This window comes from Athene noctua, chromosome 2, assembly GCF_965140245.1.
Source record: "Athene noctua chromosome 2, bAthNoc1.hap1.1, whole genome shotgun sequence".
In the NCBI taxonomy this organism is placed as follows: Eukaryota; Metazoa; Chordata; class Aves; order Strigiformes; family Strigidae; genus Athene; species Athene noctua.
This window is the reverse complement of record NC_134038.1, coordinates 114,687,534-114,809,051: the sequence shown is the minus strand read 5'-3', so window position 1 is coordinate 114,809,051 and position 121,518 is coordinate 114,687,534. Positions and strand designations below refer to the sequence as shown.

General features: G+C 40.5%; 1 protein-coding gene across 1 annotated transcript; it reads left to right on the top strand.

Annotated features, from left to right (window-relative positions):
• Positions 1-56,422: 56,422 nt before the first annotated feature.
• On the top strand, positions 56,423-116,080 carry LARP4B (La ribonucleoprotein 4B). Its single transcript, XM_074897492.1, has 18 exons — positions 56,423-56,765; positions 75,030-75,255; positions 83,267-86,688; positions 88,574-88,721; positions 88,914-89,066; positions 91,288-91,369; positions 92,275-92,411; positions 95,475-95,578; positions 97,368-97,478; positions 97,973-98,026; positions 98,378-98,587; positions 101,662-101,768; positions 102,289-102,543; positions 103,976-104,025; positions 107,117-107,277; positions 110,789-110,913; positions 111,571-111,682; positions 112,227-116,080. The coding sequence occupies exons 2-18, from the start codon at positions 75,084-75,086 to the stop codon at positions 112,506-112,508; spliced, it is 5,685 nt and encodes a 1,894-aa protein (XP_074753593.1). The 5' UTR covers positions 56,423-56,765; positions 75,030-75,083; the 3' UTR covers positions 112,509-116,080.
• Positions 116,081-121,518: the final 5,438 nt, after the last annotated feature.

Below are 121,518 nucleotides of genomic sequence, written 5' to 3'. Positions count from 1 at the left end.
CACATATCTGGGGTGCCAGGAGCTGGAGGGACTGCGGTGCATGCATGCTGTATGTCAGTGTATGTATATGTGCATACATCGTGTGTGTGTGTGTGTGCAACAGGGAGAGCAGGGGCTCATGGGGCCAGCTACTGGCTACTCTGCATGTCGAGGGTCTGCTTGGCTGGCCGTATGCACAAGCAGATCTGTACTGTGCAGGCATGCTCCCGCTGTGGGTATGTGCTTGGCCTCCCTCCCAGCTGGGCCTGGGACTGCAGAGCTGCAGCAGCCTTGCCTCTGTCAGGCTACTGGATTCCTAACCCCAAACACACACACTCTTACTTCCTTTTTTCTTCCGGCCCCCCCCCCCCCCCCCTTTTTTTTTAGGAGCAGTTTTCAGTGACTTGTCTCATACCAAATTGTAAATCTTTTCAGATAAAGGCAAAGCCTGAGTGAATTCTGGAGCAGTTTATGATCTTGACTATACCCTGTGCTTTGTTCTTTTTTGTGTATCTCCAGCAAAGATGAGATCCAGAGACCTCAGACATAAACTTGAAAGATACCTGAATGCAGGTATATACTGCTGTCTGCATGTCTATCCCCGTTTTCTACTTGACACTAATAGTGAGTGGGCATGCACTGATATACAACAGTTTTTAAAAAATTACAAATTACATGATACACTTTGGAAGGCAAGTTAGATGAAAAATTAAGAATTCCTTTGGCTTCCACACTTCTTTTTTCTCTCTCCACACAAAGCATGACATTTTCCACTTGAGAGCATTTAGTCATGTATTACTCTGTTGTTGCACATTTTTCTACAGTACTAGAAATTTAAATGCTTAACCCCTTTCACGTTTCCTTTATTTCACTGCGCTCCCAATTTTGCTGAAATGCTCTAAACAGCTGTCCAATGCACTGGAAATTTGTAAGGTATTTGAAAAGTAAGAACTCGTCTAACCAGCAAGCTAGTAGCTAATCCTTTCCAGACACTGATTTCAGTCATGACTATATGAGCACTATTCACTCATAAACATGCTGTTAGTGCCACCTCTGTTTCTGTAGTCTCTGGAGGGTGCTGCAGCTGCCCTGTTACGAAGGGGTGTGCTGCTTCATAAGTGTTTTTATAAGACCACTTCAATCTGCTGCCTTGTTCTTTGACTTCGCACTTTATTTATATTGTATTTCACCTACAAGAGCTCTTCTCTAAAAGTATCCCCACGCCTCCACAGTTTCTGAAAGGATCCCTTCAATAGCCAGTCCGGGACGCTCAGGCTGCCTAGCAGCTGGAACCAGCACCCCCAGCCCCGTGGTAGGAACCTCTGAGGCCCAAAGCCCCATGGCTGTTGTTGGTACTCCAAACTCTCCCACAGGCAGACATGCCCTGCACACCCCTCCAGGTCACTGACCCTCGACACTCAGGTTGTCCAGTAGCTGGCCCCTGGGGCCTCTGGTCCCACACTGCAGGTACATTACTACTTTCATGAGCAGTTTTCAAGAGAACTAGTTCCTTCTGAGACAAAATTTGTGTTCTGTTCTGGATATTGTGTCCTCTGGACACTTACTCCAGGAGCCAGGAGAAGTAAAACCATGTCAAGTTATGTTTCTTTTGGTCCACACAGTTCCTTATCCCAGGTGGCTTTCTGCACTCAGACACCCTCATTCATATTTATGACAGACCCCAGACCCCATTTTGTGTTTTAAAAACACCACTCCAGTAGACTATGGCTCATATCACTTTGAAACTAAAAACAGCACAAAATTTTTCTTGTGCTTTGTACAATCAATGGCTCCCAGCGAGACTCAGACCTGTGCTGTGCTGATTTTCCAGAGGGGTACTCCAAAAAAAGGGTGCAAGGATGGACATGGCCCAGGGAGCCACCCAGGAGCTACCTCTGTAACAAATGCTTCTGCAGGGTGCCTGTGGCATTTGTATTATGCCTGGATATGGCAGTGGCTTAACAGCCAGTTTCTCTAAAGCATTAGCTGAAAATTTCCCAGCTAGCCTCAGATTAGGGGTATTCAGTCTGAATCTGGTTTGTGCAAGTGTTGATGGAGTTGGACATACCTAGCAAATTGATGTATTTCAATTAGATAGACAAAATCATTGCCGCCTAGTCCCACCAAATTAAAAGACTTGTTGATGTAGGATTTGTACATCTGTGAGTTAATTCATTCTGTAGAACCTCATCCAAATTCAGCTAAAGTCTAAATCAAGATGGTCTGCCATTTTGACAATCTGCTATTGTAAAGATGGTTTATCAGTCCTTATGTATATATGTGCTAAAGTTTTAAGGCTAATTTGTCAAGTAAACATTGCTGTTGTGGTTTAAGCGCAGAGGGCAACTGAGCACCACACAGCTGCTCACTCCTCCCCCAGTGAGATAGGGAGGAGAAAAGAAAAAACTCCAGCATTGAGACAAGGACAGGGAAGGATGTCTCACCAGTTATGGTCACGGGCAAAATACAGACTTGGTTTGGGAAGAAAGAACATCAATTTCGTTTGAACACCACCACCACTAATGTACCAATCAAAACAGAGTAGGACACATCTTCCCAGGCTCCACTTTGCTCACAGTTTCTCTCCCTCCTCCCTGCCCGCAGCACAGGGGGCAGGGGATGGGGGTTGTGATCAAGTCATCACCTGTTGTCTCTGCTGCTCCTTCCTCCTAAGAGGAAGGACTCCTCACACTCTTCCCCTGCTCCAGTGTGAGGTCCCTCTCACAGGAGACAGTCCTCCATGAACTTCCTCCGATGTAAGTCCTTCCCACAGGCTGCAGCTCTTCCTGAGCTGCTCCAGTGTGGGTCCCTGCCATGGGCTGCAGTCCTCTCAGCAATGAGCTGCTCCAGCAGGGGCTTCCCTCAGAGTCTTGTCCTTTTTCACACACAGCCACCTGCTCCTGCATGGGGTCCTCCACAGGCTCCAGGTGGGCATCGGCTCCACCAGTGACTTCTGTGGGCGCAGGGGCACAGCCTGCCCTCTCACCATCGGCTGCAGGGGAGACTCTACTCTGGCACACCTCCCTCCCCACCTCCCTCTTCCTCCTTTCTTCCACTAACCTCAGTGTTTTTAGAAGTGTCTCCCTCACAATGCTTCCTCCTCCTCAGGTTCCCCTTCTTAAATACATTATCACGGAGGCGCAGCCACAATCGCTAATTGGCTCAGCCTGGTGCAAAGGTGGGTCTGACTTGGAGCCAGGTGAGCTTTGAGAAGTTTCTTACAGGGGCCACTGCTGCAGCCCCCTCCCCCACTATCAAACCCCCCCACCCCAAACCCAACACAACTGCACACAGTGTACCTTGCCTAAGTAGAAAGCTCAGCCTCCTGTTTCCTTAACAGACAATGCTTTTGAGGGGGGTTTATTTGGTAACCTGTTGATTTGGCAGCAGGATACAGTCCCTCTCAGCTTTTGATTTCAGCAACTTCAGTCCAGCAGGCTCATCAGGAAAGCTGCTCCATGTCAGTAGCCAAGTTGCAGAAAAACAGTCCCATTCTGGTCATCACAATGAAGAGACATGGACCTGAACAGACCTGGCATCTTCTCTAACCTTACTCTATAGGCTGGATACAAAAGGTCAGGCCCAAGGGACACTGATAGATGGCAGTTATGGAAACTACTGCTTCTTCTCCAGCAACTCCTCTGGACTTCATCAGAGAATATCAATCTCCAAAGTGCCAACCCAGTAGTGTCACATTAATTAAATACAGAAAATAAAGCTATGAACAGACAATAATGCTTACACGTGTCTGCAGTATCTGAAATATCGAGAGCATGATTTTATTTTGAAACTCTGCCATTTCATATCAGCACACAAAAGGCTGATAAGGGGAAGTTCCAAAATTGAATTATTAAGTATCAGACTCTCTTACTAAATTATCATTACAAAGGGCATGCACAGTGATGGATCAAAGAGCTTTGGAGAGCAACAATACTGCTACAGATGAGTAATGCCTTCTAATCTGTCTTGGTAACGTGGCTCTCAATAACACTCTCAGAAATGGAATACATACATGTCAATAGTTGTAGTTACCGTGTAATCCTGAGAAAACTTTCAAGTTGTTAAAGGAAGTGCAACAGGGACATACTGTGTTATGTCTTTCCCAGCTGCTCCTCTTTATGGTGGTTTGAGGAAGGAGACAGCTTTACCAAAATGGAGATGGGGGCATACGTCTTTTTGTTACATAATTTGCCATTGTAACATTACCGAGAACAGCACTGGCAAGTGAAGGATTTTCTCTGTGTCTGGCAGCTTCCCCAGCTGACGGAATCTAGGGAGGGTGACCTTATGGAAGTAGCCCCTCACCCTCAGCAGAAGGATAAGAAGGGGCTCAGGTCAGAGTCACACAGACAGGGAAGCACTTACGAAGAGCTGCCTCCTCCTGTGTCCCATCCTCTGCAGGCATTCAACCAAGAATACAGACTGGAGAGTTCTCTAAAAGCCTTAGAGTCCCAAATGGAGCTTCTGAAACTTCTTGTTTCACCCACCTTCCCCAAGGAGTCAACAGCCAAAGTGAAAGAGCAGAGAGCCTCAGCAGATCATTACTGACACCTACTACACCATACATTCCTGATATTAAAAAAAAATCCTCAGGAACCATCTGAAGTCTGGTGATTATTATGGTCAGGAAAGAGTTGCTTTGATAATCTTTCTGAATATGGACGCTCAGTCTTAGGGCTGCAGAGTTTTGTCATGTTGATGATGAATAGGTACCGAATAGGTAATTCCTCTGCAAACATAGTGCCTCATGTCAGCCCCATCAACGCTGGCTCCTGCAGAATGGCATCTGTTTTCAAAAGGAGCTGCATCCAGCCTTCCTTTCCTGGAAGAAGGTACTCACCATGTGCAGTGCAACACAGTGTGCCCCGGGCAGCTCTCCAACACACCTGAAGGGCATGGTAGGCTATTGCCCATCTCTTGGGTCCAAAAGATATTTTTTTATGCTCCAATAGCTCACTTTCTAATATTGAATTATCATCCTAATTTTAAATTACTTTGCACCCTATGCTGACCTATCCATGACTCACTGTAGCTCCATGTGAAATGGAATTGTTGGCAGAGACCTCACTGAGACGGCTTGTGATCAGAGACCCTCTTGACAGAGAGGCCCAAGGTGTGGAATTCATTGGCACTAATGATTAAACTGCACTCACAAACTCACAAAAAGCTAATCACTTCTGCAAGCCTTCCCTTAATAGTGACAGGAGGAATCAGCCCAGGAAAATTTTCCATGTGAAAGAGAGAGGAAAAGAAGATAAAAGGAAAGGGAATACAAGAGAATAAACATTAACAGCAGTGTTGGGAAGTAACACAGAGGAGGGCCATATTAATATTTTATTTAATTATGATTTTATTTATCATCATAGAATCACAGAATGGTTTGGGTTGGAAGGACCTTAAAGACCATCTAGTCCCACCCCCCCTGCCATGGGCAGGGACACCTTCCACTAGCTCAGGTTACTCAAAGCCCCGTCCAACCTGGCCTTGAACACTGCCAGGGAGGGGGCAGCCACAGCCTCTCTGGGCAACCTGTGCCAGTGTCTCACCACCCTCACAGTAAATACTTTCTTCCTTATATCTAATCTAAATCTACCCTCTTTCAGCTTAAAGCCAATACCCCTTGTCCTATCACTACACGCCCTTGTAAAACATCCCTCCCCATCTTTGCTATAGGCCCCCTTTAAGTACTGGAAGGCTGCTACAAGGTCTCCCTGGAGCCTTCTCTTCTCCAGGCTGAACAACTCCAACTCTCTCAGACTGTCTTCATAGAAGAGGAGCTCCAGCCCTCTGCTCATCTTCATGGCCTTCTCTGGACCCACTCGAACAGGTCTATGTCCTTCTTATGTCCATGTTTAAAACTTAAAAGCCTTTTTAGATCCAGGAGTGTAAATATCAGAAGGATCTGAGATTACGGAGTGGATATACCTTAAAGTGCAAATGCAGGATGTGCTTTGTACTTGTAATAGTTATTCATGTTCTACTTTTTTCAGACTTCACGTTTGGAAATTATTTCAAGTGTTCTTAGATTTTTGCACTTGACAACATCTGCAGGTGTAATTTTTGCTGGCACATGTAATTGCAGGCACATTTTATTTTACTTAGATTCCTATTTTGTTTTGTCTGGCAAGTGAGCAACTTGAAATCTAAATAATCCTGCAATCAGCTATGACATAAACTCTATCCACAGATGCATTTTTGACATAAAATTGGAAAGGAAGTTGATGTCCTTTCTGAAAGTAATGCTTTCATCCTCACATCGCTAGACTGAAGATAGTAGGTTTCAGGTTTTATAATAATACTAAATCTTTGTCATCATATAGTTAAAAGGTATTAGCTATGACATTTTAAAAATATAGCCCTGATATTGCTGAACCCGTTGAAACAGCCAAGTAATTGCAAGTAGATAAAACAGTATTTGATGAAGATGGCAGCTGGGAAAGCTCTGCTACTGTGCGGAGTCAGCAGGTGGTGCTTTTGAGTCACAGCATGGTCACACTGACAAAAGCAACACCACGCAATTCTCCTTCTAGTTTCAAAGATTTATGTCATTCTGCATTGGTCTAAGGCACAGTAGTAATATTTTTGCCAAGTACTGTGTTTTGAGCTATTGATACTGTTACAGTTCACCGTAACCACTCTCTCTGCATGCACCTGACTTCTGTAGGTGGCCCCAGGATCTCATGTGCTTGTAACCTCTGTGTGTCTGGGGAGTAATTTCTGGTTATCCAAGTACTGAACAAGTTGCATTCCCTGGTGTAGATCCCACCAAAGGATTATCACAGTGTCTGCCAGCACCACTGTTTTTTGGCTCTGCAAGTCACTCTACCATGTCAGGCTATCAGTGGTCTGAAGACCAAGCTTATCTGCTGTAATCAAGAACATGAAAAGATTGGTTGCACCTGTTTTTTATCTAGCCAACAATATTTCTGCAGTTCCCTATTCTTGCAGCCACAGAGGTAAAAGAAAAGACAGAACATTTCTCCTTAGATGAAACAGAGACTTCCTTGGATGACAGGAGCTTTCCCTCCTCTGAACACAGGCCACCAAAGGAGTCCTTGTTCTACAGTATGAATTTTGTATTTTCTTTACTTTCTGCTCGCTGACCTTCCTCTCCCACAGCCCTTCAGCTGCCAGTCTCTCCACCCATCACAAACCCTTTCTTTCCACATCTTTCATTCCTGGCTATACAGATCCATATATCATTCACACCAACATTGTCCTTGTCAATCACATGAATGCTGACTGGCATTCTTTTTGAGGAAAAACTAAATATACCTGCTAATTATGTGGCTGTAGAATCACTCCTTGCTTTGTGAATTAGTTTATTTTTCAATGTTTTTTAACCTTTCATTGATTCTTGCTCAATGAGAATGTCCTTGACGTATTTTTCCTTAGCCATTAAATCAACAAAACTCCGAGACATAAATGTGAATTTGTACTGAGCATTTTGGGTTTCCCTTTGCTGTTGCTTTTCCTGTATTTGCATATGACACACAAACACACTGCACTGTGAAAAGATGGCATTTGTATCACAGTGGGATGGAGGAAAGAAAAAATCCAGTTTCTGTCTGGATTTTTACAAGGTCACCTTGCCACTGTGCTGTTAGAGAGCCTTTCGAAAGTACCTGAATGTCCTCACAGTTTCTTTAAATAATAGTGGGCTAAATCCAGGAGGGTCCTTGGTAGCAAACTATGGTGGTGACTGATTTAATGTGTATAATTTACTATATAATCTCATATTTGCTATGAATCATTGCTGCTAAGGTACTGTCAAAAACACAGGAGCTGTGGACCTAAAGGGACCTGCATATTATTCCTGGGGGAATGTATTACCACAGCACCATTTGTGAAGAATTACTGAAACTTTCCTTTATCATATTCTTCCTATACATACATACATACATACATATCTGTTTGTCATACATACATATGTGAGTGTATATATATGTATACACTCTCATAAATATATATTTTTATATGTTATATAATGTATAATATATATTTATACAATGACAAAACAGTCCTTGTCTTTAGAATTTACTTCACACATTTTTTGGGAACTATCATTTGGCACATGGTATACTGGACTGCTACTGGTAATTGAAATCTGTGTGGCACAAGACACGAAGTTAAAGCTGCAAAGAAATATCAGAAAAAAACTGAGGTTATGAACCATTGCTCTATAATACTTGATAATACTTAGGAACACTTATATAGCACTTTTCATTTTCCCAACTTTAAAAAACCCTGATTAATTAATCTTTGCAACATTCCTGCATAGTAAGTGCTATTCTCAAATAATAACACGTACCCAAACAGCCCAAAATTAGATGCAACAGAGGGCTCCCGAGAAGTGGTCATTTTAGATGTAGCTGTAGGAGTTGCACAGCAATGCTGCTGTTTGCCTGTGATCTGACACACAGCATGTGCTCTCCTAAACTACAAAGTGCAAACAGAAAGGTAATTAGTGTTCAATTACTTCTATTCCCATGTATTAAACTAATGACTGTGAAGGATCCCATGCCTGTGACACAGAGAAATGATCCTGAAACATTTGGTCACTGGCATTTTGTTGGAAATGAGACAACTGATGTGCACAGAGGAACTCTTCTCCTTAGTCTGCAGGTGAGTGCTGTGCCACTGATCACAGACCTACTGTTCTGTGAGCAAAGTTACAAAGCCTGGGTTGCCATCTGCTCCGACTTAATTTCCTATGACCTCTCACTCCCCACACCATTTCCAGTCATTTTCCATGTGCCTTGTCCTCCACACTCCAGGCACAAGGTCCTTCTCTGTGTAAGAGGCAGAAGGTGCTGTGGCTCCTTCTGAGCATCATGGGACATTGGTGGTGGGGAGCCAGCCGGCAGGCCAAGCTCAACAGGTAGGTGTTGGAACTCACGCTGTGTTAGCAGAGCCTTGCTCCTCCTTTCACCCCCTGCTTTTTTTTGCTTGTAGAAAATTAGCTTTCTGTAGGAGCAGAGCCCTCTGGCAAATTCACTTCAAGTCCGCCAAGAGAACTCATTCATTGGAGGGTCTGGAAGGGACAGATAGGCAGCAGTATGGTTGCAAAGACCTGCTATCTTTGTGAAAAGGGGCTAAAAAGTGGTTTTTAGGGATTCAGTTCACTGCCTCTCTCTGCCTCAGTGTCCACTTTGTTCTCAGCAGAAAAAGGACAATCCTACTAGCTGCTAACATTGCATGCTCAAGCCAGACACCAGCCACCACACCAGGGAAGGTGCAGTAGATACACAATATCACAGTCAGAGTAACAGCATCTTCAAACACTCAAGGTGACAAGAAGGATTTTGGGGCCTCATCTACACTGTACTTTGAGAGCAGTCTACCGCCCTCATGTGAAGCCCTTGTTCTCTGAGCCATTCCATGTACCTTCAGGAACTGGTGCTACAATTAGGGCAAAACCAGACAGGATACACAAAAGGCAAATGGTGTGCTTTAGGGTGTGTGCATAGCCACATTACCTGCATATGCTCAGGCTCTGGAGCACTATGTTGGGTCCATCTGCTTTCTGGGCAAACTGAAAGGCCTGCAGTCACTTCCAGAAGGGCTCTGACAGCACGTGCAAGCACAGCCTTATGGTGATTCAGGCTACCTCTGAGTCCTTCTGTCAGTCTCAGGGTGAGCTCTGGTACCTCAAAGACGGCTTCTGATGCCGCAAACAGAAAGCCACAACCTCAAAGGGAAGCACACGAAGCAGGGTTCAGCAGCTTCCTCCCCCAAAAAAACAGGTGTGGGATGGTCCTCCAAAGTTCAGTGGTTTTTCAGAGCTCCCAAAGAGTCAGCCAGGGTGTAACAATGTAATTTAACCTCTAGTGTGAGCAACAAGATGTGCCAGACAACTAAAAGTCAGTTGACATCTCCATTAACCATAACAGTTTGCAGGTGACACAAAAGCTAGTGGGATCATAATTAATAAGGTCAGCTCCCTTGAGTGATGTGGTGATGATGGAAACTAAGGCTCACCTGAATAGGCGCTGTAAAAAAGTTAGAGGCAAGGTCATATACGTATGAAACAAAAATGTAGGTCATAGTTACAGATTGGTACTTTCGAAAGAATGATTTAGAAAATGATTGTGAAGGCCCGATGAGTCACTAAGAGCACATGAGCTCCCAGTGTGTTGCTGCAGCCAAAAAGCAAAATGTGAGGTATAAACAATCTCATTTCCACTGAAAGCAACAGTACTGATTGGACTATTGGCTCCTCACTTCTCATTTCCATTCCTTAAAAGAATGTTGGCAAGTGTAAAAGGGCTCAGAAAAAGTCTTTAATAATTATTTGAGATCCGGATAATTTCTTCCAATGATAAATCAAAGGAACCCAATCTCAACAAAGAAAACATCCTATAAATACCTGTACAATGAGACACCTGGCAGTAGAAAACTAAGCTAATAGGGAAAAGGCTAGAAGCTGAAAGTGTCAAATCCAGACTAAAAGTAGAGCTTATTGAGGATATGTAATTACAGATTTCCAGTTAGGGAATTCTCTCCAAATGTAATGAGTAATGAGCAACTTTTCATGAGATACAGTTTTCTCTGGAAGAAGCTGCAAACCTGAGGAAGCACATACTTGATGAAATGGTATGGTCCATGCTATGCAGGACATCAGAGAAAATCATTTCAATGTCTTGTTGGGGCATTTCCCTCTCATGTGGAGTGTCAGCTTGCCAGATTGTCTAAACTGCACACATACTAGTTCACATCCAGTCTTTCTCTGAAGAGAAATAAGTTGTCTCCTGGCCAGGGAAACTCGGGTATAGACCAGAGAGCACAAAAATCCCATCCCTGGAGTATATGTCCAGCTCAAAATAGTTCCCATTGACCTTTCCTACCTACTATATGCCATCTAAAGCAAGCCTCCCATGTCTCTCCCTAATCTCATATACACAATGCCATTACCTACATGCTTCACATTCAGAGTTACACTGCACAAAGCCACATCTGGCTGGCTGGGAAGCAGCTGTGCCTACAGTCAACATCTGCAAGGATCATGCTTGCACCCACAGCTTCTTTGGCAAGAAGATTTACCAGCAGCAATATGAAGAAATAGCAGACATGTGAAGTACAGACAGCTTTTTCCAACTGAGTGGTTCTGGTTTGCATTAAAGATGTTTGAAGCGGTATTCGGGCATAGAAAGGTCAGAAACCAGTCCCTAACTGCAGCCAAGAATGGCCACCTTTTGCACCAAACTGCATGTGGTACTTGGGAGACTGTGTTGGTATCTCACATGATCAGCAACCTTTCGCAATTAGAGGTGTGTGCCAGAGCTTGACAAATGACAGACATCTTCCATTTCAGACTCTTCACTCACTATAGCAGCTGAAGAGAGAAAGACAGTGAGAGAGAGGGAAAGGAAGAGAGAGCAACAGGCAGGCCCTATCTCCCTCCTCCCCACTATCCTTGGAAGCAGACTTGGAGAGATCAGCAAAGAGAACATGTCCAGATCATGGGGCAGAAACCTAGCTTCAGCACACTCTTGATGAAGATATCCATTACTGTAGGATAAAGAGGGATTGAGCTGTGCTTAATGAGACTATCCTGATGGGTAGTCTGCAGCTCCTGGCAGCCAGAGAATGAGAAGTGGCTGCATCTGGTGCCCCAAGTGTACCTTCCAAAAGTACTTCACCTTCTCCTGAACTTGCCATCACACACAGAAGGGGAACTGCTGTCTGTTCACAGGGGTGGTCTCCAGCCTTGTTTTCTTGAAAAGCAGTGGTAAGGATTTAATGGCCTGCTCTTTGTTAGTCTTGCTCATTTTTAACAACTTTTCTTCACAGTAAACTGAATTGAATGGTTGTATCCTCCACCCTGGTCTTGCATCTCACGGCTACCATCAAATGGGAATAGACATGCCATAATCTATAGGATGACTTCTACTCTCTGGGATATAGGACATGAGGTCCTCTATAGGAATTGTTAACCTTCCAGGAAGATGGTTGTTGGAAGTGGGTACTTCTTGCTCCAGCCACAGACTTGACAGATATTTGGCAACATCCTCGAAGGAACAGACCTTAGTTTCCTTAATGTTCAGGATGAAAGAGTGGTTTGTTATCCAAATCAGCTCCTCACCCACCACAGATCACTGTGTGCCACCTTGTATTACAGGATCACGCTAACTAAGCTGACCTTCACCACAGTGATCAGCAGCACTAAGAGCTGGTATGATGTGCAGCAGGTGCAGAGGAGAGGCTGAAGAGTTCCCTCAAGTCTTGATTTTATGTTGATCATGTTGGCCATGATCATGATCATGACAAGGTGGATGTCAAGGGCACATGGCAAACATCCTTGTGTTTTCAAAGCGCAATGTGCATAGACAGCTTTTTCGACACAGAATACTTCTGCCACAGAGACTATAGCTGTACTATTAAACTGAACATTCCCATCACCCTTCTGAGGCATGGCCTGGCCCATATCCTTGTGATTAAAAGCTCCTTAATCCCCAGAACATGGGCAGTCACATGCAGGTCACCTCTTTGTCTTGTCCATTACTTGCTTCTGAACTACACCTGGGAATTGGTTGGGAGAGGACTGCTTTGTGCCCGTTCTTTAGGCCATCCACCATAAGCAATGTAGGTACAGTCCCTGGGTATGTTCTCTGGCACTGTTCAGTGTACAGATGTACCCAACACGTGTCACCAGCAGGCCTCGGAAGCTCAACGCTACAACTACAGCCAGGTCCACACGTGGTCCAACACATGGCCTTGGCACTGCAGGATGCAAGTCAGGAGCCCTCTAACAATATGGGCACAGCCAAGGAATTCCTCCTGTTGGCCCAGGCTCTCTGTAAGTGCACAGGTGGGAATCAGAACACTGGTCTGAGACCCCAAAACCCTAATGACTTTGGGTTTGGTTACCCAGGAAATGTCCTTCTATGTATGAGCAGGAGTACTGTGCAAGGAAGGCACTGCTGATGGGCTGTGCTGTCCATGTGGCTTGGACATGAGGTCCTTTATCACCTCCTGTGTTGGTTTAGGCCCTGCTAGGACCAGAGACCACATTGTTGTTGTCCCTCCCCCACTCTCGGACACAAGTAGGGCACAAACCCCAGGTTAAAATAAGAAGAAATTTAATACAACAGTGTAATAAACAATCTGAACACCAACGGTAGCAATGATAACAACAATAAACAGTAATAACAGTAAACAAGACAAAAGATATACAGAGAAATACTGCAATGCATACAGACAGCCCGCCGTGTGCTCCCCACGACAAAAGCCACAAAGAAAAGCTTCCTGTGTTGCCGTGTCAGCATGGTATGAATAACCCGGCTGGAGATCCCTTCCTCCTCTCTGCTGGGGAAATATAACCCTATCCTAGCTGAACCAGGACACCTCCACAGTGTTTCCAGAGCCCAGACATGTAATTCTGACTGCTTCAGCATTTCCTTTTCCCACCCAGGCTGGGGAGTGGGCAGGACAGAGGCTCATCTTTGTGAGATCCAGCACAGAAAATGCAGTCAGGAAACCAGGCTCTCTCGTTAACCCTGGACAAGTCCATTTATGTGTCTGCACTCTACCCTACACTGCAGTAAAGCTACTGTGCAAGAGGTGTTTCCATGTCTGCTAGTACAGAGCTCAGCTTGGCTGGGCCCTCAGTGTTGCATGGTGCAAGTAATCATAGCTTAGAAATGAGCTACCCAGTGCTAGTGGCCGTATCAAGGGTTAGATGCCTACTGGTGGTCTTTGTATGTCTAGAGACATAAATAAAATAAAGTTACCTAAGGATAAAATTGCAGGGCATAAAATCTCCTTGAGTTTGTGATGGATCAGACTGTGTTCCCAAGGTCTGAAGGGGTCCAATATGTCACATCGGCAGCAGCAGTCCCCAAGGCAGACGGTTGCACGGTCCTGTCTATGAGGGATGATGGAGTCTATTGTATAACAATGCCATGTAAGACTGGCTTTAAAGAGCTTCTCTAGCAAACTGTATGCAATTTTATTTTCTTTTAAATAAAGGCACTTTAGAATTGCACAAGTGCAGAGGAAACATCTGATGTTAATTGTTTCTTTGTATCATCAACATTGAAAAAAGAAATTAAACTTCACTAGCAAATAACTGAAATACAGCAAAGATTATTGTATGTCAAAATACAATTTGCAGTAATCCTTCATCTCCACATTATGAATTCATAAAAGCAATTGCAGCATGTTTTTAAATATTAACTACCCCATAATGGCGTAGGCTATACAATATACTAGAGTTTTTCTTCTTTTCCATATAGAAGATCTGAATTTAAATTTTGCATATGGCTACAAGTTAAAGCAAATTCTCAAATTTTCATCTCACCTTTCCCTATCTACACAATAAAAGCCTAATTAAAAGGAATTCCTCTGGGAACGATTACAGCAATGCTGATGCTATACATTTTCAAATGCAGATCAACAGATCCATGTGAAGGGATCTTTCACAATGCTTGCATATTAATGTCAGCAACAACGCATCGCTCATCCAGAAAAAAATATAATCTGATGACATCATTCATCTTCCCTGTCAAGTGACCCACAATGCCTAAATAAATGGATATTTCATAACATATATTTGTAACTAGCAATCAGAAACAGCTGGAGTGACGAGTATTGTATTATCCAGTCAACAACACTGGAGTCTAGTGGCTTTTAATTTTAAATTCTGTGCAGGTTGAATATATCCCCTGCTCAATTACCTCTAAGTGAGATGGACATTGGATGGGTATGACTATCAGTTAAGCTAAGGTGCTTTTTTATGACACTTGATTAATCTAAAGCAATCTGGGAGGAATGGAAATGGAAATGGAGATGATGCTCCCGTGATGCTCTCTGCTCCAAGGACATCCTGCAGTGCAGCGAGGACCTACACCATCTATGCCAGCTTGTCCAGCAGAGCTTGGGTGTGGTTCAGGTGTGTGGTGCAACTGTGCAAGTGCACACCATGAACAAGGCACAGTCCTCCACCCCTTAAAACCAGCCCTTTGCTCCACGCAGTGAAATGCTGGGTTAACCGTGCATCAGATGACAGTGGTGTATCTGGTAATTTCTGTATTGGAAAAGAAAGAAATACTTATTTTCCCACTGTTTGTTTCTAGGTAAAATCCAGTTTAAGTGTTTTAAATCGGTGGTGCTCAGTGTCTTTTGACATGTTACAACAGCAGAAAGGTGGAGATTGTCTCTACTGAGAAACAGAGAATGGTTCAAGAGTAACCTAGCCTGCCCTCACCCCCCTGACCTTCAACCACTGTGATCTACCATCTGTAGGTGGACTAATATCTAACGATTACATCTGCTTTAAACAAAGAGCTGTATTCAGTCCATATCTTTTTTGTGAGCCCAGGTTTAGTAAGATGGGCTGGGCACTTCAGCCCCAGCGCTAAAAACCAGCAACATACAGGACTGCCTCTGGACCAAATATGAGCCTGGTTCTTCTGTCAGGAACCCACAGAGTGAAAACACAACTCAATGCAAGAATGGAGAAAGAAATACAGCCAAAGTGCCATGAGTAAAAATTGTTACTTAACACTTTAGGTCTTATGATGTATTTACTACCTTTTACACAGAAAGACAAGTTTCTGGGTTACAGGTGTATGCCGATAGGATGAGATCAGCTGTATGGACCATGAGAACTTGAGTGGAGTTCCCTGTGAATGTACAACCCGTGTCAGAAAATTATCTTCAACAGAAACAAAATAAATGACAAAACAACCCATGAATCTTCAGATACCATACTAGTGTCCTCACAGCAGTCTCACAAATCCTACAGGTCAACCATCACCCTTCACTTTGATTTCTGCACACTGATTTTAGGAGGATATTTCCTTGAGCTACCCTACCCCTTGGCCCTGACAAAACCAGCATGGTTAAAAAGCTGTATTCTCAAGATTTAGGTAAAACATAAACCAAGAGAAACTCATAGAGCACTACAAGTTAAGTTGAAATCCTGGTTCTACTGAATTTAAGGGCTAGGTCCTCTGTATATGCACATAAATGATTAGGAACTCTATATATCCACATATGTGATTAGGGACTCCTGAGCACTCTGGTAATAATAAATAAACATATTTACTGTGTTTTCAGCTGTTTTCAGCAGAGAAAGGATTTTACCTGACCTTCTATATGCATTCATACACTCATGAATATATCAACATATATTGTATAGTGGCACTGAGACATCAATACAATTTTTCTAGCAGTCTCCCTGAACAAAAAAAATTTTCAGTAACAGAGCTAGTCCCTATCTGTAGACCCCACTTCTGTGGTAAAAAAGGAATCAAAGATCTATTTTAAAGTCTGACATTAGAAATGGAAGAGGTATATGCCCTCGGGCACACAAGGGAAAGTCTCATTGCAGGTGTATTAGAACTTTGTCATGTGCAGCTGTAAGTGGTGCATTGAAAAGGTCTCCCATGCATGCCCAATGTTCCTCCACAGTCCTACTGATCTCAGTGTAAGAAAACCTTCCTGGATATCCCTCTGTTACTCTCCTCTGCTTTGTCCTACCTCCTACATACCTTATTTTTGCCAATACAGTGCTGTGAATACCAGCCAAGGGGCTAATAGACAGGGGGTCTCTCACAGTCTCTGGCTATGGGTCTGTCCCTTTCAGAGAACAGATGCCCAGTGAGCTCCAGGTGCTCCCCTTTTCTTCACTTTTTGGAGACCAGGATTTGATTTAGGAAAGAAATGGAGTTTGCTGGCTGGGCTTAGCATAGCTGTGATTTATCTCTGCTGTTTCTGAGGAAGGTGTCTGAGAACACTAAATTCTGTATTAAATTTCCAGAGAACTGACACATCTCAAGGGCACAAGTGTGAATCCCTCCAGTCATTTTCACTGTAGTTTATCAAGAAAGAGTTTTCCTTAATGAATTTTTGCTTGTGAACTTGTTATGCTCTGATATAGCTAGTGAATTATTACCCCTCTTAATGGTAATTCTTGAGGGCTAAATGTTGAGATATTAGAGATTATGCCCAGGATCAATTTTTTTAAAAGGTGCTATGGTATTACAGTGTACTACCATTTCTTTACTCCAATTTTCTTGTTCATACTGTATTTTATATGCTTCCTGAACCATTAAGATGTGTTGTACAGTTTTAAACCTGCTTAAAGATACAATCTAGTGCATAGTCAAGCCATTGGGTTTTTTTATACAGGACATGTAATTGTTACCTAAACAGCTGATATTTTACCCCATGCTTTAGAAGTTAGCTCCATGGGAAAGAGAAGCTCCCCTATACTCAGGCTGAGCTCCTCCTCAGACCTTCTTCAATATGGTATTAGCATGCTGCGAAGACCATCATGGTAGGACCTAAGCACACGTACGATTTAAGACCTGGGGGTATGGACTTCTATCCCCTCTGTGCATGCTGAAATCCATCCAGCACATTTTTGGTTCAAACCAGAAACATGTGCTAATCCTTTGACTAGGAGGAAAGTCTTTAGTATCCCCCTGACCACACTTCCTTGCACGCTCAGAGACCAAGTGCAGAGACTGATACTGTCAGGTATGAAGGGCTCAGAGAACAGAGGGCAGGACTGGGCTGTAACACATACAGGACCTCCACGTACAGTGTTAAACTTAGTAAAAGCAGCACATCTAGAGTGGGTCCTTATAGTTATTTTTCTTTTTTTTTTTTAAAAAAAAAAGAAAGAAAGAAAACTGCCAGGCAAAGCAATAAAGAATGTTTCCTGTCTTTACAAATTAATGTGATGGCAGTGGCTCAGCTGTGCTGACGTTCAGCTGGTGGTACAACAGGCTGGCTAGAATTCACCTCTCCAGGGTAGGAAGGTACCGGTGCTCCCCTGCTTCATCCAGCCTTCCTCGTCAGAGGGACTGCTAGGTTCTGCAGCTCCCACTGGCAGGGCAGAGGTTAATGGAGGAATTTACTTCCTTTAAAATAGAGTGCTGCCAAAATTCAAAATTTAGGAGAACCTAATGCTAGGAGAAGAGGAAAAGTGTCATAGTATCACTTGTTCTTGGAAGAACCATCTTTTGGGGAGGGCAAAGGGAAAGGGAGGCAAGGCTGGACAGGTAGCCTCCCAGGTCTAATTTTGCACAAATAGTCAGGAGTTCCAGGAGCAGACTGGACACACATGGTGGTTTAGGCCCTGCTGGGACCAGAGACCACGTTGCCGTTGTCCCTCCCCCACCCTCAGCCGGTCAGGGTTGGAAGTGAGGCACAAACCCCAGAGTTGAAATAAGGAAATATTTAATACAACAGTGTAATAAACAATCTGAACAACAACAATAGCAATAATAACAACAATAAACAGCAATAACAGTAAACAAGACAAAAGATATACAGAGAAATACCGCAATGGATACAGACAGACCGCCATGTGCTTCCCGGACAAAAGCCACAAAGCAAACCTTCCCGTTGCCAAGCCGGACCTGAGGACCTGACATCAGCATGGTGTGAATAACCCAGCTGGAGATCCCTTCCCCCTGCTGGAGAAACTTAACCCTATCTTAGCTGAACCAGGACAACACACTAGCCCAAGATGGGCAGAAATGTTTAATTCAGTTTTGTTCCTTTTGAATTTTCTGAAGCTGAGAAGCCCTGAGTCTTGCTCCTATAAATGTGATACTCAGACACAGTGTTGCAAGGGATGGATGGTATTTATTTGGGATTTCCAGGGCTTGAAGGCTTCTGTGGAAGTGCAGCTGAAGAGTTGGAATATGGACAATCCAACTTTGTACAATCTGTGATGCTAAACCTACATGAGGTGGGTTGCTGGTCTCCCAGGGACCAGTATTTGCACTAATGTTCCAGCATCACCACACCGCTGGCCTGCCAATTGGTGTAAAAAAAAATTGGTGTAAAATCTGTGCACCGATATCCCAGACCTGAGCTGTGCATGAAACCAGAGGAGTGCAAATTAACCAACAATAATTTGCTCAGTCAGAAATAATTACCTTTCATTGCACTGTTGCTTGGAAGGAGGGCAGGAGCCAGAGGTGGTGGGGGCAAGGCGGGCACACACAGAGGGGCTCTGTCGCAGGTGGGCTGCTGCTAGCTCGGCACAAGGTGGCCACTGCAGCCTGCATCACTGCCCCACCAGATCCCAGGGACAGGCAGGGTAGCCCGTGCCTTAAAATGGCACTGGTAGCAAACTGCCTCCCACACACCCCTTTTTTCTACATTACTTGCTGCTTCATTCGATGATGTGATTAGTAGAAATACTACACTACAGTGTCGCTGCTATCAATGAAAAGCCCATCCATCCTAGCAGCCAGAAGCAATTTTTGTAGGAAATAGAGATTGGTCACTCTCCTGATAGAAAATATTCAAAGAAAGGAAGATAGGCAGGGTGCAGGACTTATCATCACAGGCTGCTACGCTTCACAGCACCAGCCAGTACTGCCAAGCTAAGAGAAGAGCAGAATATAAGGAAGTCTTCAGAAAGGTGAGATCCTTGGTAAAAGGAGAGTTTCTTCTCATCAACCCAGAATGAATCAGCTGGGAGGGGCTTCTCACCAAGGGAAGAGACAACCAGGTTCTCTTGCCAGCACTAAGGTCTCTTCTGTTTCTCAGAGGAAACTGGGTTCACCAGAATGAGAGCTCACTATGAAAGGAAAGTACTTCCCTAGGGAAGAGCTTGGATTGTGGGCTTTCACCTTCCCACCTGGGAAGTGAGAAGGGCACTCCGTGTTTCCCTGGGGTGGTGGAAACTAGAAATTAGCACAATCAGAGGTCCTTTTCTTTTAAGTTAAAGACTGTCAGTGTTAGAGTGAGTGAGAGACTTGGCCTGCATTGCTGCAAGGAGGGTAAGACCTCTGCACAGACTGAGTAGTGGAGGTTGGTCTGATCTTGCCAGGTACCCAGACTTTTTGTTAACTGCCTTGTTGATCTTTTTTCAATGAAAGAGGGCGTTTCCCCTGACACTGCTCTGCAACCTCTCCTCTCTGTTTCTGTTTGCTCCACATCCTCCCACTGTGACCCCTGTATGAAGGATGCACTGAGAACTTGCCCAGCCAGATCAAAATAATAAGGAGTAGCTGTTACTGTTTTACTCAGATGCCATGCTAACTTCACAGGCTAAATGGTGCAATGTGTGCTTACGAGTATTGCTGTTGGCAGCCTGCTCCTCACCCACTGTGTGCAACCTGAGTTTTACACCATGGATCCTGGCACTATGCCTAAAATTCTTCACTCTTAAATCCAGTCTAATTAAGTCAATAGAGCAATGTTTCCAGTTTAGTACAAAATTCATCTTAGCTCCTAATTTGTCTTGTGGGATGATACTAAGAGTAGATACTAAAGCTATACTTTACTGAACGAGCGCCATGGCTAAGCTCAGCTGCAGTGCAAGTGTGTACAGCTCCAGTGACTCATGCTGATAATTACGGTGCATCAGCAACTGCATCTCTGTGTGCCTCCGAGGAATGTCACCTTGCATGTGCCTCAGTAGTGGGCTTCACCCTGCTCCTCTGCAGAAATGATGATAAGGAGGGAGCTATTAAAGCTCATTAGGTTGGTCAGCAGAGAAGATTGAGAAAGCAAGACCATGAGCTTTCCTCTGCCAGGTAACATGAAGTAAGGCTTCTGCCCATCAGCCTTTTGAGCAGCTGGATTCCCACAGTGGCTCTGAGTGTTGGAGCCTGCAAAATATTGCAGATGGGCAAGTCTGTCTTAGTTTACACTCTCATTTTTTTGCACTCACTGCCTAGACACAACTGTGATAGAGAAGGAAATGATCTTCAGCATGAACCAAAAGTTAGGAGTGAGGAGTAATTACCACTTGGCTGGCAGGGACACCCCTCTCTAAAGCTGATCTCCCTCCATTGACGCTGTTAATTCACTGCCTCGATTCCTCTCAGCTGTCCTTACTCTGTGGCACTCAGGGTTATGGCTGGAACTTCATCATATTGAAATGTCCTCACAGTTTGAGGAGTTTTATATTTAAAACTTGTTCCTTCTGTCTCAGTTTGGCACACGGCAATGATAAATTCAGAGATGTTTCTGGGAAGGCAGCCAGTGCTGTCGAAGCCCAAGAGAAATCAATCTTCAATGAAGAAATAAATTATATTCTGTCACTACCTATCAATATTTGTCTCTGACACCACATAACAATTATATGAAAATGACCATTTGCTTTAAATATGGAGAAGAAGAGAACTACACACAGATATGTTTTGGGGAAAAAAGAGATCTTTGCAACACAGAGCTATTCCCAACATACCGTATGATCTCCTCGTAATGGGCACTGCAGGAATAAACACAAAGTCAGTACTAAAGAAATATAGTACTGTCACCTTCAAAGTCTTCCCACCTACAGAAATAATCCTCTCAATTTTTCAGTGCTGCATTTTATAAAAATTTCATATTGACTTTATAGCCCAGATAAAGTGAAAATACATCATATGCCACTTAACCAGGACAGCAACACCAGCAGGGCATCTCTTAGTGAGTTGGCACAGCTGCACATTAGTGAATAGCGTGGATTCATGCTTCATGAGAACAGACTCAGCCGGGTGCTAAATGTAAAGATACTACCTCTGGCTCAGAAAGTCCCTGAGCCACAGATTGCTGGAGGCTTGGACACAGTATATTCGATTCAGGGAGGTAAAACTACACATTGCCTTGTTCTCACAAGCTTTTCTGAAGACCTGCTGTAAGAGTAAAAGAGGCAGAGTACAAGGCTAGACAGAGCTTCAGTGTGACCCAGGTCCCCACGCCTGTGTCCTCACAGAGATGCTGCACCTGAAGTCATGTTCACTGCTGTAGCAGCCCAGCCAGGCGGAAGCTATGTTTTACAAATGCACTCAACTTCTGAGGGTTTCCCACTGCCTATACATGTATTACTTCTACTACTGTTCATATTTGCATGTTTAAATTATATTTCCTCCAATAAAATGTGTATCTAAATTATTTCAAACCTTCTTCCTTTTTAAGCATTTTGGGGTATATGTTTCATCACTCATCTGATCTCCAAACTGAGAAAAATACGTAGTTCCTCAGGAGAAGATTAGCATTCTCTGCTTTTCTTGGGACTTTGTCATTCTTGATGGAAAAGGGGAGGGTCTTGTCTTTTTTTTTTTTTTTTGGGGGGGGGGGGCTGTTCTTGTTGAAAATTCTGGTGTCCTCTTGCTTCCTACTTCTCTTGCTTCTGATGACACTGTGCTCCTCAGCCCTGTCTGTCCATAGAGATGACATAGTGCTGGGGTCAAGGGTGCTTATGTATGGATGCTTATTGAGGCTTAACAGAAGAGCATTGGGTCTGAAGCACAAATGTTCTGCGTGGGCTGCATAAGGTCTGCTTCCACAGCACCTATGTTGGAGTTACAACAGAACATGCAGATGTAATGAGAGGACAGATACATTTGTTTGACCATAACCCCAGTAATTTATCCTGCTCCTGGAACAAATACAAATGCTCTCCTGAGCTGTTATATGATTTCACCATAACAACTAGATATACCTTTGATACAGTTCAATTACTAAACACTTCAGCTGTTGGGAGAGAGAGAGGGAACTGGTAGAGGTCTTATATCTCGCACCTGTAACAGGTTCTGGCTTGTGTGAATTTCTTCTTCACAGGACATCTGACAAAACACAGCCTAAGGTAATCCTCATCCCTTTTCCATATTTTGTAGCACCAGTCGGCATTTTCAATAAGATGGCTTTCCGTAACACCAGACAACATTACATCCAAGGCTTCTCTCTGTTGTGTTATATAGTCTGGGCAAGAGTGCAGAGCCAGATATGTCTCTCCTGTTCCTCCCAGTTCCCTGTTTACTGTATTATAATGGTTAATTGGGAAGTCTAGATATAAAAATAAATAATTTCTCACTGTCCAAAAATAGGTCAGGAAAACCACTGGGTGTGCATAAGAGAGACAGCTTTAAAGCACTGTCTAAAATGATGAGGCTCCAAATTCATGTGGTTGTAATTCTTGATGCAAGCAATGGTGACAGTAATTATAACCACAGTCCTTCAAATGCAGTCACGTCTCCGGGCTAGCCTGCCAGCATGCCCAGTCACTGAGTCTGCTTTTGTGCAGAATATTTATTCAAATTTTACTATGAAAATTCACAGTGTCCTCCAACATGCCCGCACTCCTCCTCCTGAGGTTAGCCTCCCTAGATGGGGGTACGCTGGCTTCTCTGTACCACAGAGGGGAGTTGTGCCCTTAAAAAAAAATGAATCCTAGGTGGGCTTGCTTAAGGAACATGAACTGGCTCAAATCATAATTCAGCTGCTTTCCTTTATTATTTGACTGTATGTGTTACCCCCTTCATCAGTAAGCTTTTCAGCTGTGTTATTCCAGTTTTCCTTCTGGAGCTGAATGTGTACATCTGAATTGCAGCAGCACACACCAAGTGTAGCCCCTTAGTAAGCTGTCCCACTGCAGCCCCCCAGCCCCGTGTGGTGCTGAAGGCTGCTGTTATAGACAGCCAACGATTAGCAAAACATTAATGATGCAACAGTCAAATGTGGTGGCCATTAGTATTTGTGACAGATACAACAGGAGGCTGGGTGGTTTTGGTTGAAGGTTCCATTGCTGTACACATAAAAAGCATGGCTACTCATCCAAATGAAGATGAGTGCTAATCGCCAATAACCACATCCGTGTGTATTGAGCTTGATGTGAGCAGCCACCAGGAGGAGCCAGTGTAATTTATTTCCAGGCTAATTAAGGCAGGAGCTTTCAGGTCACATAATTAGTTTGAAGAGGGTGGAGCAGGGGGAGATGCTGTCTGGCTTCTACCTCCTTTTCCCTTGGAGTACCTCGCAGACTGGTTTTCTTTTAAGCACTGGCTGAGGGTTTCATGTTAGAGACCTGCCATTCTCTGAGGGCAATGCTTCCCAGCTTCCTAAACAAAGGTGCATCAGTTCTTGGGTACCATCTGTGGTCTGGACATTCAGAAGTATTCGTCACACACAGTGATGATGGTGCATAGCAAGTTCAGGAGCTAGCACTGGATGATGAATCAAGGCCACCTAAATGAAGGTGTCTCAACCTTTTCTTTTTTGTACTCAGAAAAATGCATGCCTAAATCCAGGTCTTGGCTTAATCTCATTACCTTCATACACTCCCAAAGAAAATTAATATAAAATTCTTGTGTATGAGAACAGGATACTCTTATTTTAAATAATTTAAACATTCTAGAGATGGTTCTTGTCATTTGGAGGGCTACAGAAACCAGCCGAGCAGGAGAATGTGAACAGCAGGTTTTATGTATTTGCAGATTCAGTTAACACAGTATTTGAGGTCCAGCCATGCCTGTGAGCTTCCTTTAAACTTTTGGTTGAAGAGGGAAAAATATGTAATACTAATTAAGACAATTTCCCCACTTCATGTTACTCGTTGCCAGCTACAGAGCAAGTTCTCTTGGCTGCAGGCACAGTGTTACAGCAGGGATGGCTCCGGTCCCCCAGGAGTGCTTCTGGCGTTTGCTCTGAGCCCTGCACTGATGCACTGCTCCTCTGCTGGCACACATGGGACTTCCACCAAGGATCTCATTTTTGGAAAGAATCAGATTTTTACCAGTTTAGTTGTTTTCAAGTTTTGAGTTTGTGAGGGAAAACAGCCACGAGTGAGAGCTGGGCACAGGTTGAATTGTACACAGGCTGGTGGGGTGCCCACGGCTCTGGCCACACATGACCACTGAGCACCGAGGAGTGCCCAGAACTTCCCCATCCTCATCCAGAGCCTTCAGCACTTTCTGAAACAACATGATTTAAGTACGTGCTTTAAGGAGTGAGAGGTTGTGTTTATTATTAAATATTTTGCTCTAGGGAAATTTTTGGATGTTTTTCTTTCTTAAGACATGTTTTATGACACTGTGGAGTAGCTGGAATGATTGAAATGCTGAAGAACAAGAGAACCTATGAGTCCATGGGATTATTTTTAGATGCTGAGTTACATTAATTGTTTTAAAGACAAAGATGCCACTTGTGGTTTAAGGATACCTAAACTTCAGACAGCTTAAGGCTGGGATATTGTATGGGAATGCTGCTGTTGGGAAGCTCTTCCATATATCTGCTATTGGCCACTGTCAGGAAGGATACAAAAAAAGCCACTGATGTGTATTTGAACACCTTTGTGTGTCAGGAATACCATCCTATAAGGACCTTCCTTTTCCCTGTGCTGTTGGATTGCCCTCTTGACACACTAGACAGGCTGGTCCTCCAAAACCTATTTTTATTGTGTTCCAATTCTCTTTAATGAGAGTTATTTGGAAATCACATAGCACCTAAATTCAAGTGACCAGCCACAGATCTCAACTGAGACAGCTCCTGAGAAGGTCGCCAAGAAGGAAGTGGAAATTATGCCTGGAGTGGTCCTGGCCTGGCTCACCATGGATGGTGGAGGAGTTGCAGAGCAGAGCAGTTTCTGGCCACAAATCTGCCTAAATCCATCATTGACTGTTAACTGTTGTCCCGGGTCTTGATTTGGGGGGAGGTGGAAAAAGAAGTTTTGTGATTAAATGCAAACAGAAGACAGATTTTGCAGAAATTGCACATTTATATCCTTGGCCATGAAAAGCTGGTGTGGTGCCTCAGCTCCCTGCATGGAAGTAGGGCCGGGGGGGGCAGCGGGGGCAGCCCCAGCCCTGGGCATCAGGAACCTCCCTGGGGATGGGGCCAGGCTGAGGCCCAGCCAGGACATCATCCCTAACACCTGCAGGACCTTGTTGTTGCTGTGGCAGAGACACCACAACAGACTCAGCTGGCATCCCCAATCTCTTCATAACTGCCAGGATTTTATTAATTTAGTTGCTGTGTCTCTTTCATTTCATAGTGGCGACTAATACGTGTCTATATATGTTTATTTGTGTAAATACAATAAGATGCACTGTGAATCACATTAGAGAAGAGCTGAGGAGTTATCAGTATTGTACCCCAAGAAATACTGCTCTGGGGATATGTAGATAAATGGCTGGGTCATTCTGCACAGTGCAGGGTTTCTCCCTGAAGCATCACCTTGCAGAGTACCTGAGAGGCAGAGAAACGTGGTGCCTGGAGCTTGCCTCCCTCCTAGCCTGCCTCAGGGTGGGACCAGTGCTGGCTGCTGCATCTCTTTAAAGGAAAAAACAGGATTTCCTCAACTCTCAGCTGAGAGAAACCCCATCTGCCCTGTCCTAATCATGTTGTCTTAATCACATTGCCCTCTTTGCCTTCTCCAATGCAGCAGAGGTTTTAATAAGCTAAAGTGGAGTTAAGTGAATACTAAATGAAATGTTTAGCTTGCTCAGGTTTAAAATAGCATAGTGCTTATTATTTGAAAGCTTTGTGGAAGAGCGGTCATTAAATGAAACAGAGTGGTTTTGGTCTGTTACACTGAGTTGAAAAAGTAGGTCTGCCCCTCTGGAAACAGTAAATCACAGGGTCACTTCCCAATATTAAAGACACCTGTATGGTGCATCCAAGAGTGTAAGAGAGAAATCATCCTGGTTTTACAGTGAGGCAGAAAAAAAGTTTATTACACTGTGTCATCTTTACAAGCACTGCGTACAGCCCTGGTAGGAGTCTCCCCAGAGGAGCCGGAGGATGTAGTCTGAGGTATAAAGTGACGCTGTTTGCTCCAATGCCACGAATACTCCAGTATGAGTGTGGCTGCAATGCACGTACTCACAATTTAGGAAGTGCCTGTTGCAGGCCAGTTCTGACACATATTCCTTTGGGAATGCGGAGTCCTCCAGCACAGCTGGCAGCTCGATGCCAGTTCTGGACCCTCCTTGCAAACCATCTGGGCATGGTGGTGGCCCTTGGCCCTAAGCAGCCTACTGTGTGCAGCTCTTGGGGACTCAGTAGCTGGGGTTCACATGCTGTTCCAGCAGATGTTTCCATAAACTGCTTCCTCTATGTGAATGTATTGATGTCTAAGTCCTTGGCTGGGCTTGGCAGTGCAAAGGCTCAGCAGGTTTCAGTAGCTAAGACTACTGCCCTAGTTGTGCTTTAATAAGAGTCACTCTCTGTCTCCTCATAGATCACAACATAAAAAGAAATGGGTTCTTATTTGGATAATATTTTAGTCATGATCCAACAGGGTTTGGTGATGGACTATGACAGAGAGGTTTGCCTGGAGCAGGGTCTTCCTGCTGCCCGCACAGAGTGAGAACATTCTCCATGTTGAAGGGGACACAGTGCAGGACCACCATGTCTTTGCACAAGACACCTTGTATGCTGGTCCATCACTCCATCTCCCCTAGACTTCTCATATTTATGGTTTATCTAGGTTTGCAGACGTTAACTGTCAAATATTGGAGGTGACAAAAGAGATGGAAAAGAGTGGAACAAATCAAAGGTTTATAGGAGCTAGTACAGAAGCCTGGTCTGCTTGGTCTCAGTATCCACTGTCTTTGAAGAAGTGATACACAGCTTTGAGACCTGTGCTGCAAAAGTTCTGACATTCTTAAAAATAGAATAAAGATGATACAGTAATTAAAATACAATCATTTTAAATTGTCCTCCTCAACAAATTAACATTCTTTTATGGCTGGAAGATAGTTATCTTAAGTAATTACCCTGTTATCCTAGTGACAGACTGATGGTGACCTTTATACTGCAAGTGAAATATGCAAATTGGTATTTTCATTAAACATTAAATAACTCCCTTGGGAGGAAAAAATGTTACTTACTGTTCATTGGCTATTAAAGTCTAACAATATGATTTACCACAACTTTGTTTTCCACCTCCAAGGGCCCTGCAGGAGAAGGGATTAAAGCTTGGTTTGGAATTTGAGGCTTAGACATGTGTAGACAGGTCAAATGTAGTATAAAAAAAGTCCCAAACTAAACCAAATCCCCGTTACTTCATCCCTTGTTCAAAGTGTTCATTCTATCTGACAGAACATTGGTATGCCAGTAAAATGCCTCCAATCCCACACATTCTAGTCCTCTGAGCACCTCCAAGCCAAGAGGTAACCTTCCCATTAACTTAGCCTAGTTCTCACCACTGACCCTCACTTCACACCAATTTACCAGCAAGCCCCAAACTTTAAACCATGGCTGGTTCTTTTGCTTTCAGCAGTTCACGTGGACCATGCATGCTCTCAAAACCAGCCTTGTGCCACTCAGGCTGAATCAGGCTCAGAGGCAACAAAATGCTGATAAGTGAAGCCTACAGGAAAATTAAATTCACCTGATGGGCAGATGCAATGTGAACACTGGAGAGCATGCTTCCAGCACAGTGGGAGTGATGAAAGTTTACGGAGTTATGTCAAAAGTCATTAGGAATAAGGCCAATAATACAGGCTTTAGGAATAAGAATTACTCTGTTTATTTTTAATAACTGCTGTTGTACAAAATGACCCTCGGTAACAGCACAAGCTATATAGACAGTAGACAACCTTGGTCCTTAAGTGTTGCCACTCCTACAGATTTCTACAGTTTAAACGTCTCTTTCGAAACTTCTGCCATTGCATCAAAAGGCATCTCAGTAGGAATGCACTTATTAAAGATATCCTGACATCTGTACTGAGAAAAGCAAGAATATGCAGGCTTCCAGGAAGCACCATGAACTACACACAATGAGGAATGCAATTGCAATTGCATCCCAAAAGAGCTAACTTGCTCCTCCCAGCACCAGTCTTGGGATGTGTGGGGCCATATTGCAGTGCTTCACATGAAGAAACAAAATGCTGCCTCCATATTATTTGGTGGTTTGTGCTGAAGATAAATCACTAAATAGATTTCTCTGAAATCTTTCTATTAACACATTAATGGTGTCATCCAAAATAAGAGAGTCTGGGTGCCGGTGCATATGTGCAATGTATATTAACAGTTGAAAGTTAATTTAATTTGCTTTTCAAAATATTAAAATATAAGATCAACAATCTGAACAGTGGATGTTGATGCAACAGCTTTAGAAAGCATAGCCAACCGTTAATCACTTTTTATTTTGAAACAGCAGTTTCCTGGCCTGTTAAACTATAGTTAATATGTTCTTTAAATAAATAGTTACACACACATTATTTTAATTGCTCAATACCTATCTAGGGGCTGTGGGAAAATTTCACTTTTAAAAAATTTGTGACAGTTACTACAACCCACCATTAAAAAAGTTTATTTTAAATGTGTCAGGCTGTTAGTACAGCGTTACCGTTGTGTGCAGCCCCTTTAGAAGGCTGCAGTAAGCATAGGGGACCTGCACCTTCATCCATTGAATTGAAGGGAGAAATACTGACGCCTTGGTCACCAAAAGTGTATTTATATTACAGTGGGATCCAGTCTGCTTAATTTAGGGAAGTTCTTGTGGACACGACATCTCTGAAAAACTGTTAGCCATCTAAGTTAATTTAAATTATTACTTGTTTTCCTTTTAGAGCCAATGGAGAGAGATAATTGCCTGATGGTGTTATAAGAAGAGGAAAATTTGGTGTCCTGTTCTTTGGCCCAGGGCAGGTGCCCCCCAGATCTCCCTCAGCCTGACAGAGTGATCCAGATACAAGACTATTACAGAAAAAGTCACCATCACCTTGACATTCAAGTGCCTGTTTTGAAGACAAAGAGTAATGGAGAAGGCACCATTTTCATTGGGTAATCTGTTCTAATCTTATTTACACATGTTGTTCAGGTAGTATTCATTGCTAATACAGCTTCAACTCTTAGCTTTTCTTCCATGTTATTCTTGTCTCTGCTAGATTAAACAGCTCTTAGTTTCCAGTGTTTTGTTCCTATGATAATACTTATATACTGTAATCAAGTCATCTCTCAGGGATGACTTGGGATAAACTAAACAGATTCCTGTAAATCTCAGGACACTGAAATATCTTGTAAGGCAGGAACAAATGATGCACCAGAAACTCATATTTGTCTTACAAAGAAAAAAGAGTAAAACTGAGCTTTTCCCACTTTTTCAGGTTTATTCAGAATTAAGAAAAGTTGTTTATTATTATTGTTATGACGACTACTACTACTATTATTATATTTGTTGTTGTTAAGCATATAGACTGGTAGTTTCTTCATTCATCCTATCACCCAGAACTGTAATAGCTCATTGAAGAATAAACATATTCTAAAAAATATTATTCAGTCTGGAAAAGCTAAAAAGTAGTCTTGAAATACAAATATGCATTTTCCAAATAAATGTTAGTTCATGGTGTATTCATGTAATGAAGCTGTACTTTAAAGAAATAAGATTGATTTTTCCTAAATAACCTCATTTAACTTCTTCTTTCAAGAAAAGCTATATTAATCCTTTGTTGTTATCATGTGTCCAAAATTCTTAATAGAGATGGAAGATTTCCATCACTGCTTGGCACTTTGTCATAATACAGAGTCAGTGTAAACTTCAAACACCAGAAAATTAAAGGAGAATATTCCTCCCAGGGGTACCATTGTTTCCACCAGACAGGTAGTATCCCCTTGCCCAGACAGGTGGCACAAAATGAGCAGAGGGGACCTGCAGAGTGGCCACTGGGTTCTGTGAACAGCAGCCAAGTTTCAGGTGGTTCATTAGCAGGGAAAAAGGGCCAGCCCATAAAACTGGCCACTGTACCTACAACACTCCATTTCCTGTATGGTGCACATCTCTAGCCTTCTATTTCATGTTGCAGGAGGCTCCCTTTGCTCCAAGATCCAGGCCATTTATTGTTCAGATACAAGAGAGAGAATTAATTTTAAATTTAAGTAATTTTGACTTAAATTTCTATAGTTTAAATGTCTTTCTGGAAACTTCTGACATTGCATTTAAAGAAATATCAGTAGGAATAGATTTTGTTAAAGATATCCCAACATCTGTACTGAAAATAGCAAGTGTACTCAGGCTTCTGGGAAGCACCATGAACTACACACAACAGGGAAGCTACAGCAATTGCACTTGAGTAACAACTGATTTAAGTAATTTTTAACTTAAATCTACAGGTGGGACATGCTTTTAACTGGAAGTAATGTAAAGGACTAGTTAGGCAGAGGTAAGGTAAAAGCATTTGCCTTGTGTGGTAGCATACCTCATGTATGACCCATGGGCTTCATCCACTTCATGAACGGAGGCACTTCAGGTGGACAAAGGGACGGAGCATCATGTCAGGAGGTTCACGGTGGGCTCATGGTCAGATCTTCACTGCTGCCAGTCTAACGCTGCCTTCCCATTCCTGTTTTCCACTCAGTGCTGCCCCCACCTCATGCTCCCCTTAAGCATGCCAATTCAGCTGACATGGCTGCGTTTCCAAATACCACTGTTTTGTGAACCCCTTTCCATTTTTTAAAGGATAGCATTTCACAGGATGTTACACCCAACAAAGCCAGCAAGGTGGAGCAGGCCTGGAAGCAGGGTCTTTGGCTGCAGCTGGTGGTATTGTATGAGTGGCTGTACTAATATAACCTGGTAATAAAGTGCCTAAGGCCTGGCCACATGCCCCGTAAAAGCTTAGGACTGCAGAGGAGAAACAAATAAATACAAAAATGAAACCAGGAAAAGGTCAGAAAGGCAGTATTCCTCACATGGCCTTGTGGCTGTCTGAACCCTTCAGATGCCAGCTACTGGAAGAGGTACTGGCTAGCAGGAATCTCTTCTTTCTCCACAGTGGCTTTATCTGGGGCAGCAGTTCAGTCATCAGCATCGGGTATTCCCTCTTTCTCACCAGCAGTGATAGCCTCCAGGGATCAAAAAGTCCAGCTATGGAGTATCTGCTACACTTTGGAACAAGGCCGACATCCCAGCTTGCGAAGACACCAACCCATTCTAGGACAGATACTGTCCCTGCAGTGCATACTACTGTGCTTGGCCTTCCTACAGATACTTTTCAGCATTTTGGGTCCCTTTGGTGTCTGTGCTAAAACACCAATACAGAAATGGGATACAGGCTGTGTCACTACGTGTACTGCCACTGTGGGAACTAGCTACAGAGTGGCTTTTCCCCATAAAACCAGTAGGCCCAGTACCTCCACCCAGCTCCATCTTGGATGACAGTAAAAAGAATGAGGCAAACCCAAACAACGTGTAACTGAGCTATCATGAACGTGACTCTGACCTGTGGACCTTGTTAGGCAACTGCATTTTTTGAACAAATATAATCTGACATTAGGGATTTATCCCAGATCAACATGTGTGTAGTGGAGCGCTTGTGTAATTTTTTTTACCTGGTGCATTTAAGGTGAACAAGCAACTAAGGATATCCTGAAACCGGCTCTGCTGCAGATGAAAAAGCAAAATCCCTTCTGCTCACCCCAGGAGACATCCAGGGCTTGATTCAGTTGCTTAAAACACAAGTGTGTTGTGCTGTTGGAGACACACTGGACACCTGAGATATTCATATAGATATGACACAGAACCTATGATAAATACATGTCCTTCTGAAGTGGCATCCGAAGGGCAGGTCAGATACACTGGGTTATCCCCAAAGGCACTGGTGAATTGTCAAACAGCTAGTTCATCTAGTAGCTGGTCAGCTGCATCACTCTCCATTCACTGTTTTGACTAGGGGGCATGATTCAGTTCCATCATGTAAATATGTGGAGCCATTTGAGATGCTCTGAAACAGCTGCCTTGAGTTACTGATTCAGAGAAGTGTAGGTCTTCTATGAACTCTGGAAATGTTAATTGGAAGGGAACTTGAGATGTCATCTCGTCCAGCCACATCCTAAGCCACAATTCATGGTCACTGTCTCTTGTTATATTATCTGATGCTAGTGAAGCTAAGAGAGGAAGAGCAACGATTCTCCTGCAATGCCACTTCTCCCTGGAGCAATGGCATAACAGCACAGTCTCTATCAGACAGACTGTGAAATGCTACGTAACTCTTATAGAACAGAGCACATGGACATTATATGTTGTCTAAACTGTTTTTGATATGGTGAAAACAGATTTAGTTTAGGCACAGCAGATACAGCTATCTAAGCTATGCTTAAACACTGCACCTACAGCAACCATAAACCTCACAAACTGCTGTCCTCCATTCTGTTTTGCCAGGAAGATTAAGGATTTTTACAGTAATATTTTCTTCCCATACCTATTACTACCCCCTGGTGACCAATGACATGAACCCCTTACACTGCTGGAAAACCCCATGTCACCGATACTGTCATAAAGGACAACAGTCAGTGCTGCAGAGGCCTAAGAACATAAAAATGGCCACACAGCTCAGGCCAAGATCTGGTGCAGTATTTTGTCTCTGATATGTGGCCAAAAAGGGATGCCTAGGGAAAAAATTACAGAATATAGAAAAACAATAACTAGTGGTATTTTCTCAGAATAAACAATCTGCTATCACTGGTAGCCTGGGAACATCCTGAGCCAGAGGAGATACTTTTGGTTTTAATAGTAGTACATTATCCTTTATGGACAGTTTACACCTGAATCCATGCACATCTAGACATCTCTGATCCAGGTTGGTCAGAACTGAAAAGTGTGATCTTGCAAGTCCCTGCCAAACTACTCCAGGTAATCTCTTCAGCATTCTAAATGAGCATTGAACCAGGGATCATACACTGATGTTATGGTTCAAAGCTCTAGGAAAAATGCAAGCAGTGGCACGTTCTTTAAACACTACCTCATATCTATTCAATATACATTCACAGATATTGAGGCCAGAATGAATCTGTAAACCATCTAATCTGATTTTCACTTTAAAAAATAACTATCCAATTATTGCACCCATTATTTGGAATGTGGAGTGAGCTTGCAGATTAAAACCCTTTAATGCAGATTTTTACACCTGAGCTGAGTATCCAAATTCATACTATAGTCATTGCCAACTAGTATACTTCAGGAATATGACAGCTCTTCAGCTCACCCCGATGTAGAGACCTACATCTGCCAAGCTGAGCAACTCTCCCAGCCCCACTGGTGATACAGATGATATTGCCACTGCCAGGAATGGAAGCTTAGAAAACTCACCCATATTTGGGAGTTCTGACCTGCAAGGTGAACCAGACTCCTTATGATTGATAAAATCAGCTCCCAGAACAACATCTGAAACTGCCTGGAAGTTCATGTGGTTTTATCACTGGGTATCACGTCAGCCTGAAGTTTTAAACTCTACGGTTATTAACTTTGGAAAGACTGCTTTCCAAAAGGGTTAATGAGTCATATCACTAGCTGATAGAAATTCCAATCAACAGGGATCAGCTGTAGAATAATTAGATGCAGAATGTGAGCATTAGGTATGCACAGAAGTTACAAAACCCAAGAGGATAGTGTACAATTTCAGTTCCTAGGAAGATGAATCTCTAGAAATGCTTGGTCAAATTACCCCAAATTTGTATCCCTTTCCTCTACTTTCACAACTAATAGCAATTTTCAATATAATTCAAATTAACTTATATATTTTTAAGTATTTAGATCCTTAAATAGGCATTTGACTTTATTGTAACACAGAATCACTCAATGGAAAATTATTTGATGACTACATCTGGAAAATGCATGTATTTTAGAGGCTGATAACATCTGCAGTCACTTAGCAACACATTTGTGACAGTGACTTGGCAAATGTTGAATGACATTTTTAACTGTTTAGCCACTGGGATGAATAGTTTTTTCCCATTTCAGTCAGACCCAGTATTATATTACATATACGGGGAAAAATGGAATTAGGCATATAAATGCACTGAGAGTGAATATTATAATATTAGAAAAGGCACTGTAACTTCAGGAAAGTATTCCTGTGATCCTAAGGAAGCAACACTGAGTTTATCCCACCTTCCTTTTTTCTCATTCACAGACAAAAATGATTACGGCTATGGATCCGTGATTGCACACCTCACCACAGAACAGCCTTCATTTGTCTTGGTAGCTTAAGCTATGTCGGGTATATTGATTATCGGACTTTAAGGACACAATAAATCTAATAAAAGATATACTTTAGGTTTGCATGCATTTTCTGTGCCTTAGAGAATGGTATTTATTGCTTATATTTTGGCTAAATAATACTAACAGAAAGCATATTAGCATGTAACATGATCTATTAATAGGTAACTATTAATATATAGGGATACAGTGTGTGGCTCTTTTTGCATGCTTTATGCTGCATCACTTCAACGTTTTCATAATACATACAGAATAAATTCAATGATGCACTAATCCTGGAAACAGGCATATGAAAAATTCACAAGATATCGTACCTTCCAAGGTTTAGCTATAGCAGGTCTGTGCCTTTCATCCTAAACACAGGGAAATGACCTTTCAGCTATACACAACATGATTTTCAGCTTTTTATGGTGTATGAGTTTGCTTCTTCATAGCCTTGTTACAGTGAGCTCAGCAGAAGCAGAGATAAAACTTCCATAATCACACTTTCTCTGACCTGCTGACAACACACAATGTCTAATGCACAGTTTCAGTTCAACTCATATGCAGCTGTATCACCGAACACATATGTCCACCAGCTTACTATATAGGGTAGGATTCAGCTCTTCCCAGACTAGACACTGCTATTGGTCAGCCAACTCATGCTTTGTAGTCTACTGCCTATATTGATTAAACTTCCATTGACTAGAGTGAGATAAGACACCCATGGAATCTTTAGTGAAGGGAAAAGAATAATGAATGCTGAATCATAAATAATGAATTCATATCCCTCTCCTGGTCTCTTTTAGGTTTTGTATAACATAAAAAAGGCAAATATCCCTTCCAGGTCAATGTCTTAAGGGATTGTTAAATCACAAGTTCCAAGTTCAACCCACTGCAACTTGTGCATGAATATTCATTACTTGTTGGAAAAGGCATTCAGCCATGAAAAATTATGAATGAACACGTAGAGATTGCAGTGCGAAAAACTACCCCCAAAATCTAGCTCACTACTTAGTGGCAATGAATGTAAAGCAGAGATGGGTAGTTGAGATGTTCTAGAAACCAGTGAGAAATTTGGATGGACCTTCCCAGAACATCTCAATGAGGATTTGGATTTGAAAATCCCAAAGTTGGCTTGTGAATGGCAGGTAATTCCATTGGCTAAAACTCTCTTCTCACAATATGATATATCCAGTGCCTGAATTTTCTAGATTTAGAAAGACCAGGTTTAATTTTGTTTCAGACTTTTATTGCATGTAAAAAGGTATAAATGAGGATGAGTATACTGAATCTGAGCACAGGCATCAGGGCCTTACTAAGGCATTAGGTGGACATTAGATGGGAGATGGCAGCACTCCATAAACAGGCAGCACACAGTTTGGGTATATCCCAGTTAATCGGTGTTGCTCTATATTTCATTTCATTCCAACTCCTATAAACCTGCAATCATGAGTGGAAGAAGCTTGTCCTGAAAGTAGTCACTACTTAATACCCCTGTCATTTTTCTTTACAATCATGCTGTTGCTGTAATGCCCATAAAATTAGCTGACAATGGTTAGGCAGCTGGTGTCATCTGATTGATCCTCATTACACTAATTAAAAGTGTCTCACCAGTGTCTTCTACTTCCCTGCTATTAGCTGGGCCACGGTCTTCTTTTGTCTCTGGAAGTCCTTTGGGGCAGGAACTATGTTCTGGGAAAAATATATGTCTTGCACAACACGACCTTGACCTTTGACTGAAATCTCTGGATACTGCAGCTTATTGTTTAAGAGCACAAACAGCCTGCGTACGCCTGGACAAAGCCTTCTGGAAAGAGAGAATGTGAAGCAAAAAGATGTCCTTTCTATGTGTCTGAAACCACCCATGGTAAGAACAAACTGTAAAGGATCTATGAACATGCAAGACTTGCACTCCTGCTGTTCATTGACATTTTTGGCTGAATTTATCAAAAAGACAGGAAATCTTTACCCAATAAAGTTAAAATTCACGTGGAAGAGAGGCTTATATTTCCCTTCTCCAAACTGAAGAAATTGATGAGGTGGTTATTTGAGACAAATCCTCTTCAATTTTGGTGTTTCCTATCCACATATCTTGACCTTTCTAGCAGCCATCTCTCCTACTCTTCCCCCACCACCCCCTCCCTCCTCCAGCACCACTTATATACTTTCAAGTGTATATCGGCCATGGCAGATTTTGCCCATCCACTTGCTGAAACCTCCTCAGGATCCTCTCACAACCACCACAACACAAGAGCTTCCAGCATTCCACCCCCCACAGCAGGCCTGGGCCACAGCTCTTCAGGACAGTCATATCCCAGTATGATTCATAAAAGGATGTTCTGGTGGGCTACCATAATGCCCGCGAGCCACGAGCAATGGAGCTGCCTCTGTGCTCAGAGCAGGCAGCCACGCGCGGGCCTCCCCATGCGCCGTGCGGCTGGAGCACAGCCTGGCTGCACGTCAGGAGCTTTGCAGAAGTGACAGGTGACAACCTGCAGGGTTGTGACTCTGAAGGGACTTGGTACCAAATGACACTACAGCTATTAGGCACTAATACTACCTGTAGTGCTAGTAGTACTACCTGTAATACCAGTCATGTCCTACTCGGCAGTGCTGAGGGTGGCCCTGCTCTGAGCCACCTCGATGGCATGGTTCCTCCCTCTTGCGCTCCTCTGTGGGAACATGCACACTGTCTTTCCCTCTAACCCTTCCCGCTTCCTTACCAGCAGCATTCCTTTCTTTCTTTAATACACAGGAGGAATCAGAGTAGCCTAAAATGGTCCTGGGTCAGGATGACTGATGGATTCGAGTCCCCACAGAAGGAAGTGGAGAGGGCCAGAAGGCGAGCAGTTCCTCCTGTCCCTATGACATTCTGTACTATGGCTTCCTGTGATAAAGTCTCCAAAGAATAGATTGTGTGTCTCAGAAAGATGAGATCAGCTGATGAGTGGAGGTGAGGAAAGAAAGCTTTCCATTTATGACCCCCAAGCCCCAAAGGCTTACTATCATTTACCACTACTAATATCCCTATAATTAAAGATGCATGAACATATATCTGCAACAGCAGCAGCAACCACGGGGTGCTACTGAGTTCAACTGAAAGAGTGCAGGCACAGTGAGAATGCAACAATGTCCCAGCTCTCCAGAGCATGAACAGAGCTAGTGCATGACTACACAAAATACATGTGTCCCAGGTCTGTTCCTGGTTCAGTTCTGCAGAGGATTTTATACATCTGTCTAGGTGAACTGGAGCCAAACCTGAGCCAAAAAACCACTGAACTGAACATTCTGAAACTCTGAGAGGTCCAGATGAATATGCCCAGCCCAGAAATCCCAGATCCAATCTTTTGTGCATTTTGGATCTGGTCACAGCTTGTACTTCATGGCTTGGTCCCATCTTTAATATATAGAGACAAAAATATGTCAACCCTTGAAGCAATTCTTTTTTGTCTTGCATAACTGCCTTTCTGATTTCAGGACTTCAGTGATGACTAAAGACATTACTGACTTGACCTCTCCCAGCAGAGGCATCTTCTTACCTACGTGTTTCTTGGGAGGCAATTATTTTCTTCCTGCTTCTGAGGTTTGCAATTTTGGAGCTAGCGCTTTCTTTCATGCTCCCACAACCCTCTCAGGAACCTCTCCAGGTAAAAGCAAATGTTATCTCAATGGGGTACTGAGGCTTTTATTACATCCTCACTTCGCTTCTGTAATTTGTTATTTGTGGATCTGCCTGCCATTTCCCTGAGGCATTTGCAGCTCATGTTGAACTTCACTGTTGAAACCTGGATTTCTGAGCATTTTGCTTCTTTCGTGAGAGAACTTCTTTGATTTCATCCCAGTAAAGTGGTAGTTTCAGGCTGAAATTAATTTTCTACTTACCAGCTTTCAATAGGTCCTTTTCACTTCTCATTATTTTTATTTTCCTGTTATTTCATTTGCTATCTAGTACTGAGGACAGCTTTCTCCTCCTGAGTTGCTTTTCATCTCCTTCTTTCAGAATCAATTTTACAGGTGAACATCTCACAGTGACTGAGTGCCCTTGCTTACCAGTTCAGATTACCCAGCGTAGAACTTGGTAAAGAGAGGGACTGACCAGGACTGGTTCTAGCCTCGCCTTCAGTTCTTCCGACAGGTTCTTCTTGCCTTTTTCCTCCTTTCTCTCTTTGTCCATGATGAACACCTGTACAAAAGCCAAGCGCATACTTGACACATGACTGGTATGATGGACAATTTCTGCTTTGATTGTCTCCAGAAGCATATATATAACAGCCTGTGAAAGACATAAATGCAAAGTTCATCATATAGATTCTCTAGCAATAGCTGGAGAACCTAAGAAGCCTCATCTGGGGAGACAATACTTGCATAAGGATAGCTGCTTTGTTGCACATTGAGATTGGCTACAAACTAATGAGCAAAGTTTAAATCCCTTTAAAAGACTGTAGGTTTCTGTGTAATCTATTATACATGCATAAAATCAAAGCCTGCCCCCAGTTCCATCTCTGTGGAGGTCCTCTCAAAAATGCAAAGGGAAAAGAACTTTTTTTGGCTTCTCTAGGGGGACAGGTGGCACAAAACTGGTGTTGCTTGCCTAGCCCCTCAATCATGCTGAAAAGGTGGGTGCATTTGGTGGTGACCCCTGGCTGGGAGATCCTCCCAGCTGGTCACCAAGGCTGTTCCGAAACTTCTACTCTGCCCCTAGGGGTGAACGGTGATGGGAAATCAGCTGTGCCCTACTTTTTTGAGCATGCTGAATTCACTTCAGCAATGCTTACAGATTATTTAGATTCTGGAAGGCATTCAAACAGTCCAGATATGTCTGCTCTCGCATGTCTTCACCTGAGAAGCAGAGTAACTGTGCTGGCATGGAGCCAGACACACACTACCCCTGTTGAACAACTTGGGGCTTGTGAGCTCACTCACCACGACCCAGTGGGGTATCCCCACCCTGTGGCACCAGCACTGGGCACATGTTCCAGAGCACTGAGCACAGTGTAAAACCTAAATGGAGGCAGTGGAAGGGAGCAGGAAATCCCAGGATGCCGTTCCTTAAGCAGGCATATCTACACCACTCTTCAAATAGGCCTGAAGGGTTTCCAGCCACTGCCCAGAAATGAGGCCCAGGGTAGTCAGACCCACCATCTGCTCCAGCTTGCTAGAATGATAAATATGAGCATTTGGAAACCACAACAGTTTGCTTCTAACTCCACAGGCATCTGCTTCCCAAGCACAGATCAAAACCACACAGGCCACTGATTGTGCCTCCCCAGTGCAAACCCATCCTGCACTTTCTTCACGCTTGGTTGTGTCTTCATATATGCAGATGCCCACACCCTCCCTCAGGACTGCACAAGCATCTACCTCTGCCTGGTTTGTTTTGCCTCCACCTCCTGATAGATCTCGTCTGCCTCTCCCTTTCCTCACAGAATCCCAGACATCTGATTTCCTTCCTCCTGTCTCGTCCCTGTTGCCAGCACTGCTGAGTTCTGCTTTTTCCCATACTTGCTCCACAAATACGGGGGCAGCCTGACCACAGAGACTGCACTGAAACCCATCTCCAGATCACAGGCCCAAAGGCACAAACAGGGGCATCCGGCTGCTCCGTAAGAAAAGTGAGGACCACAGCACACCACAAGCATCTACCCTGGCATGCCCTGACAGCCAAGCAGAGAAACTATGCAAGATGATCATTCTGCACCAGGGGGTTGGCAGGGTTCCTTAGCTGCATTTCCAGATTTTGTAACATTTGGATGGCTTAGTGAAGACAGTGAAAGTCTGATTCCAAAAGCTGGCTGGATTCCACAGGAAAACACTTTTAAAATTAGGTATTTTTAAACCGTGCTTTCACATTTCAATAGTTGCTGTAGTGGTAGCAACTGGGTTTAGCACCTAACTCCTGACTTGGTTTGAATAAACAGAATGCTTACCGATTAGTCCACCTTCTGTCTTTACATGCAAGCAAAATGAATCGTAAAAGGTATGTACAAAAGCTTTTGGGGCTTTGCCTTGATGACAGCAATGAGATAATCCACTTTTATTAATATTTTTAATTTTTAGCACTTAGGCATAACATTTAAAAAAATATGCATCACAGAATCACAGAATCATCTAGGTTGGAAAAAACCCTGAAGATCATCCAGTCCATCCGTTAACGTAACACTGACAGTTCCCAACTACACCAGATCCCTCAGTGCTAAATCAACCTGACTCTTAAACACCTCCAGGGATGGGGACTCTACCACCTCCCTGGGCAGCCCATTCCAACACCTAACAACCCATTCTGGAAAAAAATGCTTCCTAATATCCAGTCTCAACCTTCCCTGGCACAAATTGAGGCCATTACCTCTTGTCCTATCGCTTGTTACTTGGTTAAAGAGACTCATCCCCAGCTCTCTGCAACCTCCTTTCAGGTAGCTGTAGAGGGCAATGAGGTCTCCCCTCAGCCTCCTCTTCTCCAGACTAAACACCCCCAGTTCCCTCAGCCGCTCCCCGTACAACCTGTGCTCCAAACCCTGCACCAGCTTCGTTGCCCTTCTCTGGACACGCTCGAGTCATTCAATGTCCTTTTTGGAGTGAGGGGCCCAAAACTGAACACAGGAATAGAGGGGCGGCCTCACCAGTGCCGAGTCCAGGGGTAAGATCCATTGGCCTTCTTGGCCCCCTGGGCACCCTGCTGGCTCCTGTTCAGCCGGGTGTCAATCAACACCACCAGGTCCCTCTCTGACTGGCAGCTCTCCAGCCACTCCTCCCCAAGCCTGTAGCGCTGCTGGGGGTTGTTGTGGCTCAAGGGCAGCCCCCGGCATTTGGCCTTATGGAAACTCCTCCAGTTGGCCTCAGCCCATGGCTCCAGCCTGTCCAGGTCTCTCTGCAGAGCCTCCCTACCCTCGAGCAGATCAACACTCCCACCCAACTGGGTGTCATCTGCAAACTGACTGAGGGTGCACTCGATCCCCTCGTCTAGATCATCAATAAAGATGTTAAACAGGAGTGGCCCCAAAACCGAGCCCTGGGGGACACCACTCGTGACCGGCCCCCAACTGGATTTAACTCCGTTCACCACAACTCTCTGGGCCTGGCCATCCAGACAGTTTTTTACCCAGCAAAGTGTGTGCCCATCCAAGCCACGAGCAGCCAGTTTCACCAGGAGAATGCTGTGGGAAATGATGTTAAAGTCCTTACTAAAGTCAAGGTAAACAACATGCACAGCCTTTCCCTCATCCAATAAGCAGGTTGCCCTGTCATAGGTCAGATGTAGGTCAGATCTGGGTCTCCCTTAAAGCCAGGAGCAGCTTTTCTACTATTTTTAATGAAATTAAAGCTCAATGCATTATCAATGGTGTATCAGTATCTTCTAACTTGTATCTAACAATCTTATGATGAATGTTATGATGTATAAAAGGATTTTTATATACAAATTATTACCAAAATATGACATTTAAAAATGTTTTTAGCTGATACTTGTACAGATGAGATCTTGAAAGTGTGAACCCTTCATATTTAAATGCAGAATATAAATAACAACCCAAAGGTATTTTTTGCATATTTCACTCCTTAACCCAGTCTTGGCCTATTTTGGGGTCCCATGCACAATTTTTTGAAGCCCACATTTGCAGAACAGCTGATTTTTGTTGTGAACAATTGAAACCATTATTCCAACACCAGGAAGTTGTCGTTCATTAGTTCAGACTTCTTTAGTTGATTTTCATTTTTATTTCACAGATGCCTGATATAAACAGCCTTGATGACATATTGGTAGTATCCTAAATTTTAGGCAGGCCTGCTGTTCTCCCCCCAAAACAGGCAGTTCAGGATGTCGGACAATTTTTCCCCCCGCCTCTCTTTTGCCACTAGAGGCCACTTGCACAGCCGACATCTGTGCATGGTACCTACAGTACACCCTTGTGTGCTCTGAGCCAGGCAAGACCCTGGAGGGGTCTGACCCAAGCATGTATATCATAGTGCAGATTACTAATCCCAGCTACCAACTAAGAAAGAATAAATCAAACAAGAAATGCAGCCTGGGAAGGAAGCCCCTCATAATGCTGCTGTTTCTACACCTAGTTATGGACCATCTGTTGGTCAGGGTTGTGCCTACAAGTACAGACCAGCATTCAATTTCAGTGGGCCTGGAAAAGTATCACAGAGGGATAGTAAAGCAGCAGTGGAGAACACAGGCATCATTTTTTGCAGTGCGATGGAACAGCGACTTGATATTTTACTGCATTTAGTCATTCATTCACTGTAAGGGGAATTCTTCACTGTCTTTTCCTTCCTCTCTGCAATGTGAACCAACCGTTCCACAGCCATCTAATGAAAGCTACGCAGATCTCACCATGGATACCCATTTAAATAGAGAAGTCACAGGACAGTTGCTGTTTGTGTGCCTGAATGGAAGCCTGTTGTGGTTTTTTTTTTTTTCTTTGCTCCAGTGAAGCAGAACAAGCCCTTCTTTTTCTTTGTTTATATGAGGTGAAAAAACATACTGATACTGACTTCCAGATCAAAATTCTTAGTGGTAGTCAGTTCCTGCACACTTTGAGAACATCTGGTAATACAAAGACAGTCAGTCCATCTGTTCTGCTCCTACACTTAGGCAACATACCTGTGATGTTAAATGCCCTTCTCATTTCCTTTGTCTGATTACACCTCATGCTGCAGTCCCTTGTGGTCACAGACTGTTTCTTTTCTACATTTGCCTCCATCTAGAACAAACAGCAACCTTTGGGCACTACCCAAATACCAATTTTTGATATATAATATAAAGCATGAAAATGAATATGGGTATTTTTATAGCTGAAGTATTGAACCAAAACTCAGAAGACCTCAGCCTTGTCTCAGAGGGCCTGTGTTATCTTTGGTGCATAACCTCTCTCTGCACTTTGCATTTTTACCTGTACTTTTAATTTTTTTTTTTTTTTCACAATTGCCTTGTCAGAGATGGGATGCTCCTTGTGTTTGAGTTGTATAAACATAGAAACTAAAGATAGTTCTTGCCACAATACGTTCACATACTCAGATAGAAACGCTTTCTGAGAAAAAAAAAAAAAAAAAAAAAGTAAAATTAAGGAGAAGGGAAAAAAATCTGGAGATGTATAACACCTTTTCAGTAACATCTGAGAAGATGCGTTCTCCTTACAGCCTTCTGCACAAGTCCGTGCACAATGCAAGACCAGTGGTTCTTCACTTGCTGCACTAACTCTGTCCTTTACACTCCTTTACACTACCATCAGCAGACTGCTGCTGGTGCTGAGTCAGCTCAGGTGTCTCTACATAATGTGCGCTGGCTTTATTCATGTGTTCAGAGGGGGCATGCCTACTCAGAGCAGATCTGAAACCTCCATTGCCACATGAAACTTGAGCTCATTTTAAGGCCTCCGATTTTTAAAAGTAGGTTAAAGCTCTTTCATGATGTTAACATCAATCATATTTTTTTTATGCATTATCTTAAAGAACACTATGATAAATTTTGTTTTGGGGCACATCTTAAAGGACACTAAGATTCACCTTGCAGATTAAGACACCTGGTCGGTATTCACATGTGAACAGGATGTCCAAGCTTTCCTTACAGTCAGCAGAGCCCAGAGATCTGCCCACCTCACCCTAAAGTAGCCCTTTTGTCACACAGATCTGTTGGGTAAGCTTAGATGCCAGCTTCGCCTGTGGTAACCAAGACATTTATGCAGAATTGCCAAATATTAAATGTGACCTTTCTCCCTCCCAATTGGCAGTTAGAAGCTGGGGCCTATTACAGGGCATCTCAAATGGCGCTAGACAAATATATGTGGGCAACTGAACCAGTCAGCTGGACAGCTCTCCAGGTTTCACTGCCTGTGATGGGAGTTTGGATATGTCTCATGCACAGACACTTAATCCACGAGATAAATGCCACCCTGAATGTCACATAAGAGGGCTGTCTGTGAATTTTTTTCCTTCCCAAAGGGTGGGAAGTTTGGCTCCAAGTTCCAAATTAGCTTCTCCCCAGAGCATCTTTCTTCCCAGAGGACATCATGGGGCTCACTCAGTTCTTCATGACTCCGTACCTCCAAGCAGCATCCAGCCTGCCTTTAGTCAATGCGCTGACATGGTTTTGTGTACTGTTAGAATTAATTTAACTATAATGTAAGTTGCTGGAAAGGAACAGTGTTTATCCAGGACTCACCACCTCTCAGGCTTTCTCATTATTTACATAGTGTTTATATTGCTCAGTGGTGCCAATCAGGCTAAGTATTTATTGCTGCAGGGTGTTTACTGCTCCATATCTGAATATAGATTCTGCCCTGAAGAGCTTACAATTTAATTATAAAACAAGATGCCAGGAGTTTAAAAGAATAAAGTTGATGAGCAAAAGAGGTAACAGTACTAGTCATGAAGTCAGGAGAAGCAAAATAATTTTTATCCCACTCTGTTTATTTTCTAAAATTATAGCTTTTCAATTAAAAAAAACCCCTGCACACTTCATTTCTCTTTTTCCCCTTTCTGGTTCTCAATACAATTTATATTTCTCAGTAGAAAGATTGCATTTCAAGTAACTTTAAGTTTCCATTTAATTCTATTTAAGATTCTTTTTCATGTCTGTAACTTCCATCTACTTACATACCATTGGTTCAGATCTGTCTCTCACAAGCTCAGGACTGGATTATCAGCAGGGACATACAAGGCCTTTCTTTCCTTGGTGGACTATGAAGGAAGGCAGGTCACATTCATCCATTTTGCCTCATTCCTATTGGTTTATCTGCCTGCCTGTGATCCAGCCTCCAGGCTGGACTGTGTATCAACATGTACGTTTCCTACTGGCCTCTCAGCAAGACCTCCTCTGGATTTCCTCAGAGGAGGTCCCATCCTCAGACATCACCCACTGTTATCCCACACACTCCTCCCCAGGAAGTTCCAGCTCACCTCTATCTGCTACCCAGCTCACTTTATAGGATCTAATAACACACTTCCTCAGACACAAGATCACTTTTACCATTTATTTAAAAAGGTAATTTGCATTATTTTGGCAGGATACCCCCCACTTATTACTCAATTTGATGAAAATCAGAAACATATGACTGCAAATATTATCCCTATTACAGCAGACTCCAAAATGTGATACTACCGTACAACATATAGGAGAAGAGGTGCTAGAAGTGCAAAAGGCATTAAAGACAGCATTGAGCTGAGCTTTTTTTAAAAATCATTGTGTATTGAAAATGAGGGTTTAGATGTACACTACATGTATTTGCACAGTTCATGTCCTATTCAAATTTCACAGCCATACTCTCAGAGCTGGTCTCTCTCCCAACACAGAAGAGACACAGAAGGTTGAAGGGAAACACTTTGCTTCTGTGCCAGGAAGGTGGTTGTAAAGAAAATGTCTCTCAGATGTGTAGGTCATGCAGCATTTGTTTCACCTGAGCTCATATTTTCTCTACCAGGCACTGGCCTTTGCCAGACAGCCCAGCAGTAAGACAGAATATTTTCTGATGCACATATTTGTCCTGTAAACACTGAACCACCTGCACATTTCACAGAAGCTACCTGATTTAGTGGAAGGTGTCCCTGCCCATGGCAGGGAAATTGAAAATAGATGGATCTTTAAGGTCCCTTCTAACCTAAACCATTCTGTGATTCTATGATATGCTCCCAACCCCACAGACCTAACTCAGAATTGACCTAGCCATACTGAGGAGAGAAAAAACAGTATTTTTCACTACTGGGTAGTTCTCATGGTGATTTTATCCATCTACAGTCATACCAAAAGGATGAACGATATTAAGTTTGAGTTCAAAGTCAGTGTTAGCTGACCATGCCAGTAAAAACAATCATGGCTGCCTGCAACCAGGAGAGGAAAAATTGTGTTATTTCCCTGATGCACTGAATTTTCCATGTTGCCTTTAGCTTAGTAAACAGCCAGCTGGAGCTTGCTATTCATGCTTCTTATAGTAGAAACTGGTTTTGCTCGTGCTTTTTAAAACAGATTTCTATTTCCTCGCTTACACCGAACAAAAACTCTGCATAAATGATAACCGTCTTTATGTGTACTTTGAGGTGCACAGTGATTTCCACACTGACCTAAGTATACTCATTTTAGATGTCTAACAAATGCATGTCAGTAGGTTACAATGAGACATCTCTAACAGTCATGATCTGTGGGGGTTTCCTTCGCTCCTTTTACATGCCATTCCACTTCCAAAGTCTGGCACATATGATCCACTCTGGGGTGGCCACAGCTCTCGTTCATTACACCCAGACAGATGTACTTTCATCTCAGTGTATCTTTTCTGATTTTACCGCAGTTCAATTTTGGTTTATCTTGATTCACTGGGCTGAAAACTGTAGCGATACAGAAACTCATTCTCTTATAAGCAGATCTGACATCCTTGTTTCATGGGAAGGAATGACTGTGATTCCACTAACCAGGCAGGAGCCACAAATACTAATCAAACAGCAAACACTCCTTTCCACCTGCTTGGAGCCATGTACCCTGATAAAGCATGACAGACTTAGCACAGAGAAGTAAGGCATAGATTAAAGAAAGGACCCATCAATATGATTGCAAGAAAACCACAAGATCCTAGGAAGTGGGAAACTTCTAAACTAGAAGAAAGATAGCAAGTTTTCAAGTACGCCAGCTGCCAGAATTTGGAAGAGAAGAGAGTTCGTGTTGATGCCAGCATCACAGCTGAGTCAAGGAAGCACTCTGTAAACTCTAACCCCCTGCCTCCTTTGAGATAGTTGCTTTAGCAAGAGCTCTCTTCAGGAGTCTTGAAGCAGCCATCAGCCTGATCAGAAGGCTCTGTTGTACATGAGGAAACATATCAGTCAGAAATTTTTATGAGAGCAACACTAATTTATGTAAGAAAATGCTGCTTCTGAAAAAATATCCTGAGGTTCAAGACCCTCTGGTTAGGCACATGTTTGAGATGCCAAGACCACTACCTGAAGCTTAAACTGAGAAGAAAACATTGTGACTTCTCAAATAAGATTTAACTGTGTGTTCTTCTGAGCATTAGAAAACAATGGGTGTGGAAACTCTCACTCTCACTGGAATCTTTCTGCTGGCTGAAAACCAGAAATGAATTCCCATGTCATGGAAAAGGGCTCTGCAACAGGAAAAAGGACTCATAAGGCTGTATTGAATACATCATCTTGACAATTTCTAGGATTCAGCAGGATGAACTGATATTTTTACAGGCCTCCAGAGCCTAATTGTCTTCTCCAACTGAGGGGGAAGAGGTGTAAAGAACAGTCAGACATGAATTTACAGAATATCAACAGCTAATGGTCTTTACTTGTGGAATCATTGTTTCTTTCTCTGAGGGCCTGCCTGCTTTTGCAGAACACAGGAGACACACCGAAAAACCTAATTAGAGTGTGTATATGTCATACTGTATCTGTAAATTATGGTCATAAAATACCTGAAGACAGGGCAGAGGTTTCTTTAACATAGATAAACTCTAAATAACTACGATATATGGCAATTTAGAAGTATTTACAAGCAAAGCTAGCCAAGTGCAAGACATGAAGCCACTCTGCCCTGCCACCCCAGGTGCAAGGATAGGGATCCTCTCAAAAAGGAGTTCAAACAACCAGCTCTGCCTTTTTTCCCCCTTTCCTTAGAGTTACAGGGAACTTGGAATGGGTTTATCAGAGAGCAGGCAGAGGCTAGTGGGCATCTCTGGACAAAAAAAATATACTCAAACAACTGTCTTTGAAATGTATATGCAAGTGCAGGTAAAAATCACAGTAAATTTTAATTAATAATTGATTAAAAGTATTCAAGAATGATCTGCAGATTTTTAGGACTGGATGTTATTTACTTCCACTGACTACAGACCTGCTTTCATGTGATTCATATTTGTGATGCATAAGCTGCCACTATCTATTTTTATTTATATAGCAGAGTACAAGTGATCTACAACAGAATTAGCTTTTAGACATTTCAGCATGTGAGAAATGACACTTTTTTTTTTTTACTTATCTAATAATCACCTTGAGCTCTGCAGCTTCAGGAGCAGTAAGCCTATAATTCAAAAGGACATGTGAAAAGAAACAAACCAAAAAGGCCTCCAGTTCTAACTGATGAACAGAGCAACTGAGGTTTTGCTGCTATCCTCCCTAATCAGCTCTTCTAGCAAAAGTTTTTTGCATCACTAAGAAAGATGTAACCTCATAGTCCAGCCATAAGGTGTAAAACTCCCAAAAGAACCCCTTTTGTTGGATATCTTTAATTACAAGCAGAAGGGTGGGTCAGTTCCTGAATCTGTGAAAAAAGCCATCAGGGTGACGAACAATCAACTCAGGGGAAGCTGAAATGAAGTGTCAGGCACTGTATATCCAGTACTTTGAAAAAAGGATATATGATCTCCTTGTTCAGACTGAGCGGTTTTAGTGCATCTGTAGAAGAGAGTAGCACAGTTGCCTGAAGCCAATTTTGTGATTCCATTGTTCTTGGCATGGTCTGGGCCGTCCCTTCCCAACTACACCAGCTGGTGGTCTATGATAGCATAGACCGGTGGTCTATGATAGCAGCTGGGAATCACGAGCACTGAAAGGGTGTTTTGGATACACTCTTCTATCCTGAGCTGCAATGACCCTAAAAAGCAGTAATGTCAAAGAGATTACTGCAACCCACTATGCACTTAGGAACTCCTGATGAAAAGGACTATCCAGCACACTGAATTTAAAGCATCTCTCACACCCTACAACTAGTCCACAGTATTTCAAAGTATTTTTTAAACTAATAGTAGTCATTGGTTTATGGCATTTGAAATACTAAACGGTGTCTGAATTTCCTGCATATTTACCAGTCTCTATCGAAGGCTCTTTATTACAAACCTGAAACTTTTAGCCAATTCACTATAGATAGCCTGTCTTGTATCCAATACACATATGAATTAACATTCTGCAGCAGTTTTCTTCTGTTCTGTGTAAATTAACACCCTCAGCATCCCACTGTTGTAGGCATTTGATAGGGAAGGGGAACTCTGAAGCTGCCCAGTTGAAGCAATATCACTCAGACCAAGCAAGTTACAAGAAATCGACTCTGAAGAGCAAAAGACAATGTACCTGTTCCCTTCCTCTGTCAGTACAGTCTTGCCTGTCCGCTAATGAACCAGACTGCACCATCACCATGCTGCAAGTATGACCTTTTAGAAATACCAAAGTCCCACCCTTACAGCTCTATTACAAGAATCACACTATCCCAGCTTCATAATCCATCCACAACCCAATCTGATAGGAAAAAAATCCCTTTCTCCCCTATATTAATTCAGGGACACCCTGTGTAAATACAGGTGTGAGCAGAATGCACACCCAGCATAGATTTAATGTTGTACCTATCATATGAAAATATCAATTGATATGAAAACATCAATTTCTGTGAAAGACAAGGTGAAGACTTCAATCGCCCTGTCTTTCGACACTGTACAGTCATTTATACAAGGAGAATGGAATGTCTCTATAACCAATTAGCAGTACAGTTTTCAAGCTCAGATGGAACATTCAAGAAAAGCGAGCAGAGAATCTACTAACTCTTCATTATTAAATTTTACCATTTCAGATTTGCTTCTTTATCCATTGAGAAATATATGCCCATGAATAAGAGCTAAAGGATCTTCATTATTGCTATAATTGAACAGATAGACTTCTCATGAATTGTCTTTTAAAAACTTCTGCATTTCTGTGTCACAGAAATATCTGACGCAGAGTTAAACCAGAAAACCACATTTCACTAAGTAAATTGAAAATTTAGGAGAGCTCTGTGATTTAAATTATGTTCTATATTAATAACACATGCTATAATATTTGGTGATGTTACTAATGCTAGATTCAGGGAAAAGTGTTGCTTTAGAACCACAATTTTTGTAATTAATGTTTCATTTGGCCTGAATAAACTTCAAAAAAGAGACACTTCCTGAGTTCTACACTTGGTCTTTTTTTTACATAATACTCTGTTATGATAGACGGGTCATATTAAAAAGTCTATCTGATGCTACATTGCCTAATGGCCAATCAAAATTTTAATTTCAGTTGAGAACTACATTTTTCCTGAATGACTGGAAACAAAGGTGCCACAAATATGTTTCAATAGAGGGCATTTGCTTATTTTTCAAGTCTTCAAGATTTAAGTTATCATCTTTCAAAGTTTTATCCCAGCTCACTATTATGCCTTATACAATATATGCCTTGTATAACTACAAACTGATATCCATAGCTTTGCAAATCATTCATCTAGTGGCCTGAAAGTTTGCATGCAATTTCTTCACAGATCTCCAACATAATTGAGCATGAAAGAATCGAAATTGCATCCAAAAGAAAAAAAAAAGAAAAAGAAAAAAATTTTATCATCCGTGACAACAAGAGCAGGAAATACAATTAAAGATGCTCATGTCTGAAATGGGAAGTTTGGGAAATAAAAATATATGCATATATGGTCCCCACTGAATCTTAGTATAGGGCTCAAGAGGACAGAAATACAAAAGTATAACCATTTTTCAGAGCAGACACTACTTTTGCACAGGACCAGTTATAACACTGAACTCAAACATCTCCATGCCTGAGTTTGCCACCTGTTGATTGGGAATAAATACACTCATACTTCACACAGTGGTTACAGTGATATTTAAAGAATGTTGTGAAGTACTCAGAAACAGCAGTGCTAGAATAACAAAAACAAGTACAAAGGCAAAAAATTGCTAACATGCTTACTGCTAAGAAAATCTGAGTAGATTTCAGATCCCTTCAGAAAATTATTAACTCAGCCACAAAATTTATATAAATGATTTCTCATTAAGGTTTAATTAGCTTTTAAAAATGGGTTCAAGCTAAAGAAACAAATATTGCCACAAACGAACAATAACTAAACTGAAGACAGTATATTGCTCAAACCTAGAACAGAAGAGATTAGGTTTCACGTCCTGACTCTCCTACAGACCGGCTACATATAGACAGAGTAAGGCCTGTACACCAGTCAGTCTGATGATAGTGTAAAGTCCATGAAATAGAATGGTAATTTTCAGACTTGTCATTATGCCCAATTAACAGCAATTATTACTGTTAAACCATCTCCTGAATGTTTGTAATCAGCTGCTGTTAACAATGGTTTAAGTATTTAAGATACTATCTACAGCTTAGGCTTTTTATACTGCATTAATGAAAACCAAGGTTTAACAATGGTTGGCACCTACACCACAACCTTATTTTAAAATGGTCTCTATGTCTTAAAGAAATATGACTAACCTGCCAAAGGGACAAGGCTAGAGGGAACAATCTGCTAAGTGTAGTTTTGCTTGTACTAGTTCTATGGCAGCACTTTACAAGGTTTGTTACCAAACATAGCAGCTGATCCAAGAAAGTCAGAAAGTGCACATGTTCATGTTGTCAATCACATGTAGGTACTCAGCACTGCTATCTGTGTATTGGAATATCACTGCAGTCAGATTGAATTGTGGCACTGGATATAATTAAGAAATTGTCTCACGATAGCCCCACCACTATGCTACAAACGATTCTTCAACTAGAAAAAAAACAAATCCAAATTATCACACCTGTTTTTATCAGGACTGAACACTCTGTATTACACATCTGTGCTTAGTTGAGAAAATTAAGGTTATGTCATTAAAAATCAAATAAGAAGAAAAGTTATATTGGAACATATCTCTGGCTACCTCATCTGAACCTGGATAATTCCTACAGTTAGAGATGCATGAATAACAGGGATCATAAATTTATGTGCTCAATAATGGACTTCTATCAGTTTAGTTGATAATTTTCATTTAGCTACAAAGGAAGCCTGAACATTTCACTAAACTATAGGATTCCATATATAGCTGAGACTCAAATGCAGGTATCTTGTATAATCTTTTGGCAGGTCACTTAATCCCTCTTACTTTCCTCTCCCGCTGGAAGCAGTATTTAATTTCTCCTCATCTTTGTCTGCTTTGACTGTTGAGATGGTAGTCTACTTGGAATAGGGGCTTTTACACAGACAGTCAACTATTTAATCGTGACCTATGAAAGATACTGACGTAGAAATAATATATATTTAAAATGCCACTCATCATATCAATGCAATGCAAAATGATTACTGGATTCTATTTAAGTTGCAGTTTTATAACACAAATAGCCCACTGCGTGCTATCATTTAGTATCCTATATTTGCAAAGATCTCTCCCTGCAAAGTTGGGTAACAGCATCAGGAACTGTAAAATATTACTTGGCTCATAAGATATCATGAACCCTGAAGTACTGGATGGTTTGTGGGTTTTGGCAAGTGTTCCAGGACAGAAGTTCTTAAATAGTGGTGATTCATGAAGTCTTATCCCATAGATCTGAAGGATAAAAATATTCTGAGAATGCAACTACTCCAGTGTGTTTTAGAGTGAAAAGGGGGGGGGGAGTAGCCCAAAATAGGAACTTCCTTCCAAAGCAGAAATCTAGTCCTGTTTGAGAGGAAGTTTTTATCATGTCACCTCAGCGCTTCACAAACTTTAATGAATGAATCCTCTATGTCTTGTGAGGAAGGAAATACTATCTTTTGCATTCTAGAGGAAATCATAAAGACTGTAAAGCCAAAGCACACCAGTACATTTGGTGATTTTTTTAAGGGTTTGAGTTTCTGACTGCTCAATTCTAGGTTTAGCTTCCAGGAATACTGTATTTTTTGCAGTTCCTCTTCATAAGGAGTTATCTTCTTAAGTATACCAAATACCTCATTCTTTTTTGCTGAACTAGAAATTCTGATTAAAAAAACCTTATAAAAATAGAACTTTAATATCACTAGTATATTGAGAAGTAACTTACATAGTCCCTTCTACATCTGTCTGACCCCAGATGAAGAAAGAACCAACTAGTTAGTCTAATCTTGCTCGATTTTTGTAGACTAATTATCCTATTGTTCACTCACATTGTTCCTTCAGAGATGCATTCTCTCTCCAGGCTGCCGAGTTTGAGCTATAGAAGAAACAGGAGTATTACCACACAGCATCCATTGCCAAGTCATAATATTTTACTCATATCTGTGGACATATTTCTCAGCTACCAGCATACCAAGGAAAAACATTAAATCTCTTTGATCTCAGAAGTGTGCCATTAAAAAATGGAAGCATTCAGTGATTAAGTTCTACATCCCCTACGCTGAGAAGAGAATTAGAAGTGGCCCAGGCAAGCAGAAAACTTGTATTACTTTATGGAAAAAGTTCATTAGTTTGACTGTTACTCAACCACAAAACTTAACAATAAGAAAATAATAATCATAAGCCCAACACATATATATTGAGATGTCTATCAACAAAGAACACTTTTATACATTGGGCTTTTAAAAAAATTTGTCTCGGAGTACTTTTCTCCTTTAATAACACAGGTAAGCTGCTTTGGGGAAAAAAATCCAAACCAGAACAAACCCTACCCATTAAAGAAAACAACTACTGACAATGAGGCTGTCTCCGTGTGCTGGTCTTTTACATGAATCAGTCATTTTCTCCCTCTCTCACATTCCTTCAGTTACAGAAAGGGAGAAGATGAACACTTGCAGTCATAAACCCTGAGTCAGCAGAAGGAATGACACAGCGCAGTCTTATGGATCTGATGTGTTTGGTTTTCTGCTGAACTGTTGCATGGGGGTACACATTGCGGGAGACATGAAGAGTATGTCTAAAGGGGTATCAGGAATTTTGAGGCTCCTTTAGAACAAGGATATAATGAGGTTCATGACATCTGAGAGCTTAAAATTAGACTTTTTTTTTTTTTTTCCTCAACAAGAACTGTAGTCTGCTGAAAAATAGTCTGGCATTAAAGAACAACATTATACCATACCAAGCTCCTTTATAAAATAGAAAAGAATTAGGAATAGTAATTGTTTCACTGTTTTAGACTCTTTTAAGTAATCAATTCTTTATATAGCAGGTGCATGGTGATGCATGGTGACCACCTAATGCATCAGTCATACTTCCTGCACTGCTTGAGGTATCTTCTGTCCTAAATACTTATGCTCAGAGCTAAGTTTTATTCCTTTTCCTGATGAGGCCCTACCCTAGCCACATTCCTTTGCTCAGGGTTTCTTCCTCATAACAATTCTGTAAAACTGAAACAACTTAATATGGAAAACACCACCTGTGCTCACAGAAGCTCTTGTTTGTCCAAGAATGAACGCTGAGACACTCTTCCTTCAGATGAACAGTAAAGCTTCATGTCTGATAAGACCTGACCTCATTTCAGGCACTACCATGTGCTTTACTGCCTCTACTAGCTAGGGATTTGGAACAATACAGCAACCTTGAAAACAGTTCCAAAGGGTACTTGGGTGTCCTTAGAAGAGGTCTCCTAAGTTAGCTGCAGTATTGTCTCTATGGGAATTTCTACCAGATGGCCTGAAGGCAGGAATGATTCTTATCAGTAAGGATTAAAAACAGGATCCAGAAGGCCCTATCTGGATCCATTCCTGAGATGCAAAGATAGACAGCAATGCATGGTACAGATAATTATTTCCAGCTGCTTGTAAGGTGATGTAGTTTGCCGCGTTTGAGGTAGAAGGTAAGCTAAGGACTGGGAGCAGTCCTGGAAGATGATTCTTTCTAGTGTGTTTTTTTTTTTTTTTTTAAGTCCTGAGAAGAAACCACGTTTCATTTGCCTCATTACTGTAGTTAAAAACAAATTATGATCTGTCCTAAATAACTAGAACTGTTTGACAAGAGTTGTTATTTGGTCTAACAAAAGAACTCTTGAATCTCTTGGAATTCACCGCGGTTTTATGTAACTGAAGATATATTCTATTTCCCAACTTGCTAAACGGAGGCCAAGAAATCAGAATAGTCCTACTGAGAGAATGGTCTCCTGGTTTTCCTAACCCACATGAAACAAAAGGCTCTTTCATTAAATATTCTTCTCCTAAGAGCCTCCTATTTATGTTTATCACTTCCTTTTGAAGCCACCATTACTTCCCAGAAGCTGCTATATTAATAGCTAGACTATTCTCCGGCAGAGTCTGTAATTGTGGACAGGGATCTGGATCCTCCCGCTGCTGCTGCGACAGCCTTTCAGAAGGCGACAACCCGCCCCCTGTCAACGCCGAGACCCGAAAGCGTTCGCAGACCCGCAGCCCTCGGCAGGGGCAGGCCCTGGTGCGGCACGGCACCCGTCTGGCCGCGCCGCCACGGGCCGCTGGACACAGGCTGCTGCCGCCACTCCTGTCCCTTCCCTCTTGGAAAAGGAAACGCTGCCCGAGCGCCCGCCGCGCTGCGCCGGCTGCGCTCCCCTGAGCGCCGCACTGAGGCCCCGTCAGGGCGCCCGGGGGAGGCAGGACGGTGCCCCCAGCCACAGGGCGCCCATCGGGGCCGGAGGCGCCACTTCCCCGTTAGCGGGGAAGCGATCGACGCGACCTCGGGGCCGTGCCAGGCGGCCGGGAGGAGGATCGGTGGCGCCCGGCCGGGGAAAGGCCCGGCGAGAGGAGGGGAAGAGGGGGGCGGGGCCGGGCCGGGCAGGGCCCACCTCGCCTCGCCCCGCCCCACCCCACCCCACCCCACCCCACCCCACCCCGCCCCGCCCCGCCGCCCCGGCGGGGCTACGGCAAGTGCGAGGAGATAAAAAGTCTCGGCCGGGCGGGCGGTGTCGGCCCGCCTCCGCGCGCTCATTCAGAGCGGGTGACGCCAGACGCGTCACGTGCGGCCGCGCGTCACGGCGCGCGCGGGGTCCCCTCCGCCAATCCGCGGGCACTGGTGCCGGCCGAGCGCGCCGCTCCGCGCGGTGTTGCCGGCCAATCCCTTCCGCCGGCGGAGGAGGGACTTCCGCCGGGAGCCGGAAGCGGGTCTCTCATGCGAGCGGGTGGTTGAGTCTCGGCTCGGAGACGTTTCGGGCCCCGAGCCGCCGCCGCCGCCGCCTCCTCCTCCTTCTCCTCCGCGCCCCCCCTCCCCGCTGTGCTGCCGCCGCCTGCTCCTCCTCCCGGCCCCCGCCCCGCTCTCCGCTCTCCTCCTCCTGGCATCCGGCGGCGGCGAGGCCCCGGCGGCGGCGGCGGCGCAGCGAGAGGCTCCGGCGCTAGCGGAAAGCCCGGCAGGAGCGAGAGGCCCCAGCGGAGACCCGCCCCGTGCCCGCCCGTCTTCTCCCCGTCGAGGCCCGTCCCGAGGGCGGCGGCGGTTGCTGGTGACAGGTGAGTGCGAGGGGCCTCCCGGGGCCCGCGCTCTCCCGGCGGCGGCGCCTGCTCGGGCCGCTCCCCCCACCACCCCTCCCCCGGTGTGAGGGGGAATGGCGGGGCTGGACGGGGAGAGACACCCCCCCGTTCCGCCACTCGCCACCCCCCTCTCACCGGGGAGGCGGCCGGAGCCGCCATCTTCCCACCCGAGGCGGTTCCCGGGGGAGAGGTAGGAGGGAGGAGGAGGGATCCCGGCTCGGGGCCTTGATGGTGGCTGGGGGTAGGGCGAGTCGCCGGGCTGGGCCGCCGGGGCCGCTCCCGTACCGTGGTCTCCCCGAGCAGCGCTCGCTGCCCGGCCCCGAACGGGCTTTGCCCCCCCCGCGCCGGTTTGGCGCTGCCGGAGATCTCAGTGGTCCGCGGGTGCGAGAGCCTTTGGAGACCGCGGGGAAGGGGGCGGGTGGTGTGAGGGCTTGCCCGGGGCACAGGCAAGATAACGCTGTCCGCCCTAGGCGGCCGGGGAGCTGCCACCCCCTCTCCAGGAACGCGGCTGGAGTAAGCGGCGGCGCAGGCCGTTCCAGCCCCTCGCCGATGGCCCCGGGCAGATGCAGGGCAGCGCTGACTTTGACGGGAGCTGTGTCCGGAATAGGCGAATGGCTTCCGCAGGAGCCAGCGGGCCAGCTGTGCTCGCAGGTTGCAAAGCAATACTTGGAAAAGCAGCTGCCACACAGACGGTGTTTAGCCCCTAGGATTCTGCTGTTGTTGGGCCTTCGCTAGCTGCTTCAGCCAAGTTGTTTTCACTCTCGGTTTCAGTTTGTGTAGATGCTCAAAATTACTACGTAGCTTCGTCCACAGTTAAAACAGATGTGCGCTTGCCAAACAATGTTGTACAAGATTCCTGTGTGGCAGATAAGTATAATTATTTTTATTCTGCAGGTAAGGGAATTGAGGCAAAGTGGTTAAGGCTTGCCTGTGGCCACAGAGACAGAGCTGGTTTCAAAACCACTGTTTAAACTTGAGTCACTGTTGGGGTAAAACCATGGGAATTCTGGCTTCCCATCCTGTGTCTTGTCTCTGGCCTAGTTTTGTTGGTCTCCATCTGAATCCTTAGTAAAATCGGAGTAGGAATCTTAAGTACTGCTTCAGGATCTCTATTGAAAGGCTTTAACCTTTTGTGTGGTTTATGTTTCATGTCAAGCTTATCAGGTTTTTACGGATTGGATACATTTTCAAAGGTCAAAGTATGTTGTGTTCTTTTTTAAACTTGCTGGGATTTCACAACTCTAGGGTTTTGATTCTGATCTGGTAACTGTTTTTATCAGTTGAACTTTCACTTGCTTCCTGCTGACTTGTAAGCATTTCTTCAAGTTAATTCTTGAGATACGAAGCTCATCAGCTTAATGACTATTAGAACAACATTGATATTTACTAATTTTTTTATTACTGTTATTTTTTTATGGGAAGTGAAAGGGAGGATAAAACTAGCATGAGGCCCAATAAAGCACATAGAGAAAACAGTATGTATTTTACATGTAATGTCTGGAGGAAATTTTACACTTCTAGGTGTGTGGCCATTTTTATGTGTATACAGTGTATACAGAAGCCAAAATTTCTCTTATGTTTAATTGGTTTTACAATTTTGGGAAGAAAAAAATCCTTATTGAAACTAAATTAAAAGGTTTGCATAAATTAATTGATAGAAAATATTTGATCTTTTGGATGATCCTAAATAAGTGATTGTGTATTTTCATGGTATATAATCAGGTCCTTAAGTGCACACAATGTTCTGGGTTAGATTGAATTGTTTCCCTTGTAATTCTTTCTGTTTTTTCAAGTGTTTACACACAAGTGCCTCGAGGGAATAAAGGTGTCAGGGCAAGTGTGTTCTGCTTTGGTTGCTTTTTATGGCTTGCCCTAGTGCAAATAAGCGCACAGAAAGGTATGGATGACTGACATGTACATATATATTGTTTAGATATGTGGCTGGAACTTAAATCTGCTTCAGTACAGAGCAAAATGGAAGATCTGGAACTGGAGGAGGCTGTGGGGGCTTTGGGTTTTTTGTTTAGTTCGGTAACTATGTAGGCAATTTCTGGTTCTGTTTTGCCTAGAGTTAAATTAACTTGGTTTATTTCACTGAAATGCAAAACAAATACAGTCAGGTTTGTCTAATCATGTTCTGTGGAGATCTCTTGCTGTGTCTCTTAAGTCTCATATCTGGCAGTAGCTTTGGCTTTAAATCAGTTGTGAGCTTAATTGGCATGGTAATATAAACTCTTTGTTAAATATTTATTACATTACCTCACAAAATGCACATGCTAGACACAGAAGAGGCATGTTTCTAGCCTTATTGCGTGACAAATCTAAAGTGACAGCTGAAAGGTAGCAAGAAAGGAATTATAAAGACCAAAGTAATTAGGTGTAGATGTCTTTCATCAGTTTAATTTTTCTAAATTAGGTGACTTTTTGGTCCTTCAGTGCCATTAATGTTTAATTCCATGGTGCCTGTATATATTCATTAGACATTCACATTCTCAAAAATTAATAGGTAAGGTACACAAATAAGCATGTAGAGCACTTATCTTTTCTTGTGCCTGTGTTGAAAGGAGCAGGTTTTGTCAAGGGCATCGGCCTTATCGATCTTCTTGAAGAGCATTCTTGTTTTGGAGGTGTTCTGTGAAGGAAGGTGCAAAGGTGGCTGTAGAAGTAGCTAACAAATGCAGTTTTAAGAAGGCTATCACTGACACTGAGAAAAAGACAAAAGAGACCAAATGAAGGAAGGAAAGGAACATAGTTTTAGGTCTGGAGAATATCAAGCTTTGGGAGTGTGGTTTTTTGTATGTATATGTGCACATGTGAGGAACTGTTATATGATGTAAGAAGTTGTTAAAAATGTGGTTTACATAGTGTTCTATTCCTTTAAGCATTTATTAGCAAAATGATATTTTTAGACAAGTTTGTGTAACTCTTAGCAATAACTGTGGAAAATAATGTTTGGCTGCATTTATTCTGGTATGTAACCAGTGATATTAAACTAACATGAGTATTGCAAGTTTCTTGTATTTGCATTCAGAATGGGCACATAGGTACAAGCAGGAAAGGAAGGATGTTACAAAACAACGTTTTAAAGAAGAAAATTAACCCCTCCCCCTACACTTTTGAAAGTATGTGGAGAACGGTGTAGAAGATGAGAGTAAAAGCCACTCTTGCAGTAAAGGCCCTGGAAAAAAGTATTTGAGCAACGTGATTCCCAAAGCAAGGCATACTCATGCTGAAATTAGTACAATCAGTTTGGTCCGTATAAAACAACATCTAGACAGGTGGATTTTACCATTTAAGCCAGTCAAGAAAGGGGGAGGTTAGGAAGGGGAAAGTGATCTAAAACTTAAATTTGAAATAATGCTAGCTTTGTGTGATACCTCAAAAAAGAGAAAACATGCATGCATATATCCTGTTCCCCACTGAAATGGTAATGTGCATCATCAGAGGTACCAGTTGAAAATTTTGTAACTATTACGTAAAAGTTAATGCTTTGGGGAGGTTCTGTGTTCTTTTCCTATGTATTAATTCCTCTCTGCTAAGCGCAAGGCAAACTAGTGTATGGTAACAGTCAAACATGAAAATAGAATACATCTGAAGCACTTTCTCTGAATATAAAACTTGATATTTCACCTGGTCAATAAAAATAATTGGCGCTATAAATACTGCGTAATTGAAGAAGACCCATTGCTATTTCCACAATCTGTTTTTTTCTCTTTAAGGATATTCTGGTTTTGACTGGCTCATGGTAAAAAATTTAAAACCAGTAAGTCTGAGAAACTTGTTAGAAACAGGTGCCTAGAAGTTGATTTCTGTACAGCTCATTCATTTAAATTAATCTAGCCAAGTCCACAAAGTAGTGCAAAAGAAACAAATTGTATTGATTAGGTGATATTTCTTTAGTTTTGGTGATGTGCTGGAGCCAAGGACTTATAATTTTTTTAATTGATCTTTCATATTTGTGTGTTCTGTGTGTGTTATTGCTATGTACCCTTCCTAAAGGGGGGTGTTCCCCCCCTCTATTAGCAAGCAGGTGCTACAGAATAATACCTGCAGACAACAGAGGTACTTTGGAGTACTTAAGTTAGGTGTGACTGTAAAGCATAATTGTGTGATTAGGATAGCCATGACAGTGTTGGTTCTGTGATGTGTACTGCTGCAGGTATTTTGTGTCTGGGTATGTGTTTCAGGAACAGCAATTAACTCCAAAATTGGAAGTCTGGCAGGGGTTACTAATATGTGGCTTGCTACTTGGCCTAGAACATTGCAGGGAATTGGGGAAACGCTGTTTTGACGCCCTGATGAATCACCAATTTCTTTTGAGCCTTAATCTTTTCTAACGCTCGTTTACCATGGAGGGCTGGGCTATGCATATTCTGGATCCTGTCAGTCCAGCTCCTTAATGGGTAGTTGAATGATGTAATACAAAAGGAATCAGTCGTTCATAAGCTGAATGGATTGCCGCCTCTGCACTTCCAGCAGCTCTGTTGTTATTCGCATAAGGCTGTTGGCATGTAAGAAGCTAGTGTCTCCAAGAGTATATCCTACAGTAAAGGTTCTTTCGGGATTGCTTTTATGGCCACCTAGAGTTCATGGATATCTCAACTTCAGTGTACACATATTTAAGATGGTAGTAGTAGCTATATATGACTTACAGTTTTGGGCTGTTGCACATATAGATAGGTGTCTATAGGCATCTGTGTTTCTATCTGGTATGGTAGCTTACCATGAATTAGACCCAGAATGGCTTTATCTGAGGGACTAATTTCTGAAATGCTTGTATCACTTTCACTATTGAAAACAGCAAACATTGGCGACAGAGACTTTGGAAATTACACCTTCAGATACTATGAGTACTTCATGTGGGACTTTTTCAGGAATATGCTGAGTTTTGAGTGTAGTTGTAGAACATACAGTTATTTTATCTTAAGCTTGTGCTGGGCATTTTGCACATCAAAATACTGTATCACTTAATTTTGCTTTTAGATCTCCTGTGTTTTCTTGCACAAGTATCAGACCAGTATTTTCCCTTTGCTTAGATTAATTCCCCCTCACTTCATACTGGCCCTTACCTGCTAGTTTCTGGAAATAAGCAACAATGATGAAAATTAATAATTTATTGATGATGTTCATAAGGTAGACTTCCATCTGTCTAGGTAATGGATTCACGAACTTTCTTGAAAAAAGTATAGATTTCTTTTATTCTATTAAAAGTGTTTCTCCATATTTCTCAGCAGACCTATTCTTCTGTAAACTAATTTCAAGTATTTTATAATCGCAGCATGTCAGTAATCTGACAGGGAATCTTGAGAAACAAAATATTAGTTAAATAGTAATTATGTCAAGGAAAAGATATTTAACTATTTGATGAATCTCATTTGTCAGAAACTTAATGAAATGCTTGAGAAACTTTACAGTGAGGTCTCTTGGCAGCTTAATGGTTTTGTTTTCAGTCAGTGTTGGTATCCATAAGCATATTTTTACAGGTTGTGATGCTGTCACAGGTTGCCCCACAACAGAGTCTGACTCTGACTGTTGTTCAAACAAGGAACTGATGAATCAACAGGCCAATGTCCAAAGTAGCTTGCTTTTTCGTACCCTGGTGTTGAAGGTTTATGCTCAAATGTTTTGATATATCCTACTGGTTTCTGATTCTTGTTCTAGGAATTTGAGAAATAGAGCAAAAGGAAAGAATGCAACAGGGCACAGTTGCTTTTAGTGTTGAGCTACCTGTATGTGCAGAATTGGCAGCCTTATCTCAGAGTTTTGTTCCCATTCAGCGGTGTTGTTGCCTGACGGATAGGGACAGAAAATGATCAACATGTTGCTGTTTAAAAAAGCAAGGCAAACAATTTCAGCAAAATATCATTGCCCAAATGCATTGGCATGTCTCCAGATCTTGAGTTTGTGTCCCTGTTCCTGTTTAAAGCTTGTTGTCTGATTCTTTAATAGATGTCTAAAAGATTTGTATTATAAAGAAGAGGGGGATCTCTTTTTATGAACCTGTTGCAGCTTAGTTTATAATCCATTTTGTTATGATTGTATTTTTTGTTTCTTAATTCACATTGTGTATTTTAACTGCCTAGATTCAAGGAATCAGTGGAATTTTTAGGAGGATCTGTGCCCATTTATCTTGACTTGCAAGGAAGAATTTTTGTCCTTAAATCCAAGCTCAAATATTGGAAGAGTCTATCCTTTAACAGTGAGTCAAAACCTGAATTACCAGTAGTTTTGATTACAGTGATACTCTAAAAAGGTGGGGTGCTTTAACTGAACAAATGTGCGCCCAGTAAGGTGATAATCTTTCATACAGTGTTTTAACGTAAGCAAGAGTTGTTTCTGATTTTGGTGAAGCCTCTAATGGAGGACGGTGGCTTTTTTCAAAAGAGGAAGTAATACTAAACTGTCTGAATTATTTGGGTTAAATTCTATTTTTGACAGAGGTTAATGACATAATCATCGGCAAAAACATTAGTTTCCTTTTCTTATTATAAAACCTTAAATTACTTAAATGAGCATAATTTAACTTTAATTTCACTTTAGATTTGGTCCTGAACATGTTTCAAAACTTAAGCTAACATACTTTAGGTAAGTGAATGTCTTTCCAGTCATCTGAAAAAAACCCCGACCCCCCAAACCCAGAAGCCTGAGGGGAAGTTCATCCTAGGCTATTTGTTTTTTAAAATACTCTTTGCATAGTCAAAGATTATTGTATACATTCATGTTGGAAGAAAACTTGTGGTACCCTTTCATTTATCACTGTAATTATCAGTATCTTTAGTTCTCTATATGCCTCTCACCTGGACTTGTAGGTGTAGACCCTTTCCTCCCTTATTTATCTCAGACCTGTTCTGACCAAAGATGTATTCTAGGAGCACTGTAACAGCTGTCCCATCAGCTTCCATCAACTCTTTCTCAGAATTAGTTTTGTATGGATTTGAATTAGAGATCCTTGGTGTAAGATTTTTGCTTCCCTGAATTAGGTGTTTATTGTGTGGTCCAAGAGTAATGATAAAGAGATTAGCAAATCAGCTTTGAAGCTATGTGTGTGTCTTAAAGAATAATTCAAAGCACTAGAAATACTAAGTGTCCTGGAAGTTCTTAATACAGTTTTTGACCTTCTCTTGCTTAAGCACACCACTGATTGCAGACTTGAAACATGGAATCCAAATAGTAGCAATGTTCTAAGATAACACCATTAAGACTTGTTATAGAATGTCAGACTTCTAGCCTCACCCTTGGAACTGTCCTAAATATTAACCTTATAGCTTAAAGTGATGCTTTTAGTCTTGTCTTCCATTATAAAATAATGCATCCTCTTCTGCCAACTCCTGAATTTTTCCAAAGAAGGTGCTGTCCATAAATTTCTGCCCGGCAGAGCTAGATTTGTTATTTCCTTTACCTAGAGTCACAGGCAGCATCATTCATGAGTGTGCACTGACCATTTCCTGGTTATCAGAGTAGTGAAGTGTGGAGAAAACTTAGTAATTGTATTGGTAAATGGGGAGGAGGAACATTCAGAAATCGAAACAAGGAAGCTTGTTGTTCCCAGCATTGCTAAACTGACACTCTTCATGCACTACATTTAACTTGTTCCCTCTAAGTGCTAAAGCTGATGGTACTTGGTCATCTGTAATATTTTTGAAGACTTAGTGTTTCTTTGAAGAATTTGGAGAGGCCAAATATTGTCAGTTGCTACATCTTACCTTTAAACATCTGAAGCAGCTAATAATAAACATTGTAGCACTTGGCAGTTGTTTTGTGTAATAAACATAACTTGTGAAATGACAGGTACACTTTCTGTGGGACTGGCATGCTGAGGTGCTGGTGAGTATGCTAACCAGTCAAAGTTCAGTATCTCTTCTAGTTTACACTCCAAGTCAGGAATTAGTTTCAGTCTTAAAATGACAATTGTTTCTCATGATGAAAGTACAACATTTTCTCTAAACTTTACAGCTCTGTGTAACCTTTTAGCATACTTAATTGTTGTTTCCTTCATCAGTGGAATAGGAAGATGAATTTCTGACTTCCATTCAGTAGATACTTTAAAGATAAGCAAACCCACAAAAAAACTTGGTTAAGTGAGAGCAAGACAGCTGTGTGGGGCGGGAGGGGAAACAAGGGAAATACATTATTATGCAAGATATTATACTTGCATAATAATTCCTCATGTGTGCCTGAGTTCAAAGAAGATGTAACAGAATGAGACTGACAGTATCTGGAGTGCCAAAGTAAACTCACCTGCTGGGAATAAGATGTGTGTCAAAATGAAGAACTGTGTTTTACAGGAGAAAACATGTAAAGTTTTTCATGTGGCTTTTTCTGGTAGCCATGTTAATCTCTTCATGCGGTGTCTTGATTGGCTATGGGAGGGAGTAATATACTAAGATATGTGGAAATTTTTGAAAAGTTTCACTTGAAATAAATCACAGTTTATGAGTTAAAGTTACCATCTAGTGTTCTGAAAATGCCTACTTAAAAATAGTACCAAAATGAGCAATATTTTGTAAAATCTGTAGTACAGGTATAAGCTCCTGCCTTTTCCACTCCAGGGCAAGATTTAATTTTCTTTCCAATTCAGCTTACTGATTCTAGTTGATTGTGTCTTGGTCTTCTGCTTTCTGTATGTGTAGAGGTGTGTGCAATTGTTAACTCATGGAACTTCATTGTTGCGGACAAGCAACATGGATGATGATAGTTGATGATGAATTAGAGGTGGCTTGCATTTGATGATGCTAAACTTCAGAAACAGATTTTTGTGATGCCTTCCTAATGCTAGTGTTAAGTGAAAAAAATTAATTTCTGCATCAGTGAACAGTAATTGACTTTAAATATTGGTATTACGTTAGAAGCATGGAATAGTCTCCCAGCTAATTTGTAAGCATAAATTTATTAAGTTATTGAGAAGCTTTGACTTTCCAAGAAAAAATAGCCTATCAAAGATCACACCAAAGCATATCAAATTAATATTTGTGTACTAGATACATAATTTTAACCACTAAAATTGTTTATATTAGTAAAAAGACCAACCTTTTTATTTATTTGCAATGCCTCTGCTTTGACTTGTTTTTGCAGATCAGAATCCCATTGCACTGGATTGCATAGACTGTTGCCTTGTAGCTTAGTTAAGGGTAACAGGTAATCACAGAATCACAGAATTGTCTGGGTTCGAAAAGACCTTGAAAATCACCCAGTCCAACCATCAACCCAACATTAACAGTTCCCAACTACACCAGATCCCTCAGTGCTAAGTTGACCCTACTCTTAAACACCTCCAGGTATGGGGACTCCACCACCTCCCTGGGCAGACCATTCCAACGCCTAACAACCCCTTCTGTAAAGAAATGCTTCCTAATATCCAAATAAACCTGCCCTGGTGCAACTTGAGGCCATTACCTCTTGTTCTATTGCTTGTTACTTTGTTAGAGACTCATCCCCAGCTCTCTGCAGCCTCCTTTCAGGTAGCTGTAGAGGGCGATGAGGTCTCCCCTCAGCCTCCTCTTCTTGCAGGTCTGTGGGGCCATTACAAGAAATTAATGTGAGCAGTGGGTTAGTAAGTATGATGCTTGTGTCCTGAAAACATCATCAGTTTTTAAAATATATTAATTTTTTTAAATCTTGTGGAAGAAGGGAGCTTCCATCACATTCTACAGTTTCTGTTAGCCCATGTTAGGCATAAACATTTTGGCATATGTAGTCTCTATTACATAGCTTGGAAGCAGAGGCACGTGGGAGATGCTGTGCAGAGTGTGGGGTCTGGAACTCCAGGCTTGTCCTTCTGTAGGTACTTGAAGCATTGTTGCCCTGTGTTCAGGCTTCACTGGTTTTCTGTTTTTTTATGCAGTACTTGGTTTGCAGGACTCGGCTGCTGGTGGTTTCATAGAGAGCAGGAAGGAGGGATTAAAGACGTCAGTTGTTTGACTTGGGTCTTCTCTACTACTCTTCAGGTGGTCCCAGAAGTGTGTGCAAGCAACTACTGCGTAGTTCTCTGTTTAACTACTTGTAGAAAAGGGGATTGTTAAAATTTATTCCAATTCTGTTTGTGCTGGCAATGTTTTCTGTCCTGGAAAAAGAGATACCAGGGCTGGGAGGTAGGGAGGTGGTCAAATGCTCATGAACTGAACTGAGGGCAAGTGATGGCACATTTTAGTGGAAAATCATCATACTTTGATGTACTTGCCTAATGTACTTGAGTGGCAAATTCTTGCTCTCCTTCCTGAAAAAGATAAGACCTTTTCTCCTCTGGTGTGAGATCTTTTCTGCTTTTTGTAGGCCTTGGTAATGACTGTAGATTTTGTGATTCTACATTCAATGAGAAGAAAACTTTTCAAGAGAGGATGGGATTGTGGAGAATTATGGTCATAGATGCTTTATAATAAGGTGGCATCCCACCTTTCATTTCAGAGTTGTCATGGTTTGGCTGAGCTGCTAATGACTTTAACCATACCATTTGAGGGGTTGTTCAGACCATGTACAAATGGGAGAATGAAGGGTTTATTTTAAGTAACTTTGGTACTTTTTGAAATCATCATCTGATAAAAGAATATCTGACATGATAGTTATAATAGAAGTTAAATATGCATCTTTATGTATAACCTGTGGAGTCTGTGCTGTTAGTCCACACAACTGTGAGGAAAACAAGCTTGTGGCTTTGTGATGGATGTGCTACATGAAGCAACCCCTGTTAATTAATGAGTTTGGTTTCTTAATGTTATGTGCTTCAGCCTGCAGTCAGGAGAGTGCTGCTTCAGATTTGAAAACAGAACAAGCTGTAAGCAAACTGAAAACTACTCATGACAATCACACTTGTCTTCAAGGCACATGATACTCTCAAGGCACAAAAATTTCTTCCTGGTGGGTTATTCCTGTCTTGGTAGGCAGTCCTAGTATTCTTAAGTGGTAAGATTTTTTTTTTTAGTTTATATACTATTAAACATCTGGTGCATTGCATTGCTGAGGAGGATGTGATCCACAGGCTTATTAGTCTGTTTCTTAAGTGATGTTTGAATGCGCATCAGGTAGTAATTGTGTGTAAAACTTATCATCTTGGTGTGCAAAAGGACTGTGGAAATTGAGAGAGCTTTCAATATAGTGAGGAGATTTCCTTTTATTTTAAGCATATATATTTAAAATACAGTGCATAAAAGGCTACAGATAATCAGGATTATTTATTGGTAGGGGTCATCCTGTTATCTTCTGTGCACTGTCAAGATATTTCTTCCTGTTTGAGATTAGGTGAGTGAATGAGGCTGTAACTTTACCCCCTTCCCATTTTTCTTGCTCTTGGCTGAGTTTTTCATATACATCTGTATAGAATCCTTATTTACCACTATCGGGTTTCTTTCATATTTTATCACCTTTGTTTAGTAACTTATTGCTTGTTATCTCTTGGACAACAATCTGAATTTCTAGACTTGGAGTAATCTGTTCTGGTGTGCGGTTCCATCGTGGAGGTTTTTGTGTGTGTATTAGAAAGCTCAGTAAATGGAGTTGCAAATCGCTTGTGAAGCATAGCACAGAAATGTTTCATAAATCTTTAAATAAGGAAATGCAGCACTCCCTTTAAATAGCAAGGTTTACTGTTTCTCTTGAAATCTCAGCCATTCTTAGAGGAGAGACAGTGTTTGAAGAGATAATGAATAGAATTGCAGAACAGTTTTGGAGACTGTCAACCTTATAAAGAACAGAAGGGTTTTTAAAGAACTTTTGAAGTAGGTTCAGCAGAAGCTCTAAACTGTTTTAGCTGGTGTTTTCTGTTGCAGAATGTTGAAAACATCCAGTGTCAAGGGTGCACTTCTGACATTCGGTTGCCATGTGGGTTTTAAAATGCCTTGCACCTGCGAAGTGTCCAGTTGCGGGTTTGTCCCTGGTGCTTATGTCCATGTTCCTCTCCAAGAACCAAAAAGTTGCATTGTTCTGAGTGCTGCCTGGGGGGTGCCTGGGCATAAGCAGTTTTCTTGGCAGGAAGGAAAATTGAAACAAATCAGATGGTACTTTTCTCAGGTGTTTTGAAATCTAACTTTCCAGCCACTGTGACACATACACTGGATGCACGTACATTTTGAAACCTTCATCTGGCAGACTGTTAAATGTCTGGGTCACACTAAGCTTCAGAGTTGAAATTTTCAGCTTTTCCTCCAACCGTTTACCTAATTAGCAGTTAAACAATTTCAGAGCCTTGTGATGATTTTTAAAATGGTAGTGAATTCAAAATTTAACTTCTGTAGACACATGGTGTGACTATTTATGTCGTGTCAGCTTTTTAATTGCTGTTGTGTAATAGAGTTTACAACTGACGTAGGCACAATGATGATTGCAGAGATCACCACCCACAGATGTGCTTTTTGGGGTGGTTAAATTTTTCATTCGCAGCTATTTCGTCCACTGTGGTAATGTAACCGCTTCACAGTATATTTTCTTTTAAATAATGCCATCCTTTGAATGATAGAGCGCTTGGCACATCTGCTCCATGAAGAAACTGATTTCCTGCTCTGAAAGGAAAGATGGAAACCCCTGAGTTCTGTCACAGGCTTTCTGTATTGGAATGATACAGCTTTGTAGGGTTATTCATCTACAGAATGGTAACACGTGCCCCATGCAGCAGGATGGTAGTTCAACTGTTACAAGAGCAGCTGAAATCTTTCTAAAGTCTTCTAAAACAGCCATCTGATTAAAATTGCAGGCTCTAGTTTGTATCACTACTCATAACACTAAGACGTAAGGAAACTTGCAGCCTTACAAGATTAGGATTTGTCAGTTTTTCTTGATGATGCTCTATAAGCTTAACTATCCCGTATCTGAGTTAGCAGCTTTACCTGGGCTAAGAACATGATTGACTCTTGACATATTATGTATGCCTTGGGTATTCAAAACACTTGTGAAACTAATAAAGGAAGTTTGAACAGCAGTTAATGTATTAAATTTAATAATATGCTTTTGGAAGAGGCATCTGTTATTTCTCTTATCAACTATGAGATGTATTCAGCCGGTGCTAAAACTTTACCTAGCTGAGGTCAGTGGTAGCTCTGGTTACTTCTGCTGCAGTGTCTGATCCACATGGGTACAAAAGGGCATGAAAGATGGTGAGAAAGTATGTTATCTCTGGCAGTAGAAAGAGGGTTTCTGGCCTGCAACTGGAAGTTTATGAGGCTTAAGTTAAGCAGTGCACCTCTGTTTTGAAAACATTTTAGGTTTCTCATGTTACTGGAAGTGTATTTCTGTATTAGCCTTGTGAAAAGTTTATCTTAATCTGTGTTTAAAGTTTCTAAAATGTTTGCTAGGAAGAATTCTGCACAAAGCCAAACTCAAATCTATTTTTGTTTGTGCTTGCTGGAAGAGCAATGAAAAGATCTTTTATTCTAGTGAGCTTTTTTGTTTTATGGTGTTGCTGTTTGCAGTATGAAAGTTAAGTTGTCAGCACTTGCATTTGTAAATCTCTTTTTAAGGGCTGATTACTCTGGGCTGAAATTGGCAGGCAAGATCTCAGCCCTAGAGCATTGTTTGGGGTTTTGCATGTTTTTAAATAACAGATCTATCTGACTGGTTTGATTGAGAGAATGCATGCTGCTACTCATACTCTTGTAACTAGACAGCAAAACAGACTGCTAAAAGCACACTTTGAATATGAATTAGAAAAATTAGAAAACTACTAATGAAAGCAGGAAGATCAGGGGCTAGGCTTGAGGGAGGCTTGCAGGGGTTAGTGGGGGCAGTAGTGGTTTTGTTGACTATATAACAACTTGGGTAGATGTCTCCCATGCTGTTTGCAAGGTTGTGGTGTATGTGGATGCAGTGTGTGTACAAATATTTTCAGACAGTTGAACATGAACTCTGCCAGTACTAAAAGATACCTTAACCTGAATTAAATGCAGTGTAAAGGTTAGCCTGATGTTGGCACCACAATAACGCGCATGTGTAGCTTTTGGCTGAGAGAGGTCTTGGCTCTGCTTGGTTTGACACCCAGACAAGCATGATCATGTGGTTGTTTGCACTTACCTGTATGGTCATCCTGTGGACCATTGCTGGTTTGTATCTGGCATCTTCTGAAATGATGGAATTCTTATAACAAGATGAATTTGCCAGTGAAGAACCATGTTATTCTTCAGAAGTCTTGTGCTCTTTTAAGAAAAATACTAACCCAAAACAAAATAACAAACCCCACAACTTTTTATTTGTGAAGGTGGTTATGGATGTTGCAGAGGGAAACCAGTAGGCTGAAATACTTGCTCCCTGTGTTGCTCAGCCAGGTGGTCTCAGCCCTTCCTGAGAATGTTCTTGTAACTCTTCAGATCAGCCACGGCTGGCGAGGTGCCCGCAGGGACGGAGCTGTACAAGTACGAGTAAAGAGTTAACTGCCCCCATCGTCCTTGGTCTAATGAGAAAACAAGTTCATTAAGGTGCTCTTCCCCTTCCTGTTGCAATTACTAATGTAGCAGGCTGAGCAGTGTGTTACCCTTTTGGAGACAGTAAAGTCCTCATGGGTGAATGTTGTGCAGTTTCTAGAAAAACGTGTTTTTACCTGTGTTTTAAACTTCTGGGGGTTGTCTTGCCTGCTTACAGACAAAGTTCAAATTGCTTTTGATAAACTTCAGTAAAATCCATTCAATTTCTCTTGGATTGGGTAGTTCTGGAAATAGGTATTTGCATGTCTGAAGAGTAACTTTGCTCTTGTCATAATATATCTGAAGTTGTTGAACTTGACTAATTGCTCTGTGAGTGAGTGGCAACCCAGAAGAAAATAGAGATCTACTCTACACATTTGCAGAGTTGAATCATATATAATATTACAAAATTATAATTGTATACTTCTAAATGAACTCCTCAATGTGGCCTGTTCTGTAGACTATGACTAGACATACTTTCTGGAAGACATGGATTTTTTGTGAATATGCTTGCTTTAGACTGGAAATATTATTTAAAAGCTTAAGAGATTGTGTGCTTCTGAAGTTTTTCTTGTGTCTTGTTTTAATAATTTGAATGAAAAAAAGATTGCAGTCTACTTGTGACAGCTCAATGTTCTGCTGTAAGTATTGTTATCTCCTCCACCTCAGATGGGTCAGCTGACTTGTATTTTTCACTTGAATGTTTGTTGCAGCAGCATGTATTTATGCAGAGATAGGGTTTACCAATCAGCAATTCAGTGTATCTTTTAAAATGATGGGCATTATCATCCCATTCTTCAGTGGGATGATAATTTTTACTGCTGCATTAAAATGCCACATTTAACTTCCCAATTTGACTATTAAACTAGCATCAAAAGAGGATAACTGTCTTACAAGCTATCAATCCTGATCTATAGTTTCTAGTACTACAGGATATTGATTGTGGTTCCTGTAAATAAGCTTGTGTATGTAGTTATGTATCAGTACTAATGAAAAACATGCTAAAACACATCCTGTGAAGAGCCTTTAGCATTTTTTGGTTTTTATTGTTTCTCTCCCTGAAGTAACATTGCTTTTTCTGCAAACATTGTATTCTCCAACGTGATAGTCTTGGAAACTTGCAGTCATACAAGTTTCATGCTGTAGGAGAGTAGTAGGTGGCAACTCTACAGCAGAAAAGTTGATAGCACTGACTTTCCAGAACAGCCCTACACATGAAGTCACAACAGATGGGATTTTGCAGCAGAGCACTTGATGTCCTGGGGACTTGTAGAAGTATGACATACTAAATTAAGAAAATGACAAAGGAAACTCCTGCATTTGGGGTCTTCCTGTATGGCTTACCCATTTGCAGAAGGGCAATGGCTGATCATTGTTAAAAGCATGGGACTTAGAAAGCAGGTTGAATATCCTCTTTAAACAGATTATAATGGTACATCAGTTGTTTTGAGAACCATTTTGATACTTAATGTACAATTTAAAAATATGGGTATATCTGTGTAACTAATGAGAATACGATTATTGGAGTAATCCAAGCAGAGTTACCTAGAGTTTCAATCTAGACCTAGCCTTCGATAAGCTTCTTGTGTAATCTCATCTGAAGGACTTACGAAAAAGCAGTAGAATGATGTGCTGCTCTGCTGGTGGCTTTCCCAAGGAATTTGAAGTTGCAATGTGTGTATTAGTTGTGTTACCTATTAAGTTGGCTAACAATTTGTTCACCCTCAGCCAAGATTAATGATTTAGGTGAATATTTTGTGCTTGATGGCTAATCAGCAAATACTTTAAAGGACATATGTGTGCTGGAACTTTACTCTTGTTTGTTAAACTTGCTTGATTTTATCTGTATTTCTTTCCACAATCCATAGTTTTGCAAAGTACTGGTGCTAGCACTATATACTAGAGGATGGAAGAGATTGCAGCATGACTGGGGACAGGTTGATCTTAGAAGGGAACGTGAATGTGTGAGATAAGCAGGCGACATAGGGAAGCAAAGAAGTACCTCAGCATTGATACAGGGATCAAAATGCTAGTACATAGCATCATTGCTGACTGAAACACATTTGTCTTTCTGTTAAGTGTACTTTATCTTGTGAATCTGAACTAATGTGTATGATTAAGGTTAGTATGAACAGCAGTGGAGATTACATACAGCAAACGTGAATTGTGTAAGAAGTCTTGTGCTCTTAAGAAAAGTATTAATCCAAATTTTCAAAAGGCTAAAACCAGTTTCTTTAAAGAATATTAGCAGAAGTGTTCTCCAAGAAGCTTAGACACCTTCTGCAGTGTTACTGTGCATACAGCTTCCCGTGTGTGGGTTTGAGCAACACAGACTGTAGCTATTTAGTACTTGCTTTTAAAAAACTACTTTCATCTTGAGGATGATTTTTGGTTGTTTTATAAAATACAAACATCATGAATGAGTTCTAGACTTTCTACTATGTGGACTCTGTGTATGTTCATGTGTCTATAACACTCTGAGTGGCAGTATAACTTTTTATTTCTTTTTTGTGTGATTTTGTCTGTTATTTCTCCCTTAAATAGTTTCTATTCCAAGATGAGAGGCAGGGTGTTAGGGGAAAAAACTTGTGGAAATTTAACAGTGATACAGTGCATGTGTTTCTTTCAAAAACATGTTTGTCATGCTGACTTTACATCAGTAGCATGAAGTGATAAGCAACTGTTCATTTAAGCTGAATATTTTGTCCTGTCGGGGATGTCAGTATATTTGTGTCTTCAACTGTGTGTGCAAAATATCTTCTGCATAATCCCATAATACAGACACTTGAATCAGTTTATAGGTGAGTATAGCCATTTTCCTTGACAATTTTGGAATCTATTCAATCAGTTGTATGAAAGGATTTTTCTTTTGTCCATTTCAAAATACAGTTTAGAGGAGATTCCATGGGAGGCCATAATGCCATAGTCTGAAAGAAACACTTTTGGAGTCAAGATACCCTAAAAGGAGATTATGCTGCTAAAGAATGGATTCATACTGGTACCTTCCATGTGCTGCAAATCTTTACTTTCTTATTTGAAAAAGATCATAGAGAATCTCACCCTGATATTTTGGTGTCACCAGCTTGAAGGCAATAAATTTTGCATGTTGTTACAGATGGAATACTGGAATTTATGGGTGAATAATTCAAAAAGCTTATTACCATATTGTCAAAAAGCATAGTCTTTTTAGAAAAGAAAAATTTTAAAATTACGCTGATTTTTACATCCCATACTCACTTTGAGACTTGATGCTTTAAATGAACTTTTCCTGTTTTTTTTAAAGACCAGGTACTATTCAAAATAACAGCATTAAATAGTAGCCTCAAATTTCAAAGAAAAGATGCTGTCAGATCTTCAACTCTGTTCAGTTTTCTACTTGTCTTATCAAATAATATTTTAGGATGATGGCGCAGATCAACTTGTTGAGCATTACTAACCTAGCAGAACTGTTGTAACATGCTGCTTAAAATTTGCAGATTCAGTGACTGTCAGAGTAGTTGTAGAAGACAAGGTTTGGTTTGTGACTAAATGCTTCTTAATACCAGCTGATAGGAAGAAGTCCAGTCCGAATAATTAAGGTGAGAATCAAGTGAAACTGCCAGTGGCATTTCCCTGCCTGGTGCAGTGGTAAGCGTTCATCTATACTCCCGAGGCAACCAGTGACTGGGAGCTGAGTGTATCTACAAGATCTCTTTTTATCCTCAGCTTCTGCCATAACGTTTTATCTGAACATATAAGCGTGACTGTTTTGTGGAATTTCTGTGGACCTTTGGTCTGAATCGGCATGGCATGTCTGGAATGGCTGTGGGTTCTCAGGAGTTCTAACAACCACTTACAGAAACTTTTTGTCTTCCTATTTCTGCAGCTTACAAAGGTGACCAGCAAAGTTCTCTCTGAGCAGCCAAAAAGCAGACAGCTCATGACTTCTGATCAGGACACTAAAGTTGTGGCTGAACCGCAGGTGCAGCAAGTACAAGAAGTTAAAGACAGTTCTCATCTAGTAAGTATTGTAATTACATATTCCCCTGCAGAAAACAGGGGTTCTTATGATGTCTTAATCAAAATTGAATGTCACAACGTTTTAGAAGACAGTTGGCTGATAGCATTGCAATATAAAATGCTAGAACAGATTTGCTGAAGGTGGCTAATTCTCCATACCTAGTAGGAGCCTTAACTTTTCTTCAGTTGTACAGGGAATTTAAATAAACTGCAAGTTACAACAGTTTGTATTCACTCATTTAAGGGTACAGGGCTTTTTTGGCTATTCAGGAATGGTGTTACTAATCTCGTGTTAGGTTCTAGCTTACACATTAAAAGTGCAGGAAAGGCACTTGGCATGTGTCTGTAATTAGAAAAAGTAGAAACCCATACAAATAGGAAATTGCATTCTGTAACAGGAATTTTGCTCAGTCAGTTCTGTCAAATGGCACGTGCTGCTGCTTCTGTGCTATTCTGCTGGATCCAGTAAGTTGCTTTATGGGATGCTTTTGGCAGATCACACAGCAGATAATGCTGTGTGAATATATGTTGCAGTAAATGTTACACACATCTTCAGAAGGATTGAATACTTGATTTGTGTGTAAGCTCTACCAATAACGTATTTTTATATTTGATTGTTAACTGTATATTGGGAAGAATGTTTCCTCTTGGGACATCTTGAAGGGTTTGCTTTCAGTGTATGTTCCTGATGGGTAATTGGCCTGTGCTGTACTAAGTAGCAGATGCTTGCTTTTTCAACTTAACCTTGCAGCAAGCAGTAAGGAGCATTTTGAAAAATGCTCTAAACATTGCTTTTCTTTGCTAAGCAAGCTGGTGGGGCTTTTCTGTTGTTCCCCCCCTCCCCCCTTTGTTTTATTCTGGGTTCTCTTCTGCTCTGTTTTACCTCTCTTGGTGAATTTTGTCTATTTGACAGTAGAGGAAAAAAATTAACCTGTTTTTGTGCCATATTTTTGAAAGTTGAGCTTTTGTGATTCTTTTTTTGTTATTTTCCCTGTACTCAAGGCATTAATTCCAAGAAACCAGTGTGTAAGCTTGAATAAGAAGCTCTTGCAGATTTGCTTCAAAAGCTTGGAACTGTCAGTACACTTTCAAGCAGGTGCATTAGTATTAATTTGATTAGTCTTCACATTGGTACTAGTTCTTTTAATTTGATGTACTAAAATTTTTATAAGCTATCTGAACTTGGATCTAATTTCTGTTCTTTCATACTTACTTAGACAATGCGAGTAACCATTTCTTTCCGTTTCAGAAAATGTCTGCTTTTTTCCTTAGTAGAGGAGGAGACTAATGTCAATTTGGATATCTTGGAGTATATCCATAGTTCTATAATGGTGCATTTCAAATAACTAATTCTTTTGAGATTAAAGCTTTTCCTTTGCTGAGTATTTTACTCCATAAACATGAGACCTGTAGCTTATTAAGCTTTTTAAAGTTATACTAGTATCACACTCCTGTATGCACAACATCAGATGGTTATTTTGTTGTATGAGAGTCATTGCCAATATATGCTATTAAAAGTGTTTTCAGGATGGTCCCTTCCATAATGGCATGCTCGCATGAGTATGTTTTGTCAGTGCTTCAGGACTTCATGTGCACGTTTTTGGCAACAAGGCTATAGTTCAAGGAAAACATCATGGAGTACGGGAAGAAGTTGGCAAACCAAAATCATTAAGACACTTTCAAATTTCCAGAAATGTGGTAGAATGAAGGAAAACTTCTGATATCCTGATTTGATTGCGTTTAGCCAGTACATGCTTCATGTTAACTGAAAATCACCTGCTGTTTCTTGTGTTTTAATTATTTTGAGATCAGAGGGCTAGACTGCATAAAGGTATAGTAGATTCACACCTGTGGTGATCCCTACTTCAGTGTGTATTTGATATGGGATCATACTGCCATGCTATTTAGTGAGATTTCTAGGAGTCTTTTTTTTTTTTTATATAGACTTAAAATAAATCTGCTGAATTACACTACCTAGCTATTTTGGTTATAGTGTTATACTAGACTCTGGTGATTCCTAGTCTGAGTGCTTTTGTGACAGTTCAGGAGGAAAGTTGTAGAATTTCTACTGGGAATTTTGATATGCCTCTGTAGACCCTGGAAAAATAACTCCCTATATGCTAGCCTTTATTCTGAAGTGATTATATAAAGTATTTTTGTTACACCTTTAAATATTATCAGTAAATAAAGTTTTGTAATTATGTCTTTAGTTGATCTGTTTTTTTTGGCAGGAACAAAACATGAGTTCTACTATTAGTAGTGTTGAACAGATAGTCAATAGTGACTGAATTAGTGTAAGTTTTGATGGTGTGACGGAACCCTTCAGAAATCACTTTCCAGTATTGTTTGTTAATGATACAGAGGTCACTTGTTTGCTAACAGTTGTGGTAAGGGAGGCAAAGTAATTTCTTCTGCCTTGAAGTAGCTATAAAATTATATGCTATTTAATGCCTCATGTAGATTGATCACAAGCCTAGTATGGTTCACTTCCAGCAACAGTTCCTCTTGAATTTGGCTGATTTTAGTAGTATTAAACAGCAGAATTTCAGTAGTTTTGCATGCAAGTTGATTGAAGGAAGTTGGCAGCTTGAAGACCTTCATAAATTTCTTGTTAATAGTAGCTTACACTTACAAGTTGGAGGTAGATAATTTAGAGGATACTAGCACAATCTTAGCTTTGACAACTTTGGGAGTTAAATATGCTGGTATTTCTGGCTTTTTTTTAACCTAGAAGCAGGCTTTGTCACTTCAGGTGACAACTGTCATTGAATTTTCTTTTTTTATCCCGATTGACAATTAATTCTTTCTGAGAAGGCCCTTATCAGACTGGACACAGGGAAGTCAGTGTTTAAGAAATGTTTCACTCCTTTTTGACTCACTTATGTTTCCTTTTTGATCAATAACACTTTGCTGCTAGAAAATTGAGGTTACTCTGAGGGAGCAGGCCAAGACCTAGATCCCATGGTGGAAGTAGTTTATATGACCTGTCTCCGCCAGACAAGACATAAGTAACATTTAGTGCTAAAGGTATGGTCTTTTTCCTTGGTCATTGGTCCTAAACTCTTCCCCTGATGTGCCTGCATTTGATTATGTGGCCTCTTAGAGCACCTTCTAAGGACCAAAGAATTTTCTTTCTTTGATTGGCTGAATTGACCTAATCTGGAAATTTGAAATTAACTTTAGAAGAGATTCGTGTCATCAGGTGGCAACAGGTTCTGCAAATGATGGTATGTTCCAGTGGAGGATGTTACCATGGAGCCATTTAAACTTATTGTCTGATTGTGATATGAGTGTTAGCCATTCTCTCCCTAGTTGAATAATTAGGTGAAAAGAAACTGAAAAATAGGTGCTGTCATGGGCTTCTGTTAATGAGAATTCACACTGAAGTGGTGTGCTGGTTTTTGTCAATGCTTATAGGTACTGTAAATACAAGTTCAATCATATTGTTGGTTTTAAGAACAAGAAAAATAGCTAGCAAGTCAGAAAACTTAAGATGGGACTTAACTGTACTTCCTAAAATGCTTTTGCATAGGAGGGAATATGGAAGGATGTCTCGGGCTCAGAGCTGCTGGGTTATGTTGTTCAAAAATCCACTTGTAACCTATTCAAGAATAAGCCTCAGAATAAAAAGAGGGAGGAAATTTGATTTACTAGTTTAATATAGGGTCTTGTGTAACAGTTTAGTGGAAATTCAGTATAGCATATAATCCTCAGATCATTTGACAGTATTACATACAGTATGTGCCAATTAAGAGTTAAGTAGCAGTTTCTATAACATGTAGGTGATATAATAATTCAAGAGGTCATGAATAGCTTTCTTTTAAAGATGGGAGGATTAGACCTTAAACTGAACATGTACAGTATCAGCATCATAAAGGATCAATACTGCTAAGTGTTCATTCTTTCTGTCACATTATTGTACATTTAGACCATTAGAGAAGTGCTGAATAGTTCTGCACCTCTAGATGACTTCTAATGCTAATGTTTAATTGCTTTAGTGTGTAAAATGTGCATTTAAACTCTTAACAGTCCATTTAACCTTGATGTATTGGAGGGAAAGTTAAGCTTTCTGATCAGCTGTTTCTAAAAATCGGCAGTAGTGATGTTGTGATGCTGCTCTTTTTTCCCTGAACTGGTGGTGGGTATGAGATCAGGTATGGCCTGAGAGTGCAGGATAATCACTGTTTCTTCAAGACTGGATATGGCTTCATGACTGCATTATAGAAAAAGGATAAATGAAGTTGGGTATCAGAAGGTTGTAAGGACTGTTTTAACTCGTGCTGTTGTAACTTTAAAGTGAGACTTTAGGTCTTTAAGCCTATATATGAGGAGTAAGTTCATGTAGAAATGAAAGTAGATGAGTAGGTATGTTCCTGTTAATAAGCATGTTGACTTTTTGCCTTCTGTGTAGGTGTGTGCGGGACATAGGACTAAAATACTTATTTTAAAATATAATTGTTCAGGTTATGAAAGTGCTGCTTCAGAGCAGTTTTGTTTCATGGAGAGGGAAAACCTGTTTAGGCTTTGAGTAGATGAGAAATATCCCAGAGCCAAGATATGTATGTATAAAGGAAAAAATCCAAAATAAACAAAAGCCACTCCCCCCAGCTGAGCTGGGCTCTGAAGTGGCAGAACACAAGTTCTGTTAAAATGCTTTTCAAGTCAGGTGGCAGTGTTTAGCTTAGCCAGAAGGTTTTTAAGACTTACTTAGTCTTAGTAGACTTACTAGAGTCTTAGATGTTAACCAGCCTCAGGTGATGTAGCATAGCATGTATGGCATTTTCTGCTTAAATTCTTTTTGCTGTCTTTTTTTAATGGTGATCCCACAGTAAATAGTAGTGAGAAACGTGACGTAAAGGATGTACACTATAGGTGCTTAAAAATAGAAATTATCCCTCTCTTAGATAAAACCAAAGGAACAAGTACAAAATGTGCCTTTGCACATAGGGAGAAGGGTATGGGAAAACTGGAAGGAATTTCTGCTTGCTTGAACTGCTTCACCCATTTTCTCCCCATTAGTTGATAGCAGAAGTGCTTGTTAAGGGACTGGAAAAGTGGACTTTGGCCAGGTCCATCTCTTAAAGGCACTTAGTTCCTCTCTAGAAAGCATGTAATTAGTAATAGTTAAATCACAGAGGGAAAAATCTTGCTGTTTGTTTACCTGACAGGGGAGTTTTCTGAATAGTTGTAAACTTTGCAAATATTACTGTGACTTTATACTGACATTAAAAACAGTTGAACTGTTTGCTCGTGGCATTTCTTCAGAAAAACTATTATAAGTAACTCCCTTTCCCTTTCCTTGTACTTGGTTCCAGGGAATACTAAAGAGTGGAGGGACTTGGCATAGTTGTAAGTCTGGATCCAAGCATGTTGAATAACTTTGTTCAACGGGAGAATTAAAAAAAATGCAGCAGATGGCAGCAATGATGCATCAAACTTCCTGTCCTTGAGAACAATCTATCTGCTGGCACTTTGAGTATTGGATGAGGGGGGGAGGGGGCAGGGCAGGGTAGTCTTCCTCTTTTCTTACTTTGCAATTTCAAAGCAGACTTGCAGAGGAGAGGATGTATTCCCTAGCCAGTTCAGCAATCTTTTTTTTTTTATGGTCAGAGGATTAGTGGTGAATAGGAGGTTTCCCCTGAAAGTTAGCCAGTATGGTTCTTTCATGTATACAAATCTTAGTCTGCCTATGGCATTTAAATTTATATGGCATTTAAATATATGGTAACCTGTGTTTAAGAATCTAAAGCGCATTATTTTTTTTGTGATTCATTTGTCCTATGAGTAGAATACTTGCCTGGGGAGAAGAAGCTACATTGCCAGCTCTATTACAGCTTTGCACCTTTTTGTTACACAGTATTTATAAAGAGAAGTAGGATAAGAAATGACTCAAAATAAGTATTCAAGTACCTTGGAAAAGCTTCAGAGAAGTGAACAGAAGCATTTCACACTATAAAAGATTCACCTGTGCTCTGTTTTATGCTGGTAAATGTGAACTCTACTACTATTATTACAGGAGTGCTTCATAGTAAATGCAGGGCAGACTAAAGTTAAACATCTGAATTTCTAGAGCACTTCTGCAGTGCTCAGTACTACCTTGTACTTGAAAGTTGTTATCGTAAGACTGAGCAGTTTGGAATACCAAGAGCTTTTTGTATTCTACCTGATTTTAATTTTCAGTGCAGCATTTTTTTCTTGTTTTTCAGGTTACAACAGGAAACAAAAATGCTTGTGTCTTTTTTTGGTTCATGATTTTAAACAGATATGAACTTAGTTTGCCAACTAGATATGAATGAGTAAAATAGGAACTGATGCTAAATTTATTTCTATGTTCATAGTAGATTTTCTGTCGGAAGTAAAGTAAGTGAAGGAGATTGAAAGGAAAAAGTGACTGTGAGCTCCTCTGACAAAGATGAATTATTTTTTCTTGGAATTTTGGGAACACAGCAGGAATCTTGCAGTGTAGCAGTGATGGGGACCATTTAGAAAACATAGATAAGACTGTATCATGTCTTATGCCTTACGCACGCTTGCCATGACAGTAGCTGTAAAAGAAGTCACAGTGACAATCATGCAAAAAAAATGTAATGGTACTGGAATATTAGAGCATGGATCTCTTAAGCAGCTTTTACTCTACAAGTATAGCTTACAGTAGAAATTAAAGTAACTCTCTTAATTGAAAGACAACTGCTTTAGCCTTAGTACCCCTGTATACTGCTATATGAATAAAATGAAGGCAAGTTGCCAGTCTAACTTAAAACTCTAGTTCCAAGTACTAGAGTTAAACTTGCCATAAGGTGCACAATCAATTGAAAAAATAGCACTCAGTTCACTCTGCAGCGGAAAGAACATTTGAAGTAGAGTTTAATAGTTTGTCTTGTCAGTCTTCTGTGTTTTCAGTATCTTCTATGTAATGGTGTAGAGTGGTGCTGTAGTGTTACATTCTGCAGGCTCTCTGAAGGAGGGGGTCCAAATTTGAAAGAATGGGTTATAGAGGAGGTCTGAGTGATGTACGGTTATGTAAAGGCAAGGAAGAACAACTCTGTTTAGAGCTGAGAAGGTTGTAGGGTATTTTCAGCTTTTATTGGGTTTTTATTTTTGAAGAAACAGAACCACTTTCTTAGCAAGCAAGGGGACTTAACAGCAGTAGAAGTCTTCCAAGATGTATTTACATGTGTATAAATATGTTCTAGCTGTCATAAGATCAGAAAGAACTTTGTTTATGTACAGCAAAGAAAACTTATACTAGGGCAGACTTTTAGAAGAACTAGCTTTTAGTCAAACTACCTTTTAAATCAGTCTGAGGTTTTTTTTGTAAAAGAATACACAAATTTTTTGGAGGTTAAGTATAATTAATCCTGCCACAGTACCATGGCTAGATGATCTTGAGGCCCCTTCCAGTGCTGTAAGTCACTGAGGGATTGTGTATTCTTTTTTTATGCAGATAACAAATTTTAAAAAAGGCTTGGAACAGTTAGTTTCTGATAACGTACAATAGCTGTTTAATGGAATACATGAGGTCTTATCTATCTTTAGCTTGTTTCTCCGAAAGAACTAATCTTGGTGTAGATTCAGCTCTGGGGGAAAGGAGGAGGAGGAGGAGATAATGGTCTGAAATGTGTTTGATCTGGTAGCTTTCACTAGTTTAGTCTTCAAATCAGATTTAAATGTGTGAAGCCAGAATGCATTATCTTTGTATGGAAAGCAGGAGTTGTATTAAATATGAAGGCAAGCCCTTTTTTGGCACACACGGAAATGGTGAAAGATGTCATTTAAATATTTTGATTTAGATGAAGGAAACTCTTCAGGACATGAAACAAAGGAAGTTCATAAGACTTGGTAATACTTGTAAACAGACTATAATCTCATTAGGAGAATTATTTGGCTTCAATATTACAGTGCATATGATGAAATCCTGAAACATTGCTCAGCAACTGGGATTTGGACTTTGAGTGGCAATGACATATGAACCTCTGCATGGTTTTAAAGTGTGCTATTTTTGGCAGCTGGGTGTTGGCTTGTCTCCTCAGTAGCAGTAGAAAGTTAGTTTAGTGTATAGAGGAAGGTGATTTGCAATGAGAAGACTCCTCTGACACTACTTATTAAACATGGGCTGCTGCTTCAGTAAAGAATTGAGTAACAGCACGAATGAGGAGAAAACTGGCTTGTTACAAAAATCTGTGGAAGAAGAAACACAAGAGTCAAGGATAAGTAAAACTTTATATTCAATTTTAGGAACTGTGGAAAGTCAGGATCTGCATACAGTGGGAAGGACGGTTAATGGGGCAGCTGTGATAGTTGGCATTGAATGCGTTCGTAGAGATGATTGTCCAGCATCAAATTCTGAATCTGGGTTTTGGGATAAAAAAGCAAAATATCCATCATACAAAAGCATGGAGAACACTCCCTGTGAGAGGTCTAGGAGACCAAATGACAGACATTTTAGCTTCTTTAATTCCTTTAGTCACCTCCTAAAGGTCCCTGGTGCATATGGAAATCTGCAGAAAAGTAAAGAAAAGAAAGTTAGGGTTATTAAAGAAAGAGCACCTAAGAAGTCTAATAGCAATGGTCAGCACATTAACAATATAGAAAATATTAATAGTAATATTAATAATGAAAATGTATCTGCAGAAGAACATTGCTTGTTTGATCGTATTTCTCTTTCACATGTACCAGATGCCCTAGGCAAAGGCTTACTGGGTGAAATTTCCTTAAATAGAAATTTTCTGGAGGATTGTGCAGTTATGTGTGACCATTCAAGGCAGAATGAAACAACAGTGAACCTTGAAGACAGCAGGAGTGACAGCCTACAAAAAGTTTCAAGTTCATATAGAGAGATGTCCCCAACATTTTACTATCTTGATGTAGACAACAGACAAAATACAAAAGATAGGGAATTTTACAGTATTTGTGTTGTAGATGCTGAAGATCTGAAAGGCGATGAAGAGGTGCCAGCTACTGTGCGTGAAGAGACTGCAGCAGTCACAGATAACTCAGCTGTTACTGATGAAGGAATGTGCAGCATGGCACGACCTCTAGGCACCGGGGAAGAATTTCTAGTGCAGCAATTGGCGCAAGTGGGAGCTAAGTTTAATTCACAGAAAGAACTGTTTGAGTATAAAAAAGAGGATAGGGCAAACATGCAGAAAAAGGAGACAAAGGAGTATTGCAGCATAGACATCCAATCTTATGATAACTTGCTGGCTAACAGGTGTCAGGTGCATAGGTTAAATAGTGACAATACGGTAACAGATGGCTTAAGAGTGAAAATATATGATGAAGTTGTCCCTGAGAATAAACAAGTGGAGCTATATACCATAGGTAATGCTGTCAGTTGGAATGAATCACTTCACAGAGCTTGTGATCATGTAAAATTTGCAGATGCTGCTGAAGAGGACCCATACAGCCCTAATTCAGAAAATGTAAAACACAGTGATAGTATTTGCAGTGTATTGTTAAACACTGGAGTATATAATTCAGGAAAAATTGAGGGAAGTCATGATTCTGAGAGTATACCCTCTGGTTTAAGTAGGCATCCTTCAAGTGTTGTAAGGGAAACAAATACTGAACGGGTGACAGAGAAGGTGAGGGGTAGCTTTAAATTATCATTAGAGTTGCATGAGATGGACAATGATTCTTTTTTGGTGAGTCAACATGTAGAAAAACTTGCTGAAGACTACTTCCGAAAGCCAGAAAGTGAAGTAAACTCAAATGTGGAAGAGAAAACATTTCAAAGAATGTATGGTGAGAGCCAAAAACTTGCATCAGACTCTAGTGAACATTACAGTGTTTTGGAAGAATTCTTGAAAGATAAAGAGAAATACACAGGTACAGTTTTGCATAGTGGCGAAGCTTTGAATATGACTGAAATGAAGGAAAACTTAGAAGAAAGTCCTGATTTCCAAACTCAAATTAAGGGTTGCACTGAAAACAAGGCATCAACTGAAGGTGTAAACCATAGCGGCATGGAAGAAGATGTCTGTCTGAGTATCATTGAGCTAAAAGGTAACATGCTTGAGCAGGCTGGTAGCTTGAGTGGAACGTGTTCATGGGTAAGTGATGGCACTTTGACGGCTCATGAACTACATAACACAAGTGCAGCTGAAATGTTCCTAAAGGGAAACAGTCTAGAATCTCAGATTTCACAAGAGTCACCAGGGAATAAAGGTAAAGTAAGGAAATACTCAAAATCACATAACAAAACCAATGTCTCTTCTGTGTCTCTGGAATACGAGGATATGAATAAAGTAGATGTGAACTGTAGACAGGATGAGCAACAGGATGTATGTTCCTTCCATGCAGTGGAAAATCAATGGAATGTGGGGACTGAGTCAGCCAAAATAGCTAGAGATGTAGTACAATCTATAAAACAGACAAAATTTGTAGTTCACCTAAATGAGACAATTGATAACAAGGCAGAAAATATAGAACAGAATTTGGGTGCTAACATGGATAGTGATAAAAACATCTTAAATTGCAGTAAAGGCTTGATTCATGATCAGAATACTTGTTCTAACTCCACTGTACCTGTAGCTTTGGACAACTGTATGTACAAGAGTGTAAAATTGATAGATGACACTAAAAATCTGGAAGATGCCAGTAATCTCTTCCATAAGGCCCCTAATCGTTTAACTTCATTGTGTCAAAATTCATATTCTCATGTGCATGATAAACCAGCGGAAGAGCTCGAGTTAAGTCACTGTGCCAGTCCAGAGCCAGAAGTCAGGAACACCCATGTTTCTGTTAGGCCTTATCCTGAAGTAGGATCTGAAACTCATGAAAAAAGGGTGTGTGATGTAAATGAATGTGATCTTCGGGATGGTGAAGTGAAACAGTGTGTCAGCATCCACTCAGGGGAGAACCTCATTGGTTTTAATATGTCAGCTGGGAGTTCAGAAGCTTTTACCATGGGGAATTTAAAGCAGTTAGAAGTCAAAACTACTGAACTGAAAAACACCAGTTATATATTAAATACTCAAACGAAAGACTTGACCGCAAGTTGGGAACAAACGCAGTCAGATCACAAGATTTTCTCAAACAAAGAACTTGGAGTTTTTGTTGACCCAAAGCAGGTAGACAAATATGCTGCTACTCCTTCCTACGAAATACACAGTGCCACTTCTAGTGCCACAGAATTTCAGCAAAGCAGCAAGCAGGGTGTATTAGATGTGATGGAAGACATATCAAAGGATCAAGAGCACTCCTATGAATTGGACAGACAAAATCCCCAAGTTGAAATATGGTCACACTTCATCAGTCTTCAGATTGGCAGTGCTGATGGGACAAATCAGCTATTTTCTGACACAGTTACCGCTGGTAATGGTGAATATCTGATGAGCTTTTTATGGAATAATACCATTTCTAACAACGCTATGAAGAATGGCAGATTACATACTGTTAATGAAAACTTCCAGAAGGAACCTGAAGATTTAACAGGTGCTTTGTATGCAGTGGGAAAATACCCTTATCAGCTGCTAGCACCAGAAAATGTTGATACTTGGGGATGGCAAGATAAAGATGAATTTGTAAGTATTCTGCAGAAGTGGTTTGATCTTAAAGCTGGAGCTAGGAATTGGAATAAGCCAAGTCAAACTGTGTTTTCATTGGATAATTAACTACAGTATATGTTACTTTATTCTGAAGCTGACCACTCGTTCCTTTGCAAAACTGAATGCTACACAGAATGTAGTAAGACAGTGTGTTGCTGAATATTGATACTTTTTTCTTTTGGTTCTGTTTACCTTGTGTGAAAGTTTAAATGTTGGGCAAAGTATCTTGATCTCAATTCTAGGTGAACTTGAGATGAACACTTTACTATGCGGAAGGGAAACTTTCTACAGACTTAATAGTGCTCTATTAAGAAATAAGGAAGAAATGTTTGTGGAGTTCCTGAAATCTTAAAGTTTTTGCTTGGTAGCAATTAGGAAACCTTTTGTTCACTTCTGGAGATGATCCTCCGAAGTGCTGTAGAGTGGCTTCAAGAGGAGCATGAGGCATGAGCTAGACTGGATCTTGACTAGCTGGGGTAAGAAAGAAACAAAGCTGACCTGCGGGAGCTGCTGCCCTTCTTCCTTCCCTGCTGAGCAGAGCCAGTGCTTAGTATTGTTCTCCACACCGACTGCGACTGCGTTACAGTAGCTCTTCTGACCTTGCCCAGCAGTCGCAGTGCTGGCAGTGGATTGTACTAAAGGTGAAGTTTGCTATCTCCTGGGGGAACTTTTTGTATTACAAATGGAAACTGATGGAATTTGCTGTCATCTTTGAATTCTTACTATTCAAGTAGTTATGTCAAACACTTGCACTTTTTGTAAGTCTTTTCTCTATCATGAAGTAGATGTGTTTGAGATTCTTCAGATCTCTTTACTTTCTGGATATGTTTTCTGTGCACTATGATAATCCGTGTCTGAGTGCTTGTGTTTAAGAATAATTAAAGCTTCATGGAGTTTTGAAGTGCCTGTCTTAAACTCTGTAATGTTCCTAGCATCATTAAATCCATAAAACAAATTTTAATGTTTTTTTTAGTATATGTTATCATGAGCAATACTCTTTCCCAATATAATAATCATATTAAAACAAACCAAAGTTATTCTGGATATGGATTAACTTAGTGGGTTTTGCTGAAATATTAGCAAAACAAGAGAACTGTGGCATGTTACTATCAAAAAAGTATTGATGTTGGCACTGCAGAGAGCAGTCTCTCTGAAGCACAAATACAGTCATTTATGTAATGGCTATAACCATATATGACCATTAAATGTTTCCATTTCTAATCCAGGTTAAAGGAGATTGGCCTAAGATGATCTAACTGGGTGTAGTAATTCATTCTTTTTGTCCTGGCTATGGGAAAACTAACCTAAATTTTTGTTGATTTTCTGGTTTGTTTTCTCTTGAAGTAATGATAGAAGTTGTTGTGCACATCTCATTGCTTTCAATTTTCTGTAAAGCTTCATTACAATCGTCACATGTTTAAGTCCAGGAAAAAGAATTAATCCTGTGCTTTTGTATTTTCTTAAATTTTTTGTTATTTTGCAGAAACAGATACAACAACAATATAGTCAACATTGAGTTAACATGTGTATTGGAGAACTGCCTGAAGTCGAGGGCAAGTACAGGTTGAGTTAGTCTGTCAAAGGCAAAGGACAAAATGTTTATTGTAGTTTGCTCTGCTTGGCTAGTCTTTTCTGGTGATTCTTAATCAAGGAAATGAATTCTGTGCTGCACAATTCAGTTGGCTTTACCTGAAGCAATTAGGGGATAGCAATTCAGTTAATATTATATTCAGATGTGAAAAAAACTTAATACAGTCACGAGTTGTACATTTGATACTGTTATTTGAAATTGTATGTATATACAGAGAGATGTGTGCTGTGTATCCACAAAGAGCATAATCAAAGCATTTTATTTTTGTAGGAATCAACCAAGGTTTCTGAGTTAAACCCTAATGCAAAGGTATGGGGAAATCATATGTTACACTTGGAAGCAAGTGGTGCCACTGATGGTAGTGTGAGCAAAACGTGGGAAGAAATACCTGACCAACCTCCAGATTCTTGTAAAGAAGGTATGGATAAGAGTTTTTATACGTTGCTCAAGCAAAAGGTAAAATTCAGTACAGAACTTCCTCAAATTTGATTTCCTGTTAAAATAATAAATGCAAATATGTAAGCAACTTTACTTCAGATTCCGTTTTAACTATGATGTTACTGTGATTAGAAAGAATGCTTTTTGAATGTGTTTGTCATCTCTGCTGCAGGACTGGATGCCAACGGTGACGGTGACAAAAAGCATCAGAATGCAGTGCTGACAGAGCTGCCACCAGCTGTTTCGGTGTCAGATCAGACAGATATGAACCCTTTGGCTATTGATCATTCTGAGTATGAGTCTATGCATGAAACCACCCAGATAGGTAAGAGAAAGCTAATATTTGCTTGGATTTGATTTAAAAAAAGAAAACAGATTTTGAGTTGAACAGTGAGCATCTGTTTAAAAAAAATGACAAAACCCCACAAAAAAACCCCAACAAAACCACAAAAACTGAAACAAAAAACCTACAGCACTTTTGTTGTTCAATATTTGTTCTGTAAACAGACCCCAGAAAATCCTGTTGTTTTTGCTCTCAGGTTTAGGCATATTTGGAAACCAGTCTCCTGTTTGAGTATAAGCCGTGTAAGATACTGCACAAAATCTGTCATAAGTTCTGGATATAACAGTATTGTTTTCTGAAATGTTATTCACAATGCAAGTCCCTAGTGTAGACATTTACATTTAGATACCTACCTAAACTGCATGTTTTAGTTGGGTCAGGTACCAGGGGAAATTCACATACCATTTGTGTCTCAAGTAGGAATGTTAGTGTGTTGAAAGATCACTCTTGTACTTAAGATGCTAAAAAAAGCAACAGTTTAGTCTAACTTGTTTGCATTCTTTTTTAATTAACTTTCATGACTTTTTTTCAGTGCAACTGTTAGTAGCTATAGTCTATACCAGATGGCATGTTTTCAGAAACTTAGACACTAGCATAGAGGTTCAGCCATGCTTGAATTTCACTGAAAGGGACAGAAGGTCTGCAAGATGCATGTAGGATTACTACTTGAATGGAGATGAGGGATGGGAAAGAAGAAATTGTGCTGGGTGTTTCTTAAGATTCATGAGATCTGCTTCTTGTTCATTGTGCATTTTATAACATGTATTTTTAAATATTTTTAGTTAAAATAATTTAAAAATTTTTTTTAATAACATGTATTTGAAGTGACTAGTATATCATCCATAATTGTCAGAAATCAAGGCAACACAGTTGTGGAATCATCCTTGCTTGTGCTGAAAATTACAAGTTGTCTTTGACCCTTCTGCTTATGGCTACTGTTGGGGAATATTAAGTAATAACTGGCAAATAGGAAGTGATATTAATGGTGCCTAGCACCCTAGATGGGAACGGTGTTCCTCGGCTTAGTGTTAGAGAACTTGTCAGTGTGTCCTTTACATGCTCAAAATAGTTAACTTAGAACAAGAGTCATATAGTTTTGTAAAGCAACTGAACAGCAGGTTGGATCTATTCCATTTGATGAATAGTAACATAGGTGATCCCAACTCTGAAAAGATTTTTATTTTTAATGATTATTTTTTAAAATGCATATAATTTTGGTCTTTGCTAGATTTTGGACAAGGAAGAAAGAGGACATAGGGAAGGGAGATAGTGGTTAGTACATGATACGTGTGTTTCTCAGGTGTTGGCATTATCCACATCAGAATAGAACATGTGAAGGACAAAATGGTGGAAGGAAATTAGAAGTTGCTTTAGGAAGAAATGTTAAAGGAGAGCTGAAGGAAAGGATGGAAGTTACTGAAGAAGGGAAGGGTATCAAGGGTAATAGTTGGTGTGAAATCTTTTTAAAAAACCCTATATATAACATGCTACTAAATGTTTTATGAATCTCTAAAAGCCATGCTAAACTTCTGATCTTTAAACAGTTCTCCCACTGACACTATTAGTTTACCCTCAATTGACTGTACATTGGGTCTAAACTACAATGAACGTGGAAGTAGTATGTTCCATGTGATAACTTTGAAACTTCCAGATGTAAAAAAAGCCATTCATTTCTCCTTAACCAAGAGATTGTTAAGTGATCACATGTCTGTTAATTGATTGGATATCTGCTGATATTTCATAACTGCATTTTTGGAACTCTTTTCTCAATTAGTGTGTTGGGAATTTAGAGTGAGGCCTGAAGTATGAAGTGCCTCCATTACATTTCTTAATTGCTGTATTAGTCAGGGCTTGGTCAGCTAGAAACTGGTTAGTTTCCTAAGACTGGAAGACAGATATATGAGCTAAATCAGTTTAGTATTTGAGATGTGTTTGTAGCTGCTTTTCTAAAACTGCTTCAGATTTTTACTTATATGGAGAACAGAGGTTAACAAGTGAAGTCAGACATGATTTTTCTTTTCTGTCTTAAAAAGTGTTCCTGTGCAATTCTGGTGGGTGGTGAATTAACACACAATGAAACATTTACTGAATTTGATAATTTGTTCCTAGTTATACAGCCAGTAGTAGACATGGTGGCTTGATCAAAATATCCATTGTGTAATATAGTAGAACTAAATTTTAAACTTAGGTATTTTAATTTTAGGTGGAAATGAACAGTTGCAGCCAGAAGGTCAGGAAGATTTACGAGAATTACTGAAAAAAACACTGGAATTCTGTTTATCTAGGTATGTATATACCTAAATGTAGCAAACTGGAGGATAACTAACAAGATCCAGTACCTAGCTTGGCATGTATGTTAATACATTTCTCAGCTGTCACTTAAAACTGAGTGGAAAGGATGATAATTTGGTGAAGTAAAACAAAAATTTCAGAGTGTTCTATTGATGTACCTCTTAAAGCTTACATGAAGCTTCTGGGCCTAAAATATTAACTAGCAAATATATTGTTCTGAAGTAAGAGTAGTTCCAATGAGCTACAGATCAGGTGAATTTTTGTGACTCTTACTGTTTTTTCAAATTAAAACAGAGTAACTTAAACCATTTGGTAAGCTTTGTTTAAGCAAATAACTTCAAAATTTGCTTTGAGACGAAGTAGAATTTATCTGCATCTGTAGATCCTTTTATATAAGATATATAAGGGGTTTTATATATATATTTTTAATGTAAATTAAGGATCAATTAAAAATTAAGGCTCTGAATCATACAGATTTCGGTATAGACTGATGCAAGATCGTCAAAGCAGTTAAGTTGTACTTCATTATTCTCAGTGCTTGTGTCTAGATAAAAACATCCTAAACACGTCTTAATAGCCTAGAACAATTCCTAATCTGTACACTCCTGCATAACCAGTTAGTCAGTGGTCATTTGAATTAATACTTGTAGCAGTGTTACATGTTTGTGGGGGTAATGTGCTGCCTAAACGGGAAGATGGTAATACTGTTGCATGAAGGGAAAAAAAGACATTTGAATGTTTTCTAGGAAGTGAAATACAGTCAGTGAACAGACTGGGGAGTTGGTGAAAATGCCAAAACCAAAATCTAGTGTAGGAATCTGTGTGATGACTTTTGTCTCAAGTTTATTGGCAAAGTTACATCTGTGACATTTCCCATTCTTTTTTTCTTTTCCAACAGAGAAAATCTTGCCAGTGACATGTACCTTATATCACAGATGGACAGTGATCAGTATGTGCCAATTATGACAGTAGCAAACCTTGATCATGTCAAGAAACTCAGTACTGATATGGATTTGATTGTTGAAGTGCTGAGATGTAAGTAAAAACACCTCAATGCCAGAAAGTATTTTGGTTATTGCCATAGGACTATTAACCCATGTTTTCAACCTCTCTTTTATTATCTATTGGTAAAATGCCATTCTTTTCTGTAAGCATTGAATAGAGCAGGCAGCTTCCAGTTTAGACCCATCACAATTGTAGGATTGCAGTTTTTATCAAAGCTACTTCACATTTGAGGTATTGAGTAATAAATGATTTGTGTAAATGAGAATAATGTGAGTTTAAACTGTGGGGTGTGGTGGGACAACTCACAGCACTGGAGGATCACGATGGATGGCTATAAGCTGTTTTGTAGAGACAGGCAGGAAAGGAGGAGGAGTTGGGCTGTACATTAAGAGGAACTTGAATGTAAAAGAGTCAACTATGGTAATTGTGGAAGCCCTCTCTAATGCCTCTGGGTCAAGATCAGAAGGGTTGTTTCCAAGATGGGACGTAGAGTTGGCATCTGCTACCAACCTCTGAACCAAGACATTAAGGCCAACAAAGCAATATTTGGGTCACTTAAGCAAGCTTCAGGTCAACAGAACTTGGTTCTGTATTTGTTGGAAGAACAGTACAGCAGCTCACATCCATCAAGTTCCTGGAATCTGCGGAGGACTGCTTCCTCATACAAGTGCTAGATGTGCTGACCTGTAATGAGACACTGCTGGACTTGCTACTCACAAACCAAGAAAACCTACTTTGTTACATCTTGGTTAGTGGTAGCCTTGGTTGCAATGATCACAATATTGTGGAGTTTGGGATCTTGCTGAGCATATTGAAGGTTAGTACTAAGACCAAGGGTTTAAATTTTAGAAGAGTAAATTTAAACTTGCTGAGAGCTCAGTTGGGAGGGAATCTGTGGGAAGCTTCCATGGTGGATAAAGGAGCTAGTGAGTGCAGTAAGTTTTTCAAAAATGCTCTCCTGGAGGTACAAAACCAGTTCATTCCCTTTAAAGGTAAGGGAAGTAGGTGGAGCATAGGACCCCCTTGGCTTAACTGCAAGCTTCTGAATCTGCTCAAAACCAAGAAGGAAGCATACCAGAGATGGAAAGGCAGATGTATACCCACTACAAGGGCATTATCAGGGTGTGCAGAGATGCAGTTAGAAAAGCAGCAGCTCAGCTTGAATTGAAATGGGCCAGAGATGTCAAAAACTACAAGAAAGGGTTCTTCAGGTATGTAAACAGCAAGCAGAAACAGAAGAAAAATACTGGCCTGTTGTTAAACAGGAGAGGTGAGTTAGTCACCAACAAGGCTGAAAAGGCAGAGGTTCTCAACATTTCACCTCTGTCTTTACCAGCAATGCTGGGCCCCAGGCCTTGGGAACAAAAATCTGGGTTGATGGAAACATAGATCCACCATCAGTGAAGGAAGGAGTTGGTATGCAAACTGTTGAAGGAGCTTGACTCCTACAGATTGATGAACCCTGACGATATCCACTTGAGGGTGTAAGAGAGCTGGAGGATGTTATTGCAGGGCTACTTCCCATAATCTTTGAGAAGTTGTGGAGATGGGGGGATATCCTATAAAACTGGAAGAAGGCTAGTGTTACCCCAATTTACAAGAAGGGCTTAAAGGAGAATCTGTGAAGTTACAGGCCCATCAGTCCTAGTTCAGTCCCTGGAAAAGTTCTGGAACAAATCCTCCTGGGGGGATCACAAGTCAAATGGAGCATGTGGCTGGGAAAAACCAGCACAGATTCACCAAGGGCAAATCATGCTTGACAAACCTGATTGCTTTCTGTGACAAAGTAACCTGCTCAGTTGATGTGGGGTGAGTAGTGGACATTGCCTACCTGGATTTCTCCAAGGCTCTTGATACGGTTTCCCACAGCCTCCTCCTAGAGAAACTGTTGTGTTACAATCTAGGCAAGTGGTCTGTGCAGTGGGTGAGGAACTGGATAACAAGCTGCACCCAGAAGATAGTGGGAAATAGCTCCTTTTGAAACTGGCAACCTGTCACAAGTGGGGTTGCCCAGGGATTGATAATGGGCCCAATACTGTTTAATATCTTCACAAGTGATCTAGGTGGTGGGGTCAAGTGTACCCTGAAGTTTGCTGATGATACCAAGCTGAGTGAAGAAGTGGACACTTTGAAAGGGAGACCTGGATAGGCTGGAAGAGTGGTCTAACAGGAACCTTATGAAGTCCAGCAAGGATGAGTTTAAGGTCTTGTACCTGAGAGAACACAATCCAGGAATGCAGCATAGGCTGGGATCTGCTGGGCTGGGGAGCTGCCCTGTGGGAAGGGACTTGGAGATCCTGGTGAACAACAAGCTCAATATGAGTGAACGGTGAACTGCAGCAGTGAAGAAAACCAACAGAATGCTGGGCTGCATCAGCAGCAGAGATAAAGAAGTCTTGGCACTTGTCAGGCCACACCTGGAATACTGTGTTTAGTTTTGGTCCCTGCTATGCAAGGAGATGTGGATAGGCTGGGGAGGGTCCAGAGAAGGGACACAAAGATGATCAGAGGACTGGGAAGCCTGCCATATGAGGAAAGGCTGAAAGAACTGGGTTTGTTCAGCCCTGAGAAGAACAGGCTTAGGGAACACCTTATCACCATGTTCCAGTATTTAAAGGGTGGCTACGAAGAAGATGGAGATTTCCTTTTTACAAGGAGTCACGTGGAAGTGATGATGAGTAATGGGTACAAGTTACTCCTGGGGAGATTCTGATGGGACACAAGAGGAAAATTTTTCACAGTGAGAACAATCTTACCAGGGAAGCGGTGGACACTTAAGATTCAGCTGGATGTGGTGATGTAAAGTAAGAATCAAAAAAGCAATGTGTGCCATAGAAGAAAAGGCTAATGAACTGGGATTTTCTAGGCTAGAAGAGTAGGAAGAGTGTGGAGATTTTAAGGAACATGTCTATTCAGTTTCATGTATTTGGAAGTATCCTTAGTCATCTTCTGCTTGTTTCTTAATGTTGAAAAAAAATTTGAAGTTGAGCACAAAAAGCTTTGCATTGTACACAGTGCCTACAGCATCTTTCGGTGTGCAAAACTATTATGATTTCTGACAGCTAAAAGACATACTGTTCTTTTCTCTCTTAGCATTGCCTTTAGTCCAAGTGGATGAGAAGGGAGAAAAAGTTAGGCCAAATCAGAATCGCTGTATTGTGATTTTACGTGAAGTACCTGAGTCTACCCCCATTGAAGTAAGTGTTTAATTACTCAGTAAAAAATGCTTTCACCTCTAGGATTTAGAAGTTAATTTCTTCCAGATTTCAATAAGCATATTCCATTTCTTACTACATTGTTAGTTAGTTGCTAACAAATGTTTCTAAACCTTAGTTTATTATGTGTGTTTGGATGATCATTACATTTGATAAAAGCATGTTGCTCATTGGAAGACTGTTAAAACCTGTAACTCTTCAGAGGGTTGAAAAACTGACAATGCTGTGTTTGGTAGAGATACCATGATCTTCTTGGACTCTGGTTTTATCCATATGTACTTAGGGCTCAGCTCCTTGGATAAATATCAAACAAATGAGTGAAGATAAGTCTTAAAATGCAAAATGCCACTGCTGCACCTTGAAGCTTGTTAGGCTAAAGTACTTAAAGCTTTGCAAACATTTCCATAATGCTGAGGCTAGAGGTGTTAACAAGTTGCTAGGGATCTCCCCTGGCTTGTGGAATGAGTGTGAGAGTGGAGAACTTTGAAAGATATTTAAAGCAACTCATATAGCTGAGACTGACTAATGGAAAAACTGGAAAAAAATAATTGGGCCATAGATTAAACCATCTTGAATTTTCAGGGAGGAGGCAGCAAAGATTCTTGATGATGGGTAGATATTTTAATATCTCTTCTACTTAATTTTTCAAGAAAGAATAAAGATTCTGAAAGAGTTACTACTTTTTGTATGAAGACTATCAAGAGAAGTACTGAAGTTTAAAAACTTACAATAAAGTGGCCTTAAACAGGAGTATGAAACAAAATGCTAAAAGGAATTGGAGGGAGGTAGTTAAAAATGCTATGTGCATAGCTTAGAAATATCAGCTGCTTTTAGCTTTCTAAATGAAGTGTAACCATTCAAGGACTGCCTAGCCTTTAATATTGTAGGGGTTTCTGGTTTTTTTTTGCTGTCATCAGTTTGTTAGGTTGGATACAACAACAGTGGGTTGTTACTTTTAAATGTGTAACAACGACAAAGTTTGGAAGGAGTCTGTTTTCAGAACAGGTGGTCTAAAGCAAAGTGGTTTGTTATGTGTTTAAATTTGCCAGACTGGAAAATCTCGACTTAACTGGCTAAATAATAACAGGATATTTAACTGGTGTAGCATGACAGACTTTATTTAAGCAGCAAAGTTGCAAAATGCTGTAAGGACTCCCAAGTTGCATTGCTTTTTGATGCTGCTCTCCTCCACTCTGACAATAATAAGTAATAGGCAAACAAATTAAACCAAGTATAATGTCCAAGGTGTGTTTTTTTCCTGTAGAAACTGATTGGTTTTGAGGTAACATAAGCCCTGTTTCGAATCTATTAATCTGTAGAAACTTGAGTTAAAGTGTATCTCCAGGTTTCTGCTCAAAGGGCAGGACTCTGCTATCCCATACAGTATGGAGAAGTTTTTGTGCCTCCAAGGTTCTGGGGACAGGGAAGAAATAGCCGGTTTTTGGTACTTGATGCCAAATTTAAGTGTATCTCTACGGCCTAAATAGCTTATCTCCTTAGATGTAAAGGGACCAGGCAACTTCTACTTGCAATATGGCCTTAGATGATGCTTGCTTGAATTCTTTCTAGTTAGCAGGGAGATTGTAGAGAGCTAACACTACTGCAGGTGTTCTGGAGTTTCAGGTCTGTTTTGTAAGTCTGAAAGTGGTTTTTATCTTTCTTACCTGGAGTTCCAGAGTTCTGCACTTCAAATTGATGTTTTCTTCTGTCCATCTGTTTTTTTTTTCTCCTATACTTTTCTCTCCCTTCTTATGAAAACCATTTTCCTTAGGAGGTCGAAGCACTTTTCAAAGGAGATAATTTGCCTAAGTTTATCAACTGTGAGTTTGCCTATAATGACAATTGGTTCATCACATTTGAATCAGAAGCTGATGCACAACAGGTAACACTATTTTTTTGAAGCATTTTAGAATACAACAACAAAAAAGGGTGGGGTGAGCGTAGTTTATGTGGTAAACTGTATTACAAATGTGTAACAATTTCAAAAGAATACCTAAACCTCTAAAACCAGTACTACTTCCCCTTAGCTAATATCCAGTTATCAGTACTGTTAAACATAATGCTATAAAAGTTTTATCTTGTTCATATATCCTGGCTTCCAGACCAAACCTATAATTTTTTTTTTTTACTAAGAACACTGATGTTTTGGATGACACATTAAAGTGCTTCAATCCTAAGAATTAAAATCTTGTTTTAAATTTATTGAAGCACTTCTGCAATGATAACTTAAATCTTGATGAATGCAGATTATGTATGAGGGTTTTTGATAGTCTAATATTAGCAAACACTTGAAGAATTATTGCTAAACTTAGCCTGTCAAAATTTAATTTTCTGTTTAAATTATATTTGACAAATTTTATCATTACTTTTTTAAAGGCTTACAGATACCTTAGAGAAGAAGTGAAAACTTTCCAAGGAAAACCAATCAAGGTAAGTACAGCTGTATGGGGTTTTCTGGGGCATAGTGTATATGTACTGTTTTTATGGGGCTCACTGTGTTTTCTAATGTAAATTTAAGTGGTGTAATCTCAGCAGCCATTTGACCTGGAGATGGGTTTTGAAATGCAGCACATGCCATTTTACTTCTTTTCCTCCTTTCTGGCAGCTGTATACCCATCCCAGCATCAGGCCAGCAGGGAAGCATTCTGCTATTCCTGCCTGCCTTGAAGGAGAGAGCAGTGACTGACAAGTGTCCAGTAAAAGTTTTGAGAGCTACTAGTTTGAACCATCCTGCTCTAATTTGAAAGGCTGCTGTAATAAATAATCTAATCTCCTTTGCAGGCAAGGATAAAAGCAAAGGCAATAGCTATAAACACATTTTTGCCAAAGAATGGATATAGACCTCTGGATATGAACCTCTACACACAGCAGCGTTACACAACATCCTTTTACTTACCTCCAGTATACAGTCCCCACCAACAGTTTCCATTATACAGCTTAATTGGCCCACAGACCTGGTCAGCCACACACAGCTACCTTGACCCTTCATTGGTAAGTCTCTTCATTATGAAACAGTTGCATTCTTTTCAAAGTTAGTATTATTTTCTTATGAAATCTTGAGGTGTAGGAAGCATATGTATCCTGAAGAGGGGACTTTAAGGTACTGATTCTTCTTGAAAAATAGTTCTTTGAAATTCTTCCTGTAGTGGGCAAGATAAATTATTTGAAAATTACATCAGATCTCAAACTGCACCGTGATTCTTTTCTTAAGCTTTAAGTTTTTGAGGTCATTCTTTACTAAAGATTATTAATATCAAATTAAATCTTTGCTAAAGATTTGTTTTAGTTATGGTTAAAAGCCTTTTTAGAAATTAGATCTTCAGAATATATACGTGAATACTAGAAAAAGCAATTCTGATATGTACTGAATAACCTTAAGGGAATCAGATAAATAAGGATAACTTCCAGCAGGAAGTTAACACTCTGAATTACCCTATTCAGCATGTTCTTAAAGTTTTTTCTGTGCAAAAGTAACATCTATTTTGGCAATGAAAAATAAGATTACTTTTGCTAATAAAAATAACTTTTTAAAATAAAACAATTTAAGGGGGCTACCGGTAAGCCTTAGAGCTAGGGTAGCAGTAAGTCCTTATATACTGTAATGAGACATCCTGCAATGCTGCTTCCATCGTCTCCACTGTGACAGTCCCATCAGAATTACTTTGGCCCTTTTTAGTCTGCCTTTGTTATCCTACAAAAACTAATATGAATATAGTTTTCCATAACAACTGGAACACTAAGGTTGTCCTGTGTGGAACCTCTTTCTTCTACTCTGTAAATGCCTCTTTGCTTGTGGCTAAAAGAAATGAGGGTAGCAGTGCTCAAAATTAGAAGCTTTTTGGAGGTTTTTTGGCAGAGGATTAAAGTGTCCTTGAACAAACTTCAGCAAACTTGCTGTGTACTGAACAAGGAGCTAATTAAAAAGTTGGTGTGGTAAACACTTCACACATAAGGATGGTAGCCAGAGCTCTTGCAGGAGAAGGCTTTTTAAGGGGGATGAAGAATGTGGAGGAGACAAGGTAGCATAGTAAACATTGTTACTCCAGGTGAAAGGCACCTTATTAAGCAGCGGTGAATGTGACTGTTTCTCTAGATAAACTGACTATAGCAGTCTTACTGTGGGGTAGTGAAGTAGTTGGATGGTACTGGTGTAGATGATGTAGATTAATTGGCTGCAGGTTCAAGCACAGTGTAGTGTGTATCTGTATTATGTCATCTTAAAACTTTTTGTATTTCAGAAAGCTTACTAGTCCTGGCCTTTGGGGGAAGACACTACAAGTTTGCCAGCATTAAACTTCTCATACCTTTTTTAGTAAAAACAGAAAATTAACTGGCAGAGCTTTGCTTCTCACTGTGTTGCGGCATAGTCGTTGATTAACTGCATTCTGTGTACCTTGAAGTAATATGATGTTTCTTGAACCTGTTATAGGAAGAGCTATATTTAAATACAAATCACTTGTAAGGAGAACAGGGACCACAAGGAACAATGACACAGGAATAACTTTCATAAGACAGGCTTGCAGTTTGCATGTAAAGACTTGTGTGTAGCCATAGCAAAAGTTTTTTTCTTCTGCTATTGCATGAACACTAACAGAGCTGTCTCATCCCTAATTTGAGATTAAATACACCCAGTAGTGCAGGCATACAGTTTTAGTTCTGAAACTAGAATGTGACAACACATGTCCTCAAAATTCTAAAACTACCTACTTCTTCATCAAGTACTTAACACTAGATCTTACCTCAAATACTATTGTCCTACTCGTAAAAAGAACAGTTGTACTTTGGATGAGCCGGGTTACTTCTGTTGAGAAAGCAAATTGATGCTTTTGATATTTATTGGAAAATTACTTTTTTCTCTTCCAAAAAGATCATCCTTACAAAGAAAGAAGGGGCAAATATTGCAAGTGTCCCTTTAAGCAATTAGTTAAACTTTTTTCCTTTAGTATGTTCAATGTCTTCTCATTCAGGTTCAGTAGTTGCTTACTAGCTTTGATTGAATTTTACAGCATTCAAGTTGTAACTATTAAAGCAGAAAGCACTTCAAAGCAGTATTTTGATGAAACCTCATTCCTAGAATAGCTTTATTAAACTCTTAATGGCCTGTTTTTGGAGTCTGAGGTAGCATTTGCTGTCATGTGCTAGGATAAGCTAACAGTAGTTTGGCATGAGAGCTTTGGTGTTAAATTTTATTTTTCATTGATTGGTGATTTGCTTTACCTCTTGCAAGAAAGGTTAGACAAGCTTAGTTACCTTTATAAGAAACAGTCTTAATCACGGCTGTTTCTCATGGTTTAAGTGTAGAAAGAGTGCTATGTGGAAGTCTTAACTGTTCTGCATTTTATTTTCAGGGGGAGAAGGCAAGCAAGTATTTGCTGTTGCTAAATAACAACACTTCCTCACTGAAACTCACTCATACATTTAGAAAAAGGAAAACGTGCTGGTGAGGTTAGAGAAATTACTATGAACATGCTTCAGATTTTGAGATACCTTGTTAACACAAGACATTGATATGTACCCACCCCCCAACATCTTTTGCTAGTGTTTTTTTGGACAAGACAGTAATTCACATGTAGAAAAAGGTGGTAAGATGTGACAAGAATCAGAGGTCCAGTTAAGATCCACTTACTCTCTAGGCTTTATTTAGGTATCACATGGAAGGTAAGGAGAATAAGGAACTAAAGAATTATTTTTTTTCTTTTCAGGGAGGGATTCAATATAAATTAACAACTACAGGCTGTGTAGGTAGACTCTTTGACAAAGAAGTATCTCTGTACTCTGAAGTCGTGCATAGTATGGTGTGAAATAGAAGGAGCATTACTTAACTGGCATCCAAGAATTCTGGCTTGATGTTTTTCAATCCTCTTAAGTTACCAGAATTTGAATATGTATAGTGGCTGTGTTCTCAAACAAACTGCATTTTTTGAAGTTGGTCACAAGGCACTGGACAAATGCTCTATTGCTGTTTGAGCAGGTACTACCCTGCACAGAGATGACCTAAAATACAAGGTTAAGAAAAAATACTACTCACTTTCTTTATAATTGTGAGCATGCAATATATTCTTTAGGTAACACCATTTCCAAATACTGGATTTATCAATGGGTTCACATCTCCAACCTTTAAGCCTGCTGCTTCTCCATTGACTACACTCAGACAGTATCCTCCCAGGAACAGGCAAGTTCAGCTGTTTTTTAACAGTATACATACTGGTTTATTACCTGGCATGTGGGGGTTTAATCTTCTTATTTTAGTAACTCCAGCTAGCTTGAAAATACATGTGAAATTGAACCTGGTGCAAGGTTAAGTGAGGCTAAAGGGCAGATGGTGCTGCTGTTGTTAGTGGATGTACTGTTTCTAAATGTAAATGGCCTGTCCGAAAGTTGAGAACTTTGTTCCAGGATTTAGGGTATTCAGATGAAATATTCTGAATGATGGCATGTGATCAATAGGACTATTCATGTAGTATTTGCAGATTTGCAAATTCAAGTAGCTTCTAGTAAAACCACAGTTGAAAATAGACAACAAAAAGATAAATTTTGGTAATTCACATGACCTGTTAAAATGAATATTTATTCTTCTTATGACATATACAGTAAAGGACTAAAGATCCTGCTTCTTCTGAATTCTGTGTATAGACTTAGGCCTCAGAAGATCTCTCGTAGTACATATGTTGAAATGACTTTTGAATTTGTAGGAATCCTAGCAAGTCTCATATACGACATACAATACCCAGTACAGAAAGGGGACCTGGGCTTCTAGACAGTCCTACAATATTCAACTTTTCTGCTGATCGTTTAATCAATGGCGTCAGGAGTCCACAGACGCGGCAGCCGGGGCAAAACAGGACACGGATGCAGAATGCTACTACGAGCTATACCAAGAGGGAAGTAGGAACTGGACGGATGGAACAGACCAGTGTTGACTCATCTCCTGGATTAGGTAGAGGAAGGTGAGTGTATTCTGCACTTGTCCTCTGAACAACGCAGTATTGCTGCTTTTAAACTACTTCTAGTAAAGAGGTATGGTACTAGTACTGTTCTCATTACTCTTTTAAACTGACTCTCTCCTCAAAGCTCAAACCTTGGAAAGTACTTCAGAGAAAATGCTAAATATAGAACAAATGCAGACTGGACTTGCATACTTTCCTGCCAAATTAAAATAATTAATGGCAACTGATGAACAATTTACAGCTATAAAATCTAATCCTCAATCCTTTTTCATCTGTTGTAAGAAAGTTTTTACACATTGTTTGACTTAAATGAAACAGTTCTGCCCATTCCATTGTTCATCAGTGTAGATTGTGCACCTGAACCTGTACTAGCAGTGCTCATTAATCTTTTTATTTGAAAGATGAGAGTTTTGCCCAAATTAGACATTTACAACAACAGAGATGATTGATTGGTATGGAGAGAGGAAAAAGTATTACATGCAACTAAGACTATTGTTATGCAATTTAAAAAAAACCCAAAACAACAACCAAACAAAAACCCAGAGAACCACCTGGGGAGCTGAAAATTGATGGCACCACTATTAATCTGAGAATTTAGCAGTTTTATCTCAGAATTTTAAAAAATACAGTATAGTTTTAATAAGGGCTTTATAAAAGCACTGTGCAGCTTTGTTTAATGATGGTTATGTTTGTTTCTCCAAGTAAATCGCATTTTGAGTGACTGAATTGGACGATAACTCAAGTCTTCTGCAGATGATCCTAGGTTAGACTTGTATCATTACAAAATTAACTGGGGATTTTGTGCAAGGATTGTAACGCTTTTCTAAATCTAATTTGCCAAATTGCACTATAGTAGTGGATGAAAATATGAGTAAGGACATAGGAAACAAGATTGCTCAAGCTGTAGACTACAAATATGTACAGGAAAAATCAGTACTTAGAACTATATTCTCTTGTTTCAGTATTTAATACATTTAGAATATTAAAAGTCAAACAGGAAATGTAAACTATATTGAAACTGAGTTAGAATGCATTGCGAATTTTAAGCTGCTGCTTGAAGGAGGTTTACCTGAAGAAGGGCTGGGGGAAAAGCTCTGAAAATGTTTTGGAGGGGCTTTACCTGAATTGAAGTTAGTCATATTTCTAAAGTTACATAGGTATCAAAAAAACCCCCCAAAACCTTTACTTTGGATATTGAAAGGTTTTGTCTAAGCCTTATGTAATCAGTGCTGAGATGCTTTTAGTGCAGGAATTATTTGTAACCAGTGTATTCGTATGCTGTCTTGTACAAGATCTGTACCTTCAGACATTTTAAAAATAATCTCTCTAGAATGAAGATGGATGAAATAACAGTTAGAATTTCTCCTGTTCTCACCAACTGCCTTCCATTCATTTATAGGCAAGATTCTGATAACTGCTTTCTTTCCCTTAGGAAAAACTCATATGGCTACCGAAAGAAAAGGGAGGACAAGTTTACAGTGAGTGTCCATGATCATATTAATCTCTAATAAAAGCTGGGTAACAAGGTAATAGTATGGGTATTATGTGGACTAGCAGGGGAGAAGTTATTGCACAAACAATTATATGTCACAGTTGACTGAAGACAACAGCTCATTAGAATCACATGAGTTCACTGCATTTGGGTATCAGAGAAGATTGCCATTAATGAAGAAGTTAGGAAAAAGTAAAATTACTCTTTTATAGTAGCAAAAAATTTCTACCCTGGTGTTACTTTGTCAGCATGCTGGTTCCCTCTCAGGGGAGCTAAATAGCTAGGTTAAAATTCAAAACACATGCTTGATTATCATTGATGTAGACATTGAAGAACATTTTATAGATCCATGTGTCATAATGTATACCTAGAATGTTGTTAAGTAGTCAGTTCTGGTTTTCTTAAATGCCTCTCCAAGTACTGCTTGGTAAGGGTACACTAACACTATTGATATTATCGTTACAGTTTTGGTAAATTTAAATTCAGGTGAATACCTAAATAGTCTTGATACTTGAAAAGGCTAGACTAGATATTGTGTGCAAGACAAAAATGGTAATCTTTCTCTGTAGGACTTAAGGTTTCATTCGATAAAACTAAACACTTTATTTTTGCCACACATGGCCCATTCATGAAGTTGAACTAGATTATTTCCCTATTCATGTTTCAGTTGAAAAGTAACCCTGCTATGTGAGCCATGACACTTTTTTAAAGGTCTGGAATTGTTGCATTTTTGTATTTGTGGCTCTTGTTATTGAGTAGCCTTAGGAGACTTGGCTATCAAGGTTTTGAAAGCATAATACAAGTGGTTCCTTCTATTTGGTTTTAGTTCTTGTTAAACTTCTCAAAGCTCAGTGAGATCTGATAACATATAGGATTCTAAATACTCCTTCCTTTTGCTGTTTCAAAGCTGCTTGAATTTTTAGATTTTTTTTTTCTCAGGTTTTTTTTTCTGTCTTTGAAAGAACAAGGAAGTGGTATAGGTTAGGCATTTGAGTGCTGGAGTGAAGGGGATTACCTTGGACACTCTTAGGAAGCAGAGAGTCTCTTCTGACTCGGATGACTTTAAAGTTTATTTTAACTTTGAATGTAGAACTGGTAGACATAACTCTCTCGGAGATCTCCGGTTCCTTTCTCTCAGCTCCAGGCTTTACTTGCAGTTTATGCAGCCAGGTTCCTTCTAGTCTCTTCTGGCTCATGAATCTTTTAGTCTGTACTGTCCAGTGATGCAACTTGAACAGAGAAATGAGCTGCTGCACACCCACAACTGTGTACACTGGGAAGGAGCTTACTCTGTACTCTGGAGTGAGAGATTAATCCCTTTAGACTGTGGAAAGAATTGAATCCAGATCTGATCTCTTGTGTGGTGCTGTAGTGATCAGGTAGTGTATACAGGGTATCACTACAACCAGTTGTATTTGAATGGAGGATGACTTCTTTTGCTCTCTTTTTTTTTAAAGAAAAAATAGAGAGTATGCATGCTTGCATGAGGAAGAGCATGAACCTTTTTGACCAGATTGTATCTGAGATACATATTGTATCTGAGATAAGCCAATTACTCAGTTTGTTATGACAAGTTGACTTGAGAAATTTTATGCAGTTGGCAGCTTAAAATCCGTTGATGTTCTCCTTGGTCTCCCTAATTTAAGATGTTAATGCTAATTGTCTCTTGATATGTTGGGTTCTTTAGGACTCATCTGTATAACTTAAAATGATTGTAACAAATATAAAAGCATTATCTGTTGCAGGACTTCAGTTCCCTTTAAGAAAACTAAGTTCTAAAAAAAAAAAAGTTGTTCCTCTTGCAGTTTGAGCTGGATAAGTGTAGTCTCTTAATCTTTCTCCGTGACCCTTTGATAGTCATCTGACTTATATTTTTGGAGGTTTGCAGCCTCCATGGCTGTAGTACTCAAACTGTGTTTGGGTAATACTAGGTCAGTAGCAGTCCTAGGAATTGCAGTTCTTGCCTCTGTATTTATTCTTTCCCTACTTCCCTCTCAACACACCCCTCTTTTGACATAAAGTGTAGTTTGTGAGAAGACCTCAAGGATAGTTTTGTATCAATTGCTCTTCATGTAAAGTAAGGGGAAAAAAACAGTAAGTAATGCAACACCTTTCTCTCCAGATGCATTGTTCTCACTTTCAGACCATCTTGGCTATATACCCATAATTATTTTCCTTTTCAGAGTAGGAATTCTCTCAAAGACTGCTTTGCATTTGGTGTTCTGCAGCAAAGGTCACTTTAGCACAGGCCTAAGCACAGTCATGAAACAGTTACTTTGTTTACATAATGTAGATGAAGTTAATTGGTAACTTCAGTTACAGCATATTACAAAAGGAATTTCATTTTTTCAGTGTAAATAAAATGTAGCTTTACAAATCCTTGCAAGCAGCCTTCACAACTGATCTTTAACTATGGTACACTTAACTCCTGAACTGCTGTCTGTAGTGCGGAATAGTTGCATTTAGCCTGTTGGGTCTTTTGCTTGGGGCACTTTTTCTTCTTAAATTTAGTTAAACTCTTCATGTTTCAAAAATAGTTTTGACATTTATCTTTGCATTTTTACAAACTGACCATATAAATTGCTGTTGTGGACACTACATGTAAGTCATGCTGTCTTGCCATTTTTTAATATATCGGAACATAAGATTCTTATTGTCTCCTGTCTTTCATTTAGAATGCTACCAACTATACATAGATGGGCTTTATATTTTCACTGTATTGTGATATCTAAACCAGTCTGTTCTCCTTTCTATGTCAGTGTAAGTGTCTACTCTGAAGGAAGGGTTATCAAGAAGACTTCTCTTACTATACCAGTACCACTAAAGCTTATGCATATGAAATTTGTAAGGATGCATATGCCATCCCATTTAAATAATAGTGAAATATTTTAAGGGCCACAGTGGAAAATGAAAGCATCTATTCCTTGGTACTGTGTGGTTTTCTTGGAAGGCAGTATGGGAGAGGCCCTTCTAGGGCTTCACAGATAACGAATCAAATGCAAAATCTAGTTTAGAGTCCCATGTCTGTCTTTTCCATCATCCAGTGCAGTAACCTCAATGTGTTATTTCTATTCCAGAGAGGCCAAACACAGTCTCCACCACCCCCAAAACCTCCATCTCCTAGCTTTGAGTTGGGTTTATCTAGCTTTCCTCCGTTACCTGGGGCTGCTGGCAATTTAAAGACCGATGACCTCTTTGAAAACAGACTGTCCAGTGTGGTAATAGGAACGTCAAAAGAAAGAGTGAGTAGCCAGTGTTCACTTTTGTTGGGAAAATGAAGCATTGCATAACTTGTTTTCAGATTTGGATTATGTAGAGAATAAACTTTTGATTTTACATGGGTCATAAGAAATTACTTTTAAAAACAGCTGTCAAATGATGTGCCATTGCCACCTTCACTTACATCTTAAAATTTGTTGGGTATTCTCTTTGAAGTGGTGTGGAATATGGGCACCAGTACAAGTAGATGTTAATAGCAGAGATTAGAAAATATGCTCTTTGCTGTTTATATGGCCTTAGGCTTTCTGATACTCGGGTGAAAAATATGTGATAGATTTTCTTCCTGTTTGAAAGTCAGACTTCTGAGTTGTATATAAAACACTTAAAAGTGACAGAGGCAAACGTTTAAGCACTGAAATATGAAGAAGCTGCTTACATAATCTCAGTACACTAGGCATCATAGCTGAAACAAAAACTGTTACCAAAACCAGCTGGGTCCTAGTGTTGTCATATTGCTTGGAAAGATAAAAATATACCAGAATGACTTGGCAACCACTGCTTTCTAGATGTAGTAGAGATGCAGCTGAAAATTAATATTCAGTAGCTGTTCATAGATTCATTCTTAGAACTGTCTCTGCCATACTATCTGAGTGACAGTATGCTCTCCTTTATCAAGACTTGTATAACCCCATGCACTCTGGAACAGTCTAGGCTATGGAAGTCTATATTGGTGCTTTTTGCTAGCTCTAATTTAACTTGTGATTTTCTAGCTGTACCACAACTGAAGAGGGTAACTCATGGATATAGCAGTGCAAAGCAACCTGATGAAACACCAGAATGTCTCTTGTGTCTCATCTCTAAAACCAGTCTGTTGCAGATGTGTTTTCTTTGGTGCCCACACACCAGGGGTGGGTAGGGAGGCTATATGGTATTGTTAGTAAAGGGAAGAGGAAGCAGCAGGGCAGCCTGCACCTGAAGCAGTGGTTGTGCAGACCGTCCGTCTATTCTATCTTCTGCAAGTAGCAACAGGGACAGCTACATTCCAGGGCTGTGTTTAGGGGGAATGTGCAGGACAATGCCATGATAAGAGTAGTGTTTATCTTACTGTTAGCCAGTACTCCAGATCAGTCTGCTCTTGGCAAAGATCTATCTATTTTATCTCTGTTATTTCTGAAGTGTTTTTTAACTATCGTATTTCAAGTTTTAAATATAATTCCAGCACTTGCTATTGATATTGCAGCTGAAAACCCATTGCTCTTCGCATTACAGATCTAGTACTTGCTTTGCACTGTACTTATTGTAAAGAACTTACGCTTCTCCCCTGTAGAGGCAGTCTTAATGTCAGACCCTGAGGTTTTATGATAGTGCTATGTGCTGTCACATTAAAAAGCTTCCTTCAATTTCCCAATTTCTTTTTCTGGCTTGCATGAGTTAGTCTGTACCATTGTGTGGAAGAAAGGGATTGTGCTGTCTTTCCTTGTTGGTGTTAATAAGAAATAAGGTAACAGCAACTGGCTTCAAAGAGCAATTGTGTTCTACAAAAGTGTTTGAGTTAATGTTAGAATCTTGCCAGTGTATACAGGCTGCTTTTCACCTTGATCTTAATGTTTTTTTAATGTCACCTGATGTAGAGTTACAAAGTGTGGAAGTAGAGTTACACAGTGCTACTCTTGTTTTATAGATGGTCAAGTCTGGTGTAGAGAAACTGAGTGAATTTAGGTTGTATAATTTCCAACATTTGTTATCCAAGCATCATATCTTTATGCTCTTTGCTTTGTGGTGCTCTTCTTTGGGGAACAGCAGGTGTTAATCATCCCACATTTTCTAACTACCAAACTGTAGTGTTACTGGATCAGGGGCTGAGTGGTTTGGCCTAGGAACAGCACTTGCATTTCTGCTTGACTTGAAGCTATTCACTCTTAACCATGTACCTACAAGTTTTGATGAACTTGGGCCAGAATGCTCACCAACTTGCAATTTCAAGCTTTTGCACACACTATTGCAGTGAGTAAAACTACAGAAGCTGTTCTTTTATTTCTAAACATCCACTTTTTATGATTTTACTTTGAGTAAAACTAGGCTTGGATCTACTGCAGTAATCTGTGCTGCCTGATGTAAGACAATGTCATCAAATACCATTTTCCTTTCTAACAATGACCACAGGAATCTCATATTTTATGGCCTTTGAATGGTGGCTGTGCTGGGGGAAAGGGCTGGCTATCTTCTTCCTTCTGTGCTTGTGTTGTCCCATTGCTCTCTCTTCTGCTTACCAGAATCTGCTCTTGTTCTAGAGTCAGACAGGTCAGAAGTAATATAAAAAACATAGCACGCTTTGAAATGAAATGGTTATGAATGTCAGAAATATGTATTTTTAAAGATAAAGTCATCTTTCTCTTTTTCTTTTGTGACAATTTAAATTCATGCGTGTATCTTGAACCTATTTGGCCTTTATCTGGAAGCACAGTATGACTTAGCACTAGCAGAATTTTTTGAGGGCTATGGAAAAAGCCTCTCTTGGTGGCAAATCACACTGTAGCATAAGAAAGGGACTTTTAAATGGTGGTCATATCCTAGTCTGCAAAAACTTCAGCGTTGTGGTTGTTTTTTTAAGGTCATGGGGTTTTTTAGCACCACCTATTGGGAAGATGCAGAGTTAAAGCTTTAAGATGACAGTTCTTGGATGTGCAACTTTAAGAGACTTTTGTCCTAATAGGCTCAGGTTGGAAGGGACCTTTAAAGACCATCTAGTCCCACCCCCCCTGCCATGGGCAGGGACACCTTCCACTAGCCTAGGTTGCTCAAAGCCCCGTCCAACCTGGCCTTGAACACTGCCAGGGAGGGGGCAGACACAGCTTCTCTGGGCAGCCTGTGCCAGGGCCTCACCACCCTCACAGTAAATACTTTCTTCCTTATATCTAATCTAAATCTACCCTCTTTCAGCTTAAAGCCAATGCCCCTTGTCCCATCACTACATGCCCTTGTAAAACATCCCTCCCCATCTTTCCCGTAGCCCCCTTCAAGTACTGGAAGGCCACTAGAAGGTCTCCCCAGAACCTTCTCTTCTCCTGGATGAACTACTCCAACTCTCTCAGCCTGTCCTTGTAGGGGAGGTGGTCCAGCACCCTGATGATCTTCGTGGCCTTCTCTGGACCTGCTCAAGCAGGTCCATGTCCTTATGTTGGGGGCCCCAGAGCTGAACACAGTATGTGTTTGTGAACAGGTACAAAGCCTATTTTGTCACCAGCAGGTGCAAAATTCCCAGGCTGAAAGAAGCAGGTTTTGTCACCCAGATATATTCTAAAGCTTCCAACTTTTTGTGAAAGAGCCACAGTGTGTGATTTATTTGTCTGTTGCTAAATAATTGTAAAGGAAAAACTTATTTGTTACGATACAAATGTTGATCCTTCTGTATTTTCCTGTAGTTAACTTACCCTTATAAATCAACTTGTAAATTGTTTGCTGGTTCTGTTAATTTTCAGGCAAGCCATATTAATTGGATATTATGATTGCCCTCTGCCTTTTTTCTTCCTTCAGAACATTAATGTGGATGCAAGTACAAACACTATTCCATCGGGTATTCCTCGAGAGCCATTGTTGCCAGTTTCTTCTACATTGCCCAGGACATTTGAAAGGTCTCCTTCGCCATCCCAGTCTTCTGAGTAAGCACTTAATTATATGGCTGTAATTATTCTATTCTGAATCATGTTTGCATTTTCTGTCATCAGAAGGCTAGGTGGAACACTGTAAATAGCTATTAAAATTTTAATTAGTGAAAGAAATAATATTTTGTTGTAATCATAGTAAATGCAATAAAGCTTAATTTCTGAACAATATCATAACAGTGATTCAGTCATAATGGTCATTCAGCAGACAGAAGTTTAGTGTTGTGTTTTAGTCTCTGTGAGTATTTAAAAGTCTAATGAATGACTTACTGTCTTGTATTTAGATAGCTTTGAAGGCATAGAGAGTAAACCCACGATCCTGTGGACAGTACTGTTGTCCATACAGTAAAGTTTTCAGTAAGACTTTATTTGGAACCTACAAATCAAATTGAGGTGTTTGAGTAACAGGAGTAAGATAACTGAAGAAACAACTGCTATCAGAATGTCACAAATTACAGGTAGCGTCAAGTTCCACAGGAATATATTTTTTTAATATTTGATAGCATTTGTAAATGCAATCCTAGTCATAATGTGCTCAGCGATTATAGCTATAACTTCTTATAGTTAAATATAGTTTTAGACCCATTACTACATCATTCATCTATCTTGAAGTTTCACTTTTCATGAGCCTTGCTTCCTGCTGGATGCTTACAGGGACTCCAAGGTTGTGGATAAACAGCAGAGAGAGACACAGAGTACAGAAAGGCTTTCTTCTTCCACACTCAGTACTGCATGTAAATCGGTACAAGTCAATGGGGCTGCCATAGTAAGTGACCTTATTACTTCACTTTTGCTTAATGATCCAGTTTGATGCATTTAACAGAATATTGCTTCTGTTACCCAGTGTTGCTTAATCATGTGAGCTCAGCATCCTTAAATTTGTGTATTGGTGGCCTCACAATTACTTGTGTGATACAATTATGCAATTAATAGTGCACAAGTGTTTAAGAACTTGGTGAATGATAGCTCTTTATCTGAATTCTTTTCTTGGTAGTATTCTTGAGGTAGAAGCCTTAATGCATATGTTGATATTTAAACCAGATGTTTCAGCTGTTACAGAGTTTACTCGAAGTATTTTGCCCTATCATAGTATCCTGTTTTTCTGGCATACTGTTTTTGCATTTCATGTTGTCTTGAACCTTGTTGTCTGTACAGCTTTTGTAAACTTCATACTCAAGTCATCATCTGCATATTTTAGAGCAGTAGTCTTTTGAGACAAAGACTTTACCTTTTTTGTTCATACAAGTAACTGGTTTTTCCTCAGGATGCTTTGTTTAACTCTGCTTTCCTGTTTGCTTTCGATTTCACAGGAACTGCGAAAGCCTAGTTATGCAGAAATTTGCCAGAGAACAACTAAGGATCCTCCTACATTGCAACCCCAGAAAGAACAGAAGCCAAACACTGTAGCATGTGGGAAAGAAGAAAGAAAGCCCACAGAAACAATAGAGAAAAACAGAGAACCTCCTCCTGCAAAGTCACATCCTGGACAACCCAAAGACCAGAGGAGACAGTCAGGACGCAGATCGTCCCCTCCAGCCATTGGCAAACGCTTAAATAAAGAACAGAATACTCCTCCAAAATCTCCTCAGTGAACCTAACGCCTAGGAGGAATTCCAAAAGAGGTCTGCTTCCCACAAATTAAACCCATGTTCCCACTAAGATATCTGAGAATGAGTTGCTGGTTAGGAGCTTGCAGTGATACAAGGCATATAACAATGCCTGCAAGTTATTTTTCTGTGAAGTACTTTCCCCTCTTGAACAAACATTCTATTTTTTCTGGATATTTCTGGATAGTTGTTCTAAACCTTACATTTAGGTTGGTGCTTAATTGGAGGTGAAGCTTAGTGTGATTTTTTTTTTTTTTTCAAGATGTAAAATATTTGTCTTTAAGAAAATCAACTTTTTATTAAGCCTCTCTGTGGCTGTGTGAGTGCAAGCTCTGTATAGTGAGTTTTTTCTAAACTGTTAAGCAGAAATGTGCTGCTGCAATATTTTTAATAAACTGGTCTGCAAGTACATATCTAAAGTGTCCAAAAGACTGATAACGGCAGCTAGTGTGTAGAGTGCAAGGAAGTAGATATATTTTACAAATTAGTATGTGACCTTGAAGATTTTTTTATTGGGCTGCTGTACTAAGTGTCAGCAAATGAACTTGCACTTTTAGGTTAAAAGAGTAGTTGTTTCTAGCATTTTGAAGAATTTAATTTTTTTTGATGTTTTTGCACACACAAAACGAATCCTATGGAGCACCATAGTGGTCTTTCTGAAATACTTCCTTTCTTGACTTACTGCAAGCAAGTAACCATCTTCTCACTCCAGAATAAAAATGATGTTATAATTTGCAAATACAAAGCACATTGTGAATAGAAAGAATTAAGTCTGTGAGCTTCTATGGTGGTGAAGCCTGTTAGTGGATGTTATCAGGAGAAAGCACTGTAGCCTTCTTGTGATAACCTTAGCTTCCCTGTACTTGTAAGGGAGTTAACTGAGTCAGCGCTGTACGTTCTGGTTACCCCTGTGCTCTGTGTAGACTTTTTTTTAAACTCTGCCCCAAGTGCTCTTTGAAAGAGTTCATATCTTGGTCAGCCTTGTGTTGACATCTTCCTGTAACTACAAGCATTGGCATACGGATTTAAATTCTTTCGAGACGTGAGATAATGGTGTTTGTTTTGTGTGGTGGAGGAAGAGATCCCTGATATTTACCTCTGGGATGAGGTTTCTCACACTTACTTACTTTAGAAGTGATGCGCTTTCTGAAGGACAAGGATGCACTAAATTAGCAAGTTTCTTATAAAGTTGAATATAAATTATTTTTGTTTTAAGATGCCTAAAGTTTTTCTTTAAGTGTTTAAACTGCAGGAAGTTCAGACAAAACTCATTCCTGCTGACTATGACAGTACAGTTTATTCCACAAAAATGTTTATTTAAACAACTGATTTTTTTAAAGAATTATTTCCATCCAATATTTAAAGACTTGAATTTTATTTAAACTTGAAAATGACTTTGCCTTAACTTTTGTACAAGACAGCTTAGAGTTAATGAGGTCTGACCCCGTGGAGGGTTAGCGTGAGTGGAATACAGAATTACTCAGTTACAGTATGTATCTATTGTCACTGGTCTTACTGGGTAAACATACTGTAGTACAGGAACTAGCAGCAGTTTTTGTAATATACCTTAAAGATCTTAAACAGTTGATCTTTTTCAGATTGTTGAAAAACCTGTAAATGCAAATAGTCAATACTGTATTAAATATGTGCACTTGGAAGTGTGTGCTTTGCTTGTACAGTTGTAAATAATCAGAACATATAAAAAAGGTACCCTAAAGAAAAAAATCTGATAAAAATTATTGATATTATAAATGTTGCTGTTGAGCTGGATGTAGATAAACTAAATGTTGTGGTTTGAATATTACTTTAATTTGTTGTTTTCTTTTTCTTATTTTATCCTGGTGTGCTGAACTGACTCTGCCTCTTCACTGCAAAAGGGAAATGGAACGAAAGTCTTATTTGAAAGCCCTCAAATGTTTTCCTAAGTCCTTCTAAAAACAAGTGATTTAACCAATTCAGAAGTGTTCTGCAATGTAAATAATGAATTTCAGCAGTCAAACTACAATTTTAAGTCCTTAATAACATCAAATCTAATTGGGAAAACTTTAGACTGCTACAGAAATATACACTGAATCTCATTTGTCTGCTTTCAAGAATATCAGTGCTTTCCTTAGTGTATGATTCATAGAACTGTAAAGTAACTATAGAAGTTGACTCCTGATAAATTTCCTATTACAAGCATCAGTTGATAACTAGTTGACCTTTTAAATCCAGCCCATTGTATGCTGCAGAATTGGTCGAAATAGGGCATGCTGGAATCTGTTGATTTTTCTTGTTTAAAAAGTGAACTTTGTGAATGCTGTGGGAGGAGATAGGACTCTGACATTACCAAAACTGCTCGACTAGTTCTGTCATTGGATTTTTAATACGCTTTTCCTTTCCCCAGTGGCAGTGAAAATGGTAGCTAGATTTGTGTATGGTTTAGGCCAGCTGTATGATTCATTTTGTTTGTCTGCTGCAAGTGAAAGGCTTACCAGCTGCAAACAATCACAAGTGGTTCCTTACAGCGACTGTGTACAGCTAGTCATAATACTCAACTGGTACCTAAGGTAATATATTGAGACCAGCGGGATGTGTTGTGCTGTTCTAATGTATTCTGCTGCCATTTGTGCTAGGTCAATACACTGTAATTACTGCTTACCCAGCAACAGTCTGTTGCATTGAAAGTCTAAACCTTCCTCTGATGTGGTTTTTATAGCTTTTTTAAAAACAAAAGAAGTGACACGCCAAATAGCTGTGTAATATACAACTTATCCTTACTGCATTTTACTTCTAGATGATTTTTTTCCACTCAGTGACAAAATGGAGTTTTCAGAGTAGAATTGTGAAGTTGCATGCAGACTGTTGCTATGATACATAGAGAGATTAAAATGTGGCTTTTAAAATGAAAGACCTCCCAAAAGCAGTAGCTGAGTTAAAGGTTCAGGGATACAGTAATTAAAATTGGCATTTTACCCTGTAGGACTGTGTGGTGATGTTTTTCATTTTGAAAACAAGTCAAAATAGGATCTGAGACTCTTCTTCCAGGAATTTAAGAAAAACAGAGGTTGCTTTTAAAACTTAACGTTGTTTCAGATCAGTCCCCCACCATGATGTTGTCACTTGCCCCTTAGAAATCTGTGAACAGTGGCAAATTTTTTACGTTGCCGCGTTATTCTTCAAAGACTTCAGCAGTTGGCATAGAAAGGCCCTTGTCTGAGTGTGCTGCAGTGTATCACGAGCAACAGCTGACTGTAATGGTGCATACCTATCTCTGTATCTCCTTCAGCTAGCTACGGTTAGGGATTTTTGTGCTTTGTAACCTATTACACTAATAGCAGCAGACAATCGAAGACTTCTAAGGAGACCTAACAGCTGCCAATTCACGAAACAGAAGTGTAATATGGGAGCCTTCTTGAGGGTTTTTGTTTTTGTTCTTCTTCCATTAAGACTGGAATCAAACTTACATGTAAACTATCAGTAATTTAAGTTTCCTTTTGTGTCATAAAATGTAAAACTGTCTAATTTGAAAAAAAAATATGTAGGTTATGAAAAATAAAGATTTAGGCACTCTTGAATTCCTGATTTTTTTAATTAAACCTTTCTTCAGCAGTATTTTTCATTACCCTTTGTCTTTTGCTCCCATTTTTGGAAATTGTCTATTTCTAATTTTGGGAAAAAATATCTGCTTGCTTAACTGTTCAGCACAGCTGTTGTAATCATCACCTAAGGCTATGTAGCAGCAGCAAGAACACCTATAATACAACTCTGAAGGCAGCAATATTGCTCTTGGGTAACTATGGTTAATGTTGTTAAAGCAAAAAAAGTGATATTTTGTTTACTAGAGATTATCATCATCAGCGGTTTCCTCAAATTATTAGATAAGGTGTTGACTTGGTCTCAAATGTGGATTTGTAACATTTGATGTAGTACTTTGGTTGCATGGGTCTTGAATCCAGAGATGTCTTGGGATTATTTCTGGCTTTGGCTGGTTTTAGAGGTTATTCTGCTCATGCCTCTAGGAAGGATCGACTTCTGGGATATCCTCCTTCTGAGTAAAAGATCCATGTTAGAAATACTTCTAACCTTTTTTTTTTAGGTTTGTTTCTCATTCAGCTATATCTGACCAAGTTTAACAATGGACATCAGCGTGATAGTATTAACAGTTACTGTGTTTTATAAGCATCTTGAAGTATTGCAGTATTATTCTTCAGGTTGGATGTTCCATAAGCTTCTGCACAGGTTAGGTTACTTGCTGCTTTATTCCCTCCTCTACTGTCTGCACAACAGTGTAGAGCAACACAGGAATACCAGTGTACACTGGGCACTGCAAGTTTCTCCATGTTAGAAAAGTCAAACATTAGGGTTTGGCAGTGATGTGAAATACAGGTAGTTGAAGACAACCGGTTTTCACTTCAGCGTGGAGTATCCTGTTCTGCCCTTGGAATTTGGTTTTCTATTACTTCACATGTAAAAATACATGGAAATTTGTCAGCAATATTGCCATAATGCTAGTGTGGCTCTTCAGGACTACCCCAGCTTTGGCAGAAATCAAGTATTGTTCACACAACAAAATTGAGCAGTGTTCCCTTTGTGCTAGTTTTCCCCAATACAAAGTGATGTTTGATGGCTGCACCAATGTTGAACAAATTGTTTTGTTTCCTCTTGGGCATGAGGAGAAAGAATGAATATGAAAGATTACATGCAACTGAATATCCAGAGATTACTTATTGTGACAGAAACTGTGACTCATTGCATTTTGATTGTAGGGCTGCTTTAGAAAATTTTTCGGAAGTTTTAGGTTTTCCAATATGCTTTTACTTTACAAACCTCTGGAAGTTAAAACCTCCTGTTCTGTTGATTATTGTACACAGGCTTTTGAGTGCAACCTTTTAAGTCAGGGAAGTGGTTGAATTTCAGATTTTGCTGGTTTATAGGTGGGAGTAATGTTAACCACTTCATCTTTGCTTTCAAGAGAATATACTGTGGAGCAGTATAGACCCCTGGTGCCATCTGGTTGCAGTAACTGAGCTACTGTAACATCCACTCCCAGCATGGGAGTATATATATTTCAGTGTTCAACTGATGTTGATCAGGTGGAAATTTGCTCTTATCAAAGTGGTGTGTGGAACACTGTTACTGAACTGTTATGCCAAATAAGCACAGAAATGCTGTGCAGAGGCTGGCCTACCTGAGCTGTGCCATGTCCTTCCTGTCTGTTGGCTCAGCAAGCTGGCCTGTCTGAAGAGTAGCTGAGAAAAGAGGATTTTTTTTGGAATAGGTCAGAAACTGTTGTTGTACCATCAGCAGACTGGAGGGGAGGGGAGAGGAATATACAATCTGTGCCCAGAGGAGACTGGTGTGGTAATGGTCCTGGCAGGGACAGTATCTCAATGTCAGCTGAATCAAACCGAGTATTTATACAATTAGCATATGATGAATGGAAGGTAAAAAGTTTTGGCTTGAATGTGGCCTTGCTTTCTCAGGTGAACATGGCTCAACTCATAAAACCTGGTCAATTTTGACCCTTATTTTCACAATGGGGAGAAAGGGTCTGGGTTTTGCTTTAGCCTTTTTGATTATTCTTATGTAGGAGCTGTAGATGTCTTAAATCTGTCTCGTGGTGATAAACTACTAGAAGTCTTTGTGCATCATCTTGTCACAACTGGTTTGGGAGCACTTCATTGTTTCACAAAATGGAGGGCAAAGTGTGTATGTGCTGGGGGAAGGGAGTCTAAGATAAAATCGCCCACTAATTTCTCTTAAATTCTCATCAGCTTGAAGAGCAAATTGCTTTGTGTGCTTGTTACGCACGTACGGTGCGGAAACCACCCTGCAGTCTGATAGCTTTACATCCCATTTACTGTAGGCAGATGGTGTCTGCAGAGTAGTAAATCTACCATGGCTAAGGATGCTCTGAGGAAGGAGGGATAAACTGATGAATTTAGAGTTGTAAAACATACTGAAGCTGGAAAGATGTATGAAATGTACATGGATGGAATTATTGATACCTAATGAAATGTGTCTAATGTCTTCCAAAACTGGAGCCAAAGGCATACATACGTATGCTTGCTATACAGCTTGAGAGATCAGTCCGGGGTAGAGGAAGTGAGTGAGGTTCAGCAGGTCTAGTCTGTCTGTCTCATCGTCAAGGCTGAGATGGTTTTCCAGGAACCTACAGTTCATGGGTACACATGAGAAACCATTGTTCCTGCTTTTTTGCCTCTGATTTCAACTTACTTATCTTGGGCTTAAGACATCGGCATGCAGCTCGTTCAGCAGAGCCAGCTCTACCCTGCGGTGCCTCGCAGCTCCCACCAGCCAGCCCTGCATCGTGTGGGAGGTAGCTGGCACCTCACCGGACAGGAGGGCGGGAGGATGCACTCCTCGGGGCCGGGGAGGGGGGAACAGAGGTTTGGAGATGGGCAGTTAAATAGGATCTCTAGGGAAGAAGGCCTGGTTGCTAAATGACACTTCTCAGGGATCCACAATGTGTGGACCTAGCCTTACCTATGCAGTCTCTTACTCCTCTGCAAGGACGAATGTGATTTCTATCTTGTTTCCCTTTAGAAGTAGGATGTGTAAGATTTTTTTAGTCATTTTCCCTCTCATGGTATATTATTCTTTCTGGTGATTTCAGTGCTCTCATTCTTGAGAGCTGCATCGCTTATAGAAGATGGCAGCTGTTCCCTGCTCCTAAGAATTACACCTGTTTTCAGAAATACAACAGGCTCAACATTTTGAAACATTTCAGTTTGGAGTTGTTATCTTTTGTCCCAGTTAAATTTGGTACTCTGAAGGTTGTCTTGATATGTGTCTATTCTTAGGCCCTAGGTTCCCAAACTATAATGTGTACAAAAATTTTTTTTAAAAAAATGCTCTGTCTTTGAATATTATAGCTGTTTCTGGGTTTATGGTGTTTGTCTAATACCAAGTTCTTCATTTCTATGTTTGCTGGAATCTGTATCCTTCCTACATCCTGGCAAATGCTAGTTTCATCTTCTCTAGTGTGACTCAGGGTGGTACTGGGGGAAGATGCCTGCCTTGAAGCACTCGGAGAGACCTGTTGATTCAGACAGTAGACCCTGAAGTGACCAATTTGCTAGAATCATTTTCTAGGGGGATTTGATTGCTTGGACTGGCAAGCAAATACTTCCTTGGTAGCAAATCCTGTTTCATATCAAGCTTTGTACTTCTCGTTTGAATTAGCTCTTTCTATGGAGACCTCAGCTCAGCCATGCTGGCTGCCATCCTGTGTCCTGATGCATGCTTTCATCCTAGCCTGGAAAATCTGAAGGCATCTGCACACATTGGATACATAGAAGTTAGGAGCCAGGTTTAATGTACCTTGATTTTGAAAATCAAAAAAACAAGAGACGCTCCTTGGAACTGTTTTTTAGTTCTGATATGGAAAAGGGGATACAGGTACCATGAGCGGTTCCAGAATGGGAAGGTAGGGAAGTTCAGCAGAGCTGGACTTAGCAGGCCACATAAACAGTGCACTGCATGCTTCCCCATTCAGCCATAGCAGGTGCTGTTGTGGCAGCGGTTCTGATATCCCAGCACGCAGCAGATATTAGTATTGTTTTGGTGTGAAAAGCCTCTACTTTGTTTCTGCATCAAATGATGTAAAATTGTCGGAAACCTGATTGACTAACCCTTTTTTCCTGTAACTTCAAGCTATAGCTTCTATTGAGGGTTGCTCTTTAAGAGGGTGAGTTACTCATGTTTATCTATTGTGTTGCTGGCCCCGATATATCAAAGACTCGTTGACCTGAATGTTGTAGTCTCTGATCTTGACAGACTGGAGAAATGGGAAAGCAGAAATGTTAAGAAGTTTGTCAAAGGGATGTACAAAGTCCTGCCCCTAGTGAGAAATAACCCCATGCACCTGGGGGGTAACCAGCTGGAAAGCAGCTTTGCAGAAAAGGACCTGGGGAGTCCAGGTGGTCAGCAAGTTGGACATTAGCCAGGACTGTGCCCTTACAGGACAGAAGGTCCATGGCATCCTGGGCTGCGCTGGGAGGAACACTGCCAAGGGAGGTGATCCTTCCCCTCTGCTGAGTACTCGTGAGGCCACACCTGGGATAGCGGGTCCATTGTTGGGCTCCCCAGTCCAAAGAGAGTCACGGACATACCAGAGTGAGTCAGTGAAAGGTTGTGAATATGATTAAGGCATTTGGAGCACCTGTCATACAAGAGTCTGAAAGCTGGGACTGGTCAACCTTCAGGAGACAGCACAGAGAACTTATCCATGTGTACAAATACCTGATGGGGGAAGTAAAGATGGAGACAGAATCTTTCCAGTGGTGCCCAGTGATGGGGTAAGAGACAGTGGGCACAAACTGAAACATGGATTCTGTTCAGACGGAAGATACCCCTTTTTTGCTCTAAGGGTGATCCATGGAGATAATCAAATTCTCACCAGCTTTGAGCAGGGGTTCAGACTGGATGGTCTCCAGAGGTCCCCGTCAACCTCAACCAGTCTGGGATTTTGAGACCCAGCTGCTAGCTGGGAAGGGAGACACTCTTGCTTTGACTTAGTTATTGACAGAAAAATTCAGATCATGCTGTTCGTTGTGTAATCTAATCCCCAGCAAGAACTACTCTTAGTCCTTCATGCAGAGTCCTTCAGACATGAAGTTTGGCTCTTTTGTTCTGGCTTATCAGCAGATAGTTTTCAATGTGGGTTGGTTTTTTTTAATGCCATATTGTGAATTAACAGTTCATAATTTGATGCATTTTAGCTGTTTCAAAGCCATCAATAAGTGTGTGATAAAGGTGGAATCTTCTAAGGAACAGATTATTAAATAGCTTGTTTTAAAGCATCTAAACTGAATGACCAAATTTGAGTGAGAACTTCAATTTCTACAGAAAATGTAACATTTCCAATAATTACCCCAAATTCCATCTAGCTGTTCCACTTGCATGTCAAAATGGAAGCTGAGTTATTTGGGTAGCTAGTTCTGACTATTGACCATTTTACATTTTCCATTATTTCCTTTTAGGAGCAAAG

What these genes read in the sequence shown, in the direction of transcription:
- LARP4B (XM_074897492.1), top strand. Translation starts at nt 75,084, where the DNA reads ATGACTTCTGATCAGGACACTAAAGTTGTGGCTGAACCGCAGGTGCAG. An exon ending in CCTGGATTAGGTAGAGGAAG is followed by an intron (nt 102,544 to 103,975) that starts GTGAGTGTATTC and finishes TCTTTCCCTTAG; the next exon opens with GAAAAACTCATATGGCTACC. An exon ending in GGAGGACAAGTTTACAGTGA is followed by an intron (nt 104,026 to 107,116) that starts GTGTCCATGATC and finishes TATTCCAGAGAG; the next exon opens with GCCAAACACAGTCTCCACCA.